Source organism: Typha latifolia, chromosome 1 (assembly GCF_019914945.1).
Source record: "Typha latifolia isolate L0001 chromosome 1, TyphaL0001v2, whole genome shotgun sequence".
Classification (NCBI taxonomy): Eukaryota; Viridiplantae; Streptophyta; class Magnoliopsida; order Poales; family Typhaceae; genus Typha; species Typha latifolia.
Window position 1 is genome coordinate 7,826,344 of NC_133086.1, and position 139,816 is coordinate 7,966,159.

The 139,816-nt window shown below is 37.4% G+C and overlaps 18 protein-coding genes, 1 long non-coding RNA gene and 1 pseudogene across 41 annotated transcripts in view; 7 read left to right on the plus strand and 13 right to left on the minus strand.

Moving 5' to 3' along the window:
* Positions 1-1,101, minus strand: part of LOC140797657 (jasmonate-induced oxygenase 4-like) — a 3,417-nt gene extending 2,316 nt beyond the window's left edge. Inside the window, exons 1-2 of the mRNA XM_073151276.1 lie at positions 556-1,101; positions 129-459 (exon numbers count right to left, since the gene is read on the minus strand). Coding sequence (XP_073007377.1) covers positions 129-459; positions 556-1,037 — 813 coding nt within the window. The 5' untranslated portion in view covers positions 1,038-1,101. The remainder of the gene's footprint in view (positions 1-128; positions 460-555) is intronic.
* Positions 1,102-4,872: 3,771 nt separating this feature from the next.
* On the minus strand, positions 4,873-19,809 carry LOC140793883 (NF-X1-type zinc finger protein NFXL2). Of its 3 annotated transcripts, XR_012110028.1 has the most exons (14): positions 18,557-19,809; positions 16,691-16,804; positions 16,558-16,613; positions 15,118-15,184; positions 13,071-13,163; positions 10,568-10,653; positions 10,302-10,464; positions 10,028-10,216; positions 9,650-9,840; positions 8,806-8,822; positions 8,381-8,462; positions 7,254-7,460; positions 5,372-5,458; positions 4,873-5,294 (listed from the first exon to the last, which is right to left on the minus strand). XR_012110028.1 is itself a non-coding variant. In XM_073145651.1 (13 exons), exons 1-13 carry the CDS (start codon positions 19,757-19,759, stop codon positions 5,139-5,141), a joined length of 2,694 nt encoding a protein of 897 aa, XP_073001752.1. In that variant the 5' UTR covers positions 19,760-19,809; the 3' UTR covers positions 4,873-5,138. The 3 variants fall into 3 exon arrangements, 2 of the variants coding, with proteins under 2 accessions (XP_073001752.1, XP_073001760.1); XM_073145651.1 differs by lacking the exon at positions 8,806-8,822; XM_073145659.1 differs by lacking the exon at positions 8,806-8,822 and having other exon boundaries at positions 16,558-16,602; positions 16,689-16,804.
* Positions 19,810-20,421: 612 nt separating this feature from the next.
* LOC140782109 (protein DELAY OF GERMINATION 1-like) lies at positions 20,422-21,822 on the minus strand. 2 transcript variants are annotated; one of them, XM_073128510.1, is made up of 2 exons: positions 21,115-21,822; positions 20,422-20,923 (listed from the first exon to the last, which is right to left on the minus strand). In XM_073128510.1, exons 1-2 carry the CDS (start codon positions 21,463-21,465, stop codon positions 20,573-20,575), a joined length of 702 nt encoding a protein of 233 aa, XP_072984611.1. In that variant the 5' UTR covers positions 21,466-21,822; the 3' UTR covers positions 20,422-20,572. The 2 variants fall into 2 exon arrangements, with proteins under 2 accessions (XP_072984611.1, XP_072984600.1); XM_073128499.1 differs by having other exon boundaries at positions 20,422-20,965.
* Positions 21,823-24,225: 2,403 nt separating this feature from the next.
* LOC140782102 (protein DELAY OF GERMINATION 1-like) lies at positions 24,226-25,752 on the plus strand. The gene is made up of 2 exons (XM_073128488.1): positions 24,226-24,965; positions 25,235-25,752. The coding sequence occupies exons 1-2, from the start codon at positions 24,618-24,620 to the stop codon at positions 25,628-25,630; spliced, it is 744 nt and encodes a 247-aa protein (XP_072984589.1). The 5' UTR covers positions 24,226-24,617; the 3' UTR covers positions 25,631-25,752.
* Positions 25,753-27,676: 1,924 nt separating this feature from the next.
* On the minus strand, positions 27,677-28,802 carry LOC140780712 (fasciclin-like arabinogalactan protein 11). The gene has a single exon (XM_073126433.1). The coding sequence runs from the start codon at positions 28,720-28,722 to the stop codon at positions 27,880-27,882; it is 843 nt and encodes a 280-aa protein (XP_072982534.1). The 5' UTR covers positions 28,723-28,802; the 3' UTR covers positions 27,677-27,879.
* A 1,648-nt stretch (positions 28,803-30,450) lies between these two features.
* Positions 30,451-39,262, minus strand: LOC140783059 (uncharacterized). 9 transcript variants are annotated; one of them, XM_073129952.1, is made up of 10 exons: positions 39,045-39,209; positions 35,664-35,815; positions 35,125-35,224; positions 34,782-35,005; positions 32,590-32,707; positions 31,699-32,493; positions 31,233-31,579; positions 31,046-31,141; positions 30,824-30,970; positions 30,451-30,729 (listed from the first exon to the last, which is right to left on the minus strand). In XM_073129952.1, exons 5-10 carry the CDS (start codon positions 32,684-32,686, stop codon positions 30,583-30,585), a joined length of 1,629 nt encoding a protein of 542 aa, XP_072986053.1. In that variant the 5' UTR covers positions 32,687-32,707; positions 34,782-35,005; positions 35,125-35,224; positions 35,664-35,815; positions 39,045-39,209; the 3' UTR covers positions 30,451-30,582. The 9 variants fall into 9 exon arrangements, with proteins under 9 accessions (XP_072986053.1, XP_072986054.1, XP_072986055.1 ...); XM_073129953.1 differs by lacking the exon at positions 35,664-35,815; XM_073129954.1 differs by lacking the exon at positions 34,782-35,005.
* A 1,381-nt stretch (positions 39,263-40,643) lies between these two features.
* Positions 40,644-49,362, plus strand: LOC140789319 (uncharacterized). Of its 2 annotated transcripts, none has more exons than XM_073138983.1 (5): positions 40,644-40,867; positions 40,950-41,188; positions 41,306-41,977; positions 42,756-43,934; positions 46,262-49,362. In XM_073138983.1, exons 2-5 carry the CDS (start codon positions 41,020-41,022, stop codon positions 49,063-49,065), a joined length of 4,824 nt encoding a protein of 1,607 aa, XP_072995084.1. In that variant the 5' UTR covers positions 40,644-40,867; positions 40,950-41,019; the 3' UTR covers positions 49,066-49,362. The 2 variants fall into 2 exon arrangements, with proteins under 2 accessions (XP_072995084.1, XP_072995091.1); XM_073138990.1 differs by having other exon boundaries at positions 42,759-43,934.
* A 608-nt stretch (positions 49,363-49,970) lies between these two features.
* Positions 49,971-52,865, plus strand: LOC140802764 (ABC transporter F family member 4-like; annotated as a pseudogene).
* A 783-nt stretch (positions 52,866-53,648) lies between these two features.
* On the minus strand, positions 53,649-56,422 carry LOC140780617 (protein THYLAKOID ASSEMBLY 8, chloroplastic). The gene is made up of 2 exons (XM_073126282.1): positions 55,607-56,422; positions 53,649-53,945 (listed from the first exon to the last, which is right to left on the minus strand). Exon 1 carries the CDS (start codon positions 56,361-56,363, stop codon positions 55,632-55,634), a length of 732 nt encoding a protein of 243 aa, XP_072982383.1. The 5' UTR covers positions 56,364-56,422; the 3' UTR covers positions 53,649-53,945; positions 55,607-55,631.
* Positions 56,423-58,728: 2,306 nt separating this feature from the next.
* LOC140786228 (uncharacterized) lies at positions 58,729-59,644 on the plus strand. Its single transcript, XR_012108583.1, has 2 exons — positions 58,729-58,918; positions 59,077-59,644. It is a non-coding gene; the product is annotated as an uncharacterized lncRNA (long non-coding RNA).
* On the minus strand, positions 59,017-75,059 carry LOC140786221 (importin subunit alpha-2). Its single transcript, XM_073134494.1, has 11 exons — positions 74,893-75,059; positions 72,568-72,787; positions 67,317-67,470; positions 66,999-67,101; positions 65,760-65,944; positions 65,253-65,332; positions 63,303-63,453; positions 60,728-60,809; positions 60,584-60,642; positions 60,199-60,504; positions 59,017-59,505 (listed from the first exon to the last, which is right to left on the minus strand). The coding sequence occupies exons 1-11, from the start codon at positions 74,951-74,953 to the stop codon at positions 59,341-59,343; spliced, it is 1,566 nt and encodes a 521-aa protein (XP_072990595.1). The 5' UTR covers positions 74,954-75,059; the 3' UTR covers positions 59,017-59,340.
* Positions 75,060-75,543: 484 nt separating this feature from the next.
* LOC140787424 (cell number regulator 8) lies at positions 75,544-78,970 on the minus strand. Its single transcript, XM_073136336.1, has 3 exons — positions 78,486-78,970; positions 76,636-76,841; positions 75,544-75,996 (listed from the first exon to the last, which is right to left on the minus strand). The coding sequence occupies exons 1-3, from the start codon at positions 78,751-78,753 to the stop codon at positions 75,757-75,759; spliced, it is 714 nt and encodes a 237-aa protein (XP_072992437.1). The 5' UTR covers positions 78,754-78,970; the 3' UTR covers positions 75,544-75,756.
* Positions 78,971-79,935: 965 nt separating this feature from the next.
* LOC140787417 (elongation factor 1-alpha-like) lies at positions 79,936-82,933 on the minus strand. Its single transcript, XM_073136324.1, has 3 exons — positions 82,841-82,933; positions 81,340-81,823; positions 79,936-81,131 (listed from the first exon to the last, which is right to left on the minus strand). Exons 2-3 carry the CDS (start codon positions 81,799-81,801, stop codon positions 80,250-80,252), a joined length of 1,344 nt encoding a protein of 447 aa, XP_072992425.1. The 5' UTR covers positions 81,802-81,823; positions 82,841-82,933; the 3' UTR covers positions 79,936-80,249.
* A 1,277-nt stretch (positions 82,934-84,210) lies between these two features.
* LOC140785646 (mitochondrial import inner membrane translocase subunit TIM14-1-like) lies at positions 84,211-88,551 on the plus strand. The gene is made up of 3 exons (XM_073133627.1): positions 84,211-84,509; positions 86,507-86,685; positions 88,051-88,551. The coding sequence occupies exons 1-3, from the start codon at positions 84,507-84,509 to the stop codon at positions 88,205-88,207; spliced, it is 339 nt and encodes a 112-aa protein (XP_072989728.1). The 5' UTR covers positions 84,211-84,506; the 3' UTR covers positions 88,208-88,551.
* A 554-nt stretch (positions 88,552-89,105) lies between these two features.
* Positions 89,106-94,582, minus strand: LOC140785413 (protein IQ-DOMAIN 2). Of its 4 annotated transcripts, none has more exons than XM_073133276.1 (6): positions 94,105-94,582; positions 93,593-93,732; positions 93,161-93,496; positions 92,141-92,362; positions 90,219-90,341; positions 89,106-90,097 (listed from the first exon to the last, which is right to left on the minus strand). In XM_073133276.1, the coding sequence occupies exons 2-6, from the start codon at positions 93,665-93,667 to the stop codon at positions 89,369-89,371; spliced, it is 1,485 nt and encodes a 494-aa protein (XP_072989377.1). In that variant the 5' UTR covers positions 93,668-93,732; positions 94,105-94,582; the 3' UTR covers positions 89,106-89,368. The 4 variants fall into 4 exon arrangements, with proteins under 4 accessions (XP_072989377.1, XP_072989533.1, XP_072989613.1 ...); XM_073133432.1 differs by having other exon boundaries at positions 90,219-90,338; positions 94,105-94,316; XM_073133512.1 differs by having other exon boundaries at positions 90,219-90,338; positions 94,090-94,316.
* Positions 94,583-100,333: 5,751 nt separating this feature from the next.
* On the minus strand, positions 100,334-101,059 carry LOC140802773 (uncharacterized). The gene has a single exon (XM_073158379.1). The coding sequence runs from the start codon at positions 101,057-101,059 to the stop codon at positions 100,334-100,336; it is 726 nt and encodes a 241-aa protein (XP_073014480.1).
* Positions 101,060-109,016: 7,957 nt separating this feature from the next.
* Positions 109,017-112,857, minus strand: LOC140785730 (probable beta-1,4-xylosyltransferase GT43A). The gene is made up of 3 exons (XM_073133738.1): positions 112,092-112,857; positions 110,565-110,853; positions 109,017-109,472 (listed from the first exon to the last, which is right to left on the minus strand). Exons 1-3 carry the CDS (start codon positions 112,715-112,717, stop codon positions 109,323-109,325), a joined length of 1,065 nt encoding a protein of 354 aa, XP_072989839.1. The 5' UTR covers positions 112,718-112,857; the 3' UTR covers positions 109,017-109,322.
* Positions 112,858-124,845: 11,988 nt separating this feature from the next.
* On the plus strand, positions 124,846-126,135 carry LOC140797422 (LOB domain-containing protein 1-like). The gene is made up of 2 exons (XM_073150845.1): positions 124,846-125,269; positions 125,501-126,135. Exons 1-2 carry the CDS (start codon positions 124,994-124,996, stop codon positions 125,840-125,842), a joined length of 618 nt encoding a protein of 205 aa, XP_073006946.1. The 5' UTR covers positions 124,846-124,993; the 3' UTR covers positions 125,843-126,135.
* Positions 126,136-129,251: 3,116 nt separating this feature from the next.
* On the minus strand, positions 129,252-133,907 carry LOC140780353 (interactor of constitutive active ROPs 3-like). 8 transcript variants are annotated; one of them, XM_073125843.1, is made up of 4 exons: positions 133,666-133,784; positions 133,513-133,604; positions 131,716-131,893; positions 129,252-131,059 (listed from the first exon to the last, which is right to left on the minus strand). In XM_073125843.1, the coding sequence occupies exon 4, from the start codon at positions 130,730-130,732 to the stop codon at positions 130,280-130,282; it is 453 nt and encodes a 150-aa protein (XP_072981944.1). In that variant the 5' UTR covers positions 130,733-131,059; positions 131,716-131,893; positions 133,513-133,604; positions 133,666-133,784; the 3' UTR covers positions 129,252-130,279. The 8 variants fall into 8 exon arrangements, with proteins under 8 accessions (XP_072981944.1, XP_072981943.1, XP_072981940.1 ...); XM_073125842.1 differs by having other exon boundaries at positions 131,716-131,890; positions 133,431-133,604; XM_073125839.1 differs by having other exon boundaries at positions 133,431-133,604.
* A 3,302-nt stretch (positions 133,908-137,209) lies between these two features.
* LOC140780772 (probable sugar phosphate/phosphate translocator At3g11320) overlaps positions 137,210-139,816 on the plus strand; it is a 4,401-nt gene continuing 1,794 nt past the window's right edge. Inside the window, exons 1-3 of the mRNA XM_073126530.1 lie at positions 137,210-137,854; positions 138,577-138,680; positions 138,897-139,125. Coding sequence (XP_072982631.1) covers positions 137,387-137,854; positions 138,577-138,680; positions 138,897-139,125 — 801 coding nt within the window. The 5' untranslated portion in view covers positions 137,210-137,386. The remainder of the gene's footprint in view (positions 137,855-138,576; positions 138,681-138,896; positions 139,126-139,816) is intronic.

A 139,816-nucleotide genomic window follows, 5' to 3' on the forward strand; every position in this document is an offset into this window, starting at 1 on the left:
CGTGACAGAGTTTGAGGAAAAAAAAAAAAAAAAAGGTTTCATCAATATTGCATGCAAACATACGACGGTAACTTGGATGAAAGAAGAGAAGCTTGAGTAGAGTTAAAATGAAGAGATGAATTAATTACCTGAATTTGATCACCAATGTTCACAATGAAGGCATTTGGAATTGGGTAGATAGTGAACCATTCTTCGCCTTTTCGCACTTGGAGGCCTTCGACGCGATCGTCGGGGAGGAGCACCGTCAACGCCCCCGGGTCGGAGTGCGGTGAGAGGCCGAGGGTTAGGTCCGGCTGGGGACATCTAGGGTAAAAGTTAGCCCTCATGCAAGCACCTACTCCTCCTCCTCCCAAAGCCTTATGAAGAAAGTCCTCTTCTACTTCTAAGGATATTGATATCTCCTTGAGGAGAAGATGGCATAGTTTAATCACTTGTGCGCCGTATTCTTCGATCGTATCTCTGTTCAATCATGCAATCCAGTCCAAATTAAGTAGTCTAAGGAATAACTAAATCATAAGTTGTATCAATTACTTAACAGCTTAAGCTTTTATGTACCTCAATAAAGTAGGCGAAGCTGGCCATTTACTATGGTTCTTGACCATCTCCGGCAGGAAGTTGAGGAAATAATAGTCACCCCAGTCGAGAATAGCCCCCTTCTGCACCCCGAGACGGCTACCGTAACCCTCGAACGACACCGGAGAGTTGGCGTACGCCTTCTTCTCTTCCATAGGGAGGTAGAAGAACTCCCTCCAGAGCTCCCTAACCCTAGCCATGAGCTCATGGCTCACGCCATGGTTCACCACTTGGAAGAACCCCCACTCCTTGCACGCGCTCCCTATCGCCCGCCGCCCCGCCTCCCCTCCCTGCAGGCTCCCGAGGTCGATGACCGGGACGCATGGGCCCCAATCCGGTTCAACGTCGCGGTCCAAAACCGGCCGTTCCGGCGGCGGCTTAATGTATTGGGCCGGAACCACTTGGCCACCCTCCAAGGACTGGACGGGAACGATCGGCTCCGGCCAGTCTTGTAGACAATCCATTACCTATTGGAGATAGGTTGTTATAGATATGGATAGCAAAAACTCGGAGAGAGAATGAAGCATATATATATTTATATTATATATATGCAAGCACTGCAGTAGAACTGCTGGAACAAAAGCATGCCACTCTCTATTAGTTTTATAGGTTAATCGATGATAAGTAAGCTACCACCAGGTGAGCTAACCACAAGGATTAGGTTGTGGACCAACTCGTGATTAGCCTAATGTGCTAGAGAGGGTGAACATACCATGTGATTACGTACGAAATTTAGATGCCATGTTCCATGGATGGATCCATGACTAGGCCATGGAAGGTACGTAGTTGAAGAAGTGGGTTTTAAACGTGTTAAATATGAACTTTGATGTTTGGACTCGGACAGGGGGCTAAGGGATCATCGGCAGGACCTGACGCTGGAATCACATGCAGTCAGAGGTAAGTGGCAACCCCCGATTGGCTTCAAATAGTGAAAAAGAAATTTAAAAAAAAAAAAAAAGAGAGCAAAAAATTCAAAGATATAAATTCTTAAGGCATTTATTATTTGTCTGGATAATTAGATTTTATTCCACCACATATTAGGGATAACGAAAGGATCGATCGTTCCTGTCGGCAGGAGAGTATTTGGGGCAGATGATTTTAAATAATTTATATTATGTGAATGGAGTATATATACATTGGAACAATATAATTCGATTTTCTTTTGAGAATTTACGTTAAAAAAACACATTTGAATTCTTGAAGGAGTCCCTGCATGTAAAGCTTTTATTATTATTGTTATTATTATTATTATTTTCTCCTCAAATTTTACCCTAGTTAAGTAGTAAAGATAAAATCCTGCAATGTATTTAATATAATTGAACTTTTTTTTAGAAATTGTATTCTTCTATCAGTTTTTGTCTCGAATATTTTCTCTATCTCGCATATTTATGTAATATATAAAATAATTGTAAATTTTCTTCTCAGTTTTAAAAAAAAAAAAATATATTATTATGTCACTTTAATTTGCTTCATGAAAAGGTATCTAGTAATAAAAAAAAATAATTCAAGTTACGTAAATTACCTACGACACATCAGAACAAATTAGGAATTAAGTAAACTAGCTATAAAATTCATAAACTATCAATGTTTAATAACTAGGAATTACATAATAAAATTGCAAAAAAAAAATTACAAGTTAAATTAAAAAATTCAAGTATTCAATAATTATAAATTACGTAATAAAATTATAAAAATATAAGTGTTCAATAATGTTACGAACCGGCCTAATATGATCTGCAACGATTTTGGAGTCGATGAAGCACGTAACTTCCAAGGGAATCTGTGAACAATCTAACCAACGGATCCTCCTGAATTTTGGATATGTTGTTGCCCTTGAAGAGAATTTTCCAACGTATCTAAAATGACCAGATTTGGACGGTTAAATCTCAAGATATCGACCGAATAGTGGTCAAAGGACAATTAGATCTTAGCTTGATAGCCCTCTAATGGCTAGATGAATGCTATGTTAGTTCTTGGCTAGATGGATGCTAGGTTTAGTTCTTGATGTGAAGGGGGAGAAGATGTTGTAGAAGATGGTTAGAGGTTGGAAGAGGTCGACCAAAGACTTAGGCGGTGGAAGAAGGGAGGTGGGAGAGGGCGCCAATAGCTAGAGTGAAGTAGAGAAGGAGATAAGGCTAAAGCTAATTCCAATAACATCATCATCATACTTTAATTAGGGTTTCCTCCACATTTATATAGAGGCTCACGCTAGGGACTCATCAACTAAGTTAAACAACTCCAAACAAATTCTAACAAATGAACAAAACCAGTCTTCCTTGTCTTCTCGAATTAACTATTCGTTTCATCACAGATAGATTTCAAATATAGAGAAGTCAAGAATATCAAAGTTGTAGATCTTGAGGTTTACAACCTTATCCAATTGGTTTGATATTATTCGGGTATGTGTATAATATTTTTTGAATATTTTTCGAAACACAAAGCTCAATTTAGCTAATTAAATAAATTTCTAACTGCTAAGACTCTAACTAAACCAAATAACTAAATAAGATAATTAAACTCAAACTAAATAACCCAGTTCACATCAATTACTGTGAATTACGTAATAAAATTGTATAAATATAGCTACGAACCATCTCTTCATCATTGAACCAGAGAAGATATCGATTAGCTATCGAGTTTCTAAAATCGTTCTCTTTTAAGAGTATTCATCTTTCTAATATCATATATATTATTTTGGGCAAATATTTAGGCATTGTTTGAAATAAATTTGCACTAAGTATTAGTGATGATAAAGTGAGTTTTTAAAAGTTCGAATAAAGTTGTATCTCTCTCACTCTTTCTCCTCTTTTTTTCTGATTGTTTAACTGCAAATTATGTAAAAGTAAATGCAAATTGTATAAATGTAACTACAAATTGCATATATATATATATATATATAACTGTGAATTGCGTAAATATAAATGCGAATTGCATAACTATAACTGTGAATTGTGTAAAAATAAATGTGAATTTTATAAAATAATGTGAAGTACTATCAGAAAATGATGGATAACAAGAATGAGAAGGAGAATGAGTGAAAGATATTACTCTATTCATACTTTTAAAGACTTATTTATATCATTACTAATACTTAGTACAAATTTACTTCAAATAAATCCTAAATATTTGTCGAACTTAATAAGGATAAGATTAAAAAGATGAGTCATTTTAAAGTAGAGACAAGTAAATAATTCTATAAACTTAACAATTGGTTCAGTGTTATTTTATGAAATTTGCAGTTATTGAAGACTTTTGAAATTTATAATTTTTTTAATTTTTAGGGGTATCTACTATTTTGCTCCTATAATAATATCTAATTCTTCCCCATTCAGAAGAATTTTTTTTCTATAATTTAAAGTCATATATATTTACAAAGATAGAACTGTAGCAATAAAATGAAAAAGAAAAGTAGGAGAGCGAATTATAGAGCTATATAAGTTATCTTAGATGGATAGTCTTAGGAAGAGATTATTTACTTATACGAGGGTGTTAGTATATAATTGTTTGAGTGGAAGAAGAAGAAAACAAAGAAGGTGGAGGAGGAATGGGAGATAGAAGAACAATATAGTAATATTCTTAGCATATAAGAGGCTTGTATATGAAAGAAGAAAAAGAAGAAAAAAGAAGCCTCATTCAATGAATGAGAGATGAAAGAAGAAAACAAAAGTAATAAATGTGATCAAGTGGCACAAGGGCAAATTTGGAAGGAAAAAGGGGGGAAAAAAAGTCTAGACTTGAAAGGAAAGATTAAAATGGACTCAAATGACTAAAATAAAAACTATCGAATGTGTTTTTCATGCAAATCACCCGAGTAATAAATGTGATATCTTTTACTCAGATGATTAAGAAAAGAAGAAGTTAATGCCGCAGAAGTACGTCAAATGTTTGTTCATGGAATTGGCGATCTAGGAAATCAGGTTTGGGAGATAAGATGAACGAACCAACGTAATCCAAGAACATCTAATATGGGTTTCCTAAATTCCTATCATATTGCCTATAATAATCCTCAATTGCTAATCAACTGCTATATGAAGAGGTTACTAAAAGACGTAGTTAACCTAGCTGGTTAATGCTTCAATTTCGTGTCAAAATGTACGAGATTATTGGTGCTCCTGAGTACGTGAATCTTGATCGCTGCCGAATTCAAATTTTAGTTATTGGATACAAGTGTTGTGCTCAAGTACCTATAATCTTATTTTTGCGTATAAAAGGTGGCTCTTTATATATCATTTAGTATATTTTACAACATGTTAGTTTATTATTACGAACAAAGCACTCCTTGCAGCATATTAGTCTATATTTCATATAAATTATTTAATATATATTCATAGCTAGATAGCATGAATTCGCATACAAACTATGAGAACTGTAGCTCCTTTTAACACAAATTTCCACGTCTATCGTTCAGGAGCTGATAACAGTTACAAACATAGAATTAGTATATTCTCAACCTCTGGAAAAGATTAGCAGACTTCAAAAGAGATTGTCTAATACTTGTTATACTTTCCCAGTCTGACTTCTTGGCTGGCTTTTGAAAGAGAATATTCTTTAAGGTCCTTCGGCATTCAAAACCTTGATCTTTTTCTCATCCTCTTGTCTTCAATTTCATCCATCCAATCAGAGAGCCGGAAAATGCCTTTATATCCTAGGTAAATGACGGCAACGACTGCTATAAGTAGCAATATCAACAAGAGGAACCTCAGCATGGTTCTCTTTATATCCTGTGAAAGCATAGATTATATAAGTTGCTCGATTCAACGCAATATTTTGGGATGATTGAGAAATTTATGGTACTAACCTGGAACTTTGAAAGCTGCCTAGTTTCTTGCAGCTGTGCGCGTCTCTTTCTGCGCTTCGGCACATTTGCAACATCAACTGCAGGTTTCTGTATGAAAAAAAGATGTCCACGACAAAGGACAGTAGAAAATTACTTAGGTCAATGAAAAGGACTACTATCTGCTTCTTTTTCTGGGACGAACAGATTTGGAGCAATAGTAGATATCATTCTAAATCAAGTGGACTCTTGAGACAATAAGTTGTATTGGTATTATAGGAAACAGTTAAATTCAGAAATGTCATAAACAGCATAAATCCTGTCCGTAATCATGCATCCTTTGTTGTTAATAATTTTGAATTTATGCAAATTAAAGTCCAAGACAACATTTACAACATTAGACAAAGAAGCTAGAAAGCCATGACTGTTTACTCACATACAATATAATGAATATATGACCCAACGATAGCTATTTATCCAAGTAGATGCTATAAAATGGTATCAAGTGGGAGATATAGCACAAGTTATTGCCTGGTGATCACAACAGAATTTCAAGATTCAGCAAGGAAAACAAATCATGTATTATTTAGAACCTTGAACTGGTAGAAGCCAATGCAATTGTCTAACCACACAAGTAATCCAAAGCATCTATGACAGCAACCTGGTACTATATACATCACAAAATATTCAGGCTTTCATGGACAGACTGAATTTAGGAGATTGACTACATATAACTTCAATATGGATTACAAGTTTCTCCACTCCCCTCCTTACAATCAAGAGCTTCCAACAGAATAAAAGCACTCAAGATCATCTCGTGTTCGGCTAAATTTAGGGCTCAACTTAATGGTAAAAGAGCTAGCTTGACTACAGCTTAACTCGACCCAACTAAACTTGAGAAGCTCGAAGTTCATGTAACATAAAATATCATATATCTTTATGTAATATGCATAATATAATAGTCACTTAAAAAACATTTTTAAAGACTCAATCCATCTAATTATCGTCCACTTTAATCATTTCCTTAGCCCATGTTCACTTTAGGAATAACTTTTTTCTTCTTCCAAAATATAACTCTTTATTTCATAATAACAGTTGAACACCATAATATCACCATTCTAAAATACAAATACTATTCATCAAAATTATATATTATACCACACTAACACAATTACTAATTTACCCTTGATATGTATCTCATCAACCTAGTTTATATCAAATCAAAAAGTATTCATAGTAATGTCATAAAAAACAATATAATTTTTTTCATCTTTTCCTTCACTTTATATCATATCAAAGATAATTATTACACTCATATTTCAGAATACAAGTGAACACAAAAATAGTTATTCTTAAAATTAAGACCTCATTTTAAGAATAACAAAGAGAAATATTTATTCTAAAATTAACCTTATTCCTAAGATAAACGATGCCTTAAAGTTTCAGACTCATATTCAAGCACAAAGAATACATCTGTTGTAACCCAAATGGATCTGGCTAATAGAAGTCTCTCTCTCTCTTCTCGTGAACACATGATAGCAGCATGCGCCCATCCACAATTTACAACATTGTTTCAAAGTACTATGCTAATGTGACCTCTAAACTATCTGAAAATACATCTGAGCAGACAAATTGAACAATAAATTCTTTTTTGTTTTCATCCCAAATATTTAGGTTATGCTATATTGGTCTTTTCCTCCCATAAAACAGAGCAAATTATAGAAGGAAAAAAAAACCTCTTTACACAAATGGTATGCCTATTGCCTACTAGCATGCTTATTTAGGTTATGAAAGTTAAGCAAACATAATGATGGACAGTTTAAAAAATGACTACATAATTCATGCAAAATGGAAGAGGAAGGAAATCATTCAGATAAAATTTTCAGACAAAAAACCTCATTATTACCTTAATTTCATTAGATTTACGAAGAAGTAACTCTGAGTCAACAATCTTGACTTTTCTTGTGCAATCTAAACCACAGGGAAGTAGACCAACTCCAAACTGGCTTTTAAGTATATCCTTTGGATCGAGACCAGCGTCACGATATGCTTTGAAGACATCTTGACATAACCAATCTTTTCTCAAGGTATTACATGCACATCGGACAATGACCTTGCAAAAAACCAACAAAATGACAAAATAAATAAAGAACATGATAAAGCACTTTGAAGAGTTAGTCTAATTAATAAAGTTTCAACATTAAATATTCATTCACTCATACAATCACAGATCCAATCCAACAAGGAACATTTGCCCGGTGGACAAAAAGTAATACACTGGAATTTTTCTTGTGCCAGTGACAACTAACAGAACCAGAATTTCTCTAGTTCCCATGCGCTAAAAGTACTTGTGCAAAATACTGTTCTTTCCAATAATAAAAGCAAAGAAAGAAGCAAACAAAGAGAAGTGACATGTATGGTAAATTGGTAACATTCGACAACCGGTAGGAGAAAAAGGAGCAAGGGAATAAATCTGACAGACAAAATCTCAGTAAACCAGTGGAATAATTTCTAAGACAAATTGAATATCTATGTTGCTTACCTACAATATGAAATCAACTGGTTCACTGCGCCAACACTCACTGACCAATAACGAACAGTAGTTCCTTTGTTATTTAAATAGTTAGATATATCTGTGCCAAGTACTGCTAACTGCCAATAGTATTGTAAGTATGAAGAGTGCAAGAAGGCTATCACTATACCCGTCTTACTACCTAAAATAGAACAAAAGATCTTCCTTTGATGTTTTTGTCTCCATATGTGGACTAAGCAGTTGAATTTTCAAAGCTGGGCATGCTTTAGCTACTTTTACTTCCTAAACACCACAACTAAGAGGTCGCTTGTCCCAACTATTTAAAGTCCATGCAGTTGCTTCGTTATAAATTACATCAAATAATATGACTTTAACTTGTGTATGAATAAAGTAAGGAAGATCAACAACAATAGCCAGTATTTGATAAGAAAGATTGGTAGGAAGAAACGAATACTATACTAACTTTTGACATGTTATAAAACAGAAAATGCAAAATCAACCTTTTTCCTGCATCGATCAATTAATGGGCATTGACCAGGATGACATATTTCAGAGCACAGATGTGGGCAGTTCGGCAATTTTCTGCACAAAAGAATTTCAGGTCTGAGAATATAAAAATCAAATAAATTATTCTCAGAAAATCAAATAAATGTAAGACGTAAACAGACTCCAATCTGATAGATACATAACTAGAATAAGAGAAATCTTCTTGCCACATTAAGATGGATGTTGGAAAAACTGAAAAAGTAGCAACATAAAGTAAATGAGCTACGAAGAATAGAGAGTCCCATAATCTAGTTGTGTTTGTATCATATGCTGAATTTAATATGATACTCATGGATACGAAACGCATAGGATAACTCACACATACATATTGAGTACTTTGCACATCCATTTCAAAAATAGATACAAGTCGAATGCTTACCAGCTAATTCTTGTACACTTTTGAAAGTCCAATGATAAGCCAAATTCCATTTGTAATACATGTTGACCGACAATTTTTTAAGAGTCAGTTTTATCAAGTTAGAGCTATGCTTATACATACACTATCACATGTTACAACAATTTCTTAATTAATAAAATAAAGTATACACAAGTATATGATTTTTTTTTCATGCATAGGCATTTCATATATGATTATATAGAATACTAGGTATCCTTTGCTTTTTTTTCTTAGTGCGATCAACTGAAGTTCTTTAATTTTTTTTTAAAGATAAGTGTTGAAGCTTCACAGAAGCAACTGAGATAAAGCATTAAGGTATCTATTACATGAAACTGGCAACATATATATCTGCATTTGCATGTGTCCAAGAGAGGCTTACTAGTGGAACATCTTTAGGCTTCTATTCAAAAAATACAATCAGCTTGGAAGAGGAAAATAAAACAGTTTTCTGCCTGTACAACCCTAAAATTATTTCTCTATTTGCATGAATACCCTTCTAAATATCATAATTATGTGTATATTCCTCAAAATCCTTGGTATCTGCATTAATTCCATTTACGTTAATCTTTCAATAATCAGGAGTTAAAAGTTGAACTATTTAACAGGAAACAGATTGAAATTATCTTCATTTAGAGTATACATGCAAAAAAAAGTTAAGGATATTTTTGCTTTCTTATTGTTAACAGTTCATTCATCAATTAGTTACCTTTTAGGATTTCCACACAAGAAACAAAAGTTGAGGAGTATCCATGCAAAAACCAGCAAAGAAAAATTACAAACAGGAAATCAAAACAAAGGAGTAATGGAGTATAGTATTACACGTTACCTATGGCATGGACCACCACACGACCGTACTTTCTGTTGCTCCTCATTGCTTAAGCTATTGTAATATATACACTCAAAAGCATGGACCAGGGAACCACAATGACAAGATCTTTTAATAAGAACTTTGCATGGGGGACAATTATCCAAATGACATGGTAGAGGACAGGGATGTGAGCATGAAGGCACCCTAACCTGAAAGCAGTTGAACACAGATTCTGCAACTGAATATGTTTGCACATTAAAAGTGATCCCTATGAGACAGCTAGAACACCATATCATGAAAAATTATTTTCTAAATGAGAAGTATCTCAAAGAAAGAGAACATGGGAGAAAGCATGAAATGATTATAAAATTTTTCATAACAGAAATAGAATGTAACCTTTTCACAAGGAAGGCAGCATTCTTCGCAGGATTCCGAAGGTGGACTTCGAGAATCATGCCTTCCATGCTGATCTAACAATTGGCTCTTCAAAACATGACATGGTTTTGTGCAGTAATGATTGCCACAGGAAAGAAGGTTTCCACACAAGTTCTGACAGGGAAACTGTCTCATATTGGAGCAGAGCATCTAAAATAAACAGCAAATCATGTCATAAAATCCACTATCAGTCTGGTGAAGGGTGGTAGGGGATAAGCTTATGAACAAGTTCTACCTGACGTTCTTCACCAATATGTTGGCCAAAGCAAACAACTAAAACAACTTCTTGGCAAGGTGGACATGGCGATCCAGGTGAACACTCAATAGACCTTCCTATTTTCTTTTTCTTTGGTTTCAATGTGAATTCCGGTTTAGGAGGAGGCACAGGACCATGGCACCTGCATGAATGAATGAACAAATTAAGAGGGATAATCAAAGCACAGAAAAGATTCACTTTGCCAACAGCATTCAAGTATTAAATTCCAAATTCAATATCTGGACCTTTCTTTACACTTATGACCACAAGAAAGTTCCTCCCCACAGATCATCCGACAAGGGGGGCAAGCTCCATAGTGGCATTTGTGAGGCTGGAAGAAGATAACGAAAAAATTAAGCATCATAAGATAAAAATTATCATTTTTATTGAAAATGTAAGTGAAGCCATGCATTCAAATAACTGGAAAAAGGTAATCTCGATAACGAGTAGAAATACGAGAACAAAAAAGGAAAAATATATGAAAGTTGTCCCTAAACTGGCGCAGAAATGTCTTGGATGATGATATTAATACTAAGCCAACATGGAAAAAATATAAGTGCTAACCATGGCAACACCAAATTTATCTATATATTTTCATATACTCAGTGCACTTATAACATATAAGCATGTAGATGTGATAAACTCGAACCAAGCAAATCCAAGATGTCACAAAAATCATCTCTGCAGGACCTACGAGGGTAAGAATTAAGATAAAATGTTGTCACCACAAAACTGCCAAAATATTATGATCGCATTATTATTATTGCTAAGTTGTCTTTTAAAGAGATTTTTACATAATTGCCACTGAACTTTCAAAATGTCATAATTGCCACTATATTTTTTTTAAATATCATTATTGCTACTGAAATCATTGAGCTCTTCCAATAAATGTCATTCCATCAATTAAACCTAAATAATCATTGCTAAAGCTGATTTAAATTAAAAAAGACTAGTTTGTCTTTGTATAAGTTACTTAAAATAATTCAAAAGCTATCTAATATAACCAGTATCATTGTTTAAGAACAGAAAAAACAACTATTTTTTAGAAGAAAAAATTAGTGATAAATATTTTATGCTGTAAACATAAATAGGAAGGGTATTCTAGGCTTTTACATGTATTTGCTAACTTTAACAACCATCAATTAGGAATATTCAATAAATATTCCATCAAAACTAACCGTAGTGTAAAATTATATATAAACCCTTTTTAAAATGGCAATAATTCTCATCCCCTTTTTAAAATATTTTGAAGAACATACTGCAAATATGATATTTTATTAGTTTTCAGTGGTAATTATGTATAACCCCTTTTTAAAATGGTAATAATTATCATCCCAAATATATTCTGGTCACAGGATTTATTATTCAGCAGGATAAATTATCTGGAGCATCACTTACTGCAGGATGACACCCCAATGCTCAGGGTAAAGTTGAGAGTAACATGGTAATATCAAGTTCCTGCCTTCCTATTACCTCCCATTTTAGTACAGACGACAGTCCTGATAACTGAAAGATAAATATATTACTGAAATTAAGGAGGACAGCAGGGGCAGTGATAGGGGGAACGTTCTTCAGACTCAGCAGGAAAAAATGCACAAAACAGGGATATTAGATGACTTATCCATAAAGAGAAAACCAAAAAGGAACTATTCCATTAAAGAAATTATATGACCCAACTTGGAGGAGTCTAGTTAGTTAGATCGAGTAATTTTATTTTATTTTCTGTATTGTTATTTTCTGCACTTAGTTGAATTGAGTCACGAGGCATTTGGTTGGGTCGAGTCATGTTAAATTCTACAGTATGTAATTGGGCTCCTTAATCATGGGCCCAACTGACTTAGGTCTAGGGTAGCCATCAAATAGTGTGATGTATCCACATTGGGGATATTAGGACAATTACCTTAGTTTAGCTCTCACTAGTTAGCTCTGTCACTCTCTTTCTCACCTACCCCTCCTCCTTCATCCTAGCCGCCGCTGCCAGCCACCACCGAGGCGCTCCCTCCTCGTTAGTCGCCCTCCCTCCTTGTTAGTTCGAGCCCCCTCTCCCACTCGAGGACCAGACTTCATCTCCCTCTTCTTCCTCCTCCTTTCTCCCCAAAACCTACCTTCTACTACCTCCACCCATGGAATCCCCAAAAAAATTCTAGAGATCACTTTGAGCTGGTCTGCCATTTTTGACTAGCGTCCACTATTTGATCAATATCTCACTATCTACTCATCCAATTCTCATGATCATGGGTTCGTTGAAAAACTCTTCGAGAGCGACAACATACCCAAATTTTAAGTCCATCCAATGGCTAGATTGTTCAAAATCAACCTCTAAAGTTCCGCCCAAAATCTGTTCCAACCCCAAGCCGATTCCACCATTGCCAAGCCCCTTCCACCTTCCTCATCAAGTATGGATCGCAACAAGAACCAATTGTCGAACTATCAAGTCTACATGCTATACACCAAGCTATGAGCTACAAGTATTGATGACGCTACTCTTGGAAAAGGCACAAAAAACAGCAGTATCCATACCAAAATCCTAAAGAGATAGTAAGATAAGCTAAATCTTGCAAAGAAATGTATCACACGTGTTTCAGGCTCCCATGGAGGTTTAAGTTTAAGGATCACAGAGTTTTAGGGGCTGATTCTATTGAATCTTGAGTTTCAGACATGTGATCCTTCCAACAGAATCATAAAAGTAAGTTTTAGGGGCAAAGAATTGTATGAATGTGAAAGGAAGCATAAAAGACAACATTTTACCCGAGATTCAGACTTATGTATGCAAAGACGAGCTTCACAGCATGACTTGGAACATTTTGGTGGCTTTTGATTCTTTTCAGTGCCACAAGGAACCTGCCATCAGAAAACAATAGCAATATGAAAGTAGTGATGTGGCAGAACAATATATCTCAGATAAAGAAAAGACCCAGAGAGTAAGCCCAATTCAAATCATAGTAATTTGGAAGTACTATGTTTCAAGAGAAAGTAATAACTAAAAAAACAAAGCAAATTATGAAGCCTCCAATCAAGAAGCGACAGATCATCACATGAACCACCATATACAGTCTAGGCTAACAATTATTTAAGAAAATTTAAAAAATTTCTATTGCATGTCTGCACCAACTTACTGATATAACTGGACAAAGAATTGAAAATTTCTTTCAATACTTATGGCCTTCTTCAAGGAAAAAAGAGTGGAAACATCAAAATCTAGTTACAATTAATAGAGTACCTGTATGTGGGGAATGCAGGGGTCTTTCATAAGGTCCTATATAATGTTGCCTATTATTAGGATGTTCAATGTGGCAAGCTTAAAAACTGCACACATAGATTAAGACATCAACCACTTTCACATGTATTATGCTCTTACACCTACCTACCAAAATCCATCACTTCCCTTTATATGTATAATATTATTGCACCATGTGCATATAATACCCTAGTCATAGAGAATATTACGAATCAATGTTTTAAAAGGCAATTGCAGTCAGCGAGCGGTCACCCCTCCGCATAGCACCTAGGTGATGCGAGTGCCAAGGCAGGCAAGCATTTATATATATATATATAAATTATAATTATATATGATATATATTATATACTATTAAAAATTAATAATAATATCTCTAACAGAATAAATTCACAAACAATAATTACAATTTTACAAACAATAATCAGCAAAATAGCAAGCAATAATAACAAACATTAATCCATAAATACTAATCACATACTTGCAGAAAACAAGTGGTAATTCACAAATAGTGATCTCTCTCATGCTCACTTAGATAGCAATTAGCAAATATATGTGCAAAAGAAATGAATAAATCAATAAATAAATTTCTGTTGATTAAAATAGAAAATTAAAAATAATACTAATCTGCCAAAAGCCCGCCCCCTTTGACTTCTTTGTTTGCAGGGCAACCAATGTGCCACCCGCCTAGGTGGCCACCCCGACCGACTTTCAAAACAGTGCTATGGAGGATTGTAAAAGATCCATAGCAGTACTCTTCACATATTTCTACAGTAAACATGTCATTCTACATCATCATTTCATTATAAAATTAAAATTATCATGAATTCAACAACAAAATCTGAACTGCACGAAAATGATACAAAAGTTGGTGGTAGTACACAAATTCGTATCCCCCCACCCTTGCTCTTGCAAGGTGCGCTTGAGTAAGGAACTAGTATTATAAAAAGAGAATAATCTATGAGAAGAAGTGGGCAACAAAATATAAAGCATGGATTTAAATGTCAGGCAGCATGGCCAGGGATGACACACGACATGTTAGCTGAGTCACCTGCCGTGTGTTAAGACACCACCATTGTGACAGCCTGACAGGCTGCTAGCACACCCCATGCTAGCAATACATAAACCTTGATGTTATTTACATCTTGTATTCCTCAAAAATGGAATCCTTTCTATTTACACCTCACAAATTTATGGACTATGTTAATCTCCAAAAATATCCAGCATCGTCCAAGCATCATGTCTATAGACTTTATGGCTACTGTAGAAAAGGGCATCTAGTACATGAGGCTCCCAATAACATGAGATATGGGGAAAGAAGATGCATATAGCATTTTACTTTCATTTCTGAAGAGGTAGTTTCTAAGACTTTAATTCATGACCTCTTAGATGTAAAGGAAAAGACTTACCATCACACCAAGTGATACCCTCAAATTAAAAACAATTTAAACAGAGAGGAAAGAATTTTCAACTATGCAAAATAGAATACACAATCTATAGCTCAGATTGCCAAAAGAAAAGACATCTAGTCAGCAGATATAAGAGTCTCCCAAATAGCACCTCAAAGTGTGTATGCCCACAACAGCATGAAATGGATACCATCAAGGGGCAAGGGGAACAAGCACCTCTGAAACATACATACAAACTAAAATTAGCAACAAAGTTCTTGAAATTAATATAATCATAAGACAATGAAAATAAACTCCTAAACAATACGTGGGTTCAGTGTCCAAACAAATATAGAATTCAAGGAAGCTTGCAGAAAACATGCTGAAATCATAATGATTACCTACAACAGCATTGACACCTCAGAACTTCCTAGCGGACAGAATGAATCATTTTAATTCTTAAGTGGTTGTATTTATATATTACTGAACATATCATGTCATATTTGGACTAGTGTGCTAGATTGTTACTCCCATAACATAACCATGTCAAATTCAGATTCAGAAGTAAATGAAGTAGGAAGAAAGTTTAAAAGTTTACTAGTTCGGGGGAGGGGGGAAGGGGATGATAACATATTCTACTTCAATGAGAACTAGTAGAGTGATGAACATAACATTTTCAAGTTATCTTTCTTTCTACCTGTTCAAGTAAAACCGTAAAAGTAAGAAAAGGAACAGGCAAGAAGAACAAAAGGTAGCAAATGTCATCACTAATATATACTGTATACAGCATCATGTTGCAATTAATGAATATTCCAGAGGAACTCTTGAATATATTAGAGAACTCGTGAAGAATTGAATAGCGTTACAGCTTACAAGCTTTGAGCTATAGCTCCTGTCGAATCACATAAATTATGCATTTCTTTCCCATCCAAGTACCATGTGACCTAAATTCCATATTTCTTGAGAACTGCAAATTACATCAATGAGGTTTCAATTCTCTAAGGTTCCATAACTTTGTTCTTTGTCCCATAACATGTTATACAAGGCTAATTCTTGACAGCATTGATCACATCAATGAGATTTACACTCATCTGCAGATCCGGGAATCTTTTGATATACCTCTACCTTTTCCCACTCTGATGCATCCAAAAACATAGTAATGGTGTAGCAACAATACTGCAGAGCAGTTCCATCCATAGCAATGTGTTGCATAATCTACACCCACCCCTTCAGAAAATATATCATATTTCAAATGTGGTATTCACTTTTCACCATTTATAAGTATAACAAGTAATGCAGATAGATCGGTGACTAACATGCACTACTAGATTACTTATGTAAGGCAGCATGATCATCAGTCTTCAACCATTTGGACAGTTTACAACTACTTCTTAAGAATCAATTAACTTATATTATTGGTGGTCTACTATTATTTGTTGCCATTTTCGACTTACTACCCGATGATTACAAAGCAAGATGTTTGTTCCAAATTTCAATAAGCATATAAATAAAAATAGCATGGATCATCTCATATTTTTGCTACCACATTTATTTGCAACAAATCCTATAAATACAGTGTGGGGAATATCACATCATCAATAGAATTAAATACCTATGGCATGGTGAAGGACACTTATGATTGTTGCATCGAAGCTTCCTGTCACAAATCTAAATATTTGAAGATTAGAATTTCCATCATATGTTTAATGAGAACGGCAGCACCAAGAAGCAATTGAGACATACACCTCCGGACAGGGTGGGCAATCCCCATCGCAGCATCGGCGTTTACAAGCATGCCGACCACAATCTCGTACTCGTTGACATTTTCTTTCACAGGCCAAATCTTGATAGCAAGGAACCTATATAAAAAATGATTCAACTCTGAATGTTCAGCTAATATAAACATGGTCATTCAAAGTCTTATACTTAATAAATAAATGATTTAATATCAAGCTTAATAAGTTCACTATCCTATTCAAAGTTATAGTGACTTATATCCATGAAACCTTTCAAAATTGGTTTAGTGATTGATGTTTGGAGTATATCACCATTAATGTCAGATTGTCCTACTTTTTAACAAGCAATTACAAATGTTAATAAATACTGAAATGACAATATTTAGCAAGCAATATACTGTCAAAGTGAAACATATATATGCAGGTAGGTCAAGATGACTCCATGTATTGGTTTGACTAAAAATTAGCAACCAGATACCGGCCTAAGTATGCCCTCTAGATATAAGTGTCAAGTTCCTCGCCAAGTCATATTCAGGCAAAAGATGGCCTCTCAAACAAGGTCATTTGGCGAGGAAAAAAGCTACATTATTTTTCACCCTATAAGCACATGCAAACAAAGAGTAATACAAAGTTTAATACATAACCGTTGTATAGTTGTATGTTAAACAGGAGAGACAGTAAATATGTGATTAATGTTGTTTTTCACCTCCTGCGTGATGAACCATTTGTTGTTTAATCACCTCTCTCCTCCTCTTTCTTAGGAGCAAGTGAAAGAACATCAATAGATTAAAATGATCCAATAACTCAAGCTACAAACTTGGTATTGTTTTATGCAGTTCCAATTCAGCTACAATTAGATGGTCTGCTGATCGGCTATGGACTTTATCCTAACTACAAGATCTAAAGCTTACAGTAGTAAAGATGACATCCATATGTTTCCCAGTTATCAAAAATAAATGTGAAGAGTGGACTCGATAGAGTTAAGACAAGGCTTAAAAAGAATGTATACCAAGAGAAAACACACTTATAACCTTATATAATAAATCTAACATAGAGAATATATCATCCTGGGATTTGAAAATGCAGGTTATAAAATTGAAATCTAGGTTGTTATATGTGATTTACAGGTTTAAAACATTTTATCACAAAAAATCAAGTATTTGAAACCTAACATTATGAATCAACATGAAATTTTCTATAGAGAACTTCTATATGATTATAATGCTTATTATGCCAACTGAACCAGTTGACTAAAGAACATGCAATTTGGCTACACGAATAGCTTGAAGTGCAAATTGGCATGTCATGACACTTGTTTAATGCTAGGCAAGGACACACTGCTACAGCATATCATGCTCATGCTGTACTACTTAGGTGTACATGAGTTGCATACTTGCATGAAACCATCCGATGCTAGACTTTGCCAAGAGGCTCAAGACCAATTTTTTGAAAAGCCTGTATTGCAACCAGCTAATCACTGAATGGGGCATCTACTGGACCTGGCCATTTATGATCTATTAGTAAATATCATTTAAAGTAAATTTAGATTGAATATTTATTTGTAATATACTAATAAGTATACAAAAACAGCTATATGATCATGGAAACTGGAGAGTCGTCTCCATCAAAATTCTACCCATGAATAGAATTACTTCACCATGATATAATTACCTAGTAACCAGCAAATGTTTCTAACTTCTAACTACAACTGATATCTTTGATAATCCTGATCAAAAGGATATCCTACTTAAACATGTATTCCCTGTGATCATTTGGATTTATTTGGTCGATTTTAGAGCATTGGTTTTGAAAGTAAGCATGCTAATTCACACAGAATAAAATTGCAATTACTAAAGAGCTTTATTCAAGGCTTGCCTCCTTCCTCAGTCCTCCGCACCGGCAAGATTTGACAATGACAGTCCTACAAGTCTCTGCACATGGCCCACGGTGGCACCTCTCCGGGCACTGATGCCTCCCGCAAGTCAGCAACTTCTCGCATGTAGATCCACAATTTGGTACTTCCGCATCACAACCAACCCCTTTATACTCCTTCTTCCCACACGGGCACGTCCTCCTCCCCTGCAGCGGGCAATCCCCGCACGGCCCTGAATGGCAACCGCGTTCGCACTTATGCTTCCCGCACCCAAGCACCCCCTCACAATCCCTCCTGCACTGGAACCCCCGTTCTGCGCACACTCTCTCCTCTTCCTCCCTCCCGCACGCACACCTGTGCTTCCCCTTCATGCTGCAGGGCGGACAATCACTGTCGTGGCAAATCTCTGGACACCGGTGGGCCCCACAAGGTAGAAGCTTTCTGCATACCCTGCCGCAGGAGAAGCGGCTGTGGGCACATCGGCGGAGGTCCTCGAGCTTCCCACAGAAGCACCGGGAGGAGACCAGTTTGGGGCAAGGAGGGCATGGGCCGGGATGGCAGAGGAGGAGGCAAGAATGGCCACAATTGCCTGATAGGGAACGCCCACAGACTTCGCCGCAGGAGTGGGGAAGGATCCAGGGGTCAGGAACGGGGTCCTCGACCTTGCCGCAGAAGCAAAGATACGATCTCGGGATTAGGGATTTGGGGTAGGAGAGGCGGCATTTGGGGCAGGGCCAGTCGGTGGGCGGAAAGGAGGAGTTGGGTTTTTGGAGGGATTGGGTGGACCAGAGGTGGATGCAAGGGAGGTGGAAGATGGCGTGGCAGGAAGAGGAGCAGGACCAGATCGGATCGGAATGGCGGATCGGGTCGAGGCAGATGAGGCAGGAGGTGGAGCGGCGGGAGGAAGAGGAGAGGAAGGACCGGATCTTGGATAGGTCCGGCGAGTTGCGGTGGTTGCCCCCGGATATCTCGAGGTAAGCGGAGAGGATCGAGTCCTCGAGGGCGGATCGCCGGCCAGAGGGGTTTTCGCTGCAGAAATCGTCGCCGGAGCTGGTGGTGGTGGCATCTGATTCGGAGGAGATGAGACCCGAGGCGGTAGGATTAGGATTTCCAGGATGATGTTGGGCTGTTGTGGTGATGGTGGTCGGCATTGGTGGCAAGTGACGGGGTTGGACGTTCTCTGGCGATCGTTGTGCCGACTGCATTGGTGGTTTGGCTAATTTTATAGCAGAGGAATGTTTTTACACAAACACCCCTCATCGTTTATGGATTTAGATTCAGCCCTTTTGAAGGTAAATTAAATATGTATTTATACCCAAAATTATTTTATCTCAATATTTTTAAAAAGTCTTATATCAGTGTACTTACGATTAAAATAAAACTGTCAATTTTTTATCAAAGTTAATAGAGCGCTGATCAAAATACATGAGTTTTTTATTCGAATTTTTTTAACCCTATTTATTTAAATGTGATCTAATTATTTTTATAAAAATCTAAATTTAATAACATTTACTATATAATTAGTAAAATTTAGAAAGTAAGAAAAATATATGAATATTGTTTAAAAAAATACTTATATAAAAGGGAAAAGATAATTTTGTCTATAAAAATTTTAAAATAAAGGGAATTTAACTCGTCATTCAATTTTTAAAATTTGTTAAGTGCCCTATATTAATTTGGACAAAAGAATTGATGGGTCTCAATTTAATAATAAGACATAATTATATAGGGATAAAATATATTTAATCTTTTATATAATTTCCCCGGTAAGTTAGATTAGTATTGCAGTATAGCACATTCTTAATGTTAATTGAAATTAAAGTACTTTTAGGTTAATAAAATAATAGGCAGGACTCACGATAACACGTTTAAATTGTAAAAAGAGATACCAATAACCCTTAATGGTAATGGATACCGAACATACCCATTACTATTAAGCCTATTATGTCATTAGTACACCTAATGACGCCCCAAAACAGCACTAAGACTTTTGAAATGACACAATCCGACGGCTCAGATCAGCCCGAGCTATCCGACTCCGCTCGATCCTTCCGCTTGCCGAAGCCGTGCACTGCGAGGTGCAGCTCGGCTGCGGCGATTAGGAAATGAACGGCCTGGATCGGCCTTAAGATTCCCACCACCGCCTTGATCGTTTCCAATCTCAACTCATCCGCCTTCTCCAGCACTCTCCTCATCCCCTCCCGCTTCCCCGCCATCTCCCCCTCCATCTCCGCGTCCTTTCCTCCTCCTGGCACGTGCGCGGCGATCTCCACCATCTTCGCCACCTCCTCCTGCACCGTAGCCGCCTCCTCGGAGATCTCCTTCTCGCGCGACAAGGTCCGCCGGTGGCACTGGTCGATCCGATTGAGCTGTTCGGACGAGAGGATACCAAGGTTTGTCATGGGCCAATCCTGGTAGAATATAAAGTTCCATAAAATTTCTACGTCAATTGATTGACATGTCGAGGCTTTCTTTTTATATCCATACGGCCGGGAGAACAGAGGATTTTGACTTTTGAGCAATACAAAATGCAAAAAAGAAAAGAAAGGTTAAAATTTACCAAAAGGATTTGGTCTAACTCGGCCTCCAACTGGAGTCCTGACTTGGAGTAGAGGAGGTGGAATGCGGTGGAGGGCCGCCACCCGCCGGCCCAGAGGAAGAGATTCTCGGTGGAGCTCGTCCACGTCGGCGAGAACATCGGCAGCACGTCGCAGCGAGCCGACGCTGCCTTTGCCCGGTAGTAGTACTCGTAATGGCCCACCACCCGTTCGACCAAATGCCGCAAAGATCCATCAGCATCGTCTGAATTCCCGGCGGCTCGACGGAGGTCAGCGAGGTCGCGGGATTGCTCGGACATCCGTTGCTCGAAGAAGTCAGCAAAGTACTCGCCGTTGGCGCGGGAGGCGGACATGGTCAATGATCCTGGCTAGCTCACATGCATAATATATCCCTAGGGTTTTATAAATAAGATACATGGTACTAAGCACCGCTGATTACGAGCTTAGCAATAGAGTTTTGGGTTTTTGTCCCGGAGGTGGTGAATCTGATTGTGTCCATTCCTTCTGTAGCAAAGATTTCCTACATCCGACTACGTGGCAGGATCTAGATGCCAAGTATTCGTCCGTGGGAAGTTCTTTGCATCGATCAGATCACACGTGGAGACTAACTAGGAAGATACCTTCCTCGTGATCAAAGAAGGGTATGGGATCCACGTCAATTATAAATAAAATTGTTTGATGATTTGGTGGCTTAATAGATCAATTTAATTGATAATTTGACGGTACGATTAGCTTAGAGAAACAGTTCAGCAATGCGTCGCATAATGTAACACTCGTGTTTAAAAAAAAAAAAAATATATATATATATATATAGCGCACGCGCTGCTGTCTTCTCTATTTAAACTCCACATCTTCCCCTCGAGTTCTCTTCTTTTCACAATTTCTTTTTCTCGCTCTTCCCTTCTCTCTTTTCTCTTCCGAGCCGCCGAAGACCTCGGAGAAATTCGTCGGTCGGCAACCTCGGGTCGACTACCCACCGATCCGGGGAGTTTCCTCGCTTCAGCCCCTTGTCGTGGGTACCCACAGGGTGCAGGGGAGGCAATGCCATGTCGTCTCCCACCGTCGGGTTATTTGGACTCAGGCAGCCACCACTGGCGGCGGTGACCCTACTCGACAGCCTTGACTGACTCACCTCTTTACGTGGAAGAGATGGGTACTCGAGATGAGGGCTTCGAGCCGTTCTTTCACTGCACTTAGAAGCTCCATGGCCGCCGACCATGGAGTTTCTCAGCTCTCACCATCAGCCACACTGGCCGATGGTTCAAGTGAACCTGCAATCCAAGTTGACCTCATCAACTTGGGGAGCCGATGGTGCTAGGCTACCGACGACAGGGATCACTGGCAACAACACCACTTTTTTGCTCTATTTTCTTCTCTAGCAAGGAGACGAGGAGAAGGGCCAACCCCCACCGCACTCTCTCTGGGCTATGGCGTGGGTCGCAGCCCAAGCCCTCGGGCCTTTTCTAAGGCCTCGGTGGACCTTAGTTTCTAGAGGTCATGGCACCATGTGCACATATCATTGTTAGTCAAGTCCCAACTATGTAGTGCCCCTTTCACCCACTCAACCCAGGGTTAATGGTAGAGTGTATTATATAGTAATATATTAGCGATCTACACTTGAGATCGATAGCTGGTGGAGCATTCAGGTGATTACACTGCCCTAGTTGAAGACTAGTCTAGTATGATATTAGAAAAGATGATTGAGAGGTAGGGGATTGTAGTTCTAGCGGTACCCAAAGATGTAGGGTCAGAGCGTCTGTCGAGCTGTGTGCTCTTAACCGCCGTATGTGATGATTCCGCTCTAAGCGATGATTACTAGAGCGGTGTTGATGGGCCTACAACTGGGGTCCTTAGTCTGATGGCCACAGACAACCGGTCATATGCAGCGTCGTCAGGCATGTGTGGGCGATAATATTGCTAGATAACTAGTCCTCCTCGATTTTATGGTGTTTTGTGAGATATGTCATTGTGACTCGATTTTTGTGCGGATTTCTATGTAAATTGAGCTATAATGATGAAAGTTATTAAAAGTTATAATGTACACTTTCCCTGACATGTTATGAGTTTGCATTTCTATTTATCATGTAATATTCTTAGATTACTATTGGATTTTACTTGCTGGGCCCCGTGCTCACCGCCATTTTGGTGGAAATATTTCAGAGCTGATCATGGAGGATGCGGATATCGAGGAGTAGCATATTCATTCCTCTATTTTAGTATTTGTCTATTCTATTATTTCTAGTTGGACTTAACTCATGCGAGAGTATTTATGCTTTAAAACTTGTGTTTGACTTGTATTCCTAGAGGCTTATTGAGGTCTGTGATATTATAAATTTAGATTATTTATTGAATTATTATGATATTTCTAGACTTATCCAGATATTTTGTGAGATTATTTTACTGACATGTCACGTGAAAATTCTCCACATGAGGAACACGCGATTTTTTGAAGTGGGGCCTTAGCGCCTTTGTATATAAGAAGAGTAGACTTTTTATTTAGTCCATATTTAGACTTCCGACTCGATTAAAAAAAAGTTCAGATCACATAGAGCACCTCCTCGTGCAGGTACGTTGGGATCGAGCAAATGCTTTATAGATATTATGCAAATCTAATGACGTCGCAATTTATATAGTTTTAGAATGATGTCGGTTGTTGTTAGATATTTAGTTTTAGTAAAACAATAGTATATATCTCTCACCAAAAATTAGCTTACATCACCTACCAATTGTTGTAAAGTAAGTAATTCAAGATCCTCTTCTTTTTTTTTTAATGATGCAGTTAAAAAGAAGTTTTATTACAAAATCAGGAGTTCTGGATCTTTGGAATAATTTTTTTAGGATAAATTTTAATTTAACAAGTTATGACTGAAATCAAACTACTCCATTAAACTTCTATTTGTATTACTCTGTACTTGTGATTTAGGTTAGTATTAAACCGTTAATTATTTTTATCCAAACTATTAAAAGAAGTACAAATTAACATAATATTATATAGTATTAATAATCTGATTGCTTGAGTAACTCATTTTTTAAGATAATTAAAAATCTTTTCCCTTTTTATTTTATAGCAATCAAACATCTAGATTCAAAATACGAAGACTATAATATGACAAAAAAACATAAATTATAAATTAATAACCATTTAATAGATCCAACCTTGCGAGACAAAAGATAGGTTCATTGGCGCCGCACACTCACCACGATTCCCGATGAGCAAGCCCTGATCACATGAGCTGTACTCTCGTCCCTTCTGTAGAATTCTTCTCTCTCCAGTGACAAGCTGCCAAAGTACGATCTGGTAGTAGATTCTGGACGTTCGATTTTGCACCTGGTTCATGTCCCTTCGGCGCGAAGCAAGTCTTCGATTCACTGCATTCACCCCTTCTCACCCACAAACGCCAGACTTCCCATCCATCGCCCATCTTATTTTAATCCTACGAAAGAGTGTTATATAATCCCCAAAACCTGTCTGGTTATCTATCCTCTATCCGACCAATTCGGCACCATGTCAGACGGCGAGTACTTCGCCAAGTTCTTCGAGCAATGGCTGTCTGAGCAATCCCGCGACCTCGCGGACCTCCGCGGCGCCGCTGCCACTGCCGCTGGCGCGAGCGACGCGGATGGTTCTCAGCGGCATTTGGTCGAACGGGTGGTGGGTCACTACGAGTACTACTACCGGGCCAAGGAGGCGTCGGCTCGGAGCAACGTGCTCCGCATGTTCTCGCCAACGTGGACGAGCTCCACCGAGAACCTCTTCCTCTGGGCCGGCGGGTGGCGGCCCTCCGCCGCCTTCCACCTCCTCTACTCCAAGTCCGGACTCCAACTCGAGGCCCAATTAGACCAAATCCTTAACGTAATTTTCTTCTTTCTCGTTTTCCTATTTTGTTACTAAAAATTAACCACTTAGTAGAATAAAATATAAATTTAGAGTTAACTGCATTTTACCTGTACTTCTCTGTGCATAAAACTACTTAACCCTCTCTCCTATACAAATTTTTATACTAATTAACTCTTTAAGGATATCGTCTTAATTGCCGGAGCTTATCCATATTACTAAAATGCTTTATTGTATTTATGAAATAAATCCATTAAGAGAGAAGGATATTTTAAACCAATTAACAGGGTCGGGCCGTGGAAGACCTCCGTGACCTCTCAGCAGCCCAGCTCGACCAGGTCGATCGGCTCCACCGGCGGACGGTGGCGTGTGAGAAGGAGATCGCCGAGAAGGTCGCCACGGTGCAGGAGACGATTGCCGTGGTGAAGATGGTGGAGATCGCCGCACACCCACGGGGAGGAGATGATGTGGCGATGGAGGAGGAGATGGAGGGGAAGAGGGAGGGGATGAGGAGGCTGCTAGCGGAGGCGGATGAGCTGAGGTTGGCGACGATTACGGGGGTGGTGGGGATCTTAACGTCGATCCAGGCCGTCCAATTCCTCATCGGAGTGGCGGAGCTGCTCCTCGCGGTGCACGAGTTCGGTAAGCGGAGAGATCGGGAGGAGTCGAATACCTCCGGATGATCCGGGTTGTCGGATTTGGATGTGGGATCTCGAGATCTGTGTCGTTGTTTTGGGGGAGTTATGGGGCATATGATACAATTGGATATCAAGTTTGGCTATAGTTTAGAATTTCTTTTTTCTAAGTCTTTTACCATTTGCCAGTTTGTTAGGTTTCTTATATTTAGAAATATAAATATATATATATTAAAAAATATATATATATATATATATATATTTTTCTAAATGTTGTATCTAGAGAAATAAATAAATTATTTGGTTGATTATATTTTATAATAATATATCTAATAAATAAGTATTTAGTTGTTTTATTTTATAATACTATTTTGACATTATAATATAAGTATTTAGTTGTATTTCTTAGAACCAAAAGATTGCATCTATATTTTTAACTAGAGAAAATTAAATTTAAGTTGAAATGAGAAAAGAGATATGGATCAAGTTAGGGTAGATGTTATCTTTTGGCATCCACTTAGATCAAATAGGTATCAAAAAATTGCATACGAGTCTAACTATTTTTTAGAAATATAATTTTTTTAAATTTGATGCACCAAACTAAATAATAATTTTTGGATTAGACACAGTATCAATTAATATGGCATTTACAAAAACTTCTAACTAAACAAACCCAACATGTGTCTATTTAAAAATGTGGGCCTCTTTAATGCATTATTTATCAAGATGGACACCTTAAATTTAATATCAAAATAGGTCAGTTTTGGTGATCGATGGTAGCTATATCATAAGTTAACATGAACAATTTTGAATTGTAAAATGTTGAACAACTTATCATTTTAACTATTAGAGAAACTATTTAACAGCTCATCACTTTGTTAAAAGAAATAATAACTCTATCTTTACTGCATAAAATGATGAACAGTTTCAATGTCTTAAATAGCCAACATCTTACTAAAATGTTAAACTATTCGGGCTTAACTTTTATAACCGGTAACTTATTTTAGACACATGATATAATGTATTGAGAAAAATAAAATATAGATAAGAATATGACTGAAAAAATTTAGAGTGGAATAATAATTTTTGCGCTGAGTTATTTATTTTGATCGTTAAGATATAGAAATAAACTATGCGTCGAAATATTAAACCCATTGTTCGACACCAAAGTAATATAAGATAATTAAAATAGATAGGTCCTCTGAATTTAAATTTGAAAAAAAAATTCTGAATTTTTCTTTTTGCATAATCATTTGTAATCATCTATTTATTTTGATCACACAATGTATTGTTATAAAAATCTCTTGAGAGCATTCCAACAGTTTGGATGGTTTATATCTCATTGAGAGCATAAAAAAAATTATACTATAAAATAAGAATCTTTTAATGTATGATTTATTTTTACTGTTTTAGCCATGATATTCCAACGTTTCAATCTTTGATTTAAAACATTGAGCCCGTCAACATTTTTATGCTTAAATTTGTTGCCAAATAAATCTTTGAATTGTTCCATATTTTATGTAATAGTGAAAGTATTTAACTATTCAATAATTTATCTTTTATAAAAATTGCTGAACAGTTAAGCAATTTTTTAGATGATTTATGACATGACTGTTGACCTGACTAAAATAAATTCTTTAAGTAATAAGAGAAGATTTTCTAAGGAAGATCAGTTTAAAGTCAAAAACTCAATTTTTTGAATATATTTGAAAGAAGGATGAGTAAATAAAAGATGTGTTCAAGCAAAGCAAAGGGATCAAGAACCTATGAATCTAGTTGGATTCTCTTTTGCTGGTGACTGGTGAATATTAATTCTTAATGGCAAAATCAAGTTGTTTGAACTAATTAACTCTTATTACTGAAAACATTTCCACCATTATTCATTCATGTCTTTCAAAATTAGAGTCACACACACTTTCAATATATTGAATTCGAATAATAAATATTTATATGGATAGAGATCTACTTGTCAATCAATAGAGGCTTTTCAATATTGAGTCAATCTATAATTAGATAAATTCGACAAATTTCTTTAAGATTTGTTGTGATGTTCTTTTACCACACTTTCAATAAGATCTAATGAGCCATTGCTACTTCTATGAAAACATGAAAGCCGAATAAATTCTTTTATTGCAAGAAGACATATATAAAAATGAAATATAACAGTACAAAATCCAATGTAAACCAAGAGAGAAACAAAAACTACTGAACACCCTCAAAATGCAAGCCATCCCTCACATCCGTTCGACGAAATGCCACCACTCATCATAATACATCATACTCCCAAAATATACTCCTCAAAGACTCCACCATATACTAAGCATCAAACCCACAAATAGCCCACCATTACCTCTCCAATAACCCAACCCAATTGCATCAGAAGTATCAGTAGAGTCCGCCGGAGTGGTGCTCGAAGAGGGCCCCTCACTAGTCAAAGGCTTCTTCTTCTCTGGCGTGGAAGGCGCCGGTGCCGGCGCCACCGAGGGCCGGAATATATCCAAAGGAAGCAAAACCTGATCAACTTGGTAAACAGCTAACTGGCCATCGGAGAACAAACTGTTAGAGATGGTGGTGTTCACTATCCCTGTGGATATATTAACTTGGCTGCCTATAGCTGTAATATTTAGTGGATACTGTCCATTGTTTGCATTGCCTGCTTGTGTCCTTAGAGGGTTGCTCACTGTCTGGAACTGTGACATAGAGACAAGGCTAGGGAGGATATGGAACTGGATGAGTGCAACCTTTTGTTGGTCGGTTAGGGAGTTCAGGGTTCCGGCGGGGAGGCTCGAGAAGGCGTTGTCGGTCGGCGCGAAGATGGTGAGGCCGGTGTTGGAGTTGTTAAGCTGGTTGTTGATCTGGTCTGACACTTGGGTGGTCTTTAGAAGGCGAATGAACGTGCTGAATTGCCCGGCCTTCTCGAGGACCGCCGTGATGTTTGTCGGGCCCGGTGGAGATGGAGAGGATGCAGGTTGAGCTGAGGTTGTAATGGTGGAGTGGAAGAGGAAGAGTAGGGTGATGGCAATAGTGGCGAAGTGCTTCATGGCTGACTTGTGTTTGATCTTTCGATCTTTTTTTTCTCTCTCTTTTTTTTTTTCCTTTGTATTGTTTTTGTTGTGGTTGTGGTTTTCTAGCTCTTGCATTGGATCAGAGAGAGGGGTGAGGGGATTTTATGGTGAAGAGAATGAGCAAGGGGAGGGGGGTGGGTGGTGGGACTTGTCCAGCACCAAACTTAGGAGGATGGAAGAGAGTTTGCTTAGTATGTTAGCAAAGAATAGCAAGGTATGACCTTGACATTAATGCAATGATTCTCTCTGAGAGCATTAGTACAATTATAGAAAGGGCACGGAGAACCTTTTGAGTTGGAAAGCATTGCAATATACTCTTTAGTTTTTCCTAATTCCTAGTATCTTCATTATGTTCTTCGTGTGCTAAAGTTGTTGTCATCTCTCTTTCTATTCATCATCATGTAAACCTTTAACCTACTAAATAGAGTAGATTGGACACAAATCATAGATAAAACACTGCAAAAGAATTGTTAGATTCTATGGTAAACCATCACTTTGATATCATTCATTACAATTTAAGCTCCTGTAACATAGGAATGTTCACTTTCAACTGATATGGAAATAGTTTAGGTTGAGATTTAGAGATTAAAAAAACAGAAAGAGTAGTGTATTACGTACTCTTATTATTACTACCTACTATTATTATTTTATATGCACAAAAAGGCAATCATCTGGATCGGTTTGGTAGTTGTTCTGTAAATGTTATGGTTGGTGGCATGACGAAAGGCTTTATGATTTGTGGGGCTACAACTACAAAGGAATATCTTTGCCTTGAAATTGCCGTCTCTAATAACGAATAACGATAGAGTGAAGGGTTTGAAGAGATCGTTAAAAATTAGACGAAGGAAGCGTTGCAACTAAAGTTGTCACAATGACCTTGATTGAGAGGTTAATTGCTTCAGTTGATGTTTACTTGACAATTAAGTTCACATACCTGGAAACTATTTATTTCTTCATAACTTGCAGCGTGTACGCTATTCATGGACAGATTCCCCTAAACCTACTACATCAGCAATGAAAATGACTGGGCACTTTGAACACCAATACAAACAGATTAATTTGTTCAGCGGATCACACAGTACATTCTTATTTGCATTACTCATTACATGCTGATCCGAACACAATCTGAACACCAATAGGAACGAGAAAGAAAGAAAGAAAGAAACATCATGACCTATCCGGCTAAAAAATTCGTGTTAGACAACATAATTTTTGTAGACCAACACAAAGTTTAAAGATACTTCTCAAGAACTCAAATGCTAAAGGAAAGAGAAAAAAAAAAGACTCAGGATAGTTGTTAAGCCACCGGGGTCTGCTGTCCGGAAGTGAATCGATTTACCACCACCAAGTAAATACTAGATAAACCTCCTTCCTGACTGGGCCAACCCCAAAACTCAGTGTCACCAGATTTAATCTCCTTTTTTCTAACTTCGTATCTTTAAACACAAAGTTTAAAGATACTTCTCAAGAACTAAAATGCTAAAGGAAAGAGATAAAAATAAAAATAAAAAAAATAAAAAGACTAAGGATAGTTGTTAAGCCACCGGGGTCTGCTGTCACACCAAGTAAATACTATATAAACCTCCTTACTGACTGGCCTAACCCAAAACTCGTGTCACCAGATTTAATCTCCTTTTTTTCTAACTTCCTGATTTAAGCTAGCAAGCACATAAAACACTCCACACCTTAAACTTCCTTACTTACCTCCCCTTGTCCTTTGCAACAAACTACCTCGGTTAAAACATGCTAATTTCTGAACAAATCACCGGCAATTGAACCCACATTTGCTCAACAGAAGAAGAATGGATAAAAAGATCTGCGCTGAAATAAATGTTTATTAAGATCACTGAATACATAAGCTAAAGATATTTTACTTACAGAAAAAGAAAAGAAGAATGGACAGATGAGAACTAGCTTGCACCAACTACAAAGGAATCATTTGCTCCCTTCAGTATCATCGCAAGCCGTGGCTTTGCACACTGGGCATGCATTCTTCATCTGCAGCCATTTCTTGATGCAGTCAGCATGGAAATCATGTCCACAGTTCAGTCTTCCTAAATGAACTCCAGTTTTGTATTCATCCTGTTAAGTAATAACAAAGAAAATACAATGTTTCATAGGGTCAGCAAATATAATTATCTTGGTTTAAATGAGAAGACAAGATATATAGTCTTACCAGGCATATTATACAGTTCGCTTCCTCCTCTTGATCATCTTGATTCTTATCAGAAGTGTAAACATTTTCTGTCAAACACCTCAACATTGTTTCATCGGGCAAACCAGTGTTGACATTCCCAATCCTTTCTTCCAAAGCAAGTAGTTCCTGTAGCAACAAGAAAGTCAAGAGAGATGCTAATAAATCATATTACATCAGAAAAAACACAAGATAAGTAAACACCTCATAACTCATGTTATCAATATCTAGTCTCATGTCCCAATGCTGATCAAACAGTTCTCTTGATGTTAAGGTTGAATGGTCCATTATCATAAAATGCTGCAAAACAAATGCATAGAATTAATACTCTATGTTGCATACCTATGAGCTGTTCGTTGTTGAAACTGAAAGGAGAAAAAGATTAATCTACCTCAGATGCCCATCTGCCAAAGGCATTATCTTCCTCCAACATAGATTGAAGACCATAATACGCAGTCCTCACCCTTCTGTTCCTCCTGCTGCTACTATGTCCTGTGGTACTATGCCTTGAACGTCTAGACGATGCAACAACTTCCACACCAAAAGGCATTGTGGCTGCAAAACCTAAAGGTGGGCCACTTGGTATGGCATTGTGAGGAGTTGTTCTTTGAGCATAGCTACTATGCACTGTACCAGTACCTTGGGAAGAAGGACCATGTAGACTTGTCACTGGAAGAGTCACATTTCTAATCTGGGTAGCATCATATACCCTGTCTCTCACTGGTGGCCCATTGCTCCCTAGAAGGCAGAAGATCATGGTTGAAGCATACAGTATCCTCAACTTCAGAAAAAATTCAGATGACAAATAAAACATTGCAACTAAAAAACTATCACTCAAGGGATCTAATCAGACTAACCTGAGGGTAAAGTTCTTCCTGAGCCAGTAGTATGACTCCATTGTTCTGGCAGTCTTCCTTGGGAAGGCGTAGATACAGGAGGGCAACTCCATTGCTCTGTGATTCTCAGAGAAGAAGTACTTGCATTTGAATGGGTTTGCTGGGGCACATGGCTTGATAGATAGGCCCCATTTGGATTAAATTCTAAAGGAAAAGCATGGCTTTGATGCAGCTGAGGCATGCTGCCTGATGAGTAAAACCCAGCTGGATTGAATGGCAAAGGAGAGGTACTGTTTAGACGGCTTCTGACATTCCTCTGAAATCCTTCCTCAGCAGCTACAAGATAGTCATTACAGTTGTTTGCAGCAATGCTCATGGGATATGAAGGCCGGCATTCAGGACCTGGAATACGGTTGGGTTGTACATGATTTGAGGAAAAGGGATGGGAGGAAGAACTCCCAGAATAATATCCACTAGAATTTGTGCCATTAGCAATCAAAGGCATAGCTGGACTTTTCCTTTTCGGTCCCACTGTTCTATTGTCTATCTGGGAAGCAATGCAACCGTCAGCAGATATATGTGGATGAAAAGAAGGCCCAGACTGGGCATGGCTGGGCTGAAAGTTGCTAGAGCTTCCAGCAGATGAAAACTGAAAGCAAGTATTGTTTGATGGTCCTGGATTCGCAGACCGGTAATTTGAGAATTCACAACTGGATGACAGGTAGTTGTTTGATCTCACTGCCATGTTCTGGTAAGTCATAGAACTCAACCCACCAACTAGTGCATCATTTGGAGGAGGCACGAATGTGTTATGTCCTGACATTCATATTTAACAGCATGTAAAAATCTTGGAAGCTGAGATTATTTAAAGGTAATATAAAGCATATGCAGATGATAGATGTGAAAATGTACCAAAGGGCAAAGGGGGATGATCAGGGTGTGAATGGTTCCAGGCTCGAAGGCGTTCCAGTTCTGAAAGTGGGGATTTGTCATGAGGGTGTCCAGCCATGATGTTGTAATTACACGCAGTCTGTGAAATATTGAGAAATCAACATTACGAATCATAGGATCACTAAATTTAAAATCACAGAGAGAAGTACACACAATAAGGACCAATAGAAAATAAAAATAAGAAAGAAATTACATGGGATGAAAAAAAAACCCTAAAAGTATAGCAGCATAACAAGATAGATTAAATAAATAAAAAATAGCCTCATATATCTATAAGTTGCACCAGATAGTGCAATCAGTTGCTGGACATAATATCATATATTTCCCAGAGAGTACTTGGTAAGCATCTGAAACATAAACCACCCCTAATAATTTCATAAAAGATAAATGAATGAATCTTCCTTCTTAGTCTATCAGTATTAGTTTTTAAAAAAAACTATGTTAGAAGAAGATGCATACCACATGTTTCATCTTCCGGAAGGCATGCGGAAAATACAAACAAATTTATCACTGTAAGTAGCATCCTTCATAATTGTGAAATACTGATCTACTAAAATTGGGATTGTTGGGTTCGATGATTGATCTAACATCATGCTGCTGGTAAAAGGACTGAGATTTAGTGTCACCACAGCAAAGAAGTGATGCCGCATGCTACCCCCCACAGTTTATATTAGAAATAGAAAAGGACTAGCTTTGAGGGCACACCAATAAGCCAATACCCCCAAACTACTGCGGCTAACAACAACAACTTTTATCCTGCTCTTATCTCTTTAAACATAAAAGGAAGCATCTGGACAAAATAAAACCAATAATGGCAATGATATGCAAAAGCTAATAATACACCAGAAATTAGCTTGATTAAATCAATTTAAATGATCCACAAAGGAGGAGAAGAGACAGACAGAATTGCTATTAGCACCACTAGCACTTCAACTATAGCTTGACTTTACTGTATACACAAGTTCCTCTATTGATACCATAGACCCACTTACTGACACCTGGTGAGTGGTAAACCTACCTTACCAATTAGAACAATTAAACATATTGAGAACTATGAGATCACTGACATCAAATAAGTACCCCAAAACTTTTCAACCTAACTACTCTTCAATGATAGATGATATTGTTCTTTCTACAAATACATTTCTAGTACACAGAATGTTACTCAGACATATTTTACACCTTCGACAGGAAAAACTTGTGGTTATAAGATTTTACATAATAACTTGGATACTATAGGCACAGAACATGGAAAAGCTCGCCGCAACTTCAGAGGAACCAGTGGAAATGTAATTGGCACAAGCAATTGATGCCTGTTTCAGTGGCATAACTTAGTACACTCCATGACATGTATCTTGTCCAACACTGGGAAAGCTCTCTCCAGTAAAAGATTGCATCTCTATTTGATTGGCCTTCCCTCATTATTCTATTTCCGTTAAATGATCATCCTATGGAAGAAAGCAGTGACGACGGCACATTTTTGCGGCAAAGAGATCAAGATCGACCTGCAAGACTTAGTTCTGTACAAAGCCTACCAGCTCAAGTTGCAGTATAGAGAGTTGCGAGCTGCAGGGAAGCAGAGCTGATGCAAAACAATTCAAGCCCTTTAAGATTCCAAATACCCTCTCAGAGATAGTCCTAAATGCTAGCAGATTGATGTCATCCTCCACAGGTTTTTTCCATCTTCCATTTCGAACCTGGAGACAACCTCCAGAACCTTTTTAGTTTGTTCCTTTTTTTCTTCGGCAGCTCCCTCGACTAGGTTTTCCACTTCTCACATCCAAATAAATGAGGAAAAACTCAACATAATTATATAGTTCTTCAAGAAATGAGATGTGCGCAGATCTTAATGCTGAACGAGCCCAATTAGCTCCCTATGCAGGGTTATTTAGATATTATGAACATGACTGAAGCTAAAGTCGGTCCAAAATCAGTCGATCTTTCAGAGGTAGGAACTAGGAACTACCTCGTCAAATCTTTTTAATGCTACTTGTCAGCATAGATAGAATTTCCATATGGTCATAACACTGATATTTTCATTTATTCGCCTCTTCATAGTACAGATCTCTCACCAGTTTAAGTATACAAGTATCAAGACATGAAAGCTGAAGTGAGATAGATTGTCTATTCCAGTCTTGCAGAGGTTATCCCACCTTTAAAAATGAATGAAGAATTCATTCTTTGTGACAACAAGATTTAACAAAGAAAACCAGTATCTTCTCCATGCAGTACATCACCCATATGAAGGAGGTCAAGTTACGCCTGGATCTTCGATGTAGAAATGCACTTTTGCCATGACCTCTCCACCAAAGATTTTGTTCTCCTTCATTCTAAGGACCCTATCATTCCTCAGAATGACATTGAACATTTGCCTTAACTAAGGACATGAAAATGAGAGTCCTCAATTGACATAGCCTGCTTTTAAGAGCATATCGGTACTGCAGCAATGATTAGCTACAAAATGAGCTTAGGTGAACCTCCAAGAAATAGACTTACATAGTAGAGTCAGTCTGTTCAATCCCATGTAATCTTGATTGGAAACCCAAGATTTAAAGATTGAACCTCTTCTTTACAGCCCAAGGAGGTCAACTAGTGCCTGCAATGTTATTCATAGATAGCTCAGTTGAAACCATCAAGAAGAATGCTATGGACCAAGTAACCTTCATTATAGGCTGTTACATGGAAGACCATGGGCTACATGATCCTCCTTAAAGCAAGTCAAATTGTCTAGTTTCTGTTTTACAAAACCTAAACAGTAGTAAGAGACCGAGCACCAGAAAACCAACAAAGAGGGGCTATTTTCATGACATTTTGTAGCAAGGACAGGAAAAATTCAAGACCCATATATTTACCTAGTAGTGGCCTGAAAAGGTGGTCTTACTGCCCAGAGAAAAAATGTTCTTGTTATGAAAGGAGTCAAAGCTAAACAACTCAATAACCATGTAAATCTATCACCAACCATAACATGATCAGAATTATCACTACCCTAACCACTAAATAGATGGACAAGACAGATATAACTTACACCTACCCACCTCATTGAGCAAATAGAAGTGTCCCAATCTGAAGTCATAGATCCTCAGAAATCCAACTCCATTAAGTTTGTGATATATCTTATATAAGGGCTTCCCAAAGAAGCAGTATATGTGAAAGAAACAAATATGTATTTCACCTACCAAGTATCAACCTGCATATTAGTCACAAACAACAGATTTTTGAGGAAAGGAGACCTAAAAGAAAGAAAAGAGTATGCAGAGAAGCTTCAAGAGAATCAACAAGGAGCAAATCAATATATAGGAAGCACACTAAAGCCTATAAAGCTAGAAGATATAAGAGAACATGAATTTCACATACTATGTCTTGGTACGTTAGAGCATCTCCAACCGGGCTCCAAAACTCCAAATTTGGAGCCCGGTGGAGCTCCAATCGAGCTCCAAATAGGGCTCCAAATTTAGAACCAGCTATAATAGAGCTTTAAATTTGGAGCCACATCTAAAAATTTGAAGCCCAGCTCCAATACTATTCAACTTTTAGAAATACCAATTTTGCCCTACAAAAGCTTAATTTAAAATTTTAAATTCATTTGTATCCTTTATTAAATAATCTAATTAATTAAACTGAATATATAATTAGTTTTGCTAATTAATTTTTAACAAAAATAGTACCATTAGAATGCTCTCATCGAGATCTTTAAAATGAGTTTAATATTAAATTATTTAAGTTATTTTAAATATTTTATTTTTATTTCGTGTAATATAATTTTGATGTTTTTAATTAAAAAAATAGTAAGTTAAAATTATTTGTAAAACTATTGAATATTAGTCTTATTATAAAGATATCGATGAGAGTTTTATAACCATATATTTTTTATTAAAAAATAATAATATTAAGAGGTCTTATTAAGTGATTTAGCATATATATATATATATATATAATATATATGTATTATATTAATTAAATAATAAATATAAAGCCCGGTGCATTGGAGCGCACCGGGCTCTTCGCTCTATATTTAGAGTCTTTGGGCTCCAAATATAGAGCCCTCCCTTGGAGATGCTCTTAGCCCTTTGAGAAGTAGTAACCTTTAAGACTTCAAGAGAAACTATCACATATCTGAGACCACTAAAAATTAATCATCTGCATCTAGCTCATATAATCTTCTTCCTTTTCATAAAAAAAAGGGATTCAATATTAATTTTATATTAAGCTGCATATCTCTAACTAAATCTTTTCTTAAAAGAGTCTGATACACTAAGAATTACTTTACATGAAACCTCTGGAGCATAAGTAGTACATATCTGCCTTTCACTTTAAAGTAATATGCCAAAATATCAAAGGGCCTAAAATCAGGTGTAAGTAAAGAACTCTCCACATAACTTAAACATTTCAAAGGCTGAAAAGTTTGCAAGGTGAGAAGAGATGAAAACCTTCATAGCACACAATGGTGTGATCAAAATCTGCTAAATAATACTCATAACCATGGTTCCAAGTTTCGACTACTCCTGAGTGGGATCGGCCGAAATAGATCGGGGTCGGTAGCCGATCCTAATCCAGGGCCAAAACCAATCTAGTGACTAGTTTCAGCCTGATATCAAATGGATCAGCCAATACCCGATCCGTTTCAGGTTAAGATTAGCTGTATCTGCCGAAACCGACCAAAATTGAGAGAGTGAGAGAGAAAGGGAGAAAAAGAGGGAGGACAGTAAGAAAAAAAAAGATAGAAAGAGAGGAGAGAGAGATAAAGAGAGCCCGTCGGAGGGAGTGAGAGAGAAAAAATATATACCTCGTTAAAGCTTGTCGGAGAAGCATCATCAGAGAAGAATCAGAGGGGGGGGGAGAGAGAGAGAGAGAGAGAGAGAGAGGGAATCATAGAGGGAGAGATCGAGAGAGAAGGGAGTCAGTGAGGGAGAGTTAGTGGGAGAAAGAGGAGAGAGAATCGGAGAGGGAGATATTGAGAGAAGAGAGTCCGATGAAGGAGAGAGGGGGGAGTCGGTGAGGGAGAAGGAGAGTTAGTGGAAGAGTGGGAGAGCTAGTGGGAGAAAAAATTAATAAGAGAAAGAGTGGGAGACAGATTAGTGCACACAGATGACTTAGTTCAAGAATCTCTAGCCAACATAGCTTTTGGTTTCTAGTCAATAAATTTAGTAGTTGCTATATGCACCAAAGCTACTCTAAAGAAAATGCAGAGAATTCTTACAAAAAAGAAAGGTAAGAAACAGGAAAAACCTTTACTAAGAAGGATATGATCAAGCTCATATAAGATTGTCGATCAATAATTTTTGAAGCATTTGTACTGTAGATCATCCTCCTAAGGTGCACAAGTGTACATATAACGAATCATGCTCCAAAGGCATTTCACCAGACTGAATTGGCTAGAAATTAATTGAAATTACATGAAATTAAATGAAATTTCAGCCTTCCAAGTGATTTTCAAGTCTTGGCTTCATTTCATTGATACAAAGTAGCAAGAAGTGATCGGAGAAGTTGAAAACACTAAGAAATATCATAGAAAGAGAAAATCAAAGGAAGAAAAATTAATTAAGACGACTCCAAATTACAAATTAAAAGGGTAGTTTGGTGAATCAGTGATACGTTAAATACTTAAATGATATCTTAACAACAAAAATATCGATTTCAACTGAATCTAAGGAGTGTAGTATATGTACATCTTATTCTGTCAAGAAAATATACTTCTACAACTAAGGAAACAAAAGAAAAAAACTCAGAAAGAACATCTATGTTCACATAACCATAAGCAAGAATAAGCTTTGAAACTTAAAATTGTAAGATGGAAACAATCCCGATTGAGACTTTGCTCCCTTTTTTTAACCTAAAATCTTCTATTATTCTATTAGACAAATCTCAGAAGCCTCTTACTAATATTGCTTTTTCTTTATTCGCTTTACATAAGTTTCACAACGTTCTCAGGATAGTCAAAAAATATTTAGTAACCTGGTCCCAAAAGTGCACAATCCAATCCCACAAACTTCTATGGGTTACACCATCGCAACAAGCCCCCAAACATAACAATGCATCAAATTGAAATAAGATCAGGAATTTTGTTCAGCATCAACACACAAAAAAATCCAATCCACTCTAGGAGTAATAAAGCAGAACAACGACTTCATCCAATTCTACAATAATAAAACATCACATCACATCACATCTTGTATCTTTCCCCTCATCGTATAATGGCTTTCCACCAATTATCGACGCACATAGGTGAAACCAAAACACCCCAAGTTTGATCGCACAATCACCGATCTGACCGGCAATAATTTCCAAGTAATTGCATTAATAACATACCAAACGACTTCATCATCGTAATTAACCGCAATAATCTTCAGCAACATCAAGATCAACAAACCAAAAGTGAAAAGGAGGACCAATTCTTCGAGTTAGGAGAGAGATCGTACCTTGAAACTGTGATCGATCTCGGATCAAAGTTCAAGAATCGCCGAAACTAATCGAATATTTGTGATCACAAGAGGAGGGAGTAGTTTGAGGGCTAGCGAACCAAACAAGAAACTTCGTCGCCACACGGAACCTCCTCTTTTCTCTCTTAATTCTCTCTCGCCTTCTCCTCACCGCCCCCCCTCCCCTTAATATTTATAGGGAGGAAACAATCCCAGTTGCATTAGGATTGGAATTGGTGTGCCTAATATTACGCTGAAGTGATCGTCTGCATCCCTTGCATGCAAGAAACTACTCCTGATACACGTGGCAGTTGTTTATGGGAAAGATTCTCTTCTTTAGAAATTCATAAAGGCTATTTTAAGCAGTCGAAGGTGCAAGCGATCTGCTGTGCTCGGTGGGTGGAGCCCACCGCCTAAAGGTGCGCGGGCCACGTGGCGAGACGAAGACGGTGCGATCGGGTATTCCGCGGTGAGCGGAACATTTACACCGCCTACCTTCTCACGAACTCCCGCCGTGAATTTCCCAGGGTGGTGCGACCGTGGGTGCGTCAGAGTTGGACGCTGGCGAATTGTGCGGTCGCGTGACCGTGTGTTAATGGTGACGACATATGACCGCGTCCCTTTGGTGGCGGCTAATATCCAAGCTGTTTGCTGTTATATTCCTCGCTTCTGATGCTCCACTAAACTACCGTGCATGCTAATTTTATTCCTCTCTTCTAATTCAAAATTAGGCTACGGCCTAAACTACACCAAACACTGCTAAAATAAAAATAAAACATTATGCTAGGGTTAAGAGTTTGACCTAAGACTTATCACAAGCTTGGTTATAGCTTGTCGAAATAAACATAAAATAAAAACTATTGAATTCCTCTTTTGCCAATAGTAGTAGTGATGTAATTTTTTTTTATCGTTCATAAGCTCGAAGGCTAAATATAGGCTGGACAAAAAGCCAACTCTCACTAGATACAGAGGCACTTAGATTCTATCGAGTTTTTAGCTGCCTAATTTAAGTTTTAAGTCATATGCGTCGTCAAATAATTACCCTAATAATTTCTCCGAATCAAACGCTTTTCAAGTTAATTATACTGCCAAGTCATCAACCGAATCGAGTCAAACCATCAAACTACTAAATAATTTCTCTACAATATTATTGAGTTGATTGGTCCAGTAAAAATGTAATTAGGCCGAAGTAGAACCATATTCAAAACATGCAAAGACACCCTTATATACATAAGCCTTTTTAATTTTAATTTTATTTGTCCTTATCTTCTTCAATCCTCAAAAAAGTTGTTCCATTTCCTCTAAGTGGCTCCAAGTAGACTTTAGGCACTTACCATTTTTTAACCTTTTGACATCCCTCTTTTCTTAGTTTGGTAGATGTCTATCCCCAAATGCTATACCTTATAAAAAAAAACAATATTGGACTCTATTTTAAGCTTATCCTATTTAGACATGAAACAGCCTGCAAAGGCTTTTGATGGGATGAGGATCGTAGTCTTACTCTTGTGCTGTTAATCTTGGACTCTTGTTGATATCTGCCACGTCATGCCAAGGATGTAATTTTCCTATATAGTTTGTGGGAAGCGATCCGGAGTCCGTAACGAAGGAAAAGAAAACAAAGAGAAAAGAAGGGTTTGAATTTGATGCTTTGATTAGAGAACTTGATTTCCTTCCTTTTTAACTATAATTCTTACCTTAAGAAAAAAGGGCTTAGCGGACGTGGGGATAAATTAAATTCGGCTTAATGGGGCCTGTGGAGGGCATTGGGTTCCACGCATCGCTTCTCCCACCTGTCGGCCACAGCTCTCCCTATGATCGGAGAGGTGAGCCGAATCCCCTTTTTTGAATTGTTTTTTCTTCGATTTTTGTCGATTTTTGATCAATTGGTGCTGTTCTCGCGCTCAGATCTGGCTTTTGGAGGCATTGGAGAAGCATTCCTTGGGATTTTAGGGTCTATTTCAGATTGGAAAAGTTGATGCCTCCCGAATCATCACCATGGGATCGAAGAGATTTCGCCTCCAGGGACCGGAGGCATGATGTCCTAGGCAACCGGAGCGTCGGCGGCTACTCGACGCCACGATGGAGGGAGTCCTACTACGGTCCACGTGGCTTCCCTCGCGATTCGCCTCGCCGGCATCCGTCAGGTACTCGCCTTACGATCCAATGCAAATTCCAGGTTTCTGGACGAAATATAATGTTTTATCGCTTTATTCTGTGCTTTTGCCTGATTTCGCTCCCTATAAAATTGTTATTTTCTGAAGGTTATTACCGTCAGGGCGGAGGTTATCACCAACCCTATCCGGAAGATTCCGGCGCTTATGGTTGTCCACCTTCTCGGTCTGATGGACTTTGGGTGAAAGACGAGAACTTTAAGCCTTCTGGGAGCTACGGAGGAAGATGCATCAACAGGGAGAGCCGCGAATCCTTCCGGCGATCACCTTACCGGGATTCTTCCAGTGAATTCTCGAAGCATCAGCAGAAACACTATTCTCCGAACGCCCTGAGGTCAGTCGCAGTCCAAATCTCACCAGCATCTCAGACCGCTTTGAAAGATAGGAATAGCACGAATGATATTGCCATTGATGGCTCCGGCACAGGCCGTGCAGTCGATCGTGACCTCTCGTCGGCTTCCATCTTGTGGAGACCTTCGAAGTGGAACTGTGCCATTGCAGATAGGTCTGGACCGGAGGAGGCTGGCCTCAAGGAGTCGGAGGCTCCAGATAAAGAGAGCCTGATCCAGTCAACTGTGGCATATCCTCAGATGCCTGATGAAGGTTCTTCTAAGAAGAAGCCACGGCTTGGATGGGGGCAGGGCCTGGCGAAGTATGAGAAGCAGAAGGTACAAGGATCCCCAGATTCGTATGGGGTTGATGTCGAAGATACTCTTGTGCAGGCCAGTTCGAGAGTTGATGGCTCCCCGACATCTTTAACATGTAAGTTTCTCTAGGTTGTGCTAGTTCATATAGTTAGTTTTTTGGATTTACTATATAAACATCCTTCTAGGTTGTGCTGGTCTAATACATGACTGATATGGCTTGCTTTCTGGTCCATGCAAGCTTCATGAATTCAATTCTCTTGCCTGATCTTGATATTCTAGGAAATGAGGCATCATTTAATAGAGGTCTGGCTTCACATAATCCATTGGAAAGGTTGCCAATATTCCCATGGAGAATTATACACTAGGGGATCTGTTCTAATTCTGAAGAACGTTTGATTTCAACTTATTGGATAATGTAGAAATATTGTAGTTTTCATGTGGAGTAGGGATGCTTCTTGCTTTATCCCTACTTCTAGCTATGTGTTCGCTGAAAGCAGCTGTTTACTTTATTCTGTGTTACTGCTGAAAACTTGAAAAAATGTATTTGTGAAGCATGCATGCCATTCTTTTCTAGAGTTGTAAGTGGAAGGGACCAAAAGAAGCACCCTGTTTGCGTTGCAAAAGTTTCTGGTGGTATAAAGGAACCTTCTCTTTGCTCTAATTAAAGAACGACCAATGTGACGAAGATGATTGTTCTATAATATTTTATGATCCCATTTATGTGCCAAGTTAAAAAGTTAGTTTAGTTGAACACTGATCTTGCTATTGAACTCCTTTTTTTCCATGAAGCTATTTATTGTTTGAGATGATTGATATAGTTCACTCAGAGGAACTATTGGCGTATGTTGTAGCACTGACTAAGGTACTATAATTGTACCTTTTATCTTGTACAGCAGGCATGGAGGAGAAGTGGGGTACAAGGCCGATAACTACTATTGATGCCTGTGCACCTAAACTTGGAGTTCACATTTACTCAGAATTCTCTATGAAGTTAGATCAGTTGGAGGTCAATCATATTAGTTCCTTAGCATCATTCCTTGATGATTTATTGCAAAATGAAGATGTATTTTTTGGAGATTCCGGCTTGATTGCTGCTATGAATAAACTGCTGCTATTAAAGGGGGATATTTCCAAGGAGTTGGAGAAAACTGAATTTGAAATTGATTGGTTTGAAAGTGAATTTAAATCCTTGGATTGTGATGCTGAAAATAATGATGATCTATATTCTCCCCCATTACCAGTTAATAATGAATCAAACCCTTGTTTACAGTCTTCTGATGTTGAAAAGGTTTATACTATGTCACAGTATCATGAATTAGCTCCTACTGTGGCACATTTAACAGAAGCTGTCTTTCCTGCCAGTAATTGTGAAGAACAAGATGCTCAAGTTAAAGATATGGAAACAGACAGCAAAGGGATAGTTTCAGCTAATTGTGAAAAAGCAGCATTCTTGGAGGTGGGGGTTTGTAATTTTAACCAGGGAAAATTGACTAAGATTTGTAATTTTAACCAGGGCAATTTGATTGAGTGCTCAGTAGCTATAGACAATGATAGTCTCAATGTCCCAGAAGCACAACAATGTTTACTTGACAATGCCCAGGAGAGGCTAGCAACTATGTCTTGTCATGATAATGTAAAATGTGTGGAGACAGGCAGAAACAGTGCTTGTTCTATCAAGGCATGCTCATACGGCAAGACAAACTGTAACTTAATATCTTTAATTGTGACTTCCAACAGGGATGCTGCAAAAAGAGCATCACAAGTTTTCAATATATCATTGCCTTCCAATCTACCTCAGTTTGATTTTTGGAGATCTGGAAACATTTCGTGTCACCGGAAGAATGACTTGAAAGTTAAAGAGAAGCTTTCTATACGGAAACACCAACTACTGTTTAAGGAGAGAGTTCTTATCCTTAAATTCAGGGCATTGCACCACTTGTGGAAGGAGGATTTGCAATTGCTTTCTATTAGAAAGAACAGAAGAAAGTCAAAGAAGCGCATTGAGTTAAGTAGATCGCAAGGTGACTTTCAAAAGCAACACTCTTCTATCCAGTTCCGATTAGCTTTGCCTGGTCAGTCCTAAATCATTTATTTTTTATTTTCAGTCATACAAAGTTTTAATATTGAATCTGTATTCTCGCACAATTAGTTGGTGCTTACTGCTTACCGTTGCCTAATTAGTACATATACCAGATCATAGTGGTGAGAAGAAGTCTTGATTTGCATGAAATAGTTTCAGAAACTTGATAATCTTTTCTTAATATTGTAATTTACTAAATTGTTTGAAATCTTGCATCAGATCATGATTTAGTTCTTTATGTGAGATATTGCTATGTTTATCTTTGTTGCCACCTATTACTAAAGATGGCCTTCAAGCTCACTTGTTAATTAGGATCTACATTCACTATCTTTTTCATAGTGTTAAGCATGTTTTGTGCTTAGGCGATAAAGCATTCCTTTCCTTCGCCAATTTCTTTTTTTTTTAAAGAGTTAAATATATTTTACTTTTCTGTATTTATGTCTAAAATCACTTTACTCTATGTAATTCACAAAGTCTCAAACTAATTCTTACGCTTATGACTAAAGTAAAACTGTTAATTTTTCTGTCTAAATTAATCGAACGCCCCCAAATGACTAAAATACCCTGCATGTGAATACTTCTTTTTCAAACTTCCAAGACTCTTCAAGAAAGGTAGAATTTGGTGAGTTTTTTTAATCTCTTGGTTCCTTCTCATAATTATGATCCTAGTAGTCATTAGGGGTGTAAATGAGCCAAGCTTGAGTGAGATAGGCCCAATTCGGCTTAGCTTAATTGCTAGATTTTCTTAGCTCGAGCTAGAAAAGTTTAGCTCGGCTCGGCTCATCTCTAGCTTGATGGGGGAATTTGGGTGCCGGGCATCAATGAGGTGGAGGGAGAGAGCCTCAAACATCAACGAGATTGGAGGAAGGTGAAGAGACTCGAGCTCACCATTCCAATGTTGGTGGACCAGGGGCTCATTGCCCTAATTGGCTTTGACGAAGAATGAGGAGGAAGGAGCCACCTTTCGCCGATAAAATCCTTGATAAGCAAGCCATGGTGAACATCCTTATACCCGATCTGAGCCCAATCAATCAGAATAAGGGAGGAGGACTGTTATGCCCAATCTATTAGAATAAGGGCAGCATCCTCATGTCCTTGAGCTCGTCGCTACTACTCGACGTCTTCGCATTGTCGGCCAAGAAGTGTGGGTATTCAACGGGTTCAAGTGGAGGATGAGCCCATGGCTCCTAACTTGCCTCCTCATGGTGAGCAATCCGACGGCAGTGGTGCTTCGTCATTTGTGAAGCTTGTGGCGGCTCCTGTCGGTGTAGGGCCGGACACAAAGAAGATAAAGAAGGAGATGATCTCGGATGGCTTTGCTTTATATAAAGAAGAAGGTAAAGAATGAGGAGGAACTAGCCGTGGAGGTGAACTTTTGTGAAAATATATAGCTATAGTATTGAGCCTAATCGAGCCAAGCTTGAGTGAGCTAGCTTTAGCTTGGCTCGACTCGATAATACATTTGAGCTCAAAAAATCAATTCGGCTCGGCTCATTTAGAGCTCGAGCCGAGCCCGCAAGCTTTTTTGACGTCCCTAACAGTCATCATTTTTTGGTTGCTCCACCTCCTTGTTAGATACCCCTTTAGACCCATTAGCGGAGACGTAGAAGGATTGGACAATGTCATAGCCTTGCAAGGCCTACTCCAACAACTCTTCCACCTCTATGATGTAGGGGTGGACCAATCTTATATAGAGGTCCTCCTAGTCTTCCTTTACAAAGCCATTATAGGTCTCAATGACCCATTTGACTGTGCGGTTTGCCTCTGTGATTTTGAGGGGGATGACAAGCTCATGCTCCTTCCCAAGCTTGGCAAGTTTAGGAGTGTGGAAGTTGTTGCAAGTGAGGGTGAAGGGACTAGTACTAGCTACAACAAGAACTTGGACCAAAGAAGGTCCTTCTCCATGGGATCATATGAACTTGTGATGGACGATACTTACTCCAAGTTGCTATTAGACCACCCAACAAGAAGCCAAGGAGGGTATTTTTGTCCATAAAAAAATTAGAAAGGGAGAGAGAATTCAACCTAGCTTTTAGTTTTAGATGTTACTTGGGCGCGCTCGGTTAACTTGGACAGAAAAATTAACGGTCTCACTTTACTCGTAAGTATAAAGATTAGTTTGAAATTTTTTGAAATATAGGAGGGTAAAGTAAATCTGGTCATATGTATAGATGGGTAAAATGAAAAGAAAAAAACTGCAAGCTTTCTTAATCTTGGTTGAATAACATGGTATGTGGAAGTTATTAGAAGCAAGTTTTTCTGCATGTACTTGTGTTTCTTTTATTTTTAGTGTTATCTGAATCTTCATTTCAATTGCAGCTGGTAATCAAACTCTAGTTCCTAGCCAAAAACTAGTAGGTTTTGTAAGCAAGTTGCCATTGGGTTCTCAGATGAAGCCTTACAGGAGTAACATAAAGATGCCTGCACTAATTTTAGATGATATTGAGAGAAGGTACACCAGGTTTACCACTTACAATGGATTGGTTGAAGATCCACTCTCTTTCGAGAAGGAAAGAGCAACAATAAACCCATGGACTCGAGAAGAGATAGAAGTTTTCAAGGTAATGCTTGTTAAATTTGGTAAAGATTTTTCAAGGATTTCCTGCACTCTTGACCACAAAACAGTAGCAGATTGTGTTGAGTTTTACTATAAGAACCACAAGTTAGAGGATTTCAGAGGAGTCAAGAAACGTCTAGATGTTAGAAAGCAATGGCAACACTCACCTGCCAGCACCTATCTGGTAACTTCAGGGAAGAAATGGAATCCTGAGACTAATGCTGCTTCACTTGATATCTTGGGGGCAGCATCAGTCATAGCAGAAAAGAGTGATTATAATGTGAGAAGTCAGCAAAAGGTTGCTGCGAGGTACCAAACCTATCATGACTTGAAGTCGTTTTACAACGATTGTTATGATTCTGTCAACAGGGCTCAGATGGTTGAGGTTACAGCTCATGAGAGAGAATATTTAACTGCTAGTGTGTCGGCTGGCATATGCAGGGCTTTGTCCTCTGAGGCAATGAGTTCTTGTGTCACTAGTTCTATTGATCCTGGTGAGAAGATGAGCTATGTGTCTTTGGACCGACCATTTTCTCCGGAGCTAACCCAGAATGTTTATGAAGAAGACACTTGTTCAGATGAGGGGTGCAATGAATTGGCCTTCATTGATTGGACTGATGAGGAGAAATCTGTATTTATTCGTGCTTTGAGCATGTATGGTAAGAACTTTGCAAGGATTTCACATTTTGTAGGGACAAGGTCATTGGAGCAGTGCAAAATCTTTTTTATGAAGGCTCGGAAGTCTCTTGGTCTAGAGGTAATTGATAGAGCCACTCCCAAGATTGGTATGCCCATGACTGATGACAATGAAGGGAGCTGTGACACTGATGATGCTTGTGCTGCTGAGATACATTCAGCTATTTGCAGTGATCAATGTTATTCCAGGGTTAATCCAGATTTCCAGTCTCTGGCTAAAGCTAGCAGGGAAGGGTTTATTCATGCTGGAGTTAGCCCCCAGCAAGCTGAAATTGATAGATTGAGTGAGCAAGATGTTTTGCGAGGCATAAACCTTGAGGCAAATGACAGCAAATTTGATAAACAGGTACATGCCATATATGATTATAAACTGGTAAATGGAGCGGATAACTCTCGATCTGCAGTCTGTTCCCACGTGCCAATACAGCTTCCTGAAGTTGCCGAGAACATTGATAAGGAAAGGAAGTCTGGCGGGAGTTGTGTTCTTGTCCCTCAAACTGAGCAGGCCATTACAGAGAGTGTGCCAGTGGGGTCGATTTTACACACTGCTGATGGAGTTCAGAAAAATGATGGTGCTGGAGTACATTCTATTGATGGGTTCAAGAAGGTAGTAAGCTCACATGAGTTGATGTTGCCAAAGTCTGGATCAAGGAAAAGAAGGCGGGCAAGCATAGATCTAGGTGCAAATAGCAGGGACCCTCTTTCCCTTACTGCAGATTGGGGTGCTAGTGACAATTATTTGCACCATGGAAATGTGGTTGATGTTTGTTCTAGGCCCAGCACTTTTACAACCTTCCAGCATAAAATACCATTATATGACCTCCCATGTCAACACAAGGAATACCATAGCATCTCAGCATATCAGGACAATTGCCAGCCTGCACAATTTAATTCGTCATTTCATGACCGTCCTATTTGTTCTGTAGGAAATCTTCATGTAGCCTCCCAGACTGCTTTAAACTTTGAGGAGCATGAGAACAAGCAGCATCAAAACTTAGTAGTTGGAAGTCCGTACCAACAGTATATGCTTAAATCTTCACTTAATCAGGTTGCAATGCGGAATGGGGTTTCACAATCAAATCAGTTTATTTCAAAAATGCAAAATGACAACCTCAATAGTTGCAGTCTTTCACCATCGAGCCCTGGTAAAGTATTTCTGTCGACTAGTAATAACGAAAAGTCAGAATCTCAGCTGGTCCCCTGCACTCAGTATGCAAACCCAGAAACAAAGAGGCAGTCTCACCAGACAGGTGATGTTAAGCTCTTTGGAAAAGTTCTTAACCCTTCGTCCTCACAAAGATCAAGTTCTTCCTCGCAAGAAAGTACCTCTCCCAAGCCCAATGAATCTTCAACCACAACATCCAGCATCAGAAAGGACGGGGACCTTTTCCCTTATCAGCTTGGAAGTAATTGCCGCTTGGTCTTAGAAGAGGCGCCAATAAGTTATGGCTTCTGGGATGGAAATAGAATACAAACTGGTTTTTCGTCCTTGTCAGAATATGCTCTTATGTTGGCAAAACATCAAGGAATTTCACCTGGAGTATCATCTTATTCCGGTAAAGATGGTGTCCTGGGGAATACTGCAGTTTTGGCTGATTATCGGCAGCCTTTTATGCACGGAAAGCAGCTCGAGAACTTCACTGAACTGCAGAAGAGGAACTGGGTCGAAATCGAATCAGTTTTCCAGAACTCCGGGAGGGCTGCACTTCTTGGGACGAGCATGGTGAGTGGAGGGGGACTCCTTGCTGGTGGAGTCTCAGACCCTGTAGCAGCCTTGAAATTGAACTATGGGTCTAGAAATAAGAATGCTAGCTGTGAGGTGGAATCATGTAGTGGAGACACACAGGAGGCAGGTAGAATAAAGAATTAGTGGTGTGGTAAAGAGTAGCCAGATGATTTCCCTTGGTAGGAGAGTAGTTCAAGAATCTCAGGTGGAGAAAGGAGGGTATATTCTTCACACCCTACTGTATGATATTGCATTTTTGAACTCGAATGAATTAATTAGATGGGGTAGATTCCATTCTCCATATTTTTCTGCCCCTTCAGTGCCCATATTTTTTGTACTAGATAGGCAATTTTATTTTCCTTTGTTGTACCCATTACACCACCACGTTGAGATACCAATTAATGTACTGCAGAATTATAATGCATCTGTTTATTTTGTTCACCTGGACACTCAGCTTCTTTCAAAATCTTCACATTGTTAGAAATTACATTGTCCTTCACCAGGGCGAGTTATACATTCAGGTGGTTAGTGTCATCATTCTTTTATATTTGGACATTCATCATGTAAGTTAGATTTGGCGAAACCAAATTGTTGTTTAGAAGGTTGACAGCGATGAAGCCTCAAAATTTCAGGACCAAACTGCCCATTAACAAGGACCACTTTGCATAGATTCCTGAAAGAATTTCTGGCATTAATAATAGAAAATCATGACTGTTGTCCATTTTAAGACGATGTTGAGAACAAAAGTAGTCAAAAATTTCTCTATGAAACCATCACAATCTTTGATCTTTTAGACGAGACAACATCAATGGGTTGACAGAAGTTAGAAACAGATTTCTAGACAAAGTGCATAAGAGGGAGGTAGTAAAACTTGTCACATAAAAAGTAACTGCATTGTTCTTATTTATTCTACATACTGATTTGTGTCCATATGTAGACATTTTCTCACTTTGTTTACTGTATTCATGGTGATGTCTTTCTGAATTTTATGTGTCAGTTTTCGTTAGGTTATTTTACGTGATGACAAATTTTGTATCATATCAACATAATTAGTGCGTTATACCTTCATCTAGGGTAAAATAGTTTAAATAGACTATTCCAGATTGATGAAATTTTGATTCCAGAGTAGCAGATCCAAAGATCATTACAACTGCGCAACTAGTCATGGCTTACATTCAGGTAACCATTACATCAATCTTCTTATCTAAGTCCATCTTGTTCTCCATGGTACTTTAAATCCACAAGTCTAAAGTTGATATCATCACACCAGAAGAAAAATCACATTCATCTTCCTGTAATTATTCCAAACAGATGTTACGATTATTAAGAAATTTATGCCTTCAAAAGTTACCTTTGATCTCTTATGTACATGAAACAAACTTGAGTTCATTTAGGAGATGATATTTCTTACCTTGAAGCAACGACAAGATGGATGATATGGAGGATGAGAGAGCTAAAGAGGATTCGGAGACGAAGCATTATGTAGAAAGAGTTAAATAAGATGACTAGGATAATTTTAATAATTTTAAAAATATCATTTTGAATAAAATGGAACATTCTTGCCTGTTGGGTTTAGGGGTGTTAAATAAATATTTAGTAAAATGTAGGGCCTCATTTAGAAAAATATTGATAATGTAGGGGCCTTTTTGCCAAGTTCCCATCGTTATATAAAACCCATAAAGGTTCTTCTCCTAGCGCCTCTTATATTCTCGCAGTCGTTGCCATGGGAAGGAAGGAGCGGTCCGCCGCCCCAAGTAAAGAGAAGCTCTCCGTCGCGGCCATGCTCGCCTCAATGGACAAACGTAAACCCTCCTCTTACCTCTCCTCCTCCAGGAACAAACCCAAATCGAGACCCCAATCCTCCTCCTACGTCGACGGCCTCGATTTCCCACCCTCCGATGATGACGACGACGCAGAAGACGGATACGAGATTTCGGAACGTCCACCACCGCCATCGAAGTATATCGGAGACCCCGCTGCTGCTGTTCCGACCGAGAAGGAGATCAAGAAGCGGGAGAAGCGGAACCTCGTCGCCGCCAGCGCGATGCCTTCTCGGTCACCATCGGCAGACGGGCAGCCGCCCTAGATCCGGACGCCAGCGAATCCTCCGCCATCGCCAACTTCCGCGACATCGTCGTGGAGGACTTCACCGTCTCGGCCCGCAGCAAGGAGCTTTTCAAGAACGCGTCCGTTCGGATCTCGCATGGGAAGCGCTACGGCCTTGTCGGCCCCAACGGCAAGGGAAAATCTACTCTCCTCAAGCTTCTCGCATGGCGCAAGGTCCCCGTTCCCTTCAACATCGACGTGTTCCTTGTGGAGCAAGAGGTCGTCGGGGACGAGCGCTCCGTCGTCGGGGACGAGCGCTCCGTCGTCGAGGCTGTCGTCTCCGCAGATGAGGAGCTGATTCGCCTCCGCGACGAGGCCGAGGCCTTATCTGAGGCCGACATCGATGGTGGGAACGTGGACAGGCTTGCCGAGTTGTATGAAAGATTGCAGCTTTTAAGCTCGAATTCCGCTGAGGCCGAGGCCTCCAAGATCTTGGCCGGATTGGGATTCACCAAGGAGATGCAGCGGCGTCCAACCCGGTCTTATAGCGGCGGGTGGCGGATGAGGATAGCGCTGGCGCGAGCTCTTTTCATGCAGCCAACACTGCTGCTGTTCGACGAGCCCACGAACCACCTCAATCTTAGGGCAGTCCTTTGGCTCGAGGAATACCTAGTACGGCGTTGGATGAAGACCCTCATCGTCGTCTCCCACGAGACTTTTTGAATTCTGTATGCACCGAGATCATCCACCTCCATGGGCTGAAGCTCCATATCTATCGCGGCATCTTCGATGACTTCGAGAGAGGGTACGAGCAGAAGAGGAAGGAGGCGAACAAAAAGTTCCAGATCTTCGACAAGCAGATGAAGGCCGCAAAGAAGAGTGGCAGCAAGGCTCAGCAAGACAAGGTCAAAAGCCAAGCCATGTCGAAGGCTGCCAAAGAAGTGGCCAAGAGTAAGGGAAAGGGGAAGAAGGTGACTGGTGGAGACGACGACGAGCTACCGCGGGAAGTGCCCAAGCTGTGGAAAGACTACAGCGTGAAGTTCCAATTCCCCGAGCCCACTGAACTCACCCCGCCTCGTGGAAGTCAGCTTTACTTATCCAAATAGAGAAGATTTCAAATTGTCAAATGTCAATGTGGGCATTGACATGGGAACAAAAGTCGCAATCGTAGGGCCCAATGGCGCAGGGAAATCTACTCTTCTTAACTTGTTGGCCGGAAACCTCTTCCCGTCGGTCGGAGAGGTAAGGAGGAGCCAGAAGCTACGGATCGGAAGATACTCCCAGCATTTTGTGGACTCATTGACGATGGAAGAGGATCCAGTCCGATACCTTCTCCGACTTCATCCCGACCAGGAGGGTATCAGTGAGACAGAAGTGCGCGCGAAGCTCGGGAAGTTTGGATTGCCGAGTCACAACCACATCACGCCTATCGCCAAGCTATCTGGCGGTCAGAAGGCCCGCGTCGTCTTCACATCCATATAACATGTCCAAGCCTCATATACTTTTGCTAGACGAGCCCACGAATTACCACTTAGATATGCAGAGCATCGACGCATTGGCAGAAGCACTGGAAGAGTTCTCCGGTGGGATCGTCTTGGTAAGCCATGACTCTCGTTTAATATCACGTATCTGTGAGGATGAAGAGAAGAGTGGAAGATGGCACTGTCCGGAAATACCCAGGTTCTTTCCAAGACTACAAGGATGATCTCCTAACAGATATAAAGGCAGAATTGAACAATGATCCCTATTTCGCTGTGAGTTATCTATTGCCTATGCTTTGGGAGTTCAACTTGTATAAATGGATTCACACCTTTTTAACTGCGAGGTTTCAACGAAAATATTATTTGCTCCATTGGTTGTTATCGTTTCTATATTATTTATATGCAGCTTTGTATTGATTAATATCACAGCTGGGTAATGGGAAAAATAAATGAAACGGGCTAACTCTATCCCCAGGCTAGTTCGGCCGAGCTTGGGAAGAGAGACGAAAGGAGAAGAAAGTCAAGGCTGACTTACTTCATATTGACAAATTAAACCAAGTAAAAACAAGTACAATAAATATATACTTAATAAGTAAAAATAATTTAATCTCTACCGTAAACAATTCCACAGCGACAGACAGATCTCTATTCTTATCACTTCTCTTCCTGTGAATGTAAAAAAACCGCAGCTTCAGCTCCTCGAACCCTTAGCTTGACACTTTTTATGAATATTAATTCTTTTTTCATTTAATGACTAAAATTATATAATATTGTTTAATGACTAAAATTAATATAAGAAGCTTCATGCCAAGTTTGTTGAAGTAGCAATCAATTTATAGCTGTGTGAAAACAGAATGTACCGTGTTAAGAAGTTATTAGTAGAGAGAGTATACAATGGGGGTTCCCAAACTATATAATTTTTCTAATATATAGTTTAAATTCAGAGTTATATTTTGACTTGAATCTAATTTATACAACCTCACTGCTTAAATGTTATTAGATTTTGTGTGATACATTGAAAAATAAAATAAAGATGACTATTCATCAAATGGAGTTTAAAATTGATATAAGGAAACTAGAACCGAATCTGACCGGAAACATTTCATTTTTTTAACGAAGCCGAAACCCTAATCTAAACCAAAACTTAATACTATGACTAAGAGAAATTACATGTGAAGGTCATCAGGGATACAAATAACCTTTTAGCAGAGCAGAAGAATATATGAATAATATCATACCAGATTTACAAATTTGATGTCCATAAAGTGAATCTTCAATAGAAAGTTGGAACACACTGCGACATATATTATTTGACACTATGGATGTAGTAAAGTTTCTCAACTGAAACAGTGATAACTCCTGGGAGAGACTAACAAGCCCAGATTCCAAACTGCTTTTTGATAGCTATTATTACCCCATCTCTTATTCTTGTCGAAGAGATTGAGCATTCAAGATAACAAATCATGTTGGTCATTCCCTATCTACCTTTCCTTTTTCCTGAAAATATAGAGTAGGCATCAGTTTATTAAACATGAAAAACCATTAAAATAGATACTCTATTAATTATCAAAATATTAAACATGAATTTGAACTGGTAACATGAATTGCCAAATAAGTAATTGTTCATCATTAACAGATGTGACAATGTCAATTTCCCAACAATGGTGGGCTAGATTAAAACATGACATATAAGTTGCAAGAGTAAGTGTGTTCGAAATTGTGATAGTTTCTTTTTGTATTGAACTCTTTGAACAGTTCTCAAACTTCATTTGGATAAGCAAACATAAAACTGAAAGAATACTTGATGGAACGGCAAATCAAAAATAAATGTCTGATAGCAAGTTGATCAGTTAATTCAGTAAGAGATAAATGGGAGATATAACTCAATTTAGTTGGTATCACCCAATCAAATCCAATTCAATCATTTATTCAATGAGTCCAATTTTAAGGAAAACCAAATATACCAGTTGATTCTTAATAAAAATTCTAAATGCAAAATCACATACTCATACTACAATTTTCTCCAACCCAAGGCAACTTGATGTCCGTCCTGTTCTTATCATATATCATACATCTGAACATCACCTTACAGAGGCAAAATAATAGTCTTCACCAATCATGAGCAAACTATTAAATACCTTGAGTCACTTATTTTCTATTAATCGAAGATCTTCAGTGTACTATATCTAATATATATATGTTCCTAAAATAACTAAACATATAAATTCATAGTGAAATAATCTCCTAGATTAACAATGGTAAGATTGCATATGAGAGAGACTCGCGTACTGGGAACCCGGGACTCCCTTTGGGTACATCAAGGGCCTAACAAGCCAAAAGAATCCTAGATAGTCCTAGTTCAAATTTGAACTTCCCAGGAAGCAAACAAAGAATAAGTCAATGCTTACATAAGTTCATAGAAAGCAAGCAACCCCAACTATTTTTTCTAGGTAGAATATGCTTACATAGTTTCATCACAACTTTGCTATTTCCTTCACATCGCACTGATCTGTCTTTCTCTCTACTAACGACTTCAAGATAAAATACTTTCTCAGCAATCATTTTACAAGATCTGCAGCCTTAAATCTAGGGTATACTAATCCAAGGCTCAAATTCTTCCAAGTTTTATATAGAATTTTTTACCAATCTAGGTCCACACACTAAACATTGTACCCAAATATGTGAAATCCAAACTTATTTATAGGACTATGTGACTTTTAGTCAACGTGAATGCTACATAAGTATGTCATAGAAAATTGCTTTTGGAGGTGGCGATTTTGTTCAACAAAAATAGCTAACTCAATGAGTGGTTTGGTACCCGTAGCTAATTGAAAGGTTGTTGCTAACATCTCTGATTCATTCGGTGATTTATTTTTTTTATCATAATGTTCTCCTATCTATGCGTACTCAAAGTGATTTATGTTAAATACAATCACTAACTCAGACAATGATTATCATATACATGTACAAATTATCTTATGTGGCATCCGCGTCGACTAGAAGTCATCCGTAAATAAATTCGTAATCTACCTACTTAGATACATTATTTGGTGTGTGGACTTAAAATAGACTAAAACCCTCTATTTATATACTCAATATCAAAGTCACAAGTACTAGTTCCATGTAAATCTCCAAAAAGATAGGATAAAGCAACTGACCTGCATATTCCATTGCAGCATTTCATCAAAGAGTTAGCGGTCCCTTAACTTCTCCGCCCTCATCCCACACCTTAAAGTCCCGCTGCACCACATCAGCCGCCTTCAACTCTCCCAGCTTCCTCAACCCGTTCATCAAAACCCTAAACAAGTACTCGTCCCCCACGCAGGCCCCCTTCCTCATTCCCTCGTAAACCCTCCTCACCGCCTCCCCCCTCCCCGCGGCAATCAAAACCCTAATCAACCTCGTCAGCTTCCACACATCATCCTTCGGCGAGAACCCACCGCTCCTCTCCTTCTCCTCGAGCATTTCATCGACCAAGGCATCGACTTGATCGCCAGCGCCGCATCGGGCCATGGCAGCAGCCATTTCGGCGTAGAGGGCGAAGTCGGCGGGGTTGTACCAGGGCTCCAGGCGCGCAAAGGAGAAGACTTTGAGCGCGAGATGCCATTGGCCCTGTCGCTGGAGCTCGGCGAGGGCGGCGAGGAGGTCAGATTTGAGGAGGCGGCGGAGGGTGACGTCAGCGGCGGCTAAAGAGGAGGTGGCCGATGAGGAGGCGGAGGCGCGTTTGAGGGATTGGACGGCGAAGATGGCTTCGGAGCTTAGTGTGCGTCCGCGTTGGAGCGGGCCGCGGTTGTCTCGTGGTCCGCACGTGGTGGTGGGGAAGGGAGCTGGGGAGCGGGAGCTACTACTGGGTAAGGGTTTGGGGGAGGAGAGGCGGAGGGAGAGAGGTGGGTTTAAGAGAGAAGAGGAAGCCATGGACCGATGGACAGGAGGGGATGTATAGATTAAGATTAGGCTGCCGAAATAATCGAGCCTCAAGCTCAAAATGCATACACTATTATTAATATATTTTAAAAAATAGAGAGATTTGCTTATTTTGAGGCTCAATTTAAATTATTTATATTTTTAAATTCGAAAGTTTTTTATTATCAAAATACTGTTTTTAAATTTCTCAAATACTATAATATAAAAATCACTCTCTAAGATAAGATAGTGAGTCTTAGTAGATTAAATTAAATTTTCAATACACTAAAAAACTATTAAAAAAATCGTCGTCTTAGATAATAAATATTTTCACCGTTGTTTTTATACAGAACGTTTTCATGGAAAGTGATTTTATAAATTCTTATATAAAAATTAAAATTGAAAATTAGAGGAACATATAATCTTTTTTCTTTGTATGATTTTAAGCAACGGATAATCCAACGTAGAGTTTTAATAATCTAAATTTTTTTAATTATTCTGAGGTCTAATTAAATTCTAATCAAAATTATATATTAATATTTAAAATAGATTATTGGTTACAAAGTTACGCCATTGAAAAGAATAATTTAATAAGTAAATTATTTTATTAAGTCAAAACGCATTGTTTTAGAAAGAGCAATTTATAAATGGCCTTCTTATAAACTAATTAATTTACTAAGAATTACTATTTCAGACACCAATTTTACTGTTTTAATAGTTTGATAAATAATTTGAACATGCATATTTTTTATAATTATTTTAATCTCACATTAGATATCTAGTAAACTATATATTAATATATAAATATGTTCCTATAAAAGATAACTAAAATGTCTTTATATAAATCCATTAAACTCGACATAATAAAATATAATATTTTTTATATTTAACACGTTATGTGTTAGACCCATTATACTTCACACAAGCTCAATATCTAATGAACTAGTGGGCGATAATGGTTTAGAATATTCTAGTCCTAGCGCAAACCCAGCCCGGCCCGAGTTATTTGTGGCTTGGGCCGCAAACAAATATTTATGTCTAATTGGCTTAAAAAGCCAAACATAATTCTGGCCTACCTACCCAATGATCACCTCTAGTTGGGTTCGATTTGTCGTCACTAAAGATCTGGGACAATATGCATATCTCACACCATCGTCTCCTCCTCCTCCTCCTCCTCCTCCTCTATCGATTTCCTCCTGAGAGAGGAAGAGCCATAGGCGGCGATGGCAAAGAAGCCTCTTTAGACGAGAAGAAAAAAAAAAAATCTAAACACTAAGACCCCGTTTACTTCAAGAATAAAATCAATTCTAAAATAAATAGTTATTTTAGTTATTTTTAAAATAAGAAATTTATTTTAGAAATAACTATTCTTGCCTCTTCCTTTATATTTATAAATAAGAGTGTGATAATTATTTTTGATCTGATATAAAGTGATAGAAAAGATTAAAAAAAAGATAAAATTACCATAAATATCTTTTAATTTAATGAAAAAAAACAGGTTAATAAGATAAGATATTTATTAAGAGTAAATTATGAATTGAATTAGTGTGCGGCGTAAGAAGTAATGTTGATAAGTAGGATTTATATTCTAGACGGAGATTGTTATAATATTTAACCATTATTATAAATAAAATAAACATTCTGGTGGGGTCGGAGAGAGCTCTCTCGCTCACGTAGGATTACTTATACATACGAAAAAGCCCAAAATTTATTTTAATTCTATATTGTGCCTTCTTTAACTCTGCATCGGATGGATGCCTCTCGTCCGCCCGCCCGCATGAATTGTCCCTTTCGTCCGTCCGTCCCATTGAAAAAGAAAGCTGAGAATTCTCATTCATTCTTCCATATGTATGCATCGTTTCTGTGCTTCTATATTTCATTCTAGAAGCCAACGACATCTTCAAAAGTTACGTGGACAAATACTTTACCTCGCAGACAAATTTTAGACCCTCTCTCTTCCCATCTCACTGGCCTCTTAGATACTGCCACGCTTGGACGCCATTAACTAGTAGACTAATAGGTGTTTGATTGGATAAGACAGCAGCTGACTCCACTGAGCTCACATCATCATCATCATCATCATCATCATCGTCGTCGTCGTCGTCGTCGTCGTATCAGCCCGCCCCCGCATGTTTCTTTATCTAGATGAGAAGTTTTCTATTCTCTCCCACCTCACTGGCCTCTTAGATACTGCCACGCTTGGACGCCATTAACTAGTAGACTAATAGGTGTTTGATTGGATAAGACAGCAGCTGACTCCACTGAGCTCACATCATCATCATCATCATCATCATCATCGTCGTCGTCGTCGTCGTATCAGCCCGCCCCCGCATGTTTTCTATTCTTTATCTAGATGAGAAGTTTTCTATTCTCTCCCACCTCGCAGCAGAGCAATCAAATCTATATGGCCTCGGAGTTTAACCACGTCGAGAAGGGTTTCCCTCGCAGGAGAGATGACGCCGAGGCCGACGGCGAATTCTAAGCCACCCCCCACCCGACGACGGCGTCATCTTCTCTGCGACGGCAACCTGGCACACGGCTAAGTAGCATCTCTTTGCTCCCAGTTGGTATCTTCTTCTCAATCAACGCATATTAGTCTTTTCTTTGAGTAATCTGCTGCTGAATTTATTTCTCAAGAACAAAATATACTACTTTCTGCCACCAATTCACATCAATTTTTCATTTTCATTTTTTTTGGGGGGGGCAATCCTGGAATAAATAACAGAGGGCCACATAAAGAAGACAAGAAAACGATAGATCTTTACAGTTTGGACACTGAAGCAAATCGAAGTTCCTTTCTAGTAAAATTTTGGTGTTGGTACTTTATCATAGGGGCAACAGCTAATCTTGATTGTTACACGCAATTATGTCGACTTCAAGAACAGCTCTGAAAATGTGGCAGAATAAGGTTGAAGATTGTCCTCTCCACAGAGTACCTCCAATGATTGGAAAAGAAAGACTAGGTTGTTGCTCATGCAGGTGGGACTACTCAAGAGTCAAGCCCATAGTCCTCCCCAAAGTATTTGTCCACCAGGCCATTGGCCATGTTCCTCATCTCCTCGTTCTCATGAAACTGGAACCTCTCCATGGCGTCAATTCCGTCCTCTCTCTCGACAAGTTTCGGTCCTTCTCCATTGGGCATTCCTCTCATCACCTGCAGGCAAATGCATCAGAGAAATTTAAGAGGCACAGATTATGTTTCTTTTCAGCCCTTTCAATGTAAGAAGTTTATACTTTATATCGTACTTTGTCTGCTTTGAAGTTTGAATCAATTGACATACGCTTTATGAGTACTACTATATTTTCATCAATCGTTCCTCTGCACCTTAATCGGAATGCATATAATCGATCTAACTGCATGCACAGAATAAGTTAACAAGGTTCTCAACCTTCATGCCATCATGCTAATACAGATTGAAGTAGCTCCTGAATCCAAATCTGTTACAATCATGGACTGCATAAAAAAAAAAGTCCTTTTTTCTTCTTTCAAAAAGATTTCACTGAGGGGGATAGGTATCTATCCAATTGCACTGTAGTTTTAAATTCCTTATAGAATTCACTTTAGTTGTAGCTTAAATCATCTAATCTTTCCTTGTAATAGGATGTACTCCATTTGCACAAGATTAACAATTAAATAGTTCAAATTTGATCGAGGTCACCACGGAGGCTACATTCGGAAGAGACACAAGAAGAAAGTGTGAAATTTAGAGCTTTAATGAAATTTCCATCATCAATCCCAGGAGAAAGGTGAGCAAAACTGTTGGAAAACAATATTTATCTTGGAAGAATGACTATATTAAGGAAAACATCGAACCAAAATAGAAAATCATAATGTAAGTTTTCTCACCAGCTCCAAAAACTGAAGTCCCAGTCTTGCGCTCTCTAAGTCAGCAGATCTAACCAAATTTATAAAGCCAGGTAGGCATCCCTTGTTGACAAGTGAGACCAAGTGGGTAACAATTATGCAGGGCTGTTCAGCATCCTTTTCTGTGGTGACACAAATGTTCCCTATAGTATAGGCTGCTTCCTTTCTTATGTCAAATGGTGCACTTGACAGGAGATGCATCAGCAATGATGTGGCCTCACTCGAAAATATTAATTTCTTGTGCTCACATGTGCCAGCTGCTATGTTTGATAAAGCCCAAGCAGCTTCCTACAACTCAGTTCAGAAAATTAATGAGAAATAAATGAAGTTTCTTGCTGAATATTCCAACAACAAAAAAATGTATTACCTTTTTTAGGACTCTATGCTCACTTTTCAGACACTTTATTAGACCTGATAAGAGCTGATCTGGAAACACATTTTATTAGTAATTTCAATGAAAATTCAGAATGAAGTATGACGCACATGATAACTGGAAGAAGTAAAAGCTGACCTGTTATATTATGCCCACTCATTAGGACTGAATCAATCATATAACTGGAACCAGCTACAAGGTTTCCTAAACTACGAAGCACCTAAGTAATAGATTCGTGACCAATCAGTATGCACTGTCAAATCTTTTGTATGTATAAATTATTTTATGTATAGGAAAAGAAAAGATAACAAGTTTGAAATACATAATTTAGAACTAATGGAACACCACAACAACACCGCAACACCACACCTGTGACTCAATACCAACAAGGACTGGGAAATTTACCCCATTATATATGTAGGCTACACAGCATCATTATCCGAGCGCTATCCCCCAAAATAAAAGGTTATCTAGATATCAAAGTTGAGAAGCCCCTAGAAGGATTGGCATGTCAATATTATGAGCTCAACTATAGTGGCTTGCATAGGTAACTAGGGTAATCTACCCTAACAGTTGCTTCTTTTTTTTCACTAACGGGAACCAGGGAACAACCCCTTCAGTGTAACTACTAGACATAGAATAATAAGTCTAAATAAGGTGAAGGAAGCATGATTAAGCCAAAGCTAAGCAATGTAGAAACATATTTAATTAAGTCATCCATAGTCCAGCAAATACAAATGTTAGTTTCATGAGAACTGAAAGATAGACTCCTTGCTTACCTACTAGCTTACTAGGTTTTACAACAGGGTCCGATCTTGACAGATTTGCCTTCACTGCTATGAGTCTCATACCAGATCTAGAGGATTGAGATCATGTTAGTTACATGGACACTGTAGGTTTTAGGACATCTGGATCGCCCAGAATTTGAAAGTGTGACAAAACAAAACAAGCCATGGCACCTTGGGTATCCCAAGAATGAAGTGTACATCTTTAAATTAGTCAATTTAGATAAAATCAACCCATAGGCCTTGCAAAATACTCTTGAATACTGCTAAAGATTATAATAGTTAATTCAACTATCCTCGATTGTTAAAAAAAATTAGCCAAGATGTTTTGAAATTTCTCAACTAAGGGAATGATGCATTTACTAAATACAGGAGACTCAAAATAAATTCTTTAACCCATGTTTGCTTTAGGAATATCTTTTTCCCTAATCTATATTAGAAACACTAGTTTAGATTAGAAAAGAAACATTAAATTATCCTTATTCTAAATTAAAAATATCATTTAAATTATTCCACACATAAGCGCAACTATAGTTTTACCTTTGGTTTAACTAAAGTTATTTTAAAAATCCTCTCAAGTAAAACTGTAAAATAAGAAAAAGATCAAGGAAGAGGTATAAAAAGTAGAAAATGTCATTCCACTTATCTCCTCTCTCCTACCACCCACCTATCTCATAGCTTACCAACAAAAAATAAAAACACTTTAATCTAAATTTATATGTCAAATCAAGAACATCTGAGTCAATTTGCACTTCGTATTTATACTTTATCTTAACTTTATATCACATCAAAGATAATTATTACTAGTATTCTAGATTAAAGTTTTAGAAATAAGAATCTATAATAGCTATCCTAAATTTTTTTCCTTGCTCTCAAAGCAAAAGAGGCCTTAAATCATCTTTACATGTTGACATTGCAATCAACTAATTTAAGTGCTAAAAAACATAAACTAAGGATACTGTTAACTCATCAACTACTCTAAATGTTTAAGTTGTTAAAAACCAGTAATTTTTATATTTAATATTCTAACACTTCTCATTACTTCTAGGCTGTGACATTTTGATGAGCCTAAAAAATAGATTTAATTTAAATGGATGGAATTCTATATTTTCATGTAAATACGGGCATGATAGGACTTAAACCCATAATTTTTGACGCTAATACCATGCTCACTCATCAACTACTCTAAAAACTTAAACTGTTAGAGAACAGTGATTTTATATTTTATATTATAGCAGACATTTTGAAACTTAATGTAGAAAATCACGCTTCTAATACTTCATCAATGAAAAAGGGGCTAAGCACAAAATGTTAGAGTAAAAAATCATTATTGAACATTGGTATGTTCATATATTGTTCTTGTGACTAAATTTTTGATGTTTCCCGACACCAACGAAGAGTAACGTCAGATAGACAGTCACATAATATTCAACATTCACATGAAGATGTACTTGTGCATTGATACACTACACCAACGAAGAGTAGCATCAGATAGACAGTCACATAATATTCAGCATTCACATGAAGATGAACTTGTGCATTGATACACATGCTCACATATTCTTGCACTCACATTGGCACACGACATCAGACAGTAAAATTATATAAGATTCCGATGGTCTAAAGCACAAGTATATCAAATATTAGTTTGACTGATGACATAATGGGTGTTATGTTCTATATTTCTCTAGATTAAACTGAAGCAGAAGGTAGCTTGGAACTTTTCATGTATTTTCTCATGATCAACATCTAGGAAGATGTTTCAAGTTCTACATTGAATACTGAGATCATAAAGTAGAAAAATGACTGAAGTATATTGGGAAAATAAAAAGATTCTAGAAGCAGGTAGGATAGTAAATTAACAACTGGTCATACTATCATATATGAAGTAGAACAGAAATTTTCAATTTTATGAAAATAGCTACTACCGGAATGAGCAACTGCAAACTCTCTGATGCTACTAATCGTGCAACCAGAAGCTGTGCTGCATCACTTTTTACTAATAAGCTGATAGCCTTCTCTGAAAGCGCTGAGAGATACACAACTACCCATGCCACTTCAGTGGCCAACTCATCATCCCTGAAAACAATCCACCAGCACAACATTTAGTTCAACATAACATCGATCCCATAGGTGCTACATGGAAATGAATAAACTGATCTCCATTTTATAGAACATTGTGAAGATCATAAATTGACATGCACGACATTTTGACGGACAGTATTGTTTAGCACACAGTATGCCAGCATCATATGAGCAAATATAAATGAGAATATCAAGATCCTTCCCCTGCATGAGGATTGAAGCGTGTAAGTTCAGCAGTAGATTTGCCCATTTGGCATGCCATTTTGACCCAGTATGTGCCAATACAGAGCCAAGTAACATCAGCTGCATGCTCAACAAAGCAACCCTTGTTTATTTAAACATGGCCACAACATAGATAGACAGACATGTTCAACATAAATGTTCCGAAGCCACAATGGTCAGAAAGTTTCATCATATGGAAACTTCTTTTAAAAGAAGCTTTCAAGAGAGCATGCTATCAAGGATCAACAAATAGTCAGAAAAGTCAGAATGCACAGAAGGGAATTAATGAAAAAATGTATGACACAGGCTGCTATTTCCTGTTCTCTGACAGATTGTTCCTTAACATACATTAGACATTCAGATTCTTAACTCACTAATCTATTGCAGTATATCTGAAAGTTCCAGTTCAATCGTAATGCAGAAGGAAATAGATAACAGCATGGATATACTACATATAATCTTTTTCTCTCTACATTGTAGACATGCAGATAATGAACTTATTGATTTTCGACCATCTACATTCTCTCTTGTGCTTAGTGATTAAAAGTTACAAGCATAAACTATTTTATAATTGCACAGATAGACAAGGGTTTCCAAGAAAAATCAAATTATGCTCTTACTGTAATACAACTGATTCATCTGATAGTCGAGGAGTCATGAAAACGTGGCTTCTAACTGTAATAAGGTGACAACAAGGAACAATATAAAATCTTTTTGACATCAATATCATACTCACAGCCATATCAAGCAGTGACTCATATGCTTTCCACCGGAGCACCAGATGATGCAGCATTATTCTACTTTGGTTAACTTTCTCCTATTTTAAGAAGGAATTTTCTTGCCCCATCATTAATAACCAGGAAGAAGCCTTTGTAAATACAAATAGGTAGAACTTGACAAGACCCATACCCACAATTTCATTCCTAGATCTCATTGGGTATCCAAATTTCTATGCGGTATCTCATCTTCCCAGATGTTTTCTCGCCTCGTTTGAAGATGGAAAAGCTTAGACCATAAAGAAATTCTTTCGCTTTACACATGACTTCCTTGCATCTTCCTCCTGCCCACAATTTCTTATAGAATAAATCACAGCAACATCAAGAAGTAGAAGGGAAAGAGGATGCAAGCCCATGCTGTCTGCTTGAGCACATGGATGTTACTATTTGAAGCAGAATCTCACCCACTACTAGCCTGATCAGACCGCCCATACAAACAGTTAGCAAACTGGATACAGCGCTAACAATGCATCTAACTAAAATTAATGCAAGTCAAGGAAAGTTAACAATTAGATTGTTCACAAAGCCAACCACTTGCAATGGAAACACTTTTAATATCGCAGAAAATGCAGCTGTATATATCAAATGGTCTCCTACCACATCTACAATGATCCACCCTTGATGTAAAATTGGGCTGCAGGTCCCCAGATAAATAGACCGAAAACAGGATTAATCATGTTTAGCATTTTAAAACAGAAACCCATTTATTAGACATTTGCTGATAATGAGATGTATATCAGATAGATAATGAATGTGAATAAAAGAAATAAATGTATAAATAAAGCAAAGACATACGCCTTCTGCAAATGTTGTGTGATTGAATCCAGCACCCCATCAATCCTTATCAATTCGTTTGCAGCCCTGGAATCAGGACCCTACACATAAACAACTGGAGATCAATATAAAGAATTAGAGATTAATCACATTCCTAAGGACAGTGTCATACACGAATGACATAATTTCATTATTAATCCAATCGACACACTCTCTAAAGCATATATTAGTAGTTCTAGAAAAGAAAATGCTTACCATGCAACAACATATTAACAGCTAATTTTACTCCCTTATGTCTACAATCTGGAAAAGACATGGAAGTAGAATTATTTGTATTGAATTAGATGCCTAATACAGTTGCATCAGCTTCCACCCCTAGCACTAACAATTCATACAGATGGCATAACTATGCACCTTTAACATGCTGTTATCTCTTATGATCAAAAACAGGATAAAAGATGACATTATAAGTTCATCTTTTAAAATTTGCCAACCAAAGTAACTAAGTTCTATAAATGAAATCACAACCTTAATGAGATTTGACAGTGCCCAAGCAGCTGTCCTTGTTGGAGAACCCTTATTAGACAGCATCAAGCGTGCAAGAGGTAATAATGCTCCTTGTGCAAGTAAAATGTTTCTCAACTCTTCTCCTTCACCAGCAACATTTCCTAAGGCCCATGCACACTGCTCAGCAACGGCAGTCGCGCTCTTCTCTAAGCAACATAGACAGGTAGTAAGATATTCAATGCATATAAGGATAACTTTCAATATAACCAGACAAATAAATTTACAGTTCTTTTAATAGACAAAAAGGAAATATTTAGATATGGCGAAAAAGAGCAGCATCTGCATGGAGTACAAAAGTGTAATGGTGTAAAAGAAATTGACTGAATTAGGTGGAAAACAAAATACCAATTCAGCGGTGAGCCTCTTTTACATATAAATTGATTCATTTAACTGACATCGATATGCTCTGCTCAATTTATGGCTTTGACTATTATAATTCACTAAATGCAGCATAAGGGTAGAAAAGAATCGAGACCATTAGAGCAATCGGCGAACTGGATGTCTGGATTATTGCTACATAAAGGTAGAGCTTTAACAGAAGGGGGAAAGGGAGAGCAGGGAGGAGGGAGGATGGAGGGAGGAGGGATGGAGGGAGGAGGGAGAAGGGAGGAGGGAGGAGGGAGGAGGGAGGAGGGAGGAGGGAGGAGGGAAGGAATATCAATACTTAAGGCTAGGTGGGGCTATGTTACTCACTTGTCCTCTTCGCCATCCAGAGCATCTACTATGAACATAAAGTAGGTCATTCAACAAGGAGAATCCAACATTCATATGTGAGATCCTATAATATACAAAGGCTCCTATTTTTATCCTTATGCAATCAACTTTCCTGTGTCTGACTCATGTAACATCATATTATTCATCATCCAGTTTGAATTTTGTCTCTTCATTACCTGCATGTCAGAAGAATATAATGCTTGAAACATCTACTTCTTTCTGTATGCATCCTCTATTAATATCCCACACACTTAGTTTTTATATTTGACTTTCTTCATACTCCCAAAGCTTCATCTCTTTCCCCAAATAATAGTATCATCAGAAAAGGGTTTTCAGTCTTAGAGGCTTGCCATTTAATGTTGGCAACACAAAGTCCTAGTATTAGATACATAAGGACAAAGTCAGAGTAAGTCAGAGGTGATGTGCGAGAGTTCTTGAGTTTTATGGAACAAAGAACAAATCTAGCAACAGGGAAACAAATCTAACCTCCAATATGAGCAATAAGCAAAGGTAGAGCGGGCATTAATGATTTGGTTTCTTCTGGCTCCCCAGCTGCTATGTTAGTAAGGCACCAAGCTGCCTCAAGCAACTGCAGAAACAATGAAGATCAGTGACATTCTGAGAAGATAATTATGCAGGTAACAGACCATATATCAAGAAAAAGAAAATATAGCTATGTCTATGATAACAGAAAGACTGCTGCAGTTATTTCCAAGAAATAATCAGTTTCCATTTAATTAAAAAGTTTATTTTAAATAACTGCAAGCATAGATAACTTATAACTCGATAACAAATTATGAGAACCTGTTCATCTGTTGATCCAAAAGATAAGCACTGCACAAGGGCAGGGACAGCTCCGGCTTGAAGTGCTGCTTTAATCGGAGGTACCTCAGATTGTGACAGCAAGCGTCTCAAAGCACGAAGTATCTCTACCTTCTTCTGTATGGCTCCTTTTCCTCTATTTATCATAAGAAAAGAACGCCAGAATTAAAGCTGCTCAAGCATATGGACAAGAAAAGAGCTGCATATCTGATGGACTGAGAGTATCATGTAAATGAATAACGCATTCATGTATGAGCATTAGAAGCATATAACAAACCCATTTCCCCTTATGTGCCACCACTTGGGACTTCAAATATTTCAAAGGTCCCTAATTTTTTTCAGGTTGAGTCCATCATACCAAAATCCAAATTACTTTAAGGCAGTACAAGAAGCTAGCTACTTCTAAAAGAATGATCAGATGCATAGTCTCTGGAGGAAAGATGACATTATCTAGTAAGTTTCCATTTATTTGCATATTAAGGAAGATATCCAAGTAGTGCCTGCCAATTCCTTTTTCTGATAACACTTTCTTCAGATATTGAACATTTTGCAGGTCGATAAGAGTCTTATTGGTTGAAATTTTGTCAAGTTGGGGTCACATTCTACCTCCAAACATACTGTCTGGACTGCAGATTATCTCATTTATACTAGACGGACTCGGTGAACAGCACTAGCAGTTTTCAATGTGAATTGCTGACAGTAGGTCCTTAGCAGAACTGTGGATTAGAGGGGGGTTTGCTAAACTTTTGTTGAGGCAAGTTTAGACAATACTACAGCTAAGAGCCAATAAGAAAAGAAATCTCACTCTTGGTCCTCTTGCAGTTGAATGAGGACAAAATTTTAAATAGAACATCTTAGGTGTTTTTCTCTTTGATAAAGAAAAGAGCGACTGCAATCAAGAAAACATACATCTGAGCAAATCCTTGCTTATAAGAAATTGGTTCAAGCAAAGTCAACTGCCAATGTAGAGCAAATAAAGTAAGAGAGTATACTAGAATCATATTATATGTTCAATTATCTTAGATATATCTATGAGAAAAAAAACTGGATTAGGTCCTCTTGGGTTGGGCCAGTGTATGAATTATGGAGGTTCACATTGAGTCAATGAAGTTACAGCAAGGATTCCCATGCCAAAGGCGAGCATGTCGATTTTGGCTACACATGGTACGTACCTCTGGCACATGCTTTGCGGAGCCAGTGTGTTGTAGCCACACTGAATAGTTTTGATATATCAACTAATAGTCTTTATACTTTTCTAGGGCCTTAAAATAGGTTTCAAAAGAAAATAAAAAGTCCTTCAACACTAGATATTAATGTAACATACACAATTAGATTCTAATCTCATCATTTTTCAATTTTTCTTGGATCTTCCAGGTTGGGCAAATAACTTTTAATTTTTTTAAAAATTCTTTCATTTCTAAAATTTTAAAGTACAATCTAAATAGATTAAGTACCACAATACATATAGGTATCAAAAAGATGAAAGAGGTCCCAAAATAGGTATGTTTAAAGTAAGATATGATCAATTCCTATTAGCAGCTGTCGACATGGGTGACCATAAGGGAGTATTTAGATACTCTCCTCGTATCAGTGCGAATAATTCACTAGTAAATATGTGACAACCCATGACGACCGCAACAATAGGCATGATCTAATTCAGACTAGATCAGATCGCCTCGGAAGACATTAGATTCGATGGATCGAGTCTATTTATCTTAGTTATCTTATCAACTTATGTAATTCAGTCAAGTCTTAGTATATTAGAATTTATTTAATTAGCTAAGTCCATTTAAGTTTTGCGCAGTTTCGAAAAATTATTCAAAAGATTAGATATCCAAATAGTATGAAACCAATTGGATAAAATCAGTGATGTTATGATTTATAATTTTTATATTCAAAGTTCATTTAGATTCAGAATTTATCTGCGATAGAACGGAGAACTAATCCAAGGAAGATAAGAAGACTGATTTAGCTAAGTTTATTAATTGTTTATTATTGAATTTGACTCTTTTATTTTATTCTCTATAAATAAGTCTTTATGACTTGTATCTTTGACATAGTTTAGAATGATTTGCAACGCAATAAATTTATCTTTCTTAATCTCTCTATTTCTCTCCCTAGCTTCTCCCTATCGTCTAGTAAATCCTTTTCTCCCTTGCCGCTAGGGCTGTCAAGCTCTACGAATGGCTTGGGCTCGGCTCGGCTGAAGCTTGAGTCCGGCTCGGCTCGGTCAGAGCTAACCTGAGCCCAAGCCGCTAAAATCGGCTCGATAGGCTCGTTAAGGGTGCCGCCTCCTCCTCATCCTCCTTCTTCTTCTACAGTAGCGGTGCCGCGGCTGCCGCCTCCTCTTTCGGCAGCGGCAAGTGGCCGTAGTGCCCTTCCTCCTCCTCCTCCTCCTCCTCCTCCTTCTTCTTCTGCAGTGGTGCCGCAGTAGTGCCGCCTCCTCCTCCTTCAGCAGCGGCAAGTTGCAACAGTGCTGCTTCCTCCTTCTGCAGCAGCAGTGTCGAGGCTGCCTCCTCCTTCTTCTTCTTCGGCTCGGCTTGGGCTCGATCTGGAGTGGTCTGGCTCGATCTGGCTTGGCTTGAATGAGGCTTGATGATAGGATCATTTCAGGCTCGAGCTCGGTCTGGCCCGACTCAGGCTCGGCTCAAGTTGAGTTGAGCTGAGCCTGAGCCCAATTCTAAGGCTCAAAATTAATTTCGAGCCGAGCCTGAGCCGGAGCTGGCTGGCTCAGGCTCGGCTCGTTTACAACCCTACTTGCCGCCCTCTCCTCTTAGTGGCTTTAACCTTCACAGCGACGGTATTCTTTCTCACTGTATGCAAACATTTCGTCTCTTCTTTGTCTTAACCGTCTCTATCTCCCGTACAGTTTTCCTCTTTGTCTGCTACCATATTTATAGGCCAATTATAGCCTTCAGCCATTTATTGAATTCGTACCCCAAGCCACCGCCACCATCTCTACCAGCACCACCCTATCACCGCTAGCCCATAACCTCCATTGGACACCTAGAAATCCATGCCTCCACCCACGGAATCCCTACAACTAGTTTAAGATCTCCATCCCGTAGATTTGTCCTCTCCAACCTTCATCTACTGTTCAATTAATATCTCAAGATCTAACTCATCAAACCTCGCAATCTTGATTTCATTAGAAAGTTCTCTTCCAAAGTGACAATATATTTAACTTTTAAGAGGTTCCGACGGATAGATATCCCGTAATCGTCTTCGAAATGTCCATCCAAGAAACTACCCAGAGATCATTGTGGACCGATCAAGCCACTTCAAAGTGAGCTCGTATCAACTTGGTATCAGAGCTCGAATACCATCTAGGCTGATTTGCATCAGGGCACAATAATCCATGGACACAATGTCAATCTAAGAAGCACTCACTTCATTGAAGGAAGAAAGGACAGAAGTAGAATCATGCTATAGTTATATATATAAGCACTATACCAATTAGCTTTATTCATTGTAAATGGGATTAGAAAATGAATCGCTACACATAAATGGAGGTTAATTCATTTCCAAATAATGCCAGCACTTGCTCCAGCAAGTATCACTTTTGCCATATATTTGTCCCAATTAATAAACTGATGGCAGTGAAAGAAATTATGTCAATATTTAATCCTATCCCTTTCTCCAAAACTGTAAGAGCAACGACCACTTTTGCTATATGTTTGTGCCAATAAATAAACTGAAGACAATACCAATAATTATGTTTATAACTTCATCCTATCTTTTTCTCCAAAACTGTGCTTGAAGTGCTAGGTAACAATTTTCAAACACAAAAATGCAGAATTTTGGCCCCCAAAAAAGGTGTAAAAGCATATTCTGTGTATCAAGTCTCAAGTATACTAGCGGTTGCAAAATAAAGATTATTATTGTAAGAAAAAATGAACAAGGTTACCTACTTTTTCTCTTTGCTTCATAGATAAACACAAATTCTAAGCCAAAAAGGTGTTGTCTTTCTACTTCATAGACTATTAACATTCCTCCAGGACTTCTCTAGGATTACTCATTGGTTGTATGAGACCAATCTACAATCCTTTAGATGGATAACCCTAACACCAACACACTTAAACGCCTCATGATAAGCCCTTCTCTTCACTGATTTTACTATAGCAAAGAACTAGAATGTCAGGCTAATAACTTTCTGTTATCAACTAATACTCCAGGAGCCTTTCAATATTTGATAGTGCCCTAGCTAACCCAATAATTTTGAGAAAAAAATCGGATGATGCCATTGATGATGGTTGATTCCAACAGAGCCATGTGTTATGATATGGAAATATTGTATGTTGGAATTATATTGAAGACTTACTCTTGCTCTGAAATGGAAATATTTATATTGACAATACATGGAAACATAGTCTAGCACATGAAAGTTGGATCACCTTCGATGGTGAATAAGTCGGTTTGTTCTTTTCAAAGCTCTTCCTTATTAGTTATTACGGCCTTCCAATATGCCAGTCTGTCGTTCTTACTAAGCCCTATTGTCTTTAACAAGGTTGGGTCCGGCGACAAGTTAGTTTGTCCAAAAAAAAAAATGATATAATAAATGATTCAGGAATCCTGTATAGAGAAGTACTTACTAACTGGATTATATGTGCCACATGGAGCTAGAGAAAAAAATATATCATAAAGAAACAAAGAGGTCATCAATTGGCATGTAAGAAGGCTTACAAAAGAAGTAAAATGATAAGGTGGAGTTTACAGGGGAAACTAGTACTCAGAGAATACGCTACTCATTTAAGGAAAACGCATGCATAATGCATATTGCAAATATTGCTTCTGGTTTCTTTAATATGGTATGCCAGAATGCAACTATCTTGATGTTGAGGTTGCAGATACATCCATTATGAATTGAGATAAGGGAATCAGCACAAATATGAGTAAGTACACAGTTCTAACCTCTACTTTCTTTCAGCATCTTTGTGTGTGTGAATAGGTTGTGCTTTTTTACTTTTTTCTATTTTTCTTCCTTTTTGGGTAGGTGGGTGGGGTAAGGGAGGCAACTTCTCTGTGACAATAGGTCATTTCATAGATTAAGTTTTATGAAAACTGAAAGAAAAGAGATATATTATGGAGTTGATGATTAGTATAAGCTAAACGTGAATAGTATTGACTCATCAATCTGTTTGGGAGTAAGTTATCTGAGGTGACCTTATTATTCATCACTAGTATTAGAAAGCCAGCAAAGGGAGGGAGGGAGAGGGAGTGAGAGAGAACATACTGATACGTCATGGCAGATTTTAACTCCTCCACAGTTCGAGAAGTTTTGGAATCCAACACGGCTTTCTCTTCATCAATAATCATATGACCCTCCAATGGAACTTCACTATCATCAGCAAGTGAATCTCGGCACAGCCGCTTTGTACGTATTAAAGCTTCTCTTCTTTCCTTTCCTACTGCTATGGCATGCTGTCTCCGCCTATTTGCTGCAATGTTGTGCACTGACAACCAAGACTTTAATGTTATCTACTAGACTATAATCAGTTACTAATTTACTATAGTAAAAATGTTAGAAAGTAGAAAGTCTGCAGTTCCCCCAAAAAATGCTAGCTCTATATAGTCATAAGATGAATCAAAAGTCATTATCCTCCCAATGATAGATCAAGAATGATACTCCTCAAACAATGTAAAAGGATTTGGCAATCACATTTCCCGCTATACATTCATAATACTTGACTGCTTTGCCCTGAGCCTTGTGAAACAAAAGAAAGATGGGAACTTGACTGCACCAAACTCCTCTTTTACAGAAAACGTAGCGAAATGGGATCTAATAGGATATTAAGTACAAACTTGAAAATAGTGTACAAATGACCATATGCAATATCTAAAGGACTTAATAAGTTAATAACAATGTTGTAGAGCAGTGAGAACATAATTGCTGATAGGTCCCACAGTTGAGTTGAACTGATCAAGGTTCTAATCTTTTAACATTATGATGGTTTTAATTTTTTTTTATAGAATTTCAGTGCATAGTTCTATCTGTTATAAGAGAAAGTAATAACTGAAAAAGAAAATAAAGCATATCTCAGATGCAATGTGTTATTAATTTTTGCAACTTCAGCAAACTATGGCATTCTGATATTCTTAATAGTTAACATTTAACACTAAGTTCAGCATCAAATATAAAATGAGAAGAAAATATTAATAAAACTTCTAAGACCGAAAGGTTGTGAACCTTGTCTCATTCAAAGGAAAAGGAAGTAAGTTAAACTAAGAGTAACATCACTTTACCCAGAATAATGCTCAGACAAGACTTAGTAGATACTATACTCCGTTGCACTTGATTTTTCTTGTATCTGCTTACAATATTACAAAGAACCAGATCTTGTATAAAGGATTTTGAAGCCCATCATCAGAAAACAATATAATGCAGGTGCAGATTCTCCTTTAAAAGATCCTTTTAGTTTTATAAAACCAACAAATTCAAGTCTTTTAAAAGTGCTTTCTCCGCACACAAAAGAAAGAAAAAAGATTCTTTCCTGAGATTTTTTTTATTGACCATTACACCTTTCCTGGATATTACACACTGTAATCCTGTATCTATGAAAAAAGGACGAGTTTTTGACTAAACTACTGCTACAGTAAAAATATTTTTTCCAAAGTAGAGTATTGTTCAAACTATTTTCCAAACTAGAACAACAGTAAAATTGCTATCTCAAACAACGACTCTTAGTAAATTAATTAATTTTTCAACAGGCTAAAATATAAAGAAAAAGTTTAGATTATCGAAACTTTGCACTAGGTTATTCGTTTTGGTCATAAAATATGTCGCTGTGAAAATATAGAAAATATCTATAAGATGGAATGACATAGTAATTCCCCTCAACCAACTGCGTTTAGACTCACAAAATAAAGACCATAATTTCTTCAAATTTCAATTTCAAATTTGTTATATAATAGTTTATAGATCGCTTTCTCTGAAAGCTGTTTATATAGAAACAATGATGAAAACAAAAATCATTGTCTAAGGCAACAATTTTCCTTTTCCGGTGAATTAGATAAATTAATTAATCCACTATAATTCGCTGTCAGAAATTTTACTGTAGCAACTTTGGTCAAAAACTCAAAAAAGGACTCTATTAAATTTCACCATGTTATTGTCAATCTGTAACACATCATAAATCTAATCGATCAGTTTCCGTCTCAACACCCACAAAGATAGATGATGAGAATCTGCTCAATTAGTTCTTCTACAAATCCCGAACTCTATTCAAGGCTAACATGCTAGTGCGAGCTTATTCAATCGACTATCCACAACTCAAACAAAAACCAATTCTGTTTTCTTCTTTCTTGTCACTACTCAAGTTTCGAGACATTCCAAAAACAAGAAATCTCCACAGGATCACGCAGTTGCATACAACTTCCATGTTCCAGAGGGTGGGGCAAAAGTATGGCACTAGCGCCATGCCAAGAAACCTAATTTATTTGTGGAACCAACCTAATCTATTATTTGCAAAAGAGGAACTTTTAGCCGAATTATAGGTTCACTATTCAAAGACGAGAGGAACCCTTCGACCCTGCGATCGAGAGAGAGAGAGATGAGAACCCGAGGATTTGATGGCGTCCCGTCGGTGGGGAAGAGTAGGGGAGAGCTCTTCGTCCGCCATTTCTTGATCGTTTTAGTTCACCCGCAATGCCCCGTGGAGCTCGAACGAGGAAGCAGAAGACTTGAAATCTGCAAACCGGAGAGGAGCTCTCTCTTTCTTTTCCTTTTGGACTTTGGGCTAAAAGCCCAATAACATAGTAAACAGAATAAAGCCCAATAAACTCAAGTATCTTTATGGTAAATTATAAATAATAATAAAAATAAAAGATAACGTAGTCTTTAATAAATTTTAGAAAACAAAGATGGATGTAGTTTTACTCAATTGAATTAGTTCACCCCTATTCGTTTATAATCCAAATCTATTTAATAAATGAGTCATATTAATATTTATAAATTCTAACCCTTTAAATAAATATATCATATTTATGTTTACATTATCTTAATTCAATTCAAACCCCACGTACCCGACCGATTGTCACCCCTAATTCCTACATCATTCCAGATGAATTTTAATTCAATTCCATTGTTTTCTGAACTATAAAATTCCCACCTAGAAATGAAATCAACTAAATTCCATCTAGAATTAGCATACCCTTCATAATTCTGGAAAATATATATGCGAGATTGGCTTCAACCAAACAATAGAAACAATTATAAAAAGATAAAAGTTTTATTCATGTAACAGACAAGCTATAAGCTCTCGAAACACCAGTCCGAGCAGACAACAGGCACACAGTAAGATATAGATTCACATACACGCACACACTCGCAGTTATACGAACTGACTTAAGACAAGTATTGAGTATCATCATAATACTAAATAGACACATCAATATAACTATCCAAACAGAATGAAAGGAAGTTTCAGGCACCACGTCCCATGGTCTGCTCTCTGGGAGGCATCATAACCATGACGGATCTTCCATTGAATCCGGGGTGAGGAAGCCTGCGGCGCAGCTCCCGGCCCTCCTGGCAGAGAGCACATGGGTGACAGAAGTAATGGGTTGCCAAATCACACACTGATTCTAACTGTTCACGCGTCGCTTCGTCCTCCACAGCGCTTTGGAAGCACCCACATGATCTGGAAAATGCTTCGAAGCTACCCTGAAGAGAGAAACATCTCAAGGAATTTAATTTACAGCTTAACTGATGAAGAAAGCAATAACGAGAATCATCATAAGACATACATCATCACTCTAAATTCCGACTATGTACATGAAAAATTAACATAGGAAAAGAAAACTATTCATGAAACATATGTCAGGAAAAAGAGTTATTCAAAATCCTTTGTGAATGAACTTTTCAGCAATATACTCATGATACACCAAGGCCGTCTTGAACTTTTGATGTACTCACTACTGTCAGCTTTTATTATTTAACCAACCAATCCAAGTTAGAAAACTCCAGCCTAGATGCAACATGGACATGCCACAATTCTCACTTACCAAATTCGCCCCATCTTCAATTACCTTTTAGTAATTTAGCAAGTAGCTACATGCCCAAATTGAAAGCATTTTTGCATTATATATATATATATATATATATATATATATATATATATGTATATCTATATGCACACTCCTGGTGTGCAGGAATAGCACATAGCCCATTTAGTAGATGAAGCAAGATATATGGAACAATAGGATTTATGTAACAACTACAATTAGTCAAAATTATATTTGCAGATGCAAAGGATATTCAGTAATTGACAAACATATAGCCTTCTAAATTTGGAGAACTCACTTCAAGATTGAATCTACGGCGAATGGCTGTGCGGGTAGGATGTGAGAACCAAGGTGCTAGACAATTCCACCCAAAGAGAGAGTTCCCGATCATGTAGAGGCCAGTGTACGGCAAGCAGTTATTTGCAAAAGATCCCGGCGGCCCAGACGCAAGCCTCTCAACATTACTACCATACAGAACGCATGGAGCAAAACTTCCAAGCAGACCTGAGCAAGCAATTGCAGTCAGTTACTCCAATGTAAGCCCATATAGAATATAGAATCAGAATCACTAGACTGATATAAGAGTACGTGAAAGAGAAATCTATCTGCCTAGGCGTGAGTTCAACTTCTTCATGATAGTTCTTTTAAATGATAATAAGGGAAAATATAATAAATATGCAAAATATAGATATACACATAAAAAAAACATGACATCAGTTGATTCCAACTGAGTAGAGATAAAACCTTGAACTCCAGTAACCCACTTTAAATAAATGAAGATATGAATTAATTACAATTATTTTTAGCGAACCCCTCTCCTGCTCTCTCTTTTCTGCTTACTTGTCAGTTGCCACATACCTTAGGCACCTCAGGTCTCAATTGGTATGCAAGACAAGGAGAAGTCTTACAGAAAAAGGAACTTTCTTAATCCCATTAACATGCAAAGAAGTTAACCTCTCAAGGAGCTCTATCTTTTCTCTACATGCACCTCTCTACTCTTTTCAATTTATGTTGATCAATAAAGAAAATTGATCCTTTTGTACTGACGAACGATGCTGCTGAAAGTGTGCAGAGGCTTGCAACCAATTTTGAACCTTTGGTAGATAAGCTGATTGGTTGATGGTTGAGAGCCTAGAACAAATCTTGGGCTTAGTCCTCCACTCCTCTCCTAATTTTAGTTTGATTCAGTCTCCTGTTAATTTCCTCTTGCATGAATTTGTTCTCTACTATGGATTTTTTCATGATTTCAATTTAATTAAATCTTCATTTGGAACTAATAATTAGACATTACAATATGTGATTTCTCTAATACTTCCAACATCAATGAGCATCAGCATAGATCCTTCTTGTAGAATCAACCATGAAGATAGTTACTGAAAACGTTCATATGATATTATGATCATAAAACACTTCTACCTCAGCTGTGAAAAATACTACCAATGAGTAGACAAAGAAAACGTAGAAAAGTAGGAAGTTGGCCCATAGATGAGCCATCATATCCACATTCTGCATCACAAAAACTTTGCAATAGAAATGTAAGGTATGATAACAGCAATGTAATTAAAACTCAAAATGCGATCATAATATAGAGAAATTTACTTGGTGAAACGGATAGCATGCACATCGTACTGCCTTCAAAGTTCTATTTACAGATATTTACAAAATTCAATTGGTATAGTAACCGAGTAAAAGCAAATCAATAGTTTAGAATAGTCAGATCCCCTCTTCTTTTCAAACAAAGGGGAAGCTCAAAAGAGACTAAAACAAAAGGAAAATTAAGGGAAGCAAGATTGCAACTAGAAATCTAGAGCATACTATCATCAAAACGGCCAACCTAAGATTGATAATTTTCCACGATTTTTTTTTCATATCACAAGCTACACTTTGGCCTTAGAGCCAAAATGCTTTTCTTTTAGATGATCTGAAAATTCCACCCTGCCTTTGTCGTAATAAATCTGTAAATAAGAAAGAAAAAAAGAAGAGATTTTTCGCAATAATCTCAAAACGTAGGTAAAGAGATGCCCAAAAAAGAGAGGGCAAAAAAAAATGTGTCCATTTTCAATATTATCTACATCAATTAGGAAAAAAGAACGGCCTAAATTGTTTCAATCTAAGGAAAGAAAGGAATTTCAAGGCGAGATCACGTACAGACTTCCAGATCGCTGCTACAGAACTCATCGTTTCGTCCGAGGCAAGAGAAAAGGCCGGAATCCCACTGATTCCTAGCGATCGGCTCACCGACGACGCTCCCGTGCCCCAACGGAAGCCCGTCCGCCGTCCACTCGGCGGCGCAAGCCTTCACAGGAGAATCCGGCATAGGCGGCGCCGGCGGAGCGGCCGGCTTCACAGCAGCGGTAGTCTCTTCATGAGCCTCGACATTAGTAAGGAGAGGGCTCGATTCCTCTGGATTCGCCATTGGAGGAGGAGGGAGATGAGAGATTTCTCGAGATCTGAGGCGCTTCGAGTTGGGCGAGGAGGGGAGAGAAATAGTAGGAGACGACGGAGAAGCTTCGAGGGTAAGTAAAACGCGTGGAAGAAACCGAAGTAGCCGTGCGGGTCGCGCGACGCGACGCGTCTCAGATAACTACTCTGTTAAGGCCCTAGGGTTTGGATAAGTTGCCATTAGTCATCCCTAGACTTATTCTTGATACACTTATATTAATCTCATATTTCAGTTTCTACTCTACTATTTAATTTATACAGATAACTAAATAAAATTATATTACTATCTATTCTTAATAAAAAATTAATATTAATTATATCATTAAATTATCAAATTAATCACGTTCAATTCAAAATAATCAGAATTAAAATCTACTATTTAATTTATACAGATAACTAAATAAAATTATATTACTATCTATTCTTAATAAAAAATTAATATTAATTATATCATTAAATTATCAAATTAATCACGTTCAATTCAAAATAATCAGAATTAAAATCAAAGAATAAAGTTAATATAAAAATGCTTAATAATAAAAAAAAAGTTTAAAATCTGAAGCTTTTAAATAAATATAAACCATGAATACTAATAAAAAAAATATATAAAAAAAGTAATCAATTGTTAGTTTGTCATTTATATATCAAAATATCTAAATTTAATATTTCTTATATAGATCTCGCGCTTTGCTTTCAACGTCAAGGACCGTAGCACTTATCAGGACAGCCCTCTTCTCTTAGGGAGTTTTTCGTGTTTAGCGACTAAAATATGAGTGTTAATATACGCCTACTTGTTAAGAAATATATTATAATAAATGCCTTGTAATAAATGACATGGCAGTGGGCCAGTGGCACACATTTGACCTTTTTTTATAAAAAAAATTATATACTAAAATACACTTAAATGGGAGAAGTTTGCACTTGACTTCTACCATTAGATCGGAAGAGAAGCCATTTTCAATTTTGTCAGCTTAAACCTCAGAAATAGAATCAAGAGTATTAATCATTCTACTTACAAACAAGCTATGATTAAGACTACATCTTGAATAATCTTGCAATGGCTCTTAGCCAGCTAAAATTCATGATATTAATTCAATGCCTAAGAATATTAAAACATGCATCAGAAAGGAAAAGGAAAAATAACACAAATAAAAAATATTCAAATAAGAACTGCGAATAAGGATAATTAAGCTAATGGTGTCTTGACAAAATAAAAATAACCGAGCTGTCAAGGAGCACAAACCTAAAAACTTCCAGGACAGCAGACAAGGAACTCGGACTCCACAGTACTAAAAGTAATTCAATGCTACTTACTCTACAAGCAACATCAAAACCTTAAGACGCTCGCCACCGCCTATCAAGCACCCAGTTCTGGCAGCAACAACCAACACCTATAGCATATGAAACGCAAAACAAAATAGACACTAAGAACTAGTGATTTCATGCAGAAAATTCAATAGGCGTCTTTTATCACTTCTTCTTAGCAGCAGCCTTGGTGATCTTTGCACCAGTAGGGTCCTTCTTGTCGACGCTCTTGATAACTCCGACGGCAACAGTCTGGCGCATGTCCCTAACAGCAAAACGACCAAGAGGTGGGTACTCAGAGAAAGTCTCGACAACCATGGGCTTGGTCGGAATCATCTTCACGAAACCAGCATCACCATTCTTGAGGAACTTGGGCTCCTTCTCAAGCTCTTTCCCAGATCGGCGGTCAATCTTGGTGAGGATCTCAGCAAACTTGACTGCAATGTGAGAGGTGTGGCAGTCAAGGACTGGGGCATAACCATTGCCGATCTGACCAGGATGGTTCATGATAATAACCTGAGAAGTGAAGCTAGCTGCCCCCTTTGCAGGGTCATCCTTAGAGTTTGAAGCAACAAAACCACGCTTGAGGTCCTTGACAGCGACGTTCTTAACATTGAAACCAACATTGTCTCCAGGGAGTGCCTCCTGCAGGGCCTCGTGGTGCATCTCCACAGACTTAACTTCAGTTGTCAGACCAGTGGGACCAAAGGTGACAACCATACCAGGCTTGAGAACACCAGTTTCCACACGCCCGACTGGGACAGTACCAATACCACCGATCTTGTAGACATCCTGAAGAGGAAGTCTGAGAGGCTTGTCTGTGGGCCTCTTGGGTTCCTGGATCAAGTCCAAAGCCTCCAGTAGGGTAGGACCCTTGTACCAATCCAGGTTGGTTGACCTCTCAATCATGTTGTCACCCTCGAAACCAGAGATTGGAACAAATGGAATCTTGTCAGGGTTGTAGCCAACCTTCTTGAGGTAGGAAGACACTTCCTTCACAATTTCATCATACCTAGCCTTGGAATACTTGGGGGTTGTAGCATCCATCTATAGCAAGAACAGAATAACGAGTCAAAATTTTGAAGGAAAAACCCAAAAGCTAGAAATATTTGGGCAAAGATAAGAAATCAGGTCATAGATATAGACTGAAAGATTATCTCACAGTGATATTAACAAGCATAAAATTGAAAAGACGAGCTAGAGAATCAATTAAATAATAATGATAGCATTGTTGATACAAAACAAAAAATGTTACCTTGTTGCAGCAGCAGATCATCTGTTTCACTCCCAGTGTAAAGGCAAGCAAAGCATGCTCACGAGTCTGACCATCCTTGGAAATACCAGCCTCAAAACCACCAGTTGTAGAGTCAATGATAAGAACAGCACAGTCTGCCTGGGAAGTTCCAGTAATCATGTTCTTGATGAAGTCTCGGTGTCCAGGGGCATCGATGACTGTACAGTAGTACTTAGTAGTCTCAAACTTCCACAGGGCAATATCAATGGTAATTCCTCTCTCACGCTCGGCCTTAAGCTTGTCAAGAACCCACGCATACTTGAAAGACCTCTTGTTCATCTCAGCAGCTTCCTTTTCAAACCTCTCAATTACACGCTTGTCAATACCCCCCAACTTGTAGATAAGGTGACCAGTGGTAGTCGATTTTCCAGAGTCAACATGGCCAATGACCACAATGTTGATGTGAACCTTCTCTTTCCCCATGATAGCAAGAATTCACAATGAACTAATGACAAGTAAATAAGTAAGAGAACAAGAGGATTTAAATAGAACATGTCTAATTTGCACTACAATAATCCACCACATGTTAGCAAATATTAGGCATGGAAGAAACTATCAAAGTGCAGTAAGCAACTAAGATTGAACTCAATGTATTAGTGGTTTACATATTTCTGGCCAAAAGAAGTCCACAAACAACAAGAATAATAATTATTCTAAATTGCAAAACTCTGCACACTAAGCACTTCGAACAAGCCACTGATTCATGGCCAAATTCAATCTTTCAAGTTGTTACTAGAAATTTTAAATTATCAATTAAAAGCCAAACGCTGTGAGAAAATTATTATCAAAAGTTATACTGCAAAACAACTAGAAATTACCACCAACTTATCCATTGGTCAATTTTACATGAAGCCAATTACTATAGATAAGACTGGCACGGCTCCATCTAAAATGACTGAACAAAGAATTAGTTTTTCTTTCTAATTGCCCGTTCTAATACAGAAGAAACAAATATAACATCATAATCTTCACAAATCTTAGTATAGTGTATAAGACTACAGTAGATAATGTAAAAATGCAAAGGTTAGCCAGATGGGTGATCAACAAGTTATGTCCTTTCCGATCTAGTATATTCGTCCTTGAAACATGCAACTTCGGACAGATCAGAGGACATATCTCATTTTCATCACCCAAATTGACAACTTTAATGGAGATGGACTAAAATCGCGTCCAATAGGATTTGAACCTATACCAAAGGTCTACACAGCCTCTGTCCTTTCCATTAGACAATGGACGCTTTCATCTCCAAAAGAACGATCGAATCATACAAAGAGAGAAATATTCAAAAGATCGAGACAACAAACTACCTCAAATCAGTTTAAGATCATTCAAAACGAATCTGCTTGTGCTTGCAATGAAGACCAACAGAAGAAAATATTACAGATCTAGTGTTGAAGCAACGAAAGAGACAGCAGATCTAAAGCATTGGGGAACCAAAGAATGGAAAAAAAAAAAATCTCACCTTGGAGAAGAAAGAGTCGGCCAACGGAAGTGAGGGTTTTGTGGGGGGTAAAATGGACACCTCTCGAGCCCCTTATATAGAGATACACGCCCACCAAGGCGCTTAGGGTTTCTTCATGGACCATCAGATCCTCCCATCCGACGGCTCATCTGTGGAACATTCGACACCGTCGATTTCAATCTTGCGGTTAAGGCAGCGACACGTTGGTTGTAGGTTTCGTGGGGCGCACGAGAGTTGCACTTCCGGATTTAAGTGAAATTAAAGTGAAACGTATCTTAACGGAATCAAGTAACATGGATTATCAATTGGACAGTCGAGATTATTTCGGATTAAGGACTTAGGAAAGAAATTGGGGACTAAGGCTATCAAGCTCGACAAGCGGCTCAGGCTTGACTCCGGCTCGGCTCAGTCATAGTTGAGCCGAGCTTGAGCTGCTAAAATCGGCTTGAAATCAATATCAAGTCAAATCTGAGCTAGAGCCGATTGGCTTAGGCCTGGCTCAATTGGCTTAGTATTCCTCCTCCTCACTCGATAGGTTTGGTATTCCTCTTCCTTTTTCTTCCTCGTTTCTTTCCATAGATTTCTCAAGTGCTTGTTATTGTCCTTTTCTACATATGGAGAGATAGAAAGAGTTGTGTTGTTTCGATCACGCCATTGATGCATGGGTTCTTAGAGAGTCATGCGATTCCGCCGGAGATTTCTATGTCGAGCCCTCTGCAAATCCCCTCAGTATTGGATATGATGAGGTTTGCTCAGATTCCTATTGTTATTCTTGCCTCTCTGCTCTTCGGAGCTCTGATCTTATTGGGTTTCTTCAATTTGTTTGCAAAGGGTCTTGATGCACTCTTTCTTATAAAGTTTGTTCTTTGTTCGACCGCCTCCTCCATTTTTTTTCCTTCTTCTTCTTCTTCTACAACAGCGGTGCTGTCTCCTCCTCCTTCAACAGCAACAAGCCGCTGTGCCCCACCTCCTCCCCCCTCTTTCTTCTTCTTCGGCAGCAGCAAGCCACTGCGGTGCCACCTCCTCCTCCTTCCTTTTCTTTTTCTTTGGCTCGATGGCTTGAACAAGGCTTGATGATAAGCTCATTTCAAGTTCAAGCTCGGCTTGAATTGAGCTAAGCTGAGCCTGAGCCCAATTATAAAAGCTCGAAATTAATTTCTAGCTAAGCTGACCTTCTGGGACCGCACCGTCAACTCCTGCTTTCCTTTTCTGTTCTCTTTTAATTTTTTAAAATAATTTTATTTATTATTTTTTAAAATAAATACGTAAAATATCCTTATTGATCTTGTTCTCCATATATATTTATATTTTAAAACTAAAAAAATTATTAATTAAAATATAAGATGGAACGTTAAAAGCAATCGTGTTTTGACTTTTGATAACTTTTAAAGAAAAATTAATAAGAGGAGGATTTTTTTTTGATAATTTTTGGAACCGGTCTCTAGTCTCGAGAGAACATAACATAGTCTAAATACTGAGATCTACGAGGTGCTATTTACTAAGAGCACATTGCGGGGGCGAAAGGTTTTCCGAGAGGATCGCCGCCGCGGCGCTGCCACCACTGCTTGCTTCCTTTCTAGAACCCTAGCTTCCTATTGATAGCTTTTCAGATTCCAGGGTTCCTGCGGATGCCCATCCCCAACTCTTCGATCGTGCGCTAGCGGAAATGGTGAGCTCCGATTCCAAGATGTTTTCTTTTTCTCCTTTGAGTGCAAGTGCCTTCCATTTGATGATTGTCGTCAGTGGGGTTTAGTGTTTTGATGCTTCCCTTATTAGAAGAGTTGGTCTGCTGCAAAGATTTGTGATTGAGAAAGAGTGATTTGGTAGCATATCTCCGTGGAATCTGACAGCAAACGAAGAGAAGAGATGGAAAGCTCGTCCCCCCCCCCCCCCTTTTCCGGGAGTTTATGAGAGGAGAAGAAACTTGAGTAAAGATTGCAGGATTTAGTTTGGTTCAGTTGTTGTTTTTGTTAAAAAGGCTGTGCTTGAAGCCCTAAGGTAGAAACTGATTGATTACATTCGGGTTTTTGTGAGTTGTGATGGACCTGTAATCACCGAATTTAGACCATGTTCAATTTCTGCAAGCTCACGAAAGATCTTATTGCGAAAAGAAAATCTTCTAACTTGTGACGGTAAATTGGGACAGCATTGATGTCTTAACCACAACCATTATTGACTCCATGTAACAATAGTTCTACACTGCTCTGTCTTATGTAACAAAATTCTTTGCCTTCCTCATACTTCCATCACAGAATTGTACACCTCTCTTTCCTAGTGCCTATGTCAAGATGTCATTTTGCATGCCTGGTTTGTCTATGTAGAAGGTTTTTAAAAATTTGTCATATGTTGTACAAGCTCTGTCGTAACAATTTACTCCTATATATTCACATATTTAATTGTTGGCTTCATTTTAGTATGTTGCATCCATATTTGTAACATAATAAAAACACTGTTGAGATCTTGAAGGTTTATGTCGATGCTCTTCATTTTTTCATGTTTCGTCTCCCTCATCAAGACTCTGGTATCCACATTGAGCCTACTCCATATTGTACTACTCCATGCATTTGATATCCCTAGGTGCAAAAGTAACCACTTAAAAAGGCATTATTTCAAATTAGAAATGATGGCACCCAATTCCTCGTTGATTTAAAATTCAGGAAAGAGAACAACTTTTATCATTTTCATTTGTATTTTAATCTAAACCAGCCAATACAACCATAATCTTAACAAAACTTAATTTCTTTTGAAATTAATGTCGCAAATTGTTGCATGTCTAACTCCGTATAGATCACTTTGCAATGTAATTATAGTATCTTCTTGTTCATTGCTGAAAGCCAATCTTGGTGACATTTATGAGACTAATTCTGAGTTTTGATTGTCTGTCAATGTTTGATATCTACCTCATACTTGTTTAACTAGAATTCTAGTCAAGTTCTTCTATTGTTTCTTTCTGGCAAGGAGTTTATGGCAACTAGAAATACGATAGATAAAATCTTCAGTTTTGGTTAGGATGGACTTACTTCTGCATCTGTAATGCTCGCTTTTCACTACTGCCTCAGTTAATACCAAATTTAAGGAGGATTAACCCCTGCCCATGCTCCAACATATACCTCAGAAGAACAACAGATTTTTTTTAAATTTATTTTGCCACATTCCCTGGTGTCACCTTTGTTTCTATTTTATCTAATAAGAGTGAGTGGGATTTCCAAAACAAACTAAAGTTTCCGTTTACTGATAAGATCATATTATATTGCTATTACATGACTAGCTTTTGGCATTTTTACTTGACTGACAGTGACCCATTAAGTCGAAGGTACTCTGTATCAGACCAACAGTTGTTTGAGAAAGATAAGGCATAAAGAGAAATGGAGGAAGTTCCTATTTGTTACTTTTGTCTTGTAGGAACTAGGAAATTCCTAGGAATAGGAAAAGAGATAATGTTTTCCAATGGTGACTGAAATAGCAATCATTTCTATTTACATGTGCCAGATGATTATAATATCTGTTTCTTTAATTATGAACCTATGGACAAGAATTTGGTAGGACATTGGTGTATCCAAACATTTAGATACTTCTATGTGACACTTCATTATTTCCCAGTAGGAAAGCATATAACCTCTCAAAACCAGTTTTTGACTTTTATTTGCTCCAATTCAATGTATGCAGGCTACACCACTCTTAGCAGGTCTTGCGGTGGCTGCCTCTGCTCTTGCTGGAAGGTATGGACTCCAAGCTTGGCAAGCATATAAGGCACGACCGGTGGTTCCTCGGATGCGTAAATTTTATGAAGGTGGTTTTCAACCTACTATGAATAGAAGGGAAGCTGCTTTGATCTTAGGAGTTAGGTAAGCATATCCCTGTCAGAGATATAGAAATCTGAGTTACTCTACAAGCCAGTTGCTAGTAACTAGTAAGATGTCCATTCATGAGTTCTATATGTTCATCTGGCTGAAAACTTCAAACTACATGCAGATCTTCTGAGCTGGATAATTGAACCATGGCCCCCTTTGCAATACCTTTTGCTTCCCTCTGCAATTTAGACAGCTAAAATTTATACTAAATCCTCAGTTTACTGATATTTAAATAAAATATTTTCTGATTAACTGAGGATCTAGAAGCTAGTTTGTTATGTTGCTGCAATTTGCTCATGTAATATACTGATTTGTACTATGAAATGCCCAATTGCACCATTTCTTCCCATGGGCATCATTAGTATGTGTGTCCTTTCCCCTGAAGCATTCGAAACAATTTGAAATTATAAACGTGTGGAAGTATATTTTCTGTAAAGGAATGTAAAAGAGGAGATATTGAGATAGATGCTGGTAAGGGTGATACTAAGAGCAAGAGATGTACGATGTCTTTGACATTTATGTTCGCTTCTTAGAAAATTAAGAGTTAAAATGTCTACAGGGCTTCCTTTTTTCTAGAAAATTTTGTCATAGAAGAATTTCTACATTATATGATAGAGCAAAAGGTGGTTTAATGGGAAAGAGAGCCTGTGCATTTTACTAGGTTCACATAAGTCATATTTGCTTAGCTGCAATATTTCCTATCTAGAATTGTTATTGGATGAATTTACTGTTAGCATAGGGATCTCAATTCTTGGTTCCTCAGACTAAATCCAGTACAGAGACCATGCTCATTATGCTTAGAATGGGACAGACAGAATAATTGAGGATTTGCTTCTTTGTTTCGAGAGGTTTTTGACTGACTATATAATAGATCTGGCATTACTCTCTTTTCGTTCCTCTAGAGCTTCTTTCATATAGTTGGTGTTTTTGGATATGTCGTCTCTGTTGCCATTGCTTGTATGACACTTTTCAGTGTGAAGAGGATTACTGATTGCAATATAGTAACATTTGATTACACTATAGATTTGAACTAATTTCCATTTAGTTTCATGTTCCCGAAATTTTGAAATTTATCTTCAGCATAATAGTGTAAAGCAAACAGATTTTGGCAAACCATAATAAGAATGAAAGGTATGGAAGTTTTTGGTATGCATTTGTCAACATGATGACTTACCTTTGGATATATTTTGGGATCCCATATGATAAACACCCTCTTAAAATGGAATAGTTACTTACCATCATTATTCCAGTTCTAAATTCAGTTGGCTCTTCAATAATTGAGTTCCATTTCTTTCCTTACTAGCATATTTTTTTTCTTTCTTTTTTGGCAATTCACATTTTTATTTCCTCTTTTCATAGGGAAAATACCCCTCTAGATAAGGTTAAGGAAGCACATAAGAAGGTCATGGTTGCCAACCATCCTGACGCTGGAGGAAGCGATTACCTTGCTTCCAAAATCAACGAGGCAAAAGATATATTGCTAGGGAAGATCAAAGGAGGTGGATCCGCATTTTGACTTCAATATATGGCTAACTTATTTACAGTTGTGCCACCTGCAAACAGTCCAAATCATTGATATTGGATAGTCATAATTTACTGGGAATTATGCTAGCTATATCTTGAACAATTAGAGCAGTTGCTGGATATTCTGAATGTGTCACTGTGCTTGCTGGCTATGCAATATTTGCCAGAGGAACATTGTCTGAGTTCTGACAAGGAGTCAGTTGCGTTTGAACATTTCTATCACTGGAAATATCTGTAATTTGTCTGGAAATTTGTCTGATCCTGCAACAAGATCATTTGACTCTGTTAAGATTACATATTTAAGTCGTACACTCGCTGGAAATTTGTATGAGAGAATCACTTCTTGATTTTTTATATTTTGGGAGGAAGTAATTCGCCCAAAACTGTGATGACATCCATCTGATTCATAAGTGGTAGGGCCTGAACCAGATAGTGGAATAGCAATCTAAAGCTGGATGTGAGCTTGAATCCAGTTGTTGTGTGGCAGACCTATTCGGTTGCTTTAGTTTAGTGTCAAGGTGGCATCACCTCGGTCTATTTTTTGGTCAATTAATCCGTTGTTCGCATTTCCCAGAGGTGTAATCGTTTCTACTGTTATTAGGAACTTTGAATATATTCAGAAGTAATAATTAGTATTTTAAATTAAGACAATATAGCATCAAATAATTTCCGGAACAGACTCTATACTAGTTCTGTTGGAATATACTTCCCTACGTGGGTTATTAAGACTACATAATAATTTCAATTTAGAAACCAATGATCTCATGTAGAATGTCAAATTCCCTTGTGAAAAATAAGTGCATGGTAGACTAGCTATGATAACCATTCATTCCAATATTCGTAGCTAGAATCTGTCACACATGAACATGCCACTGCAAACAACAACAGAGTGGATAAGCAAATCTGCTTAACAACCAACAACAGAAGAGGCAGTATTCCAAACCAATATCCTGTTATAGAGCACGAATCACATACACTTTTGTTCCCTTATAACAAATAATGAAGTGGTAAACAAACTATGATAACAACTCACCCCAAAAGCTTACCTGAAATCTTTCAGCTGCCGTACGTGAATATTTCGCACCAAACAATGGAAAATCGGTAAGTAAATTTGCTTGGACAATCAGCCCTCAGCGAAGTCATCTTTCTCTTGTTACCTGTTTTCGCCATTGCTTGCAGGGAGTTCCGGATGGGCTCCAACTTCCTTAACTGCAACTTCCACCTTGGGAGGACCTGAATGCCTCCTAATTGCTGCTGGAGACGTCATGCTATGTTTATCCCCAGCAGGAAAAGATAACCTTTTCTTGACAGAGCCCAGGGATCCTGCTTTTAATGGACTGTCAACTGACTCAATTGATGGGCTATGGAAACGCGACTTGGCCTTTGCAGATTCAGTCGTTGCCATGTAGCTGGGGACTGCCGGAGAGCTAGCCAGGCTCTCATCATCCCGTATGGAAGAACCTGCAATACTGTGCCTCCTGTGAAACTCTGATTGTATGCTAAGTATGCTTCTCGCATCGTCATCCAATGGCCCGCGTCCATTTTTGGGCGTTGCTGATTTGCTCTTAGTGATGACTGGTAGCGTCTTCAAGGAGGGTGTTGAGGGAGATAGTCGGGAGGCAGGACGGGTCAGTTTTGGTGTTGTCGGCGAGGGCTTATCTGGTTTACTATCCCGACGGGCATAAGCTCTTGTTATCTCCCCTTCTCCAATGTTCTGGCCCATGCTCTTTATGGAGGCATGGTCATTGTTGTTTTCTTTGTCTGCTGTGCTCCGGTTCTCCCATGGTCTTGCTGCCATCCAGCGTTCCAACCAACTCCAACCCCACTGTGGGTTGTTTGGATCCATAAACATTGGGTTTACTGACCTCGAAGAGCTTTTCCACTGTTTGCGGAGCATTGTTTTTCATATATAAGAACATTATACCATGTGGCATACTCGAATAACATGAGGTCAATTATCAAAACTAGCACAAAAATTTAAGTCTTTTAAGTGTGCTTAGTACCTGATGAGAAAATGCATAAGCCAGAGCTCTTTCTCTTCTTATGGCAGCCTCTTGCTTGCTCATCAAGCTTGCTTCAATTTGTTCCCTGGATTGCAGACTGTCGTCCCATTCTTCCCCCAACTGCTATGAGAGAAAATGAGTATGAGTTGGTTAGAAGTTAAAACTCTTCTCCTGGATCATCCACAGAAGGGGAGCACAGTACTAAAAGATGTTAACATAATCAATCAAATGAGTAACTATATTAACTGATAAGCTCGCTTTTTATTAATGACTATGGAAGCATTTAGGAGCCATTAGGTTTCATGTATTTGAAACAATCTGCATCTACACATAAGAATGCACAACTAAAATCAGCTACTGGTTTATGGAACTGATGACATATCATCGCCGAGTGTTAGGGTCCTGCATAACATCTTGACATCTATTTAATTTGACTGGATGTTAAAACACATGTTCTTGACATACATGCCCTTAACCTTTGACAGGAAGAAAAGATGGAAGATTGTTGATAATGCACAACACCAAACAGACCCTTAATTGATAGGAGATACATTACTGGAAGACTGGATTTATTATGAATTAGAAAATTAAAATTGTTCGACAAGAACAGGATGAAAATCATGAGATAATGAAGTCTTTTCATTTCAAAGCAAAGTGACTCAGGAAACTGCCAAGACTTGCAATATTGCAATCAGCTGAATGATATCCTTGCTGGATAGCAGATAGAAAGGTCCTGTGGTTCAGTAGGGGTTCAAAAGGAAAAATAAATAAAAGAAAGAATTGGAACGCTTAAGAAGCCATTTTTAGCAAATTAACTTGTGGAGGATAGTAAGAATGCAGCTCTCCTAATTTTAACAAACTGATACTAGACTCACTAGGCTGACATATTTCCAGTTGGTATCAGTCAAAACTCCTTAGAATACTTTGTGATGTTTGTATCCAGTAGACAGGAGAGCAAGAAATGATAAAACTTTTGTCATGCTACAGAAAACTGCAACTAAATAAATAGTAGCAAACCCCATTAATTTCATCAGTGTGATGTCAGTATCATTTGTATATTCATATCTAATCATTAGTTCCCAAGTTCATGTACTTAGACTCTAAAGGCAAATTCTTTAAACTTACTTTTATAGATTGTTTTCTTTCTTTCCATTTCTTAAGTAGATCTTTAAGTCTCTGCACCACCAAGGTCTTAAAAGAGCTGGAGGTGTATTGGATTATGTTATCTACTATGACATTGATCTGTCCAATCCGAAAAAGTCATGTGGAAGATATTAAACTAAATTTAATAGATATTATACCCATCACATACATCCTAGTATTTTTCTTACGCAATTTATGCTCTTGAAAGACTTTCTCTTTGAGATTATCCTTGCCGACATTCCCTGGATGAATCTATTAGAATTTTTGTAACTCCATCCTTCCTAGTTACAATTCTAAAATGTGAACATACTCATTTGTATATCACTATATTGAGCTATAAAACACAGCTCTCCAACTTAAAGATCGTAACACAGCAATACTTTGTTATTTACAGTAATAATAACATCTTAGTCCGTAAGCATATGACAACATATATCCCTCTAAAGTATAATTATGCTATTTCTTGGCTTCTTTCAGTCTGATGTATCTTACAAACTGTTCTGTAACAACCAAAGAAATTGTTATTTTTCTGGATATCTCCTATATATTGTTTGGTTGACAAGAGCTTTATTGCCTCATCTATGGGGATATGTCAGTAAATTCAAAGACATTCTAGTTGGGTGTCAATGAGAACTAAGAGTGGATAGAAAGCATCAAAAAAATAAACTGGGGTTAGCATATGTGCCCCTGTTAAGATTACAGACAAGGATAAAAAGTATGATGGAGCACATTTGCTAGATTTGTATGTAATGAGTGAAGCACCAAGTGTATGTGTGTACCCTTAAACTCTCGATCTCTCTTTCGCGCTTGAGGAGAAGTTGCCTCTGGAGAGCCTGGTTCTCTTCTGACATCTTGAGTCTTCTTGCACGTATCTGTGATTGAACCCGAGCTAGAGTCTGCATGCACCGTAATGTGGTTGTGGCTTGGCGCTTGACAGAATTACCATGAATCAGTGACTTCAACCTAACCAGTCCTCTTAAGGCCCGCAATGCCCTCCTTGCCTACATATAAGATAGCAAAAGAGAATTGCAAGTACATGATCAGAAAAAGGCAACTATCTCCAATACAGTGACGATGTTATGAAATTCAAAGCAGTAATTTTAATTAGTGAACTTGTACAAAGAAAAAGGTTTGATTTACCCAAACAGACTTGTTGAACATTTCAAAACTGTGATTATCGAATGGGCTAATAACTAATAATCAAGCTTGGTCAAAATTTTCAGAACTTCAGAAGAAGATCCAGAAAATTCATCTAGCAGACACAGTGTTTAGATAAGTTACATTGAATTAATAAAAGTAATTAAGAATAAGAACACAGGAAAGAAACATAATAGAACATAGCAGAAATATTAGCACCACCAATAATAAATAGGAAAAAAATTAGTGATAAATGCTTCCCACCTCAAGTTGGGGATATGTGTTTCATAAAACTAATGAACCTTTTAGCAGAAAACTCTACCCACATATGCAAATATAATGCATACTCGTGGCGGGTATAGGTATTCTATTATTTCTTTAATCACAAAACTGATTGGATTGGATTTCTCAATATTCACCTACATAAAGGTCCACATAACAAGTATAAATTAGGTGGCAATGAAGAGGAATCACGCAATAGTTTTTGACTGCCTAGACCTTCTGAGAAGCAAAATGAAGAAGCTCACTTCGCAAATTCTATCAACTTACTTGACTAAACCACCAAGATCACAACTTAAGACAGCTTAATCCCAAAAGGTTATACCCAGAGATCATTTTCTTGTCTAGATATAAGAAGGAAGTAGTATTAGGATTGCTTATACCAGGTATCCTCGGAAAGCAGTCTGGATCTTGATTGCTGCAATCTCTTCCCTTGACTTCCCACCCAACCTTGTTGATGCTGTAGCTACCTCTGCGGCAGCTTGAGTGGTAGTAGTAGCAGCAGCCTCTTCTGCAGCAGCAGTGGCAGCACTGGCAGTGGCAGGTGCCGCTGAGGTAGCTTGCTTGCTTTGCTCATTCTCGGGCACTGCCGGCTTAAGCTCCCCAGGATGGGGCAGAGGTGCAGGAGCTTGGCCTGAAACAACACTGTTTCCCAACACTTCAGAAGTGTTTGGATCTGAGTGTTTTGTTGCCCCAAACCCCCATTTCTTCTTCGATTTCTGACAATAACAAGAGGAAACAAGAGGAAATGTCACATTTTGATCAGAACCCACTTGGATATACTGTTTGGTTAAGGAAAAGATTGCGATCCCAACCTGGTCTTTCTTCTCCTTAGATTCGGGGCTAAAGACCTTTTTCACAACACCAAACCACTTTCCCTTCTTCCCCATCTCTTTCCGTCTCTTCTTCTTCTTCTTCTTCTTCTTCTTCACTTCCCACCTTACTCCATTTGAGTCTAAATCCAATAAAACATCGACAAACAAGTTAAAACACTATACCAAACAAAAAAGCATCTCGGTACTCCTCGGAGTGCCCGAGGAGTGTCCAGATCTCGAATTCTTCAAAAAGAATTCGAAAACCCAAATCCTTCTCTTCGCAGATCCAAGTCTAACAGCAAAGAGAATCATAAAAATCGAATCTTTTCCATAAAGCAAGATTAAACACACGAAGATCTACAATACCCACTTGGCAGATTTCTCAAAGGAAGAGAAGTTTGACTGAAATCTACACCAAGAGAGGGATTTTACACCGAAACCAACAAGACCAACCAAAGAAAGAGACAACAATAAAATAAATAAACAGGTATTCAAACCTCAAAGCCCATCACCTTGGATTCTCAAGTAATCGGATTAGAATCACCAGATCTCCTCTCTCTCTCTCTCTCTCAACAAGAGCAATTGAGCTGTCCTCTGACAACTTGAGAATAGAAGAGAAGCAAAGCAAAAAAGGGGAATCTCTCTCTCTCTCTCTCTCTCTCTCTCTCCTTTGTCTCTGTTGAGAAGAGGAGATTAAAAACCAGATCTTGGGAAGAAGGAGAGTGATTAGTGCATAGCTGGTGGTTCTCCCATGGTGGGCCGCACCTGGTTGGTAGGGCTGTAGCCGGATCCATTACATAACTGATCGCAGGAATTAGCTACGTCCATCTCCTTGGCAGGCCGTCATTTCCTAAAATGTATGTATTACGATATATTACCCTCTACTGCAGGAATTATCTACATTCTCCTGTAAGCAGGAATGGCTTTCCTTGACAGCAAAGCTGACTGTACTTGTTAGTAATCATAAGAGACAGTGGTGGTTCTTCACTCTCTCTCTGGTTCTTCACTGTCTCTCCCATATAAAAACCTAGATATATAATATAATAAGTAGCTACCCAACCAACTTAAAGTATTGAAATATTAATTATAACTAAATGTAACACTTGTTTGTGATTTTTTTCTTAAAGAAACATTAAAATTTTTTTTCTAATAGATTATAAGTCTAATCATATTCTTTAATTGTTTTTTTTATTAATAAGAGCTGACGACTCAGCTAAGGTTTACATCCCGGGCTATTCCTTTGCCCAATCTATCAGAATACAATATAGTTTTAAGTTCCAGAGGAATTAAATCTGAACTATTCCATACTCTCCCCAAGGCTGTATGTCTCCTTAGTTTGGCTAATCAATCGGCTGCTCTATTCCTTTTCCTGTACGTGTGCAAGAACTTAATCCTCTTGAAGGACATCAACATCTTGCAGCTGTTCTACAAGGCCCCTTAAGGCGCCACGGACAGCTGTCCTCGCCTCTGAACATCCTAATGACCGATAGAGCATCCGTTTCAACAATCACCTGCTCCCATCTCCCGTATGCTTCTCTTAACCCTGCCTGCAGTGCCCATACCTCAGTGTAGCTGGCATAATCGACAATGGTTGGCTCCGCTGCTGCCCGCAAAAGGTTACCAATCTCATCCCTAATTATAAAGCCAGCCCCACCCTAATACTCACCTGCCTTCCAAGAGCCATCAACATTAATTTTAATCCACCCCTTCGAAGGATGTTCCCACTGAACTTTAACATTGTTCTTCTTGAATCCCACCAAAACCTCCCTATCCTTGAAGTAGTCTTGAGCTAGCATAGTAGCCTTACTGGCCAGCGCCCTTGCCATTGCACTCTTCCCTTGAAAAATTCTTAGATTGCGTTCTTTCCAAATCCCCCAAATCATAGCCGCCATAATCAACTTAATTCTAATATCAGATTTCAGATCTGTTTCCCACTTTTGCTCTAACCAGTTTGGATCGATCACGAAGCTTGGCCTTCTACTTGACTTAACCAATTCAGCACAGTAGGCCCAAACTTCCTTGGCAAACCTGCAAGTATAAAATAGGTGTGTAGCCACTTCTGGGAAAAGCCCACACATGGTGCATGGGTCATTAGGCCCACAATTGAGCCCATGTAGATATGCTTTTGTCGAGACCCGGTTCCAACACAACTTCCAAACGAAGGCACGGATGCGAGGGGCCGTGGTTAGCTTCCAAAGCTCAGCCCACCCCTCCAATGCTGCCCCTCGTTCCTCCGCAAATATTTATAAATGGACTTAGCTGTTGCTTCCCCATTGGTCGTTAGCGTCCATACCTATAGGTCCTCCATTTGCACACCCCCTACCTCCAACATGGCCACGTCGAACGCTATATCCCTGCTGAATGCAGCATGCAACTTCACCACATCCCACGTTCCATTCGCCATCAGTGATGGTCAGAACTTCATATGGGTTCGAATCCTACTGAGGTGGGCTCATCATGAATTAGGTCGGGGTGGCTGGTGGTTTCGGGGAGCAAAAAATAAAAATCCTACTGTTGATCCATTTGTGATATGTGAATGATAAAAATGCGGATTAAGGCCCTTAGATCTATTTAGTTTCGTGGTCCACAATTTTGTGGAATGTAGGTAGTGCTACTCGAGATCTGCTCGTGAAACTGTTCACGTTCATTAGACAAGGGTGCCGTCCAAGCGGGATTGACGACACCCAAGCCTCTTCTAACACTGCGGTGCCGCGCCCATTGCCTATGCTCTTCCGAAAACCTTCCTTAAGCTCGGCTGCATTTTGGCACAACGCTCTCCATAGCCACGAGGACTTAGGGGCAGATCTGACCTCCCACGGGTTGAGCATCCCGTACTTCTTCCGGAGGATATTAAGCCACGGCGTCGCTCATCCGCGAAGGACACTCAATACATGTTTACCCAATAGAGCCCTCTTCGCTGTACGTAGGTACCGCAACCCCATCCCTCCTTCAACCTTGGGTTTGATCAGAGTATTCCAGTTAAGCAAGTGCAGTCCTCGCCGATTCTCCCCTTTTGCCCATATAAATGACCTCACTATTCGCATGATGTTCTCAAGAATAGAGTCTTGGATCCACGTGGACCCCATCCAATAGTAAGGGATGGTCGTAAGAGTTGCTTGAACCAGAGTGATGTGGCCAGCCAACGACAAAGTACTCCGCTTCCATTCGGCAAGTCTGCTCCTCACCCTGTCCACCACTTCCTGCTGCCCAGCCACCATGATCCGCTGCCCCGAGATCTTTACTCCAAGATACGTAAATGGCATCTTACCCTGCTTAAGCTGCAGAATACCACCAATGCCCTTCCTAGCATCTTCATGAATCCAGGGAGGGAGGTACAGTTCAGACTTCTCTATATTCACCTTCTGGTTCGTCATCCCAGAGTATTGATCCAATGTATGCACCAACGCCTTTGCATTCTCTTTCGTCGCTCTCGCCACTAGTAGCAACTCATCAGCATAAAGGAGATGTGTAATGACCCCTTGGTCCGTTATGTAACCTTCCAATAGACCAGCTTCCACCTTTGCATTCAGGATAGATGATAGAACTTGAGAGCAGATTATGAATAGGTACGACAATAGTGGGTCGCCTTGTCGTAGCCCTCGGTGGGGCATGATCCACTCCGTTGGAGAGCTGTTAATTAAGATACCAAATCTGGGCGACTTAATGCAGGCACAGATCCAGTTAATCCACTTTGTAGGGAAGTTCATAGCCTTGAGCGTCCGAGCCACCGCCTCCCACGACAGACAATCATAGGCCTTCTCCATGTTCATCTTCGCCATCATCAACGGAGCTTCCGCTCGGTCGTTCACCAAGGAATGCGCTAGTTCTTGAGCGGCTAGCGTGTTGTCCTGAATGGATCTCCCCGCCACGAATGCCAACTGCTCCGGACCGATGAGTTTGCGCAGAAGCGGCTTCAATCTCGAAACAAGGATTTTGGTGATGACTTTATAAGCAGTGTTGCAAAACAATATTGGTCGGTAATCCTTGACAGAAGTAGGAGCCTCCTTCTTTGGGATAAGGGTGATAAAGGTCTCCTCCCACTGGTTTGGCAATCTACCTTTCTCAAAGAAAGCTAGTACTGCTTTACAAAGATGGACGTCGATGGACTCCTAGTATGTAGTGTACACCTCTGCTTGCAATCCGTCTGGCCCCGGAGCTTTGCCATGAGGTAAGCTCCACACTGCTTCACGTATCTCCTTGACTAATACTAGCGCGATTAGCTACAGATCGTCTCTATCCGATAGAGCTGGGAGTACTGGTAAATGGTTCCACAGTTCTTGCTCCGTGCTGCCCGGCTCCCGATGGCCCCATAGCTCCTTGTAATGGCTTTGGAAACACTTTCTAATCTCCTCTTGTTCTGTTACCCAAACTTCGTCCATCCTCAGCACCCCAGCAATACGATTTCGACGATTCCTAATAGTAACCGACAGGTGGAAGAACTTGGTATTTAAATCCCTCTCATTAACCCATTGAACCCGAGATCTCTGCATCCATTTAATGTTAACTTGCTTGCTCAAGGCGCATTTTTTGTTATATAAACTGCGGAGGAGAGGCAGCTCATCACTGTTCAAGCCTTCACTAACATCCTTCCTCTCCAACACTTCAATAGCTTCCTATGCCTCCTTCAACTTTTGTTCCACCGACCCAACATAGGCTCTACTCCACGTTCGAAGCGCTTCATGCAGCAGCATGACCTTGTGGGTGAATGCATGCAGTGGGTTCCCGTTGCTTTCTGAGCTCCAAGTTTGCATCATTATGTCTTTACTCTCTTCATACTCCATCCATAACTTTTCGAACTGAAAAGGCCGCCTTCCTACTCACGTCTCGACTCCACTTGCTCCCACCAACAGTAACGGTGCATGGTCAGATCCAGAACGGTCTAGGTGCAACACCTTGCTATGGCAGTTTGCATTGAGCCATCTAGCATTAGCAAGCACTCTGTCCAGCCTTATCCAAATTCTATCATCCCCAGGCCTATTGTTGCACCACGTATAGGGAACCCCCTCATAGCCTAAATAACGGAGACAGACTTAGTCCACGAATTTATGGAATACTCTGGCCTTCGCCCTAAGAGTCGCCAACCCGTTACACTTCTTTTCATGAATGGAAAAGTATGCGTTGAAATCCCCGGCTACCACCCATGGCAGTTTCGCCGGAGCAATAGCAGCTAATTCCCCCCATAGTTCACACTGATTCTCTAGCTCACTACTAGCGTAAACAATGGTCATCATCCACATTGGTCCATCTGGCGGGGTGATGACCATATGAGCAGCATATCTGGATGCCACAATAACATCCACCCACCCCAAGTTGGGTCACCACAAGATCACAATCCCGCCGGATGCGCCAATTGCTGGAATACAAAAATGGCACCACTGTCGCCCTAGTTCTTTGGCCACCTTATGACCCCGAATCCAATCCACATGAGTTTCCACTAAACATAGTATGTCTGGTTATGTTCCTGATGAAGATCCCAACACCTATTGAGCACCTCTTTCTTTAAGGCCCCCCGACAGTTCCAGATAATACTCTTAATCATTAATATGAATGAGAAATAATGGGTAGAAGGGTTGCTAATCCCTCCTGCCTCTATTCAAAGACGGCCCATCCTTTCCTCGAGCCTCATCCTCCTCCATCACATCCGGACCCGTCACTGGCCGAGAGGTAACCGGTACCGGTGCTAGGTTCTCCAACCGGCTATGTAGCAACCGCCTAGCCTGTTTCTCCATTACCTCCATTTGGATATTGCTTTTGAGGACTGTGACCGCTTGAGTGTGTTCTTTCGGCTAATAATATATACTCATTCAATCAAGATCATAGTCCAATCCTAACTTTAATTTAAATTGATTCTTGAACAAGCCCTGTGCGTAATCATCTATAATATCACAAAGTAATATAATGTATTAAGTTTAGAGAGCATATAAATAAATACTATAAAAGATATAAAAGGGCTGTGACTCCGTCACGATCACTGTAGATCCAGACATGTACAACATAGATGTCAAATATCAAGGACAGAGTTTGAAAATTAAGAGGAAAAAATTGCAATTGTATTAAGAAATAACACAATCTTGATAGAAGCGACCCCTTCGGCTACCACTTCGTTCGGGTAAGCACTGGCAAGAGAGAAAACCCTAGGTTTATGGGTTTTGTAAGTTTTTACGTAGGCCTTGTTGCCACCTCGATTACGTCCATCCCCACAATGAAAAACAAACCCTCCTACCGAGGTAGTTTTTGGCCAGGAGGGTACCACTTTATGGCTACGGTCCATGTTGCCAGTTGCCCCATCACCGCTATCTTCAAGGCTGTCCTGTTGCCCGCTTCCATCACATTTGACAATATCTTCATCTTTTGCATTTAATGCTAAGCCATGAGTTTTGTTGGCTACGTCAATGCCTTCCTTTCTATTTGCTTGGTTGCTCTTCTGATGTAAGTGTATCTTCTCATTCATCTAGGCATCAAATCTCCCCGTCGAAGTTTCACCCTTCTCCCACCTGCCATTAGGTGTCTGCTCCCCATGCACCACCTTTTTCCCTTTCTCAGCTTTCCTTGGTAGCATACTACTTGCTCCCCTCGTACCCTGTGCACCTGTCTTCTGCATGGATGGTACGCCATCTGTGAAGATCTTCACACTGCTCGAGTTCTGGTGATTTGCACCGCCTCGGCCGAGCGGCTCCCCCCTCTGACTCACCGAAGCCGGTGTTCTTTGACTCCCTCCATTCGGCCGAGCGACCAACCCCCCTAGCCGCCTTGCCTGGCAAATCTACTTTTCATGTATCCCTGCTTAGGCTTCCTGGTCACCTTCATCCATGGACCAAACACGGAGCTATCCATATTCGCCATATTCTCTTTGCCATCTCCTGGCCTCCGGTTTGCCGCAGCACTGTGCTGATCCTTCTGTCGAGCCTCATCCTTAGTTTTTGGCTCTGGTTGATGAGCAGTACAAGTGGCTTTGTCATGACCCAGTCTACCGCATTTGAAACAAATTGTGAGCACACCTTCATACACCACTTTTTGCTCGAGGTTGTGTTCTCTAGGTCCCAACGAGACCACCTGCTTCAAAGGTTGTCCCAAGTCCACCTCCACACACACTCTCACAAACCTACTCCTAGAATGATCGAGAGTGGTTTCATTAACGTGCAGTGGCTTGCCGAAATATGCAGCAACCGGAATCAAAGATTCGAGCTCCCAGTATTCCTGCGGAAGGTCGTGGAGTTGAATCCAGACCGGGGCCGTGGTGAACGCTTCTGGCGATGGTCGGAAATTATCTCTCCATTTGATAAGGTTGAGCACCATACCCCCCAGTGTCCACGGCCCATTTGTGAGCACATACATCATATATTCCTCCTTATCAAACCGGAATACATAGAATCCCTCAGCCATATCCGACACCGCAAAGCCATCTATCCCATTCCAAAGCTTGGCTAGCATTGCCTTCAGCCTGGGTAGTGGGACATAAGCTCCCATGAAGCGTCCAAACAAGGACAACTTCCATCTCTCCCTGCACTTCGCTAATACCGCCGGATCAATTATGACACAGTCGTCCGTTTGCTCCTTAAATTTATTCAGGATCTCTTCCGGGATCCTCCCTTTGGTGCCTCCTATCTTATCTCGGCCAGCTGCCACCTCTGCCCATGACCTACCTTTTGCAGGTTGGTGGATTCCATCCTTGGCCTAGTTGTCCTTTATTTTAGGTTCCACCGCTTTTGAGGAGGAAGCCCGCCGGAGTTGAACAAAATCTAATACAGAGAAGTTATTCAGATAAGTCATGAGCCCAAATAATTCTTCTGATATAACTATAATGCTTAATAATAATAATAATAATAATAATAAGAGATAGGACGATACGATGACTATTTTTATCAATTTGGTAAACATATAAGATTAATAGAACATCCAGCCTCAACAGGAATATAGGAGACTAGTAGAGGCTCGGCACCTCAAGCAGTGCTGTCGCGACCTCCGTTGACCCGGGCATGTATAGGGCTATGCATTCACTAGGCCATAGTAGAAAATAACTCAACACATAAACCAATACAAGTAGTTGTAGTGTATGGGGGGAAAGTAAAATAAATAAGCTTCAACCGTCGAAACAATGACAGAGGAATGAATGCGAGGTGTTAACAACCACCAAAATGGCGGGTTGGACTGCCATAAAAATCCTCAAACCTATTAAATACTCAAAATCTAAGCCCAAACTAACAATCGTCCTCCTACCTAGCTGCACTGTGTCTATTGAAGATTGCCACAAACTGTGAGAAAATATAAAGGAAGAGCCTAGTGACAAGTCAGTGAGGAGACAGTCAAGACCAAGATGAGTGAGAAGGATGAGAGACGGTGTGCATGCATCAACCACTCCCGAGCAAGATAGGGAGAAAAGAACATTAAATCTTATAGAAGAGAGGTGTAGGAGTCACAATAGGATTAGGATTAGGGTAATTCAGATACATTAAATCTTCCTTTTCTAAGGACAATCTATAAGACTTTGCTTAATTATCAACATCATTATCCTTAATCATGATAAGGCTAGGAAAAGCTGCTCAACCCTTGTTGCAATTCAGGCATGGATAATCTTACTTTTCTATGTAAAGTTTCACTTAATCGATATCTAGCCTTGCATCCGAGCATGCTTTATAAAGCTCCCTCCCCAACCCTATAACCTAGGAAAATAACATCAATAGAAAAAGCCTCAAAGTAAAAAATCCCAGTTAGATTAGGACACAAATATTTTTGACAAGACTGAGTCTAATTAGATCTCAACTTCATAACAAGAGGAGAAGAGAGGAGGGAAGCCGACAATAATAGCGCACCGGGAGATCTCTCACTTGGAGGAAGAAGGGAAAAACCCTAGCAGACTAATGGCTGCTAGAGCCGGTAAAAAAAAGTACTTTGCTTTATAACATGTTTATAGCTTACTTAGCAAATAATCCTCTCCTATGGCCCATAAATTGGACCACTAAATTATGGCATAGATCTTGACTTACCCAAAAGTTTAACTACTTGGAATGATTGTTTGTGAGGGAGGATAAATGTGATATTTTGTATTTATCTGTTGATATTTTTCATAGACTCATCAACTTTCTAAGATAGAAACCGTAGAAAATAATAAGATGAGAGCGAACCACTTCACATTCACACTAATTAATTAATAAACTCAATAAATATCTCTTAAAAAATTTATCAATTGAATTTTCCTTGAAATAAGTTCTGCAAGAAAGAAAAAAATGAGCTGGTTCCATTAGTTAAACGAAAATAGTAAAAATATAATAAAATTGAGAGAGGAAAAGCAAACAAATGCAACTTGGTAGCAATTACCCTGAATCTTAATCATAAGATATGCATGGAGCCCAAGATAGAGAAAACAGCAACATGCAAGTATAGTGAACAAGCACCCAACTCATGAACCTATTTAATTCTCATGCATTTGGACCACTAATGGAGTAATGTGATGTCTTGTATAAAATTAATACTATGTGATATGCCTCTCTTATTTGGGTCTAATATATTTACTTATTTAGTTGCATGACAACAATTCTGTGATTAAAAAAAATTATTTGAATTGAATGGCTTTGATAGCATGCACTAATTTGATCCACAGATAAAAATTTTAAGTACAAAGGGAGTTTAAGATGTGTTAATGACTACTTGCAACTTGATCCTTCTGTTTTACATTTTATAATAGAAGAATCTTCAATCATTTAGTTTACTAAGTTAATTTATAGACACTAGTTTACTAAATTAGAGAAGTCAATTAGCAACCTACCCACATAAATGATGTCTATTGGTGGTTAAAATGTGATCACGAGGAAGAAGAGCTCATTTAAGTCCTAAACATTTTGATCCTCCCATTTGTGTGAACTAGAAGTCCAAAATATATCAATTAGTGTGATATTTAAGAATATATCTCTTTGGATTCAAAATATTATTTTGAAAAATTATAAGATATGTCATAATGTTTGTTTTTATTATCGCTCGCACTCTATTATTCTTTTCTGCCCGATAAGCTCCAATATATTATAGAAACTATAAAAATACGACTCATTTTCTTTCGCATATATGTATCATTCAAGTCTGAATTAATTTTACTTGAACAACAACTAACAAAATAAAGAATATTTTTTAAAAAAAATTTAAATACGGTTTTCCTTTCAAATTTTCCTTTAATTTTAAGTAAAAAGATATTAAGATTAGTTTACATCTCTAAAATTAACTCAACTCATCTATATGATTACTGTCTGCTAAAAAAAACTAATCTCATGATGCTTTTGAGGATTAAAAATAAAATAGAAAATAAAGGGTATATTTAATAAAATTTTATATTGCTTTTCTTCTCTAATAGAACTATGCTTAGATTATTGAAAGGTTAAAAGAACTCATGTTCTATAATGACCCTATTTAATTTCCTGTGGCACTATAAAATTTTTGTTCTTCTCAAAAAGAAAAATGAACATCTCTCTTGTATAAGACTTCAGACATCCTCCTCAGATCTTATATTAACATTAATGAGAGTCTTATCCCTTTAAGCATCTTAAAGGCCCTTTTGATGGCCAAATAGAAGAAAAAAAAATTAGAGTTGGAAGAAAATAGAAATCTATTTCGGAATTAAACTAATTTATTCCAATTCTAAGTTAGTATTTTTGTTGTAAGATAAGGATAAGTATTGGAATACAAATATTGGTTAGGTGGTATTTAATTGCAATGGTTGGAATAAAGGATCAAAATGATCAAATTGAATTTATTACCCTTTTTCTACTTTAATATAAATAGATATTTATTATTTCTCCTTATTTTTAGAAAGATAAGAAATATATTTAAAATAAATATAAATATAAATTGTAATTTTATTTTATAAATATTTATTATTTTCTCAGGGTTATATATATATATATATATATATATATATATATATATATATATAATTATCGGCTAAAAAAATATTTAACTTAATTCATCATAAATTACACAATAGAAATATCATCACAAATAGACTTCTTATATCAAAGTATTTTTACTACAAATATATCTTAATATATCATCAAGTATATTATAGTGACATTACATTACTAAAGATTTAGTATTAAAGAAGGCAAATTAATCATTTGCAGTTTGAAATATGGAATAAAGATATCTAAAAGGCAAACTAACCATAATTGTTAGATAATTCATGTCATATGTGACATGAATGAAAGAAAAAAGTTGTCAATCACCATGGCTACAGGAGTAATCCTATTTGAAAACATGCAGTTCAAGAGCTGTCCTTTGATGAACTATTATAGTGTCCTTTGATAAACTTATGATTAATATTTATTATGTACTTTGAGCTGGACAATAATTGAAAGGAGCTCACTTCTTATATAACTCTACACTTAGATAAGTTGGGATATTATCACTCAGGGGGGGAGGGGAGGGAAAATTTCTCAATTCACACAGATATGGTAATTTAAATCCCCGAGACTTTTAATTTGGTTCAGTAATTAAATATTTTTTTATATTTTTTTATATATAACTAAATTAAATTTTAAAAAATTTAAGACTAACTAATCAAGTTTAGAGCTTAGCCTCAAATCAAACAAGGCCTAACTGTCATGCGATTAAGTAAAATGCTTTTGAATCAATTGCCTACTTTTACAACACGAGGGTGGCTAACATTACAGTAGTTAATAGATATAGACTTTATTGATCAGGCTTTAGGCCTTCCATCAGCAACAGCATCTTGAACTTCAAAAGAGAAGAACTTGAGGATGAATTGGTCTAGTGGTATGACACCAAAGGAACCCACATTCTTTTGAATGATGTACTTTGTGGAACCCCAAGATTAATCCTAGAGCTAAGCTATTTGTCTCGAAGGTGATTTTGGGTAGAATTCATACTCGTGTGCTCCGTCATAGCCTACATATTGAACCTAATATTGCTTGCCCAATGTGTGGTCTATGGGATGAGACATTCGTAGCATCAATTTTTAATGCTCTCAAGTTTTATCATCCCTTAAGTTTGTTATTTTACTCATTCATGCCTATAGAGAATGTAACAAGACAACAGACCGTGTTGCTCGTTATAAAAGAGCTTATAATATTTTCGACTTAGATGAAGATTCCTATACTACCCACAGGCACGTTTAATCCATAGCTAGTATATCATCTCTCCTTTTCTTCAAAGAAAAGTATATATATCTATAAGTAGGACTTAATTTAGCTGGTATATCAGCTCTCCATTGATCAAAGTTATTATTAAGATGACCTAATTTAGCAAACTCAGTTGTTGTGTTATAAGTAAGACTGTCAGAAAAGCTCGTCAATTGGAGAGGCTTGTGATCGAGCCAAGTTAAATTTTAATCAATTTTGAGCCGAGCCAAGTTAGGCTCAACTCGCTCAAGCTCAACTCTTTTACACCCTTAATTACAAGCGTCTGAAAAACTACTGAACTATTCAAATATTTATATAAAAGATAAACTACCGAACATTCAACATTTTTATAAACAGTAAAAATACGAAACAATTAAGCGTTTCATGTATACAATACTCAATAGTATAGAAATCATTGAACAATTTAGTAATTCTTTGGGCGACTCCGGAGATAACAATTGAGTTAGCCAAAATAAACCTCTTTAATAGCTTTGGTGGGTAGACCAAAATATCAAAGCAGATTCTGAGGAGGACATTTTGGTCAGAAACTCTATAATGTCTTAATAATGGTAGGTGATTGAGCTGAGAGATTAAAAAAAACCAAAAGAGAGAAAAAGGTAAGAAAGATGTTGGTGAGTGCTATGATTGAGATTTGAGTTGTTTTCTTTAGCTCTTTATTATTAATATTTTTTTGGTTGAACTTTTCTTTTGTAAACAGATAGATGTGTTTAAGTTTTGGGACTATGCCTAATAATTGCCTTGACATGAACTGGACCAAAGTGGATATTTGGTAGCTATGTCACATTGATCTTATCATACAATAATATAGATACATCATTGAACTAATAACTAATTATATATGACCTCTTTGTTTTGATGTGGCAGCCTGTGATTGGTTGTCAAATCAGTTTAAATTTGATTACATGGCAAGGGGGTTCATCTAAGGATAAACCCCCTACTTATCACAAGTAGAAATCTTTTTATGATTTGATTAAGGAAAAAAAAAAAACATTTTACCCCTCTTCCTGAACTTTAATTTGTAACCGTTTACACTTTTACTATATGCATATTTACTATTTATAAATCGAGTCATATGATTTAACATTAGATTTGTTAATCAATCTTAATCAAATTACTAAATTAAGTTAACTATATTAAAAAGATTACGATAATTTCAACTCAACCCAACCTAATCCAACACCGACACTACTTATACTCAACTGAAATCATGTTACGAAATCCATCCCAACTAAGAACACAAAAAGGCTTAGGATTTGCTCATTTCAATTTTTACATGAAGGGGAAGATAGGCCATCTTTATAATATCCAAAAATCTAAGCTATACCTAAATAAAAATCTAAGTTATACCCAAATAAAAATTCTAAACCCAAACTATAACTAATGCTTAGAGAAGAAGAGAGGAAGCAGGAGGAGAAGCTATACCTAACGTTAAGTACAAATTTTCCTCAACTCAATAAACGATTACTGCACCTGGAACCAGCTAATTGCCGTGTTCCATAGGAGGAAGACCAAACGTATTATTAGTATCACTGAGAGGAGTGAAGTCAAAAAAAGAGAGAGTTGGTTTCCCAAATGGCATAACCTAACACCAGTATTAATATCATCCAGTGCCTTATTTGTTTGTTGGATGATGAGGAAGCTTAGATTGCCGACAAGCTGACGGGAGATTGATTGGAAGACTGCAAGCCATTCTTTTCTTCCAGAACGTGTTTGATGATATGCTTGAAAGAGATAGCCCAACTAGAGATTGGTATCTCACATATACCTTACCCACTACGGCAATGGAGGCCCACTAACATCTCTAGAAAGTAAAGTAGTACTCCTTTTGAACATCTATATATGCATAATTTAGTGCATAAAATCAAACCACTAACATAATATATTTATATGCATGTATATATTATATATATACACTGAGATTCTCATGTAATATTATACAATGAGAAATAACAACTGTCAAGACCCTTGTATACAAAGGTAGCATCTCCTTGCCATGATGCCAAAGGATTCAGAGGAGGATTTGGGAATCTGTGGTGGAGTAGATTAGTTGCCACTTGCACAGGGCTGAGTGAAAAAGAAAAGAAAAGAGAAGACCAGACTATAAAACAAGCAATTCTATATGACCACCAAATATTTTGTTTGCCATTCAAGCATTGGTTTCATGAGCCCTTTTTCTTTTTAACTATTTAAATTTGGACATCAAATGAAGTATATATGAGTTACAAACTTATTTATCTGACTGTGATTTTATTTAGGAGATATAACTATTGGATTGAATTAGTTATCTCCTGAGCCTCGTATAATTTTATATTTGGTATGAAATTAATATATGAGATTAGAAGAGAGTTTTAAGCGGAAGTATAAAGACATTATTACTATATTATCTTTATATAAAAAATAATAAATTTAAATATATAAATAACAAAATTAATCATCTTAATTATTCAAAAAAAAATTTAATTTTTTATTGGTATTTATATTTTATACTTATTTAAATGTTGCTATATTTACAAAAAAAATATTTATTATTACACATTTTTATATGACTTATTATATTATTTTGTATTAATTTTGATTTTAATTCTGATTATTTTGAATTGAACGTGATTAATTTTTTATTAATTAATATAATATAATTTTAATGATATAATTTAAGTTTGAGATAATTAATAATAGTTTAAAATAGTAATTGACGTTAATATTTTTTTTATTAAGAATAATAATATAATTTTTATTCTGTTATCTCATATAAAGTCTTGTATAAATCATACAGTAGATTAAAATTGTAATAAGATTAGTAATCCAAAAAATATGTTATCCCTTGAAATAAGTCTATGACTCATTTACTCTTATTTAATCCTACAACCAAATACACCCTAAGTGATAAAATACCTACAAGACTAGGTGAGATACTTTATACATATATATACAAAATCGTTGTTTAAATTAGTGATTTTTTTATAGCATAAATCACTTTCTCTATGAATGGATGATTTCTACAACATTTTAATTTGCTAATCGAGTTATAATTTTTTGTTCAACAGACTGCCATCATCGAAAGCAACTTTTTACTAAAACTCACCTAGTCTCATAAATTTTGACTTATTTGGGAATAAAGCTTATTAATGCACAACCAAAGAAGGTCAAAAACTCTAGGTTTCATGGCACCAATATTTTGCCCCTGAAACAATTTAGTCAAACACAATATATATATATATATATATATATATATATATATATATATATATATATATATATACTCTACTCATTTTCACTATGAATTGATGGAATATAATAACTTCTTTGCAAGTATAGTATAAAAAGTACAAGTCAACTTATACATACATGATAAAGAGGAGGTTTCTCCCAAGAAAGAAAATTTTATGTGGTGATATAAAGAGACAAGGGAAAGATATTGATCAGAGGTAAAGAATATAAATGAATATTAATAAAATAAAATTACGCGGGAGATTTCTGATCCCTCCCAAAGAGACAAAAATTTTAAGAGCAAGGAACCACCTTAATTTCTCTCATTTACATAACCCCTACTCTTTGGATTCCCTCCTGCTCCCCTTTTTCCTTTCTTTCTAACTCCTTGTTTGGTTTTGGATCAATGGGGGAGGGGTGGCCCTTGGGATATGAAGATGCCACAGCATGATCTGAGAGCAGTCAGAAGGGATGCCCTTCAATTTAGAGTCATCTTCTAGGACCACTTCTTGAACAAACTTGATGGAGTCCTGATATTAAATTACCATAAGATAGTGAAGTTAGTTAGAATCTAAAGAAAGTGGGTGGTGGGTGAAGAAAGCATCCAAATGTGCTGTCATTCCTTTCAGATACTTCCATATTATAAGTCCCACTAGTTGGACTCTCTTGATAGGTAGCATGACTCCTATATTGGATGTTCTCATTGTGATACTAATGGAGAGACAAAGAAAAATAAATTCTTTCTTTCCTTTAGAATGCATACTGCCCCTAAATATTTATGTGTGCAGGAGTAGAAATTTGAACTTAGAGAAAAATTATTGGGTTTGTTTGCCAAACCATGGGCAGTGATGGAAAAATAAGCTTGAAACCTGTGAATTAGAAAATTATAGATCTGGACAACATTCTGGTGTACACAGTGGGTAAAGCTAGCAACCGAGATATTTATAAGATTTAAAAACTTGGGAATAGAATAATTGCACCACATACATGTGGCTAATGATGAACAAAGGTGCTTTAATTAAGATTATAGAAGACAAATGAAAGACGTCAGCTTAGATAAGATATATCAAGTAACCCACCGTTACAACTTGGAGTCAAATTAATGATTGCAACCACCGACCCAACAGCTAGCCCAACTCTTTACAAGGGAAGGTTAAGGTAAGGTAGCAGCCAATGTTTTCAGCAACAATTTTAATTTTATAAACAAATATAAGTTTGGCTTCTATATATTTGCCTTGGTTGTCTATTGTAAGGTCAAATGAAAAGATACAAGTTATATCATTCACCAATATACTGTTCAAAAGTCAAAATATCATATATACTAATAAAAGATTAGGTGGTCCAAGATAATGTTACTAAAAGTTATAAAATGTCATGTTTGTCTTTACAAAATGTCATAGTTAATTGGGTAATTAGGTTTAAAGATTTCATATTTTATCAATAAATCTCATAGTATAATTCAGATAATTAAGGTTTAGGTTATTCAGATTGATATGTATTGCCTTTTGCTTTCCAGAAACTATCAATGGGGAAAAAACACTACACGAGGTAAAGATTATATGAATTGAAATGTGTAAATTGACTATAAAGTACTCAAATTAGGAAGGAGATCACAGACTAACCTGTGATGTGTCTGGCAATGAGGTTGATCGGCCCCATCTCTCGGGATCCCATAGTACTGAGCTATTGAACGCAAAGCCAGATATGTTAATCTTGGAAGGCTTTGAGCCTTTGGCTCCTACATTTTTGTTCACGTTAGTCTGGGCTAAGGAAGTCGGGGGTCTTTTGCTACCACCACTTACATCCTTTAAGAACCATCCTGAGACTTTTGATGAACTACAGATTGGCCCCTCTACCACAACCTTCTTCCTCCCTGCTGAAACCGTCGCCACAGGCCATGCACCAAAAGTTCTGCAAAAATTGGATGGCACAAGAAGTCATGTTAGGAGAGTTAGTAGCAATGTATTTCTAGATGGAAGATAACATGAAAGTGGAGTTTACTTATATATATATATATATATATATATATATATATATATATCAGAGTTAGGTTTTTTGCATATTTCGCACATGTATACCTCTTAATACCTTGTTTTTTGCATGACCAACTCTCACATAATTTTCTTGGTCAGCAGTTAAAGTACGAAAGTTTTAATAGTGAAAAACAAAAGTAGGTTTCATTTTTATGCATGCATACCCCTCAATCAAGGTATTTTATCTTTTTGTTATCAAGTGGTTGAGATTTTAGTTATTCTTTATCAAAAAGCAACCTGAGAGTATCACTAATTAGAGAAACAAATTTGGCATATGCAATCAAGTAAATTAAAGGAAAATAGAGTGACATGAAAGCTATAAAGAACTCAAATCACAAATATAAATGCAATTCTGGTGCTGTTAAGGGAGGAATGTACATGCCATTGTCATTTCTTTTACGACAACCGAGTAGGAAGCATGTGCAATATGTTGGAAAGTAATCGAAAGAGACGAAAGAGTTGGCAGGTAACTGCTTAGTAAAAGAAACAGCTTTATCTACCAACAATCCTTTTTACTATGAGGAGGTATTTAGAAGGCTTCTTTTATTAGCTTTGTTATCATTCATCAAAGGAATAAAAGAAAAATTAAAGGAGTAGCTTTTATATTCCTTCCCCTTTCCCACACACATATATTTTAGCAAAGACCAAATTCCATAATTAGAAGAATTGAAATATCTAAGTCTAATGAAATATCTAAATTCTATACTTTGAGAAAGGAACACTAAATTTCATAACCAGTCACATATTTCTCAAAACTATATTAACAGGGTTATGATATCATCGTCAATTTGTGTATATAATAAATTTGCAGTTGTGGTTGTCATGTTTCTATCACTTTTTCTTCAAAACAAAAAAAAAAGCAAATATTTAGCAATTACTTTTTTTTTCTATTAATCTTCCCAAAAACTAAATTGGTGCCGCAAAAAGACGAAATGATCGACTAAAATTGTAAAAAGGTCAAACAAACAGGCTGGAATCTAAAACTTGTGCAATTTGCATGACATGCACACCAACTGTTCGCTAAATTACCAAAAAAGAACAAATTTCCCACCGAATGAATTCATTTCAAGCAAAATTGACCTGGAATTAGAGAAGAATAGAGGAAAGAAAACGTACTCGATCTCTCTGATCTCTTGGAAGAACTGGAGATCATAAACATTGGCCGCCGCGGCGAAGTGCACGATCCCGGAGAGGCGGTGGTGCTCGACGTGGCTGAGCGCGACATTCCTCTGGTGGTGAACCTCTTCGCGGTAATCGGTGAAGTTCTCCGTGAAGGTGAGGTGGCGGTACATGACCCCGGTGCCGCGGAGCACCGCCGCAGCGGTGCCCGGCGCCTCGTCGTGGGCCTCGACGACGAGCCACAGCAGCGGCGGCGGCACCAATCTCAAAGTGTGCGCCAGTCTCATCAGCGAGGCGGGCTGCTTCGGGTCGCCAGATCGAGTGGTGGTGATGAGGATCAGGTTGCGGCGCGGGTTCGAGTCGGCGGCGTCGTCATCCGCGGGGAAGACCTCCGGGATCACGGGAGGCGAATGGGTGATGTTGGTGGGTGGAATTGACAAGTGGGCCTTCGTCACAATTGCGAATTTATGTGGCCGGGGGGAGGAGGAGGAGGAAGAGGAAGATGAGGGAAATTTCGGGAAGAAGCCGGAGGAGAAGCCCATGACGAAGCAGAGGGAGAAGTGGAGGAGAGCCTTCTTCCATAGGTGGGACTTCTTCTGCTTGGATCTATCAAAGGAGCTCATTCTCTCTCTAGATTCCTCTCTTTCACTCTAAAATGGAGCAAAGAGAAAGGAGGAGGAGGAGGAGGAGGAGGAGGAGAAAGTGGGAGGATTTGTGAGTGGGGGGAATGAGTTGGAGAAGAATAAAAAGGTTGGAGTCCCACGGCATTGCACCGCACAATGTTTCCCATCAGAATGGCAGGGGTAGAATAGTAACTTCCATTTAATATATATATATATATTATATATATGGGGTGAGATGGAAAAGAATAAAGCTGGGTGTCCCACTGTATTGTTTTCTTAAGTACGGCAAAAGGTTTCTGTCCTGCAACCACAGGGGTAAAAAGGTAATTTAAGTTTATACCCCGCAAAGGCCCAAACACACATCCGGTGATCGGCCTTTCGATTTTGTTTTCTCGACCGTTAAATATTTTCTTTTTTCTTTCCCTATAATTTTTTACTAAATTGTACGATTGTGTCACCTTTTACTCAGGAAGATGCATACAATAATAAATGATTGCTAAGTAAGTAACGTATAGAATAATAATAAATTATGTCAAAATAATTTTTGACTCAAACACAAATAAATATTAATAATTAATTTAAGTAGTTAGGTAAATTAATTATGATCTACACTAGTATAGACTAGGAAATAAGTAAACTAACTATAAAGCTCCTAAAAATTACATAATAAAAGCTACAAAATTTATAAAAAATTATAATTGTTTAATATTTATGAATTACGTAATAAAATTATGAAATAAAAAGTATAAGTATTTGATAACTGTGAATTACGTAAGAAAATTAATTATATAATAAAATTATAAAAATTTAAGAGTTCAATAATTGCAAAATATGTAATAAATCTGGGAGGCGTAACATCAAGTTATGTAATAAAACATAAAGATAAGTAAGGAAGTAACCTACATTAACTATTTATTATTAACTACAAATTATGTTCAACCATCACTAAACTAATAATAGGCCATAGGAAGAAAAGGAGAACTTTTAATTAATATTTCATGAATTAGAATAATTGAATTGTTTTGGGTATATTTGGGAAGGATTTCTTTCCTGTAACTTTTAGCTGCTCGATTTTCTCTATATTCATGGCTAAGTTTATAATATATTTTCTTTTTACCAAAAAAAAAATGAGAATAAGAGAATTTATATTATTATAGAATACAGGTATGCTTAACAAAGTATAAAATGTATTCAATGTAGTTAATAAATACTTGCACATCTCTCATTCTTTTCATATGTGCTTGAGGACAAAGTTAAAAGAAAGGAGTAAAATATATCTATCAGGGCAAGGGAGAATGAAAATAAGCCTTACTTAAAAAATAGAAATTATTTGTATTTTTAATGTATAACTAAGTTTTTTATTGCATATATTCTTAATGAAAACATAGGAGGTTCTAATAGAATATTTTTAGACTTAAGATAAATATAATACTGATATGGATAGCGGAGCTGTACCGGTATAATTTTGTAAATCAAGATGAGGATTTTTAGTACGAATTAAACCGTTTAGCATAGTTCGATTCTACCATCAAATGCGCATTAACACGTGGATCGCATTTATTGATTGATGCCTTTGACTACAAAATCGTTATACGCAAACTATCATTCTATTGACATGCACCTAACAGTACGTAGAAACTAACTCTCGTTTGAAATTATTTTATTTATTATTTTAAATTTAATTATATAAAATAATCCTAATTATAAACTAAATTCTAGGGAAGGCCCCTAATGTTAGACTCATAGCCCATGAGACAACCACCAAACGTTTCAAGGTTAAGTAGATACTCAAAATATTAAATGGTGTGTCATTAATTATTAAGGTTAAGCAGAAGATGAACCACTCGAAATTTTAAAATCATATTTATTTACCGACAGGGGTAATAAGGTAATGGCGGCGTTTCTCGACGGTTCTGATTTTGTGTCGGCAGAATCATGGGTCCAGATCAAATCTCTGTTAATGATCACTAGATCCAAATCTCTCAATTATTAGATACGGTGATGTAATGCCCTTCAATATTACCATCGTACGGCTGGGAATGATGCTTTTCTTTTTTATCCCACAATAATGGACATTTGATTATCAAATTTAAATTGAAATTTTTGTTAAATATTTTTTTTTTCACCTACGCTTAAAATTATTTTACCTTCTATATTTTAAAAAATCTCAAACTAATTTTTATACTTATAATTAGAGTAATACTATTAGTTTTTTTATTAAACTTAATCGAAGTGTTTATTAGATAAGACATGCAAGTTTTTGAGATAATATCGTTAAATAATTAAAAAAATTATATGTATTTTAGAGAGGTAAAGTGATTTTAGAAGAACGTAAAATATATTTAACTATTTTTAAATTTTAGGGTGATTTGCACTTTTGGCTTAATAAATAAATAAAAATATATTTTTATATTATTATAGCATATCCTCTCTTCTTTCTATACGGATAAGAGTAAAGTTGAAAGAAAATAATAAAATATACCTATGGAAAAATGTATAAGTTAAAATTAATTGTAAATATAAAATTATCTTAATATATTTAGTGAGTTTCTAGTATTAACATAAAATAAAAAAGTGAAACTGAATTTTAAAGTCAAATAAGAGATATTTATGCATAGGATATTTAATATTCTATTGGGTTAAAATTAATTCAGGGTGTCTCTAATAAAATTTCTTATAATTTATATAAAATTATATCGGTGTTAAAATATATTATTGCTAAGTTCATTAGTAACTAATATTCTTATCTTTTTAAAACCCGGGAAATAAAAATAAATAGTGTTCATCTTTTCGATTCACTTGGTCAAATTTCCTCTTGAAGCCCAAGGAAACGTGACAGGAGAACTACCGGTCTACCAACTTGTTGGTTATATTATATTATTGAACCACAAACTCTTTATAGTAATAATAATAATAATAATAAGGAAAGCCATGTCTCTCTCTTAATCTTGGAGGTCAATTTTAGGAGAAGTTATATTTTTATCATATTAAATTAAATTATATGCTGAATTTAAAAATATGTATTAGATAAAATTTGTAAATAATTAGATAAATTTTTTTATCATATATTTATTATTTAAAATTTAATCAGTATTATTTTAAATATATTAAAAAACTTATTAAATTATCTATAACTTTATCTCTAATAAGTATCTTCAGATTTGACATATATAGTTTGATCGAATACGATGAAAAAAGTAACAATCAATCTAATATTAATCATAATGTGACACCAATTAGGCCTAATAATAAGTGATTTTTCTTTAAATTTTAATTTTGAATCCAAATCTAATTGGCCCACTCATTTTGCCTGCGGAATTAACTGAACGGTAGGAATAAAATGGTGCACTTCTTAAATTCACATTAATTGAAGATATTTATGGCATAGAAGAATGCTGATCATAGTTGATTGAAAAGGACACACTTAATTTGAACCCAAATCATTTCATGAAAGAGATGTTTAAATATAAGTTCGATCACCATCAATCTTTCAATTTTTCATTTACTTTTGAGAGTAATAGCTTTAATCTTGTAGGTCAAAGAAAAGTTAAATAACAGATGTTAGATAGCAGGGTCAGCAGGTGAGGATTTTGGACTTCCTCTCTTCCCTAGTTAATAGGTTTTGGACTTCAGCAAAAATTTCTAATTAATTCCATGTAAATTTAATATTTCAGCAAAATGTTTTGGATTTTAAGTAAATTTCTCTTTTTCTAAACTAATTATTAGTTGATAATAAGACTCTGGAGTTTTTTTTTTTAAGAAACGAGTTGGGCTTTTGTTTTTGATCATTTATGAGCCTAAAGACTAGATATGGGCTAGACAAAGAGCTAACCCTCTTTAGATATAGAGACACTTAGGCCTCACCAAGTTTTTAGTTGCCTAGTTTAGACTCCAAACCATATGCGTCGTCGAACAATTGCTCCGAACTAAACGCCACCGAGACCTACTCCAAGCTATCGTGACGACATGTTGTTCCTCTAGGCTAACCGCACCGACGAGCCATCAAATGAATCGAGCTAAGCCACCAAATCACCAAACAATTTATCCATAATATTGTTTAGGATTAGAGTTGAAGCTATGACCACCTTAATCATGAGGAAGGTAGCTACCAACTCTAGTAGAGTTACTAGAGTTGGTTAGTAATAAGACTCAGGAGTTGATTCCAAATTAGAGTAAAATAATCGACAAATTGCAATAAAAGTAATGAGAAGACTCCAGTATTCTAAATACACCTGCAATAAAATAAGTCATTAATTTCACTGCATATGTATATATATATATATATATGTTAGACTTAAGATTGTGTATAGAATTTGATAAGAGATTTAATGGTCTTCAATGTTTCGTATATCGGATAGAAGCCAAGAAAAAGAAGGAAAAAGAAATTCTTTTGATGTTTAATTAGTGACGTTTTCCTAACAGCCAATGCTTCAGTTTGAATTATAAACCTAAAAAGGGACTTGTGGACCTGATAATGAAAAAGTGATATGTAAGGGAAGGGTTCAGGGGCTAAAAACAACCTAATGCCACCAAACTCAACTGGGTTGGTGATCCACCGAGATAGGAGAGGCTCCCACTAGATTAGAATCTAAGATTCAATTTGTTTGATTTTTTTTTTTTTTTTTTGTATCATAATTGAAGTGAAATTGTTTGAATTTTTTGTCTAAATTAATGGTGCTCGCCCAAAATATTCAAATGCCTCTTTATATTTGTTAGACAAATTAATTTGGGAGAAGGGTAATTGGGGCATTTTAGATATTTATTATATTTGTTACCAAAATGGTATTTTGCTGATTTGGATAGAAATTCTAAAAATTTCTGGTTTAGTATAACAAAATTTAAGAGGATAAAGTGAATTTTGATATATTTACGTGGCTTTGATAGAAAACACTTTGGTTTTAATATTAAGTAAGGGCCATTAGGTATTGTGGTATCCATGACACCAAAACACAAGATACGCACCAAAGGTTCGAGATATGCCCCTTGCCAGGTACATTCATAGCTTGCATATCTGTTTGTATTTGCAAGCCAGTCTGCTACTTGGTTTGCTTTATAGTTAGTATGCTCAATAGTGTGCACTGGATACAAGAAAATAAATAAATTACGGTCATCTATCAATGATAGGAGTGTCCATAGGGCAGGCACTGGTCCTTTGAGGATGTTGACTATTACCTGTGAATTCGTTTCAATTTCTAGATGAGAAATTTTCAAGCCTCGAATAGTGTATAGGCCTTCTCCAAGGGCGATTGTTTCTGCAGCTAGCGATGACTAGTACCAAACGAAGCGATTACTGGCCATAATCGATGAGCGCAATACAAAGCCTCCTCCACCAGAGAAGCACAACATTACTTGCATATAGTTTTTTTTTTTTTTTCTATTTGTAATAATAAACTCTAGTGGGTACTGCATATGTAAATTATATGCTATATATATATATATATATATATATATATCAATTTTATACTAAATTAAATATAATTAAATTACAAAATTCTAGTAGTGGAAGTGCGAATCTTATCCTCCCATCCTTCCTATGCATCTAGTAATTAAAGAAGGTATAACAGAGGAGGAGCAAAAATAAAGTCCACTTTACGTGCTACACGCAATGTATAAAGGTGTATTTATTTATTGAACCATTAATGGAATACAACTAAGTTTGTAGATTCGACCTAAATATTATGTGGCATAAACACTTGTGTGATATAATAAAGTTTTTATTTTTATCTTCCTCTTTTTTATTCGTTCTCTTCGATATAAAATATGTTAAAAAATAAAAAGTGGAGTTACATTTGCATGCATGCATGCATGATGCATCTCGCAGGTGCATCAAAATAAGCTCATGGGAAATATTATTATCCATATCCTCAATACTTTATTATAATATTATCCTCAAAATTTTCATGTTCAAGTTGTTGAAGCCATTGATGCACCTGAATACATCAAAGGGATAAAATTATTATTTTTAAAAAATTTATTTTGATTTGTAAACCACATAAGAGAGATAATTAATTAGAAAATAAAGAAAAATAATTTACTCTTAAAAAAAAATGCAAGAGTAATGAATTTATCCGGTCATAGAATATTATACAATTCCAGCCAGTGGACGAAGAAGATAGAGAGAAATTAGAGATTAGTATTGAATCATTTGTTTAAGTTTATTAGCTTATCTAAACTTATTAGTTCCAAAGAGTTAGACAGATGCAATCTTAAAGCTTTAATCTCCATGTAACTTTGATTTGGGCCCAGTTAGTATTCTGGGCTTAATACTCGAAGTATGGTTTTCTTGTAATAATAAACTTAATCTAGTACGTAAATTAAGCCTAAATTTGTTAAGATTATCTAATCTCTGGCATATACTTAAACTTCTCTTCTCTCCTATTAGTTTCCATCAAATGGGGAAGAAATTTTACAAATTATGTTTAAGTGGAAAAGTGATTTATATTAAGTAAAATTGTTTATTTATACAATGATTTTTTCTATACATGTACTTCTGATCTTATGTGGCATCCACGTGGAATAAAATTAATGAATTTGAGAATTATTTACTTGATATTATTTAGTGTGTATATAACTACAATGTCAAAAACTCCAGTGAGAAGGCTCCCTTTGGAAATGCACCATTGCCCATTGGTAAGTCAATCAACTACTACTAGTTAATTTCACTGTATATATATTGGACTTACAAATTGTGTACAAAGTTTGACAAGGGATTTAATATCTTCAATAAGTGAGTCAAAGGAGCATTATGTTTACTAATCTAAAAAATTAAAAAAAAAATCCATCTCAAGATAAAGACAATGAATAAGAAATTTTTTTAATATTTAGCTTACCTAACAGCGTACTTAGGGCATAATTTAGAGATGCAGTCGCACTATTTTGGATATCTTTAATCAATAACTTTCTTTGTAATTTTATTTCTTTCTTTCATTACTTTATGAAAGTAATTGAGTATTCTCGGATTCGAACCCCCCTAACAACATTAGTTTAATTGAAATATTATTAAATTTTTTACTTCACTCTAAAAAAACTAGATTTAATATATTTTTTTTCTTTTTACTGATCGGTCCTATTAGGAATGTTAGCTTAGTTGTTCAATTTATATTTCGCGGAGATATATATATAAACTTGAATGGTGGAATCATGGACCATGAGCAGTTGATAGAGATTAATTAAAGCTTGATTAGAGTTGATATGGGCCTACCATTGTTGGCCCAGTCTAAAGTATTCTGGGCTCCAATTGGAAGTCCAAACTCTTCTGGTATAAAATTTTGGGATGGCCCAACTTCTAAACATGACACAAAGTACCCCCTTTTCTTGAGATAATACACTTAATCTAGTATTTAGGGCCTAAATTTGTTTAAAGATTATGTAATCCCTGGCATATACTTTACAAATATCCTATGATGGAAAAATAGAAGGCTATCTAAGAAGAAATTGCAATTTATCTTGTAGTATTATTAAAACTAGCTTGTTCTTATAATTAGGCTCTGAGTCTTGCTTCCATGTCCCAAGGAGTTGGCATTGAGAAATTGCAAAGCTTCCTGATGACTGTTCAGCTACTCCATAGAAGTTATTAAAGTTGCTAATGGTTTGTGTAAGCATACTAATAGGCTTTTTCGCCAATAATCCGAGAGTATACCAGGTGGATGTCTTCGTATCCCAATCTTAGGGCTAATAATCTAGCTGATCTTGCTATTCATAGTTCTGACTGCGTGAGAACAAATTGATCCACTTTTAGCCTCTTTATATTGGTATAGCAAATAAATAATCTCTTAAGTCGATACTAGTATACTAATACTTACTTCTCTCTCCTCTCATCTTTCATATAATATTTTTATATTTACTAATTACTATTTTATTTATGAAAGGATCTCCTATCCATTCATTGTAAAAAATATTTTAGTTATTTTTACACTATCATTTTTTACTTTATGTCACATAAAAATATAACTAAAAACTAGAATAACTTATACCAATATAAATTCTCTTATGTTTGTATCGGATATTAAAATAATTATAATAAACTTGGACTTATTCTATAAGTGAACGAGTCCTAGCCTTCGATTGTGACTCTAAATTCTAATGAAATGTATGCAAATCTTCTACTCCTTTATGAAAAAAAAAAGGAAATTATAAACCTTTTTATTATTGAGGCAAGTAGTTCACTAAGTAAATCCTACTCCACTCCTATTCTTAGGCATGCCCACAAAGATTATTACAAGGCTTCATGGAATGACCTACATTAATATCAATCTCCTTCAATTACTATTGCCTTAATTCTCCTCCAGTTTGGATGAAATATGAAAGATGGAGCCACTTGCAAATTCACAACCTGGCCTCATATTATTGGCTTCAAAGTAAAGTCCATTTCTAATAGTAAAATATTTTTTTAAAATATTATTAATCTATTTGGCGGCCTATCGTGGACCGCCAAATACCCTACTAGCTGGAGGATCAAATTAGTGGCATCTCTAAAGTCCACAATGATATGATATATAATGGCCAAATTGGGCTCAATTTGATGGAGGAGTGGCAACCAACCTGATTAATTGACAAACACCTTTTGCTCCTGTTCAACAAAGAAAGAGATGGCTAAAGGAGGAGGTAAAAGAAAAGGAAAGTAGTTGGGGGAGAACTACACCTCAGTGTCTGCATGAAGGAATCAAATTGAGGAGAGTGACACTTTCTTTGGATCAAAAGATAAAAGAAGATAGAGATAGAGAGATTGCAAAAGAAAAGAAAAAAAAAGGAAATATTTTTCCTTACTAGTATCCTTGTAACAAGTGTGCTAGGGTTTAATCTAAGAATTACATGATAGTATACTAGCTCGTCTCGGCTCACTGAAATATCAAGCCAGCTCGAATCGGCTTTCCTAGTTCGTTCCAAAACCTAATAATTTTATTAGGCTAATCCACCAAAGCCAAAATGATGATTTAGAAGAAAGAATAGCTATGTCATATATGTAGCTTATCCTTTTTCTAATATGAGACTAAACAACTAAATATTCCCTTTTTACGTAGGCCAGCTAAAAGTGAACAATTTGCACTAATTTTTCTACTAAAAACTTATATATATATATATAGTCTATTCAAACCGATCTCGAGTGAGCAAAATCTAGCTCAACTTGGATAAGTTAAATGAGTCGAGCTCATGAGCTTCGCAAGCGGGCTTTTTTGACATAATACATGGAAGCTATATGGAGTGAGAAACTAATAAAATCTAAGAGGGAAAAGGAAAACAAATGCAAAATTCTTAATCCTATCGAAAAAAGATGTCAAACTAATGATCAGTTGACTGTGTGTACATAGACATAGTCCCAAGTTGATATAGGCTTGGATTATCTTTAGAAGTGCTCACAAGCTAAGTATGCTAATTAGACATTAATCATCACCTCGTGACCAAATTAAGAATGGATCTAGACACTATCATATATAATGTTAAATTAAAGGCTAGATGGGCACTTACATTATCAGTTCAGTAGGTTGCTCTACCATAATTTTCAACATGGTCAAAAGTGGGAATTGGCCATTAATGCATCATTGTTGGTTGCTGAAGGGATTCTAAGTTGACTAATTGATCATTATAGTATTCCCATTAATGTACTAATTGATGTGTGAGGAAAGCCAAATATGAGCCCTAAAAGTCCAACAAACAAAGAGAGACACACTCATCATATGTAATTTATATTAGAGTTCTTTTGGATTTCTTGACTCTAGATTCAATTAATAACTAGTTTTGGAGGACCTCCAAAGGACACAAAAGTATTGTGACTCAACAAAAGGCTAAGCCAAGCTTTACTTTACTTTACTTTTAGAGGGTCCATATAGCATATTTAATATAGGTGTTTTTAAAATAATACAAGCAGAGCATCAGCCGAAAAGAAGAAAGAATGGTTAATTGTAAGACTTTTCGAATTAGCTATCCATCATTAGCAATATCTCAGAAAGTGATTAGAAGATTCGAATACTTGTAATGTGAAACTAATGAGAAGCTAATTGAGCCACCCCTAGGTTTCCTCTTCTATCATGTTCACATGAGCTAAGTCGGCTCTTATGTGTGTATTTAATCTAAAATCGGCCTCCGTTTATTTTAAGAATAACTAACATTTTTTTTACTCTGAAATACAACTCTTTATTACAAAATAATAGCTAAATATTATAATAATTCTATTCTAGAATATAAATACTATTCATCACAATTATATTTTTCACACACTAACCTAATTACTAATTTACTCTAGATATATATATTCTATTAATCTACTTTATAACAAATCAAAGGGTATTTATAGTAAATTCATAAAAAATAAAACATATTTTTTTTATCTTTTCCTTTACTTTATATCACATTAAAAATAATTATTATACCCTTATTCTAGAATACAAGTGAACATAAATAAAGACATTTTTGATAATAACAAAAAGGAATACATATTCTAGAATTGACATTATTTTTCTTAGGGTAAACGAGGATGACATTGGTTGTGGAATAACTTATAATCTAGATTAGGTATGCTCATTTTTTAAATTTGCATAAGAAAACTTACATTGATTTATACTATTATGGTATAATAATTATACTTGATGTGATTTCAAAAATAATAAATTTAGGAGATATTTTGGCAAACGATCAAAATACTTTCTACAGTGGACGGATGAGGAAAGTAGAGAGGAGTAGAGAGGAGAAAATAATTAAAATGATAGTTGATTAAAATAATATCTTTTAAAGGTAAAATAATAATTAGATTTTATTAGTAAATATAAATTATTAGATAAAAGAGAAAAATAAAGAGAAATAGGTATTAGTAAATTCAAAATTAAGATTGAGATCAGCTATTCTTTGCTTATTTTACAATCAAATATGGTCGAGCCAACTCTGCGCAACCATATATTATGCTAACGCATTTCTTATATACAATCTTTTTAATACTGCACGTGAATAAATGATAGAATATACAGCTGGGAGGATTTTCTTACATAAAAATTGACTAGAAGCATTTAAGGTTAAAGCGGCAGTCCTGGCATCCTAATCTCCTGAAGTGGAAATTTAGGTCCACACGGCAAATATGCTGGAAAACAACAAGGTGGAAGAAGAAGATAGGGAGGAGAGGGAAGAGAGAAGGCATGTAACTTTTCCACCCAAAGTGTAAGTCTGGATTGGAATAGAGACTTTAAATATCCTTATGCTGTTCAATGTCAAAGAGATGGGATAGGAGATTAGAAACTAATAAAAATTTATCTCTCTCTCTCTCTCTCTCTCTCTCTCTTTCTAGAATTAAGATTAATAGTGGGAATTGAAGAAGTTTAGTTGCTTTCTCGTGCCCAACGAGGAGACTACGTCTTTAAAATTTGACCCACAAATGAAACCCACGTGGTGGGTAAGGAAAGGATGGAGATCTGACGGTGAGTGATGGATAATTAGGGTTTGACACTTGTTTCCCTCTCTCCTGCCATCTTGGTTTCTAGCTAGCTTGGTCTTAATTGGCTGCATATATAAGACTTGGGAGCTTGTAGCAATTTCCAGAGTAATGGCGTATCAAATCTAGCTAATGTTTCTAAGAGATGCCCAAGAAAAATTACTGCTTAAATTCTAGAATAGAATCTTAATCATCTTACTAGTTTTGTTGGCTTGTATTAAATTATTACTTATAAATTATAGGTTTGAAACACTTTCTCTTCCTCTCTTTTTTTTTATTTCCTACAAAAGTATGCAGTGTGCAAGATAAGTCTCCACTTGAGACGAGGTGTAACAAGTTAACAACTGATTAATTTCTTCAAATGTGTGGAACATCACACCAATCATTTCATTGATAACTATCAAAAGACAGTCTAAAATACTAACTAACAGATTAAAACAACGACGTATGTATAAAGGATCAAATAAAACCGCAATATTCTTCTTGTTATGTTTCCGTCCAAGACCCGAACACTTTACTTAATTAATAAATATTTCTATACCGCGACTAATATATATTGTTAGTCTGTTACCTAACAACAATCTAGTGTACATGTAGAGGTCCAATTAGACATCGACTATTGAGTAGATCATGAGGTCAGTCCTCCCAGATCCTGAGATCATCACTTCTCCCACAATCTCTATTTCATCTCTTTCTCAGTTCCCACTTCTCTCAACTCTCTCTCTCTCTCTCTCTCTCTCTCTCTCTCTCTCTCTCTCTCTCTCTCTCTTTCTATATTAAGTCGAGGACTAAAGAAGCTCTCACACTTGAACCATCTCTCAACCTTCTCATCTTCTCTCCTGACTCTCACTCTTTCCTCCATGGACTCAAGTGACACCACAACCACCACCGCGTTCCGCCACCACTCTCTTTCTCTTTCTTCTTCGTCATCGTCGGCGGCGACGACGTCGTCGTTTCCTCCTATTCCGCCCACTTCTCCCGCCGTCGTGCTGAGCCCGTGCGCGGCGTGCAAGATCCTGCGCCGCAGATGCACCGAGAAATGCGTGCTCGCGCCCTACTTCCCCCCGACGGAGCCCCTCAAGTTCACCACCGCGCACCGGGTTTTCGGGGCCAGCAACATTATCAAGTTCTTGCAGGTGAGCTACCTTTCGCCCATGCAAGTATTTGTGTTATTGACTTCAGAACTGGGCGGGCAAACATTTCCTTAAGCTAAGATTTAGTTTTTCGATTAGTTAGTACCAGTTCCACTGATTGAGACACTCGTTAGTAACAGTTTGTGATTTAATTAAAAAACGTCGTAATTTTTAACGAGGATAAGATTAATTTACTGATGATTACTAATTAATCAACGATGTTAAATTTGTCAGGAGCTTCCGGAGAGCCAAAGGGCCGACGCCGTGAGCAGCATGGTGTACGAGGCGAACGCCCGGGTCCGTGACCCGGTCTACGGTTGCGCCGGCGTCGTCTTCCAGCTCCAGAAGCAAGTCAGCGAGCTGCAAGTCCAACTCGCTCGAGCCCAAGCCGAGCTCATCAACATGTGCATGGGCATGGACATGGACATGGCTCAGCTTCAGAAGCAGCGCAGCAATGCCCTGCAACCTCTCAATGCCTTCTCCATCGCCAGTCCTCACGCTTACCAAGGCGACCCCTTCTTCTTCGCCGACGACGGCGGCCATAACTCCATCTGGGAGGAGCCCCTTTGGACTTGAGCATGCATGCATGAGGAAGTTAATAATTGGGTCTAAGATCCTAAAGTTAAATATGAGTTGCTAATTGTGTCATTAGGAGAAGGATTAGTTAGTCCTGAAGAGGGAGAGGGGGAACTAATTGTGAGTATAATGGTGCCACTAATTTGTCATTGTATTTGATAAGTTCTTGTTCGGTCGTTAGGTTACCTAACAAATTAAATCATCTATATATATATATATATATATATATATATAAATATCCTATATTACGTTTCCTTGTTAATATTTTGCCATATGATGATGTAAACATTGGACTTCTAGCGTCACAAGGTCTAATTCCCACCACCTTCATGATTATGACATGAGGTGTCAATTAACAAAGGATGAATAGTTTAATCTTTTGGACTATTAGGTATGGTAGCTATATCACAATAGTTTAACTACACATAAAAGCTAATCATCAAAATTTTCCTCTTGTTCTTATGGGCTATCTTTCATTCAAAGTCGATTTTGGATAACCTGGTAACGAACCAACAATATATACATATTTTTCATCGACATATATACTCCTACGACAATAAAATGTGCAGCCCTCCATACAAAACCAGTATAAATTAAGCTATCCTATCCTATCATGTTAGATAATAGACCAACAATATATATTATACTATTTAAAGACAAATATTATCGAAGATATAATATATATTTTTGTTAATTACATAACAATTTTGACGATTGGGTTAAATTAATTGTTATTCCTAGAAATTCAGTATGTTGCAAGAGGAAATTTTGCTTGACTTAAAATATAAGATAACTCCAAGAGCAAACTAGGACAGCCTAACCATGCTCACCAAAAGCAAAGGGATCCAAAGGAGCTGAGGACACTTGGAAGTTTAATACAACGTACAATATATAAAATAATAATAATAATAATACTCTAATGAAGTTGGCAAGATGAACTGTTCTTTGCTCAAATGACATACTAAATTTGAGTCCCAAAGTGGACCCATGGAGCCAAACATTTCAATGCATGTATGGATACAATTCCACGAGGAAAAGTAGTTGCATACCAAATACAAGTCTGCCAAATTTCTTCGTCTTTCCTCTGTGGATGTGGACTTGTGGTGTGATCCGAGCCATGGTGAGAGAAGGAATTCTTGTAGGCTAGTGGAGAAGGTAGGCAGGGAAAACTAACTTGGACTAGGGAGGAAGAAAGAGTATAAAATTATGACCAACTTCAAGAAGGTCGAGGCGTTTTAAACTATGTGCTACGTTGCATGAGAATCCATTGTACGAGAGCAACTGGAAAATTACTACCACTTTCAATTTTATGATCTAGAGAAACAAGTTTACCTCATTCTACCTATATTTTCCACACTGTAATGTTGGTTTTCTTAATGGACAATTATCATGTAGACAGAGTAAAATTACCCCTAAGTGTGTTTCTTAAATTAAGGTAAAAGTTAAAGAGGAATTAGTCTTTAAGGTCAAATGAGGAATATTTTAAGAAATAATTGAAGTGTCAATTCAAATGTAGGGTCTAACATGATGCATGATAACAAGATTGAAACTATGTAGGAATTTTACACGATGGTCTCGAATAAAGATAAGAGGAATAAACACCTATTTCTTCCATCATAGTCGAACCTACATTGTTGATAAGTATACAAGTTTGAATAAATCTCAAGCTTCTAGTAGGCATTGTGGGGGAACTTGCCACTGTTAAAGCTTTGAAACCACAACCAAGAGTATAGACAAGTCAATAGAAATCAGTAGGATGTAGTGTCCACCCACAGGTACTTAAGCACATAAAAAAGAACAAAGATGGAGGGAAATTTCTGAGAAAGACCGAAAGCAAACACACCAAGTGGGAACTGAGATTCTGAGAGTGATATAAATTTTTAGCCTCTATTGATTGTGGCCAGAGAGGTAATTCAAGTTCACACCAAGTCTATGCTTTCTCACTTGGGGAATGAGCAGTACTGCAAGCAGCAAACTTACAGGATGTAGTGTTCACCCACAGATACTTACGCACATAAAAAAGAACAAACATGGAGGAAAATTTCTGAGAAAGACTGAAAGCAAATACACCATGTGGGAACTGAGATTCTGAGAGTGATCTAAATTTTTAGCCTCTATTGATTGTGGCCAGAGAGGTAATTCAAGTTCACATCAAGTCTATGCTTTCTCACTTGGGGAATGAGGAGTACTGCAAGCAGTCAACTTACAGGATCTTTCAGACTATGTTCTGGGTAAAGAGATTGATTACTTTGCGATAAATAAAGAGCTTCCAAGGGTTTGAGTAACAAGTGAGCAATCTACTAGACTAGCAGAGTATTAGCTTTGAAGTAGTACGATCCTGGAACAGTTGATGCAATAAGAAAATATCTTTATGCAATAATGCTAAGATATAGGTGATGGTATGCAAAGAAAAAATTTCAATCTTCTGATCTGAAAAACTAATTATTACCAGCCAGGATGCAAAGGATAAGCTACTGTAATTGAAGCTCTAGTTAGAACAAGCGTAAATAAATATCAGTAACCTAGAATGTTTTATTCTGTTCCAAGTAACGAGCTAAATTTTATTCTGTTCCAAGTAATGAGCTAACTTGCTTTATATGATCCTGAAATGGGTTAGTTCATGAACAAGATTAGGAGGAATTTCATTCTATTTGGGCTGCAGGACATCTGCTACCACTAAGATATGTCAAATGGCATGCATGATCATTGAACTTAAGAGAAGAATACTGGATGGAGATCTCAAGTGAAATGCTTGTAATAGATCACTCAAATAAAAAAATCACTTGGCTGGGCACAGTAGAAGTAACCTTTGGAAAAATGCATTACAAACTAAATCAACAAGCATTTTGCTGATGTACACCAAGATTCTTCAGATGTAGAAAATGGACCATTAAGGGAAACCTCTGCCCTCAAAATTCATTTAGAGGAACACACCAAATTTGATGGGTGGCAAGAACTTAAAAGAAGTTGTATGGTTTGAAGTTTCACTCAAGACGATATAATAATGGCCGAAACTTAATGAAAACTAAAACCGATTTTGACATTTATTTTGGACCACAATAGGCTAAAACCATTCTATTTTGGCCTAAAATGTTCATTTTTTCTAGGGGTCAAGACTGAAATCAACTAAAAATGAAACCGAAACTTTGAACCATTAACCTCAACAGCTCAGCTCAAAATTCTTAGTTGACATAAATAAAAGGATATCCCTTGATATAATTAATTCTAGTAGAGCCACATTTTTTTTTAAAGGAACCCAGATATATTAATAAAGACATTCTGTACACCATCCTCAATAATTTTTGGCCAAACTGTCCTCCTTTCTATCAGAGATATCTGACCACTAACGTTGCGCCATCAAAGAAAAATAGGTAATGTACAAGGTTTGATCATCATAGAGCACAAAGAATTTAGACATTGGTAAAAATACTATTAGATGTGACTCAAACTTCCTATACACAACATCAAGGATTGTTCAGCAACAAAATTGTTCAAAAGAATCCCTTTGATATGAAGACTAAAGCATTAAGTGGAGGAGAACAGCAAAGTTAAACTAAAGGTCAGACAGGGTTACTTCAGAACAGGTAACAGAGGAAAGTTTTTACTAACATGTAACCAAATGATTTGGTAGCGAGTAATGCACATACCAGAAAAGGTGTAGGTCATTACTTTAGACTGTTCTTCAACAGGCCACTCATCCTCCTTAGCACATTGCTGTTTTTCTTCTTCACTGATTCATCATTCATATCATCCGGAAATGGAGAGCTCATCAGCTTCCCACCAATAATTGTAGTCTGAATCCAGAGAACCATTTCTCTCCATTAACCTCCCATTATTGCCAGAGAGAACTGCAGCAGCTGATTCAGCTGCCTCTCTCTGTTGGCCAGACTGCACTGCAAGTCTCCTCAACTCAGCTTCCATCCCTGAATGATTGCTTGAGCTGCATCCAGCTGCTCGGCCACACTCTCTGCCCTTTGTATGTTTTCATCAACCTCCTCAGTGACATAATCAAGTCTGACAGTGGCATCCTCCTTCGCAGCATTGGCTAACTCTAGTTCAGCAATTGCTGCTTCATGACTCTTATAGATTTCCATCTCCAACTTCAGTATCTCATTCTCCTTTAAGATACACTGCAGCTGAGTCTCCTTATTCATGAGATTTCCCTTCAGCTCAGCTATGTCCTTAGAGGACTTTATCAACCTCAACTGGAAATCAGATTGTGTTTTGTTCACTGACTTGTTCTTCATTGAAATCTCTCATTCTTCAAAGTTCTTCTTTCTTTTTGTAAAGATTAGCCTTTAGTTCAGCAAGCTCTGCATTCCTTTTCTTCAAATCAAGTTTGAGCTCACATTGTTTTACTCCAAAATCAGTCTCAACATGCTCCAGAAATTCATGAGCAGTCTAAATATTTGTTTTGCTTTGCATTTGTTCCTCCTGTTACTTAATCTCAGCTTTTCTGAGTGCGCATCTCAGTTCTCTACCTCTGATCACTGAAATATACTGAGATTTCTTTGGAAGCTGGTCAGAATCAACATTTTGAAAAAGCTTACTTGCTTGCAACTTCTTCACAACCTCCTCCAGTGATTTAACTTGAGCTTTAGACTCTTCCAGTTCAGATGATTTCAAGCTTAGGGAATCTAGGAGCTTCAAGTGTTTAAAACTAAGTCTTTCAGCGATAGCTTTAACCATATCCAACTGCTGCTGACTCTCACCAAACATTGCTTGTGCCTCAGATCCTGCCTTCTCACTGTCTCTAAGATCAATCTTGAGATTCTGAACTGTTGCAAGTGTTTCTACCATATCTTCATTCGAGGCCTGAAGCTGGGAATGTAGTTCTTCAGATTTCTTTACTTCAGCAACCTCAGATTTAGCAACCATTGCAAGTCGCATCTTAACTCTTAAGCCATTGGATCTCAGTAATGGCTACGTTCAAGGCTGCAGAGTCAGCACAATGCTGCTTCTGAATAGCTGCAAGTTCGGACTGCCATGCGTGATCACGCTCCGGCAAGATCTTATGAAGTTCCTGGAACCGAGCTTCCTCTGCAGAAGAGAACCCAATCAGTTGGTGTTGTGAATCCTCGAGCTTCTCAGACATCGCCCGAATCTGCTCTTTGACCACATCTGCTTCCTTCTGTGCTTGCATCTTCCATGTTTCAGATGAACTTATCTGATCCCTTACCTTCTTTACAACACAGATATCCTGCCTGGATGTTTTTTCTGGAATTTGTAATGGGTCAGGAGGGAGCATAAGTGATCTTTACTAAAGAAAGCTAGTGAGGGGAGAAACATATAAGCACACACAGTAAACGGGAAACAAATAACTAATCATGATGCAAAGGACAACTAGTGGAACATATTATTCAGTGCTTTTTGCAACAGCAGCAAAGCTAATTTATCTGTAGTTCTTATCATTCATAAAAATGATAACTCAGGTGAAACTTGAACTTTCCCGAACCAATGAAGATAACCTAGTAGGGCACCTTGCCCCCTTTCTCAAAACTTGCTTATGCCACAAGTTCCCCAATTAGGTCTGAGTGAGAAAAAAAAATTCAAGCATGGCTATGTAAAATGCTGATCTGACTATCTTATAGCCCAAGAAACTAGTTCTAAAAGTCCTCAATAAGGCTTTTTACAATGCAGGTATTAACAAATACACTATATAGTATGCTACAGGATAACAATATACTATATAGAAATTTAGCTAGATATCTCAAGACAACTGAGATTGATATTAGAATATCCAGAAATTAATTCTTGTTTCCCATGGAAAGATCATAATATGCTGCAACTATGATAGCAAATTTGAGGAGTGCTAGTTATGCAAGATGTCAAACAGCAAGATAATCTGTAAAATCTGCCAGCATAAGTATTACCTCCGTCACTGAGCTTCTAGGTGACTGATGCTTAATGACCTTAGAACTTCTATCTGTTTGAGACTTTGTGGGAGTAAGTCCAGAAGAGCCGGATTTGTTTCCGCTGGTCTTGCTTATGCAAGCTGACCTAGGTGTAGCTGGAGATGTCCTGTGGGAGATATGTGATGACCCAGTCCTGCTGAAATTGTGTTAGGAGAATCAGAAATATAAGTGCAAGATGGTATCACATTTCCAAGCAGAAGCAACTATTGAACGTATTGAAGAACATCTATTAGTTCCATATTAAACGTTGTTTAGATCAGAATATTACCATTCTTCTATAAATAAGTAAAGCACATTAACACAACTTCATGTCCAAAGGACTGATTGAGAACAAGATGTCCAGAAACCGAGAACCATGATGAATGATTTAAACAATTCAAATTCCTGTGAACTATAAGATGCCAGCAGAAAGGAAGATTTGAATGAATGCAAATAGGCATTTGCATCGCTAAGAGTTTATCTGTATACCAACAATGGACAGACAATTGTAAATCTATTACAGTAATGGGTGATATAATACACATCATAAACAGTTGCATTACCTAGATTTACTTCTGCAAAATGGACAAGTTATCTGTTCTCATCAAGCAGTCACCACACCAACAATGGAGCTGGGAGCCTTGAAATTAAGTTTGCAATATGCTAATATATTTGCAGCTTAAGGACTAAATATTACTTTCAATATATAGTAAACAGCCATAAATAGAACTATCAAACATACGGCCACCTAAAGCATTATGCAACCTCGTTTAATTGAAATCAAGGGCCGTGTCAGAGCTTATGAGCCATACTCCCCTGGTCTATAAGTGGTCCCGGCCACTAATTCTTGTCAATTTTAGAAGTTTGTAAGTACACTAGATTTCTTATTTACTTCTCAGTATCTACTATCTAGGACCACATGAGGATTAAATGATTCATCATAAAAACACAAGTTTCTGTAATTTTTATAATCCAGTCAGAAGGTTCTTGGGCTTCTTATATACTGAATCCAGTGCAGGTGCTGATGAGTGCATTCTTGTTTTAAAAGTCTCGCAACTGCAATCCAAGACCTTGCTGGTCGGATTAATTTGATGCAACACAAGCAAAACGTTTCTTGGATTCCGCTGCCAACCCGCTGTACGTTGGTATTAAACAACAAACAGGGGAGTCTGCATTTCAGTTCACTGAGATCTTTGGCCACTTACTAAAGCTGCAGCAACAAAGAATCGTAGCATGTATATCAACAGAAGATGTATTCAAGTATTCTGGAGGACAGATAGAGCATCAAAAACTATTCCGCAATTATATAAATTGTCATTTGTTAAACTTTTAACCCTCCCTCAGAGTTATATCTGCAACCCGTGCGATGAACTTCTATGATACACAGCTCATCGAGGAGTATAAGAAAATAGTAGTTCAAAGGGATCACTGAAGGGAGTACTCTTCCCAAAATTTTACCCTTCAGATGAAGATGGACATAGTGAAAAAGGAATATTTTTTTTTCTCAATTTTTAAATTCCTATTCTGGGAGGTAAAAATAAAATTAAAAACACTGGGAATAAACCTGAGCATACCATGGACATATAGAAGAGCAAAGGAATGGTGGACAGAAATCGACATGGGATCATCATCATCAAGAAAAATAAAGATGGAAAAGATCAAATGGGTATTTAAAAAAAGATAGAGAGACAGACCCATTTAAGAAGTCATCACAATAAGAAGAAAGAGAAAACGAAAGGCCTTTATTTTGGCCGGCCATGTAGAGAAAGCTCACACATTTCCCCTGTTTCTTCTTCTTCTCATCTAAACGGAAGATCGCGACTTTTGCACATTACCCCTCTTTCTCCTTCATATTTGCACAGAAGAAGCTGCGAGAAGAAGGAATAGACTAAAGAAGATGGAATAGAAGAAAGGAACGGACGAATTCACCTCTCTCCTCCTCTTCTCCTCCTTCGATTTCTTGTTGTAATCCTTCCAATTCCTCTCGTCTTCTTCTCCGAAAAGCCTCTGTTCGTAGCTTATACGGGATTCACATACGTGGAGGGTTCGTCTCATTATTATTAATTTTTTATCAAAGGGCCGAAAAAATACTCCCAACAACCCATTACAAGCACACTTTTGGGTCTCCTAAATTTTTACCATATAAAGTCATCCAATCTAAGCTCTACCCTAGCTCTAGATCATCATACGCTGCACTGAACTAATACGTCATTGAGCCATTGAATAGAACCAAATTGAGTCGCGAAACCAAAAGGCGACCAAGAACTAAATAATTTGTCCGCGATAAATTTGTTTAAGGTTAGCCCACCTCCGCACTACAAAGGGTTCGTCTCGAGAGCTTGAAGTCAATAAAAAGGAAAAATAAAAAATTGTCTATAGGTATTCACTATAAAGTTTAGTTATCGTCGTACTGCGACGACCTCCATTTCACCGTCATATGTTCATGTAGACTACGAGCTCCAAATTCCACCGTCATATTTTCATGTTTAATAACCTCTTAACTTTTACTAACCAACTCTAGTATAGTCGTAATCATAGATTCGACTCTAACCCCAAATAATATTATGGATAAATTATTTAATATAGTTTAGTAGCTTGGCTCGATTTAATTAATAACTCGGTAATGTGATTAGCTTGGAGGAACAACTTGACATCATGACGGCTTAGAACAGATCTCGATAGAAGTCTAAGTGCTTCTGTATCTAAAAAGAGTTGTCTCTTTATCTAACCCATATATAATATTCAAGCTCATAAATAATAAAAAAAATAACCTTAACACTTTATTTCACAAAAAATACAAAAATCAACTTATCGAATGGAAAAAGTTCGTTACTTTTAAGATCATCAAAATTTTATAATCTTCCATAAACAAAGATAAAAAAGATTTTCTTATGCGAGTAAACTAAAAAGTGTGATTTCATTTTTAAAGTAGTTTCTACTTTGTACCCCCAAAAGGAATAATTATTCTATAGTGGTTTGCAACAAAAAAAAAAAAAAAGTGTTCAAATGATTAACTTTCTTATTGATATCTTGAAGAGAGATATGTTTCTGTAACTTTCTATGGTAGACATTATGATCTATAATATTGTAAGCAAAAAATAATGAAAAGATGGTAACTTTGAGGATATTAAAAAGTCACAGGACTTCTTCAATGAATAAAATCTCGATAGGTACAACATGTCCATAGTCAAGCAAATTAAACTCTCTCTTCTTTTTTCTTCACAAACTGTACATATAAATGCCTACTTGTGAATTAACTTATTGGGATCTTCACATCTTTATGTTTCATATAATTATATATAATTATAGAACAATGATCAGAATAAAATGCATTCTGTAACAGGGACTAAAAGAATCTTATCGTCCTCTGATCTTTAACCTTGTTTCCACTGCATGAAGATGTTTTGATATGTTGTGACATTTACTAAGTTTTCTCTTGAGGTATCTATACTATTGGGAAAGTAGTTTGCCAAAAATCTCGGCTTTCAACAACAAAAATCCCCCTCGTCCCCTCCATGAACCTCCTCCCTCTTTAATTGATGCAACAAAGCTGTCCTCCTTTTGACCAACATCCATTGGAATATATTGGTCAGGACTTTGTTGGAATTTTGTAATGAATTGAAAAAAGTACTGTTTATTAATTTTGTAATAAGAACTATATTTAATAGTTAGTCTATTAAATCAGAACTATCATAAAAGTCAATGGGCAATTAATTTTACATGTCAGTTATTTTACTTGGCATGCATGCGTGGGTTAAATCTAGAGTTATTTTTTTGTGCCGATAGTCGTTTGAGTAGGAGTTGATTGTTGAACCCAAAGTGGTGTGTCCGCCTTCAAATTAAACAGTTAATCAGTTAGTTAAACTCAAAATAGTGCATCTGCATTTCTTTGTCATGTCTTGTTTAATCCTATTTAGATGATATTTGATAATGTCTATAATATGTAAGTTTATTTTATTTTATTATTTTATTAAATTAAATTCTTTTTATTACCGCAAACACTTCACTACCGCTCAGAATGAACAACACTCTCCACCATTTGCCAGGAGAAAGTTTCTAAAAAAAAATAATCCATACAAGAAGAGAAACAATAAAATAAAAACCTTTCTGTATACATTAATATATACCATCTTGTCCTAGAATTGAAGAACGCAACAAAGTAAGGGAATGGCGTCAAGGGCGTACGAAGAGCAATCCTGCGGGATCTTCTTGTAGGTATTCTCGATGACTTTGAATGCGACTCTCTAGATTAGCAGAGAAATATACGTATCACCAAGTTGTATGAAATATAAGCAAACATCATCAAGAAGAAAGAAAAAGACAAAGAAGGGTGTATTAGAAATCAATTCCTGTGTGGATGTGGAGAAGAAGTTGAAGAACGTCAAGATGGCAGAGAGGATGCTGACCTTTAACCACTTGGCTGGAATCTCCGACAATATTTTCTCTAATGCTCGCAAGCACCGCAAAAGATGAGTGTTAAGAGATTCTTAGAATTGAATATGTTTTCAATTTTGACAATGTATTAGAACAAGAGATTCTTATACGAGAGCGAAGTAACATGTTCGGATAGGGAACACATTGTAGCCAAAAAAAAAGGTGGGACCACCTGGCTTTGGCGTCGCAGAGCAACATGATTAGCCTGGCAATGAGGATGGCGACAGCGGGGTAATCGTTGGACGCAAGTTCGACAAGGACGGAGGGTTTGAGGTTGAGGAGGAGAGAGGCGAAGAAGGCGAGGCCATTGTCGTCTTTTATTTGTGCAAATATCTAAAGATTTGTCTGCTTTGAGTTCAAAGAACTCTTGAACCAGTTCAGGACTCCTAATCTAGTTCAGTAACCAAATATATATGTATATATATATATATCTAACTAAGTTCACTCTTCAAAAAGTCAAAACTAAAAAAGGAGAGCAACTAATTAAGTTCAGGCTTAGCCTCAAACCAAATAACACCTAAAATATTCATAGCCATTTAGGCCTTGTCTAATTTGAGGTTAAATCCTTAACTCATTAATTAGTCTTATTTTTTAACCTTAAATTTTGGAAAGTAAACATGATTAGATATAAAAAAGATAAAAAGATATTTAGTTACTGAATCATCAGTTTAAGCACTTTTGAAAACACTAGTGCATGAATATGAGAACAAAGATATATATGAATTATTTCAAGTTAGAATACAAGGGATTTGTATAGAATTATTTTGAGTGAAATAAAAAAGAATAGGAGATAGAAAGAGAAGCAGAATAAAAATAACATTTTCCTAATATTCTTATAATGTATAGTTAGCATTAAAAAAAATGAAGTAAAGTGTGGGTAAATTCTAAAAGAAAATAAAATGTCTGACATATTATGTTTTTTATGCAAATCACCCCAAGAATAATTGACAATTATATTTTTGTCTTATACTTCTATCTCTCTGCAGTCGGTGGATTCGTACCTAAATATTTAATTTGCAATCACTATAACGTAAGAGGCAGAGCTACTATATATACTAATCACGACTCGAGATAACCCTCCTCCTTTTTCCCATCACCACCTTCCCTCATTTCCTCTTCCCGTCGAGTCCCTCATGGAACTCCACTCCCCTGATCCCTTCCCAAAGCCCTAACCCTAGTCCATCTCTATCCGTAGCCAAAGTGCTCGCCGGAGAAGATGACCGCCAAGGAAGGATCCTCGCCATCGCTGTGGGGCGGCCGGCTGTTCACGATCGGTCTGGTGGCGGCGTGGTACACCTCCAACATTGGCGTCCTCCTCCTCAACAAGTACTTGCTCTCCAACTACGGCTTCAAGTACCCCATCTTCCTCACCATGTGCCACATGATGGCTTGCTCCTTGCTCAGTTACATCGCCATCTCCTGGCTCCGGATCGTGCCGGTGCAGATCGTGCGATCGCGGCTCCAGCTCGCGAAGATAGCCACCCTCGGCCTCGTCTTCTGCGCTTCCGTCGTCAGCGGCAACGTCTCCCTCCGCTACCTCCCCGTTTCCTTCAACCAGGCGGTCGGGGCAACCACGCCCTTCTTCACTGCAGTCTTCGCCTACTTCATGACGATTAAGCGCGAGGGATGGATCACGTACCTCACGCTCGTCCCCGTCGTTGCCGGCGTCATGATCGCCAGCGGGGTTAGTAGGTTTTGTCTCCTCTAATTTTATGTGCGTGGTAGAATCTTCTGGTTCTTAGTGATTTGAATGAATTTAGGAGGTATGTTAGTTTTAGAGAAATTAGAGTCTGAATTCTTGAATTTTCCGTGAATTGTAACATTTGTAGGCTAATTAGTTGGTTGTCTGATTTGCATATCCATTCCTATGATCTTCCTGTTTTCTTGTGATCCAAGTGCTCCTTACTAAAAAATTTGCTGCAAAGTTCTGTTTTTGGAAGGCTTGGAATAGATTTTTTTATTATATTTTGAACTCGGATTATCACCTCATGTTCTAGATCTAAATGCAGTTTCCTGTGTGAAACATTAAGAAGTTGGTCTGAGAGTGAATTTCTGCCATTCAACTAAAGTTGGACCCCATTTAATTGATCGAGCTTTTAAAAACTGTTTGTCTTTATGTTGTTCTGACTTTTGTAAGCAAGACTATTGAACCCATTTGCCAACTCATTGTTGCCATCCTAAGAAGAGCTGCTATTTGTTGAAGCAAGTGTTAAGAGGGAATCTAGATCTAAGTTGTCATATTCCTGCAGAAAGTTCACCATTTACTTATTTTTTTTCCTAAAATGCTCTGGTAAGTTTCGTTGAATTCCGGTTTGTGCTGTGTCTGCTGTCGCAAATGTATGCTGATGTATTTTGCAAATAATAGTATAAAGTCAACTACTAATATCCTATGGTTCAACTTTGTAGGGAGAGCCGAGTTTTCACTTATTTGGTTTTCTCATGTGCATTGGGGCAACTGCAGCAAGGGCACTTAAGACGGTGTTGCAAGGGATTCTACTATCCTCTGAGGGGTAATGAATGACTTTTATACAAATATGCAGTTACCAGATTTAAGGCCATAATCCTTTATGTGGTGTATTATTTCAAAAGTATGCCCTATTTTTTCTTTATCTTTTTTGACCTTAGAAGCTTTTTTCAGTACAGAATTGGAATGTATTTTTCTGGTTTCTATATGTCTCTTGATTCTTGGATTGTCTATAGTTAAAATATTGTGCTCTTCTATTCAGGGAGAAGCTTAATTCTATGAATCTCCTCCTCTACATGGCTCCAATAGCAGTAGTTCTCTTACTTCCTGCAACAATTCTTATGGAGGATAATGTGGTTGGCATCACAATATCACTTGCCAGAGAAGACCTCAAAATTATTTGGTACCTTCTCTTCAATTCTTGCTTGGCATATTTCGTGAATTTGACCAATTTCTTGGTTACCAAACATACTAGTGCATTGACTCTTCAGGTATGATTTGTTATATTCTCTTTCCTTTTACTATGGTGCCTTAGCTTATTTCTTACTGTACAACGTGCTAGAAATATGAATTCCATGCTATTTTGAGAAACAGTAATTTTTCATTTAATTCCTCATATTAGTGTATATATAGCTTTTATGCCTTTGAGAACTAAGATTAAAGCTTTATTCATAATCAACACATCTTATAGTTCCAAGGTTTTGGAAAACCATAGGGAGGAGGTTAGCAAAGAAGTGGTCATATGGGCATGAAGAACTAAGATAAATATATAACATAAAGTTTCAATATATTTCATGCATAGATTTCCCAAAATAAACTGTGGCATCTGCAGAAGGTAAAGAAAAGGATCCACTAGCAGAACTTGTCGTTGGCGCTGTCACAAGGAAAATAGTAACAGTAGTCTTCTAGGCCGCTGTGGCCCTGCCACTACTCTTCCATGCAGTGGCAACAGATCCTGGTCTGTTGCTTATGCTTTTGTAGTTAGCTCAATATCCTTCGGAAGGATATTGAGCTAACTCCAGTTGGGAACAGAAATGGATGTCGACAATGGTGAGCCTCAATATTTCGGACTCTTAATAGAAGACATGCTGCTGCTATGATGGACTGATGCAAGAAAGAGTAGGGAGAAAGGACAGATTAAAATGTAAAAACTAAGAGCAGGAATAGCCCAGGGAAGGGGAA

Bases quoted from the DNA above. Each gene is read 5' to 3' on its own strand.
- LOC140780353 (XM_073125841.1), bottom strand. From the start codon at position 130,732: ATGCGACTTGCAATGGTTGCTAAATCTGAGGTTGCTGAAGTAAAGAAA.
- LOC140793883 (XM_073145651.1), bottom strand. From the start codon at position 19,759: ATGCAGTCGGCACAACGATCGCCAGAGAACGTCCAACCCCGTCACTTG. The intron at 13,164-15,117 runs GTGCTATTTGGG...TTCTGATGGCAG, and splicing joins GTGGGCATACACACTTTGAG to GTTCCTTGTGGCACTGAAAA. The intron at 10,654-13,070 runs GTAAAATGTTGT...ATCTTCTTCCAG, and splicing joins TACATAAGTCTGAATCTCGG to CCTCACAAATGCCACTATGG.
- LOC140783059 (XM_073129950.1), bottom strand. The intron at 30,971-31,045 runs GTGTTTACTTAT...TTGTTGCTACAG, and splicing joins TTGATAACATGAGTTATGAG to GAACTACTTGCTTTGGAAGA. The intron at 30,730-30,823 runs GTAAGACTATAT...ATTACTTAACAG, and splicing joins CGAACTGTATAATATGCCTG to GATGAATACAAAACTGGAGT.
- LOC140780712 (XM_073126433.1), bottom strand. From the start codon at position 28,722: ATGCAAGAGCTAGAAAACCACAACCACAACAAAAACAATACAAAGGAA.
- LOC140785730 (XM_073133738.1), bottom strand. From the start codon at position 112,717: ATGAGCTCCTTTGATAGATCCAAGCAGAAGAAGTCCCACCTATGGAAG. The intron at 110,854-112,091 runs GTACGTTTTCTT...CAATTTTTGCAG, and splicing joins CAAGAGATCAGAGAGATCGA to AACTTTTGGTGCATGGCCTG. The intron at 109,473-110,564 runs GTTAGTCTGTGA...ATTTAATATCAG, and splicing joins CATTGCCAGACACATCACAG to GACTCCATCAAGTTTGTTCA.
- LOC140789319 (XM_073138983.1), top strand. From the start codon at position 41,020: ATGCCTCCCGAATCATCACCATGGGATCGAAGAGATTTCGCCTCCAGG. The intron at 41,978-42,755 runs GTAAGTTTCTCT...TATCTTGTACAG, and splicing joins CTCCCCGACATCTTTAACAT to CAGGCATGGAGGAGAAGTGG. The intron at 43,935-46,261 runs GTCAGTCCTAAA...TTTCAATTGCAG, and splicing joins GTTCCGATTAGCTTTGCCTG to CTGGTAATCAAACTCTAGTT.
- LOC140802773 (XM_073158379.1), bottom strand. From the start codon at position 101,059: ATGGGAGCTTATGTCCCACTACCCAGGCTGAAGGCAATGCTAGCCAAG.
- LOC140785646 (XM_073133627.1), top strand. The intron at 86,686-88,050 runs GTAAGCATATCC...CTCTTTTCATAG, and splicing joins GCTTTGATCTTAGGAGTTAG to GGAAAATACCCCTCTAGATA.
- LOC140787417 (XM_073136324.1), bottom strand. From the start codon at position 81,801: ATGGGGAAAGAGAAGGTTCACATCAACATTGTGGTCATTGGCCATGTT. The intron at 81,132-81,339 runs GTAACATTTTTT...TTCTTGCTATAG, and splicing joins TGATCTGCTGCTGCAACAAG to ATGGATGCTACAACCCCCAA.
- LOC140782109 (XM_073128499.1), bottom strand. From the start codon at position 21,465: ATGTCCGCCTCCCGCGCCAACGGCGAGTACTTTGCTGACTTCTTCGAG. The intron at 20,966-21,114 runs GTAAATTTTAAC...ATATTCTACCAG, and splicing joins AGTTAGACCAAATCCTTTTG to GATTGGCCCATGACAAACCT.
- LOC140780617 (XM_073126282.1), bottom strand. From the start codon at position 56,363: ATGGCTTCCTCTTCTCTCTTAAACCCACCTCTCTCCCTCCGCCTCTCC.
- LOC140782102 (XM_073128488.1), top strand. From the start codon at position 24,618: ATGTCAGACGGCGAGTACTTCGCCAAGTTCTTCGAGCAATGGCTGTCT. The intron at 24,966-25,234 runs GTAATTTTCTTC...ACCAATTAACAG, and splicing joins AATTAGACCAAATCCTTAAC to GGTCGGGCCGTGGAAGACCT.
- LOC140797422 (XM_073150845.1), top strand. From the start codon at position 124,994: ATGGACTCAAGTGACACCACAACCACCACCGCGTTCCGCCACCACTCT. The intron at 125,270-125,500 runs GTGAGCTACCTT...TAAATTTGTCAG, and splicing joins ACATTATCAAGTTCTTGCAG to GAGCTTCCGGAGAGCCAAAG.
- LOC140786221 (XM_073134494.1), bottom strand. From the start codon at position 74,953: ATGGCGGACGAAGAGCTCTCCCCTACTCTTCCCCACCGACGGGACGCC. The intron at 60,810-63,302 runs GTAGTAGCTATT...TCTATTACTTAG, and splicing joins GTTTGCAGTTGCTCATTCCG to GTGCTTCGTAGTTTAGGAAA. The intron at 60,505-60,583 runs GTAATACATTTT...ACTGAGTTGTAG, and splicing joins AGCATAGAGTCCTAAAAAAG to GAAGCTGCTTGGGCTTTATC.
- LOC140785413 (XM_073133276.1), bottom strand. From the start codon at position 93,667: ATGGGGAAGAAGGGAAAGTGGTTTGGTGTTGTGAAAAAGGTCTTTAGC. The intron at 92,363-93,160 runs GTATAAGCAATC...TCTTATATGTAG, and splicing joins CTGCTTTCCGAGGATACCTG to GCAAGGAGGGCATTGCGGGC. The intron at 90,342-92,140 runs GTACACACATAC...TTTCTCTCATAG, and splicing joins GAGAGATCGAGAGTTTAAGG to CAGTTGGGGGAAGAATGGGA.
- LOC140787424 (XM_073136336.1), bottom strand. From the start codon at position 78,753: ATGGCGAATCCAGAGGAATCGAGCCCTCTCCTTACTAATGTCGAGGCT. The intron at 76,842-78,485 runs GTACGTGATCTC...TTGCTTGCTCAG, and splicing joins TAGCAGCGATCTGGAAGTCT to GTCTGCTTGGAAGTTTTGCT. The intron at 75,997-76,635 runs GTGAGTTCTCCA...TTCTCTCTTCAG, and splicing joins GCCGTAGATTCAATCTTGAA to GGTAGCTTCGAAGCATTTTC.